Genomic DNA, 102,310 nt, shown 5'->3' with positions numbered 1-102,310 from the left:
TAAGATTTACACATTTCAATTTTATATATCAAAATTCCATCAAATTTAATTGTGTTATTTTCAACCATGTTAAATTAATACAACTTAAAATAGGGGTTTCATTATAATTTGTGAAAGATTCGGCTACTAAATTCAATTTGATGGGATTTTATGAAATTCAAATGCTTACATTTTAAAATTATTGTTTGAGTGTGTTTCATAGTATTTTAGCATATATGCTTTGACATATTCTTGGGTAAAATATCAAAATGTTGGGCACTTGCATTTTGACAGAACGCCATAAAACCTAAACCAGCCTGTTTTGATGATGACAATTTCCAAAAGCTTACTTATGTTAAGGCATGTAGAGAGATTTTGGTTAGATACATCTATGATTCAAATAAGTTTGGGATCAATAAACTAGCTAAATTGTAGTAGATTTACAACATGCACTACGTTTAGCCAAGAAGTTAAGCAAACATTTTGCTCAAACTGGCAAACATGTGTTTTTGAACAATAAAAATGGGAATGGTTTAATTGTTATTACGCTTTAATGTTTCTTAAAACCGTGCTGAATTTAGGACTGTGTGAATTTGACAAAAGTTGCCTTACAAATTTAACCCTAAAATTACCTAAAATTTAACACAACACATCCACATTAAACATTGATATAATTTTAGCAGAAATATGGTGATGAATTCAAACTTCCAATGACAAAAAAAACTAGTGTAAATTTTTTGTTTAACTGAAAAACACATTTGATTAAATAATGAAACATTAGACGAAGGACTTTTGGGAATCCCCCTGACCATGTGTTGTGTTAGATGACTCGATCGTTGAATCTGATTCCAACCGACTCATTAAACAAACAGCTCAAAGGAGTCGGTTCTCCTTAGCACGTTCTGGTTTATTTGTTCCTCCCACAATCTCAATTTGCGTCACGGACCGCCACATGACGATGTGGCCAGGTTGAAACTTGAAGCGGATTTCAAAACGTTGTCCCATGTATTTTTGGAAAACATTTACCCTTATTCAATTTGATGACAGAGGTTTTACCAGATGCCTTTTCTAAAAGTCTGAACATCCAGGGCGTCTCAAAATGGTTAAAGAAGATAGTGGTGCCCCCCAAGAAGAAGAAGAATAAGACAAAGAAGAAGAAAACAGGCTCTTGACTGTGGAATGAAAAATACACTACACATACCACACTAATAGGCTAATAAAATTGGTCAAACACTAAACAACTAAAGCATTTTATGGTGACAAACGTTTAATTACATGTTTGAAATTAACAGTGTCCTTCTCACTAGTTATGTATTTAATAACAGATACTTTAAAAACGTTTGTTTAATACAATTGTGCAAATATAATGTATAGGCTATACCAATAAGCACACAGTATCTGGGATGATTTATAGGCCTGCCTCTGAACTGCAACAACTTTTACATACACACAGTGGGGTTGAAAAGTTAAAAACATATTGAAAATCTGGAATTATTTTCACTTTAACCTGGAAATAAACTGAATGTTTTAGAAGTTTGAAGTATTTAAAGCACATATATTGTATGATATAAAAATAAAAAGAAACTTTCAAAACAAATTAATTGAATTGATTATTTCTAGGTTACAATTAAATTACCAAATGTGTGATCAAAGGTCAGATTGCCATGTATTCTATGAAAGCACATGCTCTGTGGAACATTTTAAAAATCCTGCTGGGATAACATGGATCAACAGGTTTTGCACAAACTTGTGGGGTCATGTCAGCTCGAGTGTGTGCTGTCATTAAAAGAAAAGGGGGACATACATGTTTCCAGAATTGACATGGATTTCAGTATGTATAGGCTATACATACTGAAATCCATGTCAATTTTCAATTCAACTCTCCATTCGAGTTGTGCTAATAATATAATTTTGTAACGCTTATATTACTATTATTAAATTAGTAAGACAATAAAGCACATGGAGAACCTACTCTATGTTAATTTTTAACACAGTTCATAAATAATCTTTTTATACATAAAATGTTTTATTTATAAAATTGAAATGCTACCATGCTCAGAGGACATATGGTCAAAGTAATTAAGCAAAAATTCACCTTTTAAACAAATAAATTGAACTAAGAGAACATACTGTATTACCTATGCAGCGTGTTATGACCTTAAAAACGTAGTTAAGTGTGGTAATCATTTAAAGACTTTGTGAACGAGCATGTTAATTGGACTCATTGCCATTTATAACGTATTTAATTTGCACATGATCTTTCTCTATATCCATTGGAATGTCGGGAATTCACAGTTTTGATCCAGATTGAATCAAACTGGCCTACTTCTTTGTTAGAGAAAATTATTCTTGTATGGCTCTGTGACTAAGACACTTGTAGTCTTCAAAATGTTATTTTTCCTTGTAAAAAAAATACATTGAGTTTTAGAAAAGAAATATAAAAAAAAACATTATTATTATTATTTACATTTGAGATGTATTACCAAAAACACAATCTAAATAGTTATCTCTGTTTACAGTTAGGCTAATTATGGAGCAGGATATGTATCTCAAACCTATTTTTTTATTGAAAAATGTACATGAATTTCACAATGTTTTAGGCCTGTTTGATATATATCCCCCTTCCATATACTGGAACAGCTGGCACGGGCTCCACGTGTTTGTGTGAAACCTCCCAGCATATTTTGAGAATGTTTCAAAGAGAAACTTGTGTGCTCTAACATTTTGTGAGTTAACATGGTCAATGCAACAAATCTGAGGCAGCTGTGGCTCAGGTGGTAGAGTGGGTCGACTGCTAACTGCAGGGTTGGTGGTTCGATTCCCTGCCCACATGACTCCACATGCTGAAGTGTCCTTTGGCAAGACACTGAACCCCCAAGTTGCTCCCAATGGCAGGTTAGCTAGCGCCTTGCATGGCAGCTCTGTTGCCATTGGTGTGGATGGGTGAATGGGACACAGTCAGTGTAAAGTGTTTTGGTAACCTCTAAGGTTAAAGAAAGTGCTATATAAGTGCAGACCATTTACCAAATCTGCTTACAAAATCGTTTTTCATTTGACCTCAGCTTTTCTAATAATAATAAAAATAATAATAATATGAAATTTGAAATGTTTCAACGTATTTCTAAATTTCAACAAAAATAATCCCAGATGTTTAATCTCAGATTTTTGTACTCCACTGCATCTACTGAAAACCTAAACAATATAATTGTAATACAACAGGCCATCCTTAAACAAACACACCGTATAGTCAGGGATGGATTACCGACCAGACTAATGGGGCCAGTGCCCAGGGGCTTGGGCTGGGCTTTAAGGTTGCGCGATCAAGTTTGGCACTTGAAAACCCATTAAATATTAATGGTTAGTAATTTTATAGCCAATAGCTTTCCCATTTGCAGGTGCCTATAAATCCAGAGTGCCCAAATGCACAGCACAATTTTTGGAAAATGTATGACAGTAAAATCACTCCAAAGATGCTGCGACGACACTCCAGCAGTATGCATGATATCTTCCCTTACTTTTATGAAAACCTGGGAATTCTCTCTGAAAAGAATGCTACATCACAAACTCCCAAATGCAATGTCACTGAGGCTGCAAAGAAATTCTCCAGCCCGTTTTCCATAGAATCACATCTGCAATGGGAAAGCAGCGCCCTCACGAGTCAAAGACCTGATCATGTCCCAAACTTGTTGCATAACGCATACTGTTTTGAGTGCTGTGTAGTAAGCAGTATTCTACTATGCAGTAATCAGTGTGCCTGTGTTCCATCTAAACAAAGCCATAGACAGGGATTTAACAGGAACCGTTTTGGTACAGTATAGCCCCCAAACATAGTGGCACCACTTCATGAGATATGACCCCATAATCTATAATAATGAGTAGGCAAAAAACAAACAAATGTTTACAAATATATATGTATTGCCTAATTGTTTACTATTTATATAAACTCATATATATTGTATATGGCTTACAGTAAGTATATTATGTAGTTACAAGTATTGCGCCACACTGAAGTGCTATTTTGAAAAAATAAAAACAGAATTCTCACTCAACACAAAGTTGCATCCAGACACAAAGAAATATGACTTAAATAAAATTTATTGACCTCCAGCTTCCAAATGTAAATTTGCATGCATACAGGCTTCAGTCAAAATGTTTTTTTTTTTATAGAGTTTCCCATCATTTTCTTACAAAACTGCGTGCACCTCAAATAATCAGTTCTGCAGCGTACAAACCACAAAAATACCAGTTTTACATTATCAAATACTGCACATAGAAAACATATACAAAGCACAAGTATAAAATTACAGCTTCCCCATACAGTTCCTTACCATTCTATCGTTACTAAACAGCAGCACACTGTCAACTCAAATACTTGAAATTATGAAAATGTTTGGGGCTGATAAGTTATAACCAACTACCAATGTCTCTGACATGACTTTTTGTTTTCCAGGGCTTTAGATAGTGCTTTCCCTTAATGCAAGAGATAAAATCATGAGAGATTTTTGGAATGGATTAAATATAATGAATGCTAACTAACCAGGTTAACAGGGCATTGTTTTCAGGGAAGCTACATTTCTCATGAAACCTCTCTCTGCAACGGTGAGCATGTCACAATAGTGTCTCGTGCTGCTGTTAATGATGTCATGAATAATATGAATGACTCATTAATGATGAAAACAGAAGAGATCATAGCTGCAAACAGCGTTGGTACATGGATGAGCAAACAGACTACAAATTACCCATTTTGCGTTTGTAAAAAACAAACAGCTAGTCTTGTAAATCCAACCCAAGAGGGATTTTTTTTAGCTTGAGTGCACAATAAATTAATACAGCTAATGTGTAACCATATAATTGAAATACTCAATTTAGTTCAATGTTGTCAAGAGATGATGACATATTATATTGCCCTTCGAGAAAATAAAATGCAAACACAAATACTTGTTTTCACAATTCTGACTTTCCCCATATTATTTTACAAACTTCAATAAAGTTAAATCCAGTAAATTACTAAAATAGGCATGCACTCAGAATTACAATTGAAATGCGGGCACATTTTTGTTTTCCAGCAATAAAATCAAAATTAAGTGCTGAAGTCAAATGTGATGGCAAATAAATTGCATTAGATACCAGAGTTGATTTTGTGCATTCATCCCTTAAAACATCAGACTATATTGTCCAAAAACACGATGTCACAATGGCACATACAGGGTAGAGTTGTTATCTGATACTTTAAGGGTTCAAAGATCATCTTTAAAGAATATCATTCAGATTAAGAATGACACAAAACAAATCTAAACTACAATAAAATAGATATTTAAGAAGTACATTCATGTTAGAGATACTTTAGTATCACTAATATACAATAACTTTAGATATCGATGCAAACAATCAAGACCTTCACTAATATGTTAAGGCAGTTAACAAGCCCTAATTCAAATAATTTGTGGTATAGCATTCACTTAAGCCATTGCCTTTTATCCAACAGACCTCTCTCTTCAATTTTTTATTTGACAAAAATAAGATAAAAGCTCAATGTAGCTTGAATAACCATTATGTTCACAAAAGTGACAAAACCTATTTTCATAGAAACACTTCACAAGGGCTTAAATGGTCCAGATAGGTGTAAAGGGAAAATACATTCCAACTGGAAAGAAAAGCATTTCTATGGTTTATATAAGTTGTACAATACCTGACAAAGCAAAATCCCATTAAATAAAGATTCACACATACAATTTGAGAAAACCATACACACAATTTTTGTTTTACAATATACTGACCGTTTCTGAATGCAAAACAAAAACAAAGAACGAAAAAAAAAAATCCATAATCTGTATCCAGTCTGATTATACTTTATATAATTGTATCAATACTCACTCAGTGTATTAAGATCACTCCCCAGTCATGCTAGTCTTGCCTACTTACACTCACACATAAACTGTGCATGACATTAAACTGCCCAGATGACAAAAATGGCTTGCATTGCCATGAATTAACTTAAAAGGTGTGCTCTGGAATACAAAAGCATTATGAAATAGTTTGGTTCAACACCAAAGCATTTAAACAAACCAGATGGCCAGTGACATTCTGAAGTCAAATCATCATTCTCAAAAAGAAACACATAGCCCGAACATAGATTTGCATTTAAAGATAATGAACATGTCACAAGTATTTGATAGCTGTTTTTGATACTGTCAGGGTCCAGCAAGTACCAAAGGAACATCTCTGATCTTTCTAATTCCAAATTAGGCAATTGTAGATTACATTTTTTTCCCCCATCACTGTTGCATTTGGTTTAGCCGTGAAGTCCAATAAACTACCCCCACTACACGTGAAAAAATAGAATAGTACAGTACAAATGTTCATGCATTCAAACTCTTTACATTTTGTAATGAAATATTTTGTATCTACTTCATTGTAGTAAAGGGACACATACAATCCCAAGTTTCCAAGTACATAAAATCACATAGAAAAAAACATCAATTTCTAATAGTAATTTTATAGCGTTTACCAAGGACAAACATTCAACTTCAAATACATTTTTGTTTTCAGTATACAGCAATACAAATTAATTTAAACTTTAGTTAGAATTGTTTTTTGTTCCTAATTTAATACACAGACACTTGTATGTTACCTCTCTGTGGTGCAATGGGACGGTGCAAACAAATAAGATTTCTAAGTAATAATCACCTTAGAGTTATGACTTTCAATTGTCAGTAAAAAAGCAAAACATGAACAAAAACACGGTTGATGACAGAAAACTACATCTATCAAGTCAGTGATGACCAATTTATGTACACTTGTTTCTTTCAATGTGAGCGGAACCTGTTTACCACTATGCATTGCAGCCCCCATGATGATCAAATTTTTTGGCCCAACATAGACATTTGGCCCTACAGAAACCATTCAAAATTATATGTCAGTCTGTGGGAGAGGGAGAGCGGTAAGGATCGTCACCTGGCCTATGATTACTTTAACACCTGTCTCTGACTCTCGTGGCATGCCTTTTCAGGTCTCCACCACCATCACTATAATCAGAGACAGGTGTTATAGTAATCATAACCCAGGTGACGATCCTTACCGCTCTCCCCCTCCCCCGCAGACCGACATATGACCCCCATGCCACAGTTACATATTCAGCAAATGTAACATTTTCTTTCACAGATAATTAGAATTAATCTCCAAGGAAAATACCCTTTTAAAACACTCTGTGCATTCACCTTGATCAGGGTAGTGATAACATTAGCTAACAGAAAGACAGATGTAAAAACAACTTTGCAGATTGTACAAAATGCCATACTGAATATACTTAAAAGGTTGGGGAAAGAATTACCTTAAAATGTTGTGATCCAAAATTATAAATCAGATGCATGTTTGGGTGTAATCTAATTACAAAGTAATTAGTTACAACAAATATGATTACTTTTTAGTTTAAAAAAAGTAGTGTAACACTTTAAAATTCTTGCAATCAGATTATAGTTACTGTCTTTTAATACATTTAATTACTTTTAAGTACATTATTTGGTTACACATACAGTATTTCTAACTTTAAAGTAATTATTATTATGATTACTTTTTCAATAAAGTAATCAGTAAAGCACTCTTATTACAATTTAAGAGCGGTAATAAGTAATTTGTAGTGGATTACACTTTCTTTGAGTAACCCAACACTGATCAGATGTAATGGTTTGCTCATGGTCTCACTAAGTCATTAAAAGCAGCTTTATAAGGTACACTATCCTGACACTGAATTTTTGCATGCAAATCATGACATCAATCAACTGTTAGAGTTTGTGCACTTGTGATAGGCAGCCCTCCATAAAAAGTCCCAATCAGAACTATATAGTTTTCAGAATGAATTACACAAACATCTTAAATGACTTGGCAAATGATTGCTTTTGTGAAGCTCACCTCTCACCTATCAGAATGTTTATTCCCATCTTCTCTGCAGAAGATAAATGGAAATTTGACATGGAACGTGAATAAGACAACAGTTGTACAGACTGAGTTGGAACAGAATGAGAAACTCTGATATGTAAGGTGTCTTTTTCTGCTCAATAGATAATTTCAGAGGAAATATGGAAATAAATATAAATGTGCCCTTTTTAGCATCAGAATAATTGCCAGGAGTGTGGTACATTCTTTAACATATGAGTGAGCCTCTGTAATACCAAAGATTGACAGAAGAAGCCATTTAAAGAGTCATTTGGCTTTAGAGCATGGGTATTTATATGCTTAAGAGGGGGCTAGGGGGGTATTGCACTCAAGTTCCCATTGGGTAGCGAAAGGATCAAGGGGGCCCCCCAACCCCGGTCTGATGAGGAGACAAGCACTTGCTCAACCTAAAGATCAAAATGCACCTCCAAAGATTGCATCCTACTACTGGCACTGCTTCAGAGTGGAAGGCTGGATGCTGAAGAAGACTATAGATTGGGTAGGAGTAATCACAATGGCAAAGTTCAGTAACATGACGAAAAAGAAAAATGTCAGATATTATAAGGAATATGATTTTCTCTGGGCTTTAAGATCCTGTTGAGAGAGCGACACCATCGACAATCCTTATATAGTTGTGTAGGTTGTATTTGTTCAGTGGTCACCCCCTGAGTTGGATCCATATGCTGGTAGAAAGAAGCACAAGGGTCTAGAGCAGCTCCATCAAACTCAACTAAATTCCACTTAAGGACAACTCATCCCAGATACCTTTGTTTCAGTACATGCTACAAGAAAAGTTTCTCGTTTGACAGCCGACACCTACCTTTTTCATTCTGTCAATAGCACAATGCAGCTGGAAAAGAGGGTTGCTGGTTTAACTGGACGGTTCTCCGTTACAAAGAGAGGGTTCGATTCCTTTGACCAAGTTTGTTATTCAGAACCAAAAGTGAAACATTAACAAAATAAATAACCTAATCTCTATAATTCTACACATTTTTTTAAAGGCAAGCTTAAAATAGCACAATATATTTTGTTCAACAAGGGTTGTGAGTTAACATGCAGAATGCAGTCGATAAATCCATAAACAAAAATATCAATCTATATCTTTATTTACTCAGCTCTCAGAAAAAAGAAATAGAGAATTAACGCTACTTTATGCAACATGAATTGTGTGCATTTCTAATAACCTGACAAGTGGAGTTGAGCTCTGTCCTACAAAAGTTTAGTTGTGTATGTAGTCTATTGTGTATGTAGACTTTTTTCTTATACGTCTTTGTTTTTTGCATCTCATCTAAGTCATTGACTCTGCTACATATCTATACTCTATAATATGACACTACAGATAATAAGAATTGCTTTGGTTTTTAAAAAATAAACTTTTACCAGGTTTGGCATAGAGAATTGTTCAACCCTCGAGGGTTCAGCATGTATAGAAGAACAACTAGTCAAGGAGAACCCATCTGCTCTTTGTGGCATTGGCCAAAGAAGCCAACACAAATGCTACATTGTGAGGAACAATTCTCAATATATGTATTGAATGCCTGTTTTAGTGTTTGTTGTGACTGGCTCACAATGGATCTGCATGTAACAAGCCAAGATTGATTCAGTTACACCCAAATCCATCTATGAGTGTGTATGTCAGCTGTGTGTCATGCCTGATTTGTATCAAACTCTGAATATTTCTGTTATATATCGGTTATATAGGAGTTGGTTACATCTATCAAAGAGTGTGTGTACATGCTTCAGGGTCTGTATGGTGGGGTATGTTGAACAAAGGTACACACGTAGAGATAGAGAGTATAGGCATATTTAGAGGGGACATGGATGGCTGGTTCTCTTTATGTGCACGAAGGGCTGGTGGCGCTCTCGAGTGAAGACTGGGAGAGGCGGCGTGTCAGGGGGCGGATGCTGGGGTCTGCCAGAGAGGAAGTAGGGAAGAGCTTGTACCAGCCACCCACCATTGACGATAAGTCGAGATCATCCAGGAGGATCTGAGCCATTCCCATGAAACACTTGCTGTCCATGCGGCCGTAGTCGCCCCATATGATCACCTAGTGGATCACAATGTAAAGGTTATATTTAGCATAAAGAAAATTACGCCTATTTTTGGACCATTAAGTTTACATGCTGTGTGAAATTTTCATGATAATTAAGCACCATTATTCTCAATGGTGATTCTCATTAAGGCTTCAAGAAAATCTTCGCTCAGAGCTAGACAGAAGGTCGAAACAGCTGAGCAACGACATACAGTTTGCAAACATTCAGACACGGCCACGCTGCTGGGGGAGGTGTTTAGAGGAGCATTCAAATATGAGACATATGCTGACTTTTAACATACTAAATGTGAAACATTAACCATTTTGGCATTAAAATGTGTTATCAATTAATATTTGGCTCAATCTATGATTAGAATCCACATGAGATCAGTAAAATAAACTGTTTTAACCACTCGATGATGGTTTACATATGCAGTTGTCATGTGTAATTTGTCATGTTTACATTCTTCATTCATGGTGCTAATACTAATGCCAACACACTCTACATGGTCATAATATGTACCGATTACCCTCTTTTATTGTTTTGTATGATTAATTTTGTGAAAAGAATTCACTTAAGTTCCTGAAGTTTTTCATACTTGTATCATACTTGATTGATGTATAAATGGGGCCACTGGTGGCTCAGCAGTTAAGGCTCTTGGTTACTGACCAAAAGGTTGGGGGTTTAAGCCCCAGCACCATCAAGATACCACTGCTGGGCCCTTGAGCAAGGCCCGGGTTAAAGGTCGGGGGTTCAAGCCCCAGCACCATCAAGATACCACTGTTGGGCCATGCGCTCTGACCCCAGCTTAGTTGGGATATGCGAAAACAACTGCATTTCATTGGCTCTGTACCTGTACTCTGCACAATGACAATAAAGTTGAATCTTAATCTTAATAAAAGTGTGACAACTAGGGTTGGGAACCAAGAACCGGTTCCATTCTATAAAAAATACAGGAATCGTCTGATCTTCGTGACTTTCGGTTCCGTTAATGGTTCTCCAGCATGCAATTTTCCATCAATGCGGTTCAAAGGAACACCTTCCTGAAATACTGATATTGTTTCCAGCAGCACATCTCTGCAGCAGTGCTGCCCTCTACAGAATCTACAGCGTAAAACACACAGCTCTACCAGTCATTCCCAATCAAACGAGTCTCGAGCCAGCTCATTTGAATCTACAGTGCGAAATATCTGGTGCAGGTATAGTCCTGTATACAAGTAATCTTATACTGATGCGCAAGTTATGAATGTCCAACTTGAAATTAAATATGAACAGTTGAAGTCTCACAAGCCTGAAGTACAACATTAGCTACAAAACAGTCTAAACAAGGGGATGGCATCCTATGACACGCGTGGCAGCATTGGCACAGGGAGGGGTGATTACTGGCACGGCAGCAATGGCGAAAGAGGAGTAGACTATTATTTCTATAAATTTCGGAATGGCATTCCAATCTACATCTTGATGTAATCCTTCCTCATTGTAGTGGCGTCTCGTTTCTTCGAATTCTTCTACCACCTTTTGAAGTCAGTCTTAATACAACCAGTATTTGAAACACGAACAAACCAAACGGTCTTCTTTTTAAATGTTTACTTATTTAACATAAAAAGTACACATACATGGTACGCACGGTCAAAAAACTGTGTTACTTCCAACATTTCTAACTTCAAACTAAAAACTACATCACATAATACGCTATGACGTAATATACTACCTGATTGGAAGCTCAAACACTGAAATGTTATCAAACCTAAACATTACTAAATTATGGATTTTATACCAATACATTTCTAATGAATTTTCAAGAAATAGTTTCCCTTTTTTAACACTTAACTGTTTTTAAATTAAACTATTACTTTAGATGAACTAATTCTTATTTGGCTCTTACATTACCCGGCCCCTAATTGGTTAGGCAAGAGGACTAAGCAATTGTAACTTAAACACTGAGAGCCAAACAGTTTCTAAATGTCCATATACTATCAACTTGTTTCTTCTCTTTTCACTCTTCTGACATCGCCTCTTCCAACAAGCACAGTTTGTTTACAGGTCTTTCCAGAGTGTTAGTCTTGGTCTTTATCTTCACTCTTCGTACTGTTCCATTGGAGTCCGACAACGTTTCAACTACTTTTCCCATGAGCCAGGAGTTCCGTGGGGAAGAACTGTCCACTAGTAGCACAACATCTCCCGTCATGAAGTTTCTTCTTGGCTTCAGCCATTTCTGGCACTCCTGAAGAATTGGAAGGTATTCACGTGTCCATCTAGTCCAAAATAAATCCACAAGATATTGGACTTGCTTCCATCTCTTTCTTGTGTACATGTCATCTTTGCTGAAAATCCCTGGAGGCATGTTGGGTTGAGATTTCAACAGCAATAAGTGATTGGGTGTTAGAGGTTCTATGTCATTCACATCATCTGAAACAGTTGTAAGAGGCCTGCCGTTGATGATGCTTTCAACCTCGCACATTATTGTCAGAAGACAATCATCGCTCACTGCCTGCTCTTTCAAAAGGGAGTTAAGGATTCTTCGCACAGTCCTAATTTGTCTTTCCCAAACCCCGCCTTGGTGCGAAGCGGCCAGGCTGTTGAATATCCACTTTATTCCATTTGGCTGCAAGGCTTTTTCAATCTTGTCATTATCCAGCTGTTGAATGGCTTCTCTCAACTCTCTTTCAGCGGCCACAAAATTTGTGCCGTTGTCAGAACGCATGATGGTGACTTGACCTCTTCTACACATAAAGCGACGAATTGCATTAATGCAGGAGTCTGTGTCGAGGCTATCCGCAACTTCAATGTGCACCGCTCTGAGTGTGAGGCAAGTGAACATCACGCCGTACCGTTTGACTGTTCCCCGGCCCCGCTTGGTGTCAAACGGCCCGAAGAAATCAACGCCGGTATTTGTGAAAGGAGGTTTATCTGGCAAGACCCTATCTTCAGGCAGGTTTGCCATCTTTTGCTCACCAACCTTTCCATTAATCCTGCGGCACACTGTACATTTGTTGATTATCTTTCGAATTGCAGAATTGGCTTGTGGGATCCAGTACCTGCATCTCAGTTGTGCCAAGACATAACTGCATCCACAGTGTCCTGTTCTTTGGTGTATGTCTCTCAAAATCAATGTAGCAACTCTGCTGTGCTTTGAAAGAATTGCTGGATGTTTAGCATTTTCTGGCATGGCAGACTTGTTGAGTCTTCTGGCAACCCTTAACGTGCCATCTTGAAGAATCGGATCCAGTTTGAACAGCTGACTGCTGCGTCTGAGCGGTTTACCTTTCTCCAGTACTTTGATTTCTTCTCCAAACTGTTGTCTTTGACTAAATTGGATAATTTCTGATTCTGCAGCAACTAGATCGTCCAAGGTAAGTGATTTATTTTCTGTTGCTTTGAATTTCTTCATTTGTTGTTTTAACTTTGATCTTTCCTTTTCAGAGTCCTTTTCAGTTTGCCTGATAGTTCTTGATATTTCCTTTCTTTCCTCTTTCAGTTTCCACAGATTTTCCTTCACCTTTAAAATCCAGGCCACTGATCTTTTTAGTTTATGCCAGTCCGAGTAATAGTTGATTAGTTCGTTAATTGGTTCAATGTTTTCTTCAACTTTGATCATATTGACTGTAGCTCCATTCTTGACTTCCGGATCATTTTGAAGGCTTTCTTTCTTTTGCACAGGCTGTTCTGACCAGTCACATTCATTGTTCAGCAAGAAGTCCGGCCCATTGATCCATATTCCTCCTTGGACCAAACTCTTAGCTTTCAGGCCCCTGCTGGCTTGATCTGCAGGATTTTCCGTTGTTCTGACATACTTCCATTGCGATGGCTTGGTTGCTTCTCGGATCAACGAGATTCTGTTTGCAACAAATGTTTTAAAACGAGCAGTTTCACTGTCAATATATCTGAGCACTGTAGTGCTGTCTGTCCAGAAAATAGATCGTTGCAGTGGAACTTGAAGCTCTTGATGTAACATCTTGTCTATTTTAACAGCGACAACTGCTGCAGTCAACTCCAGTCTGGGGATGGTGACCAGTTTGAGTGGGGCCACTCTTGACTTCCCCATGAGGAATGCACAACGCTTCTCACCTTGGCTATTCTCTAGCAGCAGATAAGACACTGTGCAGTTCTTTTCAGTGCATATGAGGCAACACTTGGTGAGGAAGTGGCTCCAAAGAGGTGCACGGTCATTCGGAATTCCTCCATAGGCTCGTTCAACTTGCCGTTGGGCCACCAAAGAAAACGGAGTAGGTCTGCGTCACATTCTGGTACCTTGACCTGATAAAACATCGACTCGATGTCCACCATTATAGCTACTGGCTCCTCACGAAATCTTAAAAGGACACCAACTAACGTGTTGGTCAAGTCAGGTCCTTGGAGCAGCTCACTATTCAGAGACCTATCCTGAAACGAAGCTGTGCAGTCGAAGACCACCCGCAGCTTTCCTTTCTTCGGGTGATACACCCCGTGATGTGGTATGTAAAACAGCCTGTTGCTGTCCTGGTTCAGCTGTTGGAATGGAACTTGGACAGCGTAACCTTTGCCAATTATGGTCTCCATAAAGCCCTTGTACTCTTCAAAGAATTCAGGATTCTTCTTGAACTTTCTGAGCAAACAGGCTATGCGCTGTTCTGCCACACAACGGTTGTTAGGCATTTGGAGCTTCTCATTCCTGATTGGCAGTCCAATGCTGTAATGCCCGTTCTCAAAAATTGCCGTTTTCTGCACAAAGTGCAAAAACTGTTTGTCTTCATGAGACATCTCCTCTCGGTCATCGTAGTTACGCTCTGGAAAATCAGTGTTATACTGTTGAACCAGCAGCTTCTCAATCTCCATCACAGAGATTCTGTTTACTGAAAACGTAGGCGTTTCATTCATTGCATCATCCAGTTCCTTACTTACAGGCCCATTGACAACCCAGCCAATGGCAGTCTTCACGGCATAAGGGCCTCCATCCTCAGCATTAATAACGTGCCATGGCTCCATTGCTCTTGAACAGTTAGCTCCAATAAGCAGACCTACATCCGCTGCTATCTCTGGCAAGCGTACTTCATTGAGATAAGGCCACTTCTGGATATCTGACTGTTTAGGTATGTTCTCGGTGTGAACAGGTATGTTGCTATGAGTGAACACCTTAGGTAGCTCAATGAACTTGGTGTCTTCCAGCCCACACACTTCCAGGTCTGATATGACGAAACTATTCATGAGCTTCTGTTCTCCTGGTTTGTCTTGACCCATGGTGCTAAGAAGTATTCGTGTCGGTTTTCCTTTAATGTTCAGTTTCTTTTGCAGGTCCTTTGTGCAGAACGTTGCTGTGCTTCCGGGTCCAGAAAGGCGTATGTTTCAACACATTTGTCACTCTTTTTCGACTTGATCTTCACCGGTACTATTGACAGCACACATTTCGCTTCTCCGGCCCCCGTGAGGCTACAGGACTCTTGCAGAATAGAAACTTGAGCACACAATACTTCACTTCCATGACGACCATCTTTCTTTTCAGGTGAGACAGAACCTTCTTCTTTTATTATGTGCAGAATGTCTGGATGCTTTAAAGCACATTCTTTACACTCAATTCTTCTTTTGCAGAATTTGCTAAGATGACCCGGAACTAAGCATCCAAAACATAAGCCCTTCAGTTTTAAGAAATCCACATGCTCTTTATGTGGTTGATCTTTGATTTTGCTACATGAGGCAAGGGTGTGAGGTTGCTGGCAGTACAAACACGGCTTCTCAAAGGCACTCATAGTTTTACTTGAGTTCGCTGGTTTAACATGTGTTTCTTGAGGCCCTTTGGTTTCGGTGGAAACATTGATCGCGAAACTGCTTCCACGGACCTCTTTCCTTCCATTATGCTTATCTTTATGGTCAATCTTTCCACTAGAGGTTGGGCGGCTGTCTGAAATATTACCAAAGAGAGGATCCATCGCTATTCTAGCTTGGCGGTCTATGTAGCTCACCAAATCAGCAAACTTTGCTCTCCTGCCTCTTCGCTCTTTCATGTCATAAGCTTCAGCACGCCAACGTTCCCTCATTTTGTACGGTAGCTTAGACACCACTGTCCGTAAGTTGGTTGGGTTGTCCATCTCCTCTAAGAATTCGATGTCTTCCATAGTATTGCGACATCCAATCAAAAACATTGCATAGGCGTTCAATGCTTTCCCATCATCAGACTTCACTTGAGGCCATTTGAGTGCTTTGTCAATGTACGCACTGGCAATCCGTAATTCATCCCCATAGTGCTTATGAAGTAATCGCTTTGCCTCGCAGTAACCTTTGTTAGGTGTCATATGAGCACAGCTGCGAACAAGCTCTTGAGGTTCACCGGCCGTAAATTGTTCCAAGAAGTACAATTTATCTTGATCATTGCTGGTTTTCTGCTCTATTGCGTGCTCAAATGCCCTCATGAAAGATTTGTATTGTAGCGCATCACCCTTGAACACAGGAATGTCTTTTGTTGGTAGATGAGATAGCTGCTGTTGTTTTACAAGTAACTCAGTGATTACATTCTGTTTTTGCATAACCGCTAGTATGTCATCACCTCTGTTAAGCGTGAGCATTAGGCAAATAATTGGAGACTGATTGTGACTGTTGTTGTATTCGGAGTGCGCGTTTGTGGTTGAACATGAATGTTCGTATTAGCTTGTTGTGGGAGCATAATGCTAGTTCTTTCCTTCACATGTCCACCTCGTGGCTTTTGTGCTGTTGCGTAGCTACTCAAATCATCTTCAGATCTCTCATATTCTTTAAGCACCCTTAATTTTGCTTTGCTCTCAGCTAACGCAGTTTCCAACTCTAACTCATCCTTTTCAGCTTTGATTCTAGCTGCTTCAAACTCAAGCTGTTGCATTTTCTTTAGTGCTGCAGCACGTTTGAGCAGGGCTGCATGTTCTGCTTCCTGTCTAGCTCTTGTTGACGATACTCGTGATGCAGCTGAAGTTCGACTTACTTGTGATCCACGTTGGCTTGCATGTGCAACATTGCTGACCCCTACCTGTGAAACGCTGTCATTTGATTTAACAGTTTCTTGCAAATAATCAACCACATTATTTTCTTCTTGCAGTACATTTTCCACTGTCAGTATGGGTTCATGCTTAGTTGCAATCCACTTTTTAGTCATTTTCATAAATCCTCTAATTGTTGCCATTTTAAGTTCGACCCAGTTCTCTTGATCAAATGTTTTTTCATCTTCAGTCAAAAGATTTGCAACTTCGTTGTTGAGACGGTTAAACTCATTTAGTGACGTTGCAAAATCATTTTCCATCATATTTTTCACCATTTGTAAATTTTGAGCATCACTCATCATTGTCTCTAACTCTTTTCTTTTGCTTGTCAGAGTTCCTAATGTTCGTCTCCTCAGTGCAATGCACCTCTGCAATCTCTCCTCTAATGCCTTCTCTGTCAGCTTATGTGACCTTCCCTGTTCCATTGTATCCTCGATACATCTATGCTCACCTTCCTCAGCCATCTTACAAATTGCAGAGTTAATTCTTTAGTTGTAAGCATGCAAACGGAGCACTTTCTTCAGATAATTTTTTTCTCAATAAACCGAGTGCAAAACAACTTCTTAAATATCGCCACACCTCCGCATTGACTGAATCAAGCTTGCCAGTTTCTAACACAGAGCCGTAGGTTTTACCTACTTTCGTTTTCTTCCGAACTCACTCATTATCTTCGTGCATCCGTATCACGTCCTTCCTTGACCATCCTCATAGATAAAAGGTAGTTTTCGAAACCGTATCTTGGAGAAAGCATTGACGGATCACCCGTTTTCCGTGACAGCTTCTTTTAGCGAGTTTGTTTGACTATTGTAGTGGCGTCTCGTTTCTTCTAATTCTTCTACCACCTTTTGAAGTCAGTCTTAATACAACCAGTATTTGAAACACGAACAAACCAAACGGTCTTCTTTTTAAATGTTTACTTATTTAACATAAAAAGTACACATACATGGTACGCACGGTCAAAAAACTGTGTTGCTTCCAACATTTCTAACTTCAAACTAAAAACTACATCACATAATATGCTATGACGTAATATACTTCCTGATTGGAAGCTCAAACACTGAAATGTTATCAAACCTAAACATTACTAAATTATGGATTTTATACCAATACATTTCTAATGAATTTTCAAGAAATAGTTTCCCTTTTTTAACACTTAACTGTTTTTAAATTAAACTATTACTTTAGATGAACTAATTCTTATTTGGCTCTTACACTCATGTTTTCATGAGCTGAATGGGAGGCTAAACAAAAAGTTTAAATGTGAGGAGACTGCAGTATATCTAAGGCCATGGGAATTAAGCAGGCTGCAGTACCCTCTGGTGTCGAGATGATGGTCTTTTTGTCAAGTCTTTTTATATATATTTATAAATCACGAGGGCCTTCATCTCAACCCCTAAATGCCAAGCCACACTGGGACTATTTTAACTGTTGGAGCACCTAGCCACGCATCTCATAGTAACGTTTTTGCATTATTAGAAGCTGACGCTGAGCATTTTAATATTAACAGTTGTCAGTACCTTTTAACATTACACTGATAGGCTATACTCTTACTGCAAAACTGTAATGAAAAATTGGCTATGATCTTGTGTGCTGTGTAGTTTGGGCTTTTGAACCTAAAATGTGGATATGTTCTTGTCTGCTGTGCGCAATGGGATCTGATAGTTACAAGACTGGCATAAGTTTGATTGATATTGTAGCATGTTTAAAGTTTATGTATGAGTAATGAATGCACTGATAATATAATGCACAGATAATATAATGCACAAAGTACGATTATGCTTTTGAGTTGGATGATAATGGGAAAGATGCCTTTCAGGGGTTCGGTGTTTGTGCATGTGCACGGCACATGGGGGTGAGAGAGAAGTGAGGGAAAGATTTTGAGAAATAATTGTTCGTTAGCTTCGGGTTGCCTCTTACCTGTTGTACGGCCAAGTCTCAGAAAAGTAGAAGGACTGCTCTCGTTCATTAACAGTGATTGTTACAGTAATATAGTAGCCTATGTTATATTACAAGGTGATGTTATGCATATCATTTTCAGAACACCTGCATTACGTAAAGAATATTTGTCTGTGCCAGTGCAATGTGTGGCCCTTAAAAACACATGTACATGCAAAAATGTACCTCCCACTACAGCACCCCCAACATAAATCACGTTCCCATTGCCCGAGTATACCCAACAAACTTGTGCAGGGCGTGCAAGCTATTCGCACATCACGAGCCGGCAGCGCTTCAATTTCAGGTAAACGCACGAGTAAACGTACCAGCTTTGTTTTGGTCAGGCTGCAGGATGATAGTCTATATACTGTGTTTCATATGTTTCATTTTGCTTTCAGAACAACACGTGATTTAATAAGGAAAACACCATTATTAATCCTTCAGATTACAAACCCAGAATACAGGTCCACCCTCCTTAAACCATAGTCACGCTCACAATTACATTAAACAATTAAAAGAGAAAACAGAAACACACATCGTGGGGTTCCAAAATCTGAGTCGATTAAAAATATAAATTAATAAATACAAATGTTAGGATTTTTCAGGTGTGATTCACCGAAAAGGGCTAAATAGTTGATCGGCTTGTGATTCGTGAATGGCTTGCACATGCAGCGTGAGTCTCGTCACACTTTAATAGTGTTTATCCTGCAATTTTCAAACATCTACCCCTCTACCATTGATTGAACAAACAAATATGTCTGGGCTGGATGTGTCGCTCAAAACAATGGAATTTGAATAGCACCACAGAAACAGTGTTTACAATTATCAAGGAAATTCACTTATGAATGGCTTACATATTGTTATCTCTACATATTAAGATGGATTAGGAAAAAGTATTTTAACATTAAAAATGCTACACACTTCAGTTTTAATAATATAATTAATAATATTATTAATATTATAATATTAAGGTTTGTAATACCTGTAACACTTTCCCCTGAGGGCTCTCATCAAACATCAGGGATTGCTGGAAGGTTGGATCCAGGGTTTTCTTCACCACTCTGGTTTTCTTCTTAGAGAGACACATTCCATTCTCCAGGACATACACCTTTACATACGTGGCTGAAGTAAAAGGAAATATCAGATTATGAAACATTCTGTGGCCTAATAGGGACAGATAATTCCTTAAACACAGGATACAAAAGATACCACAAAATAATGTTTGGATATGGGTTACCGGGAATGTTTTTTGACCCTGGTTTAGGGGTCAAACTTCGGGCCTGTGTGATCTCAACTTCTAATTGACCCCCTCTATCCACCACGCCAATGTAAACATCACCTGCACCGAGAAAATCACAAGACTGATGAAAGCCTGCTCCGTTTCTGCACAGAGAGCTTGCAATGGTATCAACAAACAGCAGGTGGAGGCACAATGCAGGATACACCCTCCACTGGTGATCTAGCACTTCATCTGCCTTGATATTGGATCACAAATTACATATAAACAATATCAAAGAATTCCTTAACTTGGGTCTACTCATTATTCAGCTACAAAGGAGATTGAAAGGGGCCAGATGTGTGTAACTTTCAATTTCCAGTGTGGCTAAAGACCCGAAAGTCATTTCAACCAATGATTATTAACATAATTCTCTTTATATTATTTTATCAGACCAAGACATAAGAGATTTGAACATACAATTGGATAAAAATGCACAATAACCATTTTATTGCCAATATGATAATTGAATAACACTCTGCCTGCAATGATGTCATACTTTAACAACAATGTAGCACTCTACAGTTTGAAATGCATAATGTGTACTGTTTCAGATACTCAGATACTATTAAAAAAATTTAATTAATTCAAAGGAATATTCAATGTATACAATGCAGTATGCATTAAGTTAGTATTCATTTCTGAACACAGTCAACATCTTACCCATTGGAGGAGTGGCTAATGTCTGACGCCCCACAATCTGGGCGGGGCCAAGGCCATCAAGGAAGTCGCTGAATTGGCTCTCAGGGCCCACACGAGTGGTGGGGAAAATGAACCTACAATACACCAGAGAGGAATATTGAATTTCAACAGATAATGATAGATTCACTAGATAATATGATCAATAGATTCACCAGCTAATGTACCTGGTTTCTGTAATGTGAGATCAAAGATCTTTTTCCCAGATGCAATTTACAGGTCCTTCTCAAAAAATTAGCATATTGTGATAAAGTTCATTATTTTACATAATGTTATGATAAAAATTTAACTTTCATATATTTTAGATTCATTGCACACCAACTGAAATATTTCAGGTCTTTTATTGTTTTAATACTGATGATTTTGGCATACAGCTCATGAAAACCCAAAATTCCTATCTCAAAAAATTAGCATATCATGAAAAGGGTCTCTAAACAAGCTATTAACCTAATCATCTGAATCAACTAATTAACTCTAAACACCTGCAAAAGATTCCTGAGGCTTTTAAAAACTCCCAGCCTGTTTCATTACTCAAAACCGCAATCATGGGTAAGACTGCCGACCTGACTGCTGTCCAGAAGGCCATCATTGACACCCTCAAGCAAGAGGGTAAGACACAGAAAGAAATTTCTGAACAAATAGGCTGTTCCCAGAGTGCTGTATCAAGGCACCTCAGTGGGAAGTCTGTGGGAAGGAAAAAGTGTGGCAAAAACGCTGCACAACGAGAAGAGGTGACCGGACCCTGAGGAAGATTGTGGAGAAGGACCGATTCCAGACCTTGGGGGACCTGCGGAAGCAGTGGACTGAGTCTGGAGTAGAAACATCCAGAGCCACCGTGCACAGGCGTGTGCAGGAAATGGGCTACAGGTGCCGCATTCACCAGGTCAAGCCACTTTTGAACCAGAAACAGGGGCAGAAGCGCCTGACCTGGGCTACAGAGAAGCAGCACTGGACTGTTGCTCAGTGGTCCAAAGTACTTTTTTCAGATGAAAGCAAATTTTGCATGTCATTCGGAAATCAAGGTGCCAGAGTCTGGTGGAAGACTGGGGAGAAGGAAATGCCAAAATGCCTGAAGTCCAGTGTCAAGTACCCACAGTCAGTGATGGTCTGGGGTGCCATGTCAGCTGCTGGTGTTGGTCCACTGTGTTTTATCAAGGGCAGGGTCAATGCAGCTAGCTATCAGGAGATTTTGGAGCACTTCATGCTTCCATCTGCTGAAAAGCTTTATGGAGATGAAGATTTCATTTTTCAGCACGACCTGGCACCTGCTCGCAGTGCCAAAACCACTGGTAAATGGTTTACTGACCATGGTATTACTGTGCTCAATTGGCCTGCCAACTCTCCTGACCTGAACCCCATAGAGAATCTGTGGGATATTGTGAAGAGAAAGTTGAGAGACGCAAGACCCAACACTCTGGATGAGCTTAAGGCCGCTATCGAAGCATCCTGGGCCTCCATAACACCTCAGCAGTGCCACAGGCTGATTGCCTCCATGCCACACCGCATTGAAGCAGTCATTTCTGCAAAAGGATTCCCGACCAAGTATTGAGTGCATAACTGAACATAATTATTTGAAGGTTGACTTTTTTGTATTAAAAACACTTCTTTTATTGGTCGGATGAAATATGCTAATTTTTTGAGATAGGAATTTTGGGTTTTCATGAGCTGTATGCCAAAATCATCAGTATTAAAACAATAAAAGACTTGAAATATTTTAGTTGGTGTGCAATGAATCTAAAATATATGAAAGTTTAATTTTTATCATTACATTATGGAAAATAATGAACTTTATCACAATATGCTAATTTTTTGAGAAGGACCTGTATAGTGCTGTGGGACTTAATTACCTCATCCTTTAAAATGAAATCAACTTATAATACAGACTGATTTTAGCATGTATAATTTTAATGAATATACACAGGTAAAATGTCTGGCATGGGTGAATCTCAAAAACTGTCAGGAACATGTCCGGGTAATTTTTCACCCCAAAAGAAAGAAATAAAGAAATAAATTATATTTTACATACAGAAAAAATGTGCAATGTAGATTTTTACATTGCAAAATTATTTCTCTGGCAATTAAGCACATTTAAAGCCCCCAACCCCAAATATTATTGGCCTACTGTAATGCATTAATCATTACCAGTACTGTAATGTAAATTATTTTATTAGACATATTATTTAAATTGTAAAGTAATAATAAATCATGAAGGATTTTGTAATAATGCCTTTTATATAAAACTGTATATACTGATTCAAGTATTTCTTTTATTGTAATACAGTCCATTAACTAGAAAATATTAAAATGTAAATTGTAAAATGTACATTTGAAAGTGTTAAGTATTTGTACATCATGGCAGCTTTAGATGTACTGGCTTTAAGTTTTGCTGATTTAAAAAAAAAACAACTCATCACAATACATTGATTATTTTACTGTAACACGTACTAGTAATACACAAAATAAAAAACTATATCTACAAACAAACAATCATAAATATTAAAAATCAAACATCCAGGCACATTACAGTAATGGGAATTTTAGGGGAAAACGTGCTTAATTATTATGAAAATGTCACAATGCAAAATATTTAATGGTCATATTAATGTAAAGTATAATTTCTTATTTTTTTTTCTTTGGATTTTGTTTCTAAATGTGAACTGGACATGTTTTCATGAGGATGTGTTTTTTTTATGATGAATTTTACAGGATGGCAGGTGATGGTGTTGAATATGATGTGGGCTACTCATCACACTCACGTTCCATCTGAGCTGTTGCTGTTGGTGCTGCCATCTGTTGAATCCTTACTGCCCTGTCGTGTGACACGGTTCCTCATCTCCACAGCGATACCTGTCTCTGTGCTCCGCCTGATGGTGCTGCGTAACTTTTTTGTCCCCCCATCTACACAAACACACACACAAGCACATGCACGCACACACACACACACACACACACACACACACACACACACACACACACACACACACACACACACAAGTATACAGCATTGAAATAAACACTTAAATGTTATGCAGCATAAAAGCATATTGCATAAAAATCATAAAAGCAAATAAAGTGTTTATGAATAAGACAGCAGAGCCTATATACAGTAGTCATTCACCTGAGTACTAATGTAAACTCTTCTGAACACATGCTGCATTTAGCTGACTTCTAAACTAAACAATCTCTCTAGACACAGTTCAACATAATGATTACTCAAATGCTTTTGTCCTTCAAGACCAAATATGGAAACCATAACTGGAAAACCATATCAAATTGATGGCTAAATTTTGAACAGAGCTCATCAAAAATACAGTAGGTGATGATAAACAATGCTAAATGTAACTTTCAAATATAAGCCCCTCATTTCTTCATATACCCAGAGGCTATTGTGTGCAAGCCACCTGAGTTATAAAGTGCTACACCCATTAGCAAGTATACGGCGGGGTAGACAGGGCAAATGCTGCTGTGCTATAGAAATGAAAATAAATAAATAAACAAATAAATAATAATAATAATGCAAAAACCAACAAAAACAACCAAACAAAAAACATGCCCATGGATTGATGTTAACTAACAGTCTGATGGACACTGCATGTATTGCACTTGAACAACACAAGCTCCAATCTCACTTTCCAACTGCAATGCAATTTCCAGGATTCGGGGGTACACAGGGTTTTAGTCAGCCAGGAATCAAAATCATGTTCAATAGGTTCCGGTTTGGTATTATGAGCACTTCCTATGTGTAAATTTGCATAATTTCACCATGTTTGTGGCTTCAAATCTTTAAAAGATAGTTTAAGGCACTTTGTAGCAACTATACTAGATTTTAATGAACAAAACCGTACAGTATATTCCTCTTTGTTTTTTGCTTTTGTCATTTTGGGTAATTTCTTTAGTGTTTTCTGTACAAACATTCATGGAGACTGCTGCACTGTACAGTATATTTGAAGTTAAATTACTGGTTCTGGAAGTAAAAATTACTTTCATTTTCTCCATATGGGAACTGATTAACAATAACTTATAAACCTTAAAAGACAAGTCTACTATGGGCCCGAGGATGTTAATCATTGTTATTACATGGCTCTCTGGAATACTCAATTCTGATTGGTCAATGGCACATCTAGCGGTCTGATATTGCTCAGTAAAAACCGCACATCCATGAATTAGACCTCTCATCCGGGTTTTGCGAGCCATCGTTCCTGCTTCTCGGATCACTGTGCGATCTCTACAAGTAAGCTAATCAAATAACTTCAACTCAAATCAATGTTTCATGTAAATGTATTTATTTATTTGGCAGGTAGTCTTGTAAAAAGATGCATAATGAACAGTCAGATGTTTTTATTTATTTGGTTAGTGCCTGTGTAACAAGATGGATAATATAGAGTCAGCCCGTTGTTATCGCAAATAAAACAACAGTTCCTGTCCTCGAATCTGATTGGTCGAGAGACATTCCATTAGTACTGATGTCTCACACCATCAGCACTCAAATTCTTTACTGATTGTATCACTCCACTTGAGTTCATGGTGTTCTAAACTAAAGTGTAAGAGCAGCATAGATGTGTAAAAGAGCTAGGTGTGTCATTAAAATTTTCCCTGTGACATTAAAGATTTTAGCCATGGGTCAGTAACGCTTGACGTGCATTGAGTCAGCCCATGTCAGTCAGCGAGCGGTTTCTTTGAAGTCATCGGCTTCACGGCCAACCTGAAGAAGTGCGCAATTGGGCAATTGGGCGGGTGGAAGTTAGGTATCTGGGGTTCCACTTGGGCTACTGGCAGGTGTGTCCACAGGTTAACAAAACTGCAGCGATCGCAGCCTGCCCAGCGCCCAAGACCAAAAAGGAGGTAAAGCAGTTATTGTTATTGCCCCAGCATGAGTCGGCTGTAGGGGTATGTGGCATGGGGCGGCATGGTCATGTGTCTGTCTGCAGGAGAGGGAAAGTGGTAAGGTTCATCACCTGGGCTGTAATTACTCTTACACCTGTCTCTCATTATAGTGATGGTGGAGGGAGACCTGATCTGGATCGCCAGAGCAGCAGATGAGAGAGAGAGAGAGAGAGAGAGAGAGTGGCAGAGGAGAGTAGTGACTGAGTGTGTGCCACACAATAAAGCCTGTGTTTACCTCGTGTTGTAAAAGGAAAACGGAAACGACCCTTCTGTTTATGTTGGCTACTGAGAGCCCTTTTATGTTCAAGTCGTAAAAACACTAAATAAACACTCAACTGTTCACTGTCTCCTGATTCCTCCATTACCTATGAACCAATCCTTATCATTCGGGGTATGTTTCAGAAGACAAAAGACAAACAAAGAAGATACGCTTGGCAGCATTTCCACACACACACACACACACACACACACACACACACACACACACACACACACACACACACACACACACACACACACACACACACACACACACACACACTGCTAAATTTACAGGTTGCATGTCTGCCTCAAACTCGTTTTTCTTCCAATCATTGTTATTGACACAGCAAATATGTCAATAAGAATGTTAACTTGGGGTTTATGAATGTACAGTGTAAAACCTCAGAACATGAATACCCAGGGTGAATTATTAACACAGAGTAAAGTATGATCAGTGTGAACATGAAATTTTTTTTTTTACCAAGGGTTAAGGAAGATCCTGGGTTAACAGTTCCAAATATGCAAGGCCCTCAAGAAATCCCCATGATCAGTGTGAACATGACATTTTTTTTTTTTTTACCAAGGGTTAAGGAAGATCCTGGGTTAACAGTTCCAAATATGAAAGGCCCTCAAGAAATCACTGTTGTCCTCTATACAAACTGTGGTTGGTCGCTTTACATGTTGGTCAGAAGGCCTCTTCCTTTCTAAGGGGTGGCTGTGGCTCAGTTGGTAGAGCGGGTCGGCCACTAATCGCAGGGTTGGTGGTTCAAATCCTGACCCACACGACTCCGCATGCTGAAGTGTGCTTGAGCGAGACACTGAACCCCAAGTTGCTCCCAAAAGCAGGCTAGCACCTTACATAGCAGCTCTGCCGCCATTGGTGTATGAATATGTGTGTGAATGAGATGCAGTGTAAAGTGCTTTGAATACTGTTAAGGCTTAAAAAGGAGCTATATAAGTGGAGATTTAGAATAATCAGAATAATCTACACTTTTGGCCAGACTCACTATGTGAGACTAGGTCTAGGGTACTTTTGTGTTCACAGTGCATTTTATTCTTCGTACAGTAAATTGATGGCAGGCAGCTCACAAACCTGGAAGATACACAAGACTAGTGCACCCAGGCAATCCGTTTGAGCCTGGCAATCAGGGCCAGACTGCTGACCTAACCATATAAAATAAGAGGAGGGTGAAGGGAGAGAGAGAGAGAGAGAGAGAGAGAGAGAGAGTATATGCTGTGATATCCAAAAGATGACAGCTGATGTAAGGTGCAAACTGACAGAGAGTGATGACTTCACAATCAGCTACATCAGCATCAGATCAGAGCACAAGGCTCTGAGCTGTAGGACTAGCGTTCTGATATGTGCACACTTCAGTGGTGTTATAACTCTTTAAATGGAGAACAGCACTGCTCTTTGTCCAGGCCACAGACACAATGCAGTGCTACTGGAGGAGTTTTGAATCAGGATGTGGCAGCTTATGATGTCGCTTTTAGTTATTATACATGTACATAACACGAACAGTGCAATAGTAATTCTTGCCTTAGCAGGCACCACTATTCATTTTATAATTGCAAATAAAGGGAGGTCAAACTAAAATAAAACTGCACTGCAAATGAGATAATGTGCAAATGTCTTGAATGCTACTGCATGAGTGACATTTCTGCAGAGAATTATGTACAGACTGACTGCAGAACTGCAAGAAATGTGTTTCCAGCAGACACATGCTTACTGTCATGGAGCTCACAGTCCATAAAACAAAATAACTCAGTGACCGAGTAAGACTCCAGCGGTTAAATCTATATATTCAGAAGAGATATAATAGGTGTGGGTGAGAAACAGATCAAAATGTAAGTCCCTTTTTATACTAAATCTCCACTTTTACATGTGAAGCCTGATTAATTTCACTTTCACATATGAAAGTGAATGTGAAAGTGGAGATTTAGAGTATAAAAGGACATAAATGTTGTTCTGTATATCACCTACACCTCTTACAGTATTTTTTTTGTGTTCTGCAGAAGAAAGAAAGTCATACACATCTTGGATGGCATGAGGGTGAATAAATAAGACAATTACAATTTTTGGGTGAACTATCCCTTTAATCTATTTTAGCTCAGCTGGTAGAGCATGTGTAGCAACAATGTCAAGGTTGTAGATTCGATTCCCAGGGAATAAAACAATAAACATACTAATAGAATTAATGCAGGTATGTGGGCTATGTTTTCTTGTAGAAAGCCATTACTAAAATACCACAGACTCTATGGCAAAGAAAAAAGTAAGTGACATTTCAGATAATTTACGTAAATGTAATAGCTCAAACCACTGAAAGTCATTTAGAATCATTCAAATGTAATGTAAATATTACCATACACATATGAAGAATTGGCCGGTTAAGGTAGAGAGTGGGAACTATACATCCAGTTGGCAGAGTAGTTTCTGTGTCTATAATGCAACTGTGGCATGTTGAGCCTTCGGGGCAGAACTGTAAATGTTACAGTGTTGCATCTAAGTTTGCAGTGGAATTAAGTGGTTATCGAGCTCACAGCCATTGATTCTGTAGGGAATGGGAAGTGTGTGTGTGTGTGTGTGTGTGTGTCACACTGACACATGTTACTTTCTGGCCCACCACTTTCTCTCCACCGATCTAACATGCTCCTCAAACCAAATACTCAGTGTAGTCTCTTTTTATCTCAGAAGTATCTCATGTCTCATTAGTATCTATTTGTGTCTAAGTATCCTGAGCTCTGAAACATCAACATTTGATTAATGCAATTTTCCTCCAGGATTCTGTGCAAGTTGTGTTTTTTCAGACGTTGGCTAAAGTTTCTTTAAAGCGTAAAGGATAGGGTCACAAACTCCCACTCACACATACTGCTCACTGAACCAACCATTAATGTCCCCTTATACTGTATATGTAGACTATTCCTGGCCCATGTTCCCTTGAATCAAAGGGAACATACGTTCAGATGTGACAGCTTCGTCCAAGAGCTTATAAAACAAATTTTTCACCTTCTATATATGGCTCTATCTGTTTCTGGGTTTTTCTTCCCTTCTCTGTCGTTGTCATTATACAGCTATTCCCTTGTACCCAAAACGCCTACTCTGCCTGTTTCACACAGAAGCCTCTCGCTACTGATCCACAGTAAATACCAGAACAGCGGGGGAGTCTGTCCTTTGGGACACTTTGATGTAATATTAAAGGGTGCAGCTCAGTGAGCGTACATGTGAGAGATGGGTTTGGTTAGAATGGTGGCTAAAGGCAAGAGGTGTTAAAAAGATTCACCCATAAGGCTGTACACCCACGTGACTTATTCCTGAAAGTGGCATGTTGAAAAAATATTGTTCTTAATCAGTACCCTTGTTTTCCAGTACAATCTATAGTAAGCATTTAGAGAATATATCTTGAATAAAGTTCAATATATACTATATCTGCTTACACTGCTACTGCTGCTGCATAACATGTATGAAGAAGTGTTACTGCTAGAACATATACACAGACATGCTGTGTTGAGCATGCAAGGCTTGCTGTTGCACAATGAGACATGCATACTGCTGAAGACTTTTGGTGCTGGTGTGGGTTTCAGAGAGGAAACTCTCATAGCGTGCTGTAGGGAAACCGGCTTACCTGCAAACAACTAAGGCATTTAATTTAAGTATTAATCAGAGAGAGTACGCAAGTTGACTGGTTAACCAATTATATGTTAAATGACCTATAATCTTAGACTATGCAAGCTGATTGGCTAACAGACTTTATGTTCAAAGTACCTATCAGCATCAGAGTATGTGAGTGAAGTGGAGGGGTGATAATTTCCCCTCCGCGCTCAAAGCATTCTTTAATCACTCCATTCCAGCTCCACTCCGGGTTATCAATTTCCCGCTCCTCGCTCTCTCCACGCTCCTGGATTAGAGACACCCCGCTCCATGTTTGCTCCATGGCAAAAATAAATATCTCTCCACTGTAAAGTTATTTCAGTATGCTTTTGAACATCAAACCCTTCATGCAGAATATGTATTAAATGAAAATAAATACACAATACTAGCAGAAAAGTTACAATGTGCTTTATTGGAACACTAGCATTCAATTATTTGTATAGCTTACTTTTGAAACATGTCTGCAACATTCTCTGGATTTAATAAATTAAATAATAACAAGACAAATAAAACATTAAATTAAAAATAAAAATTACCAAATGAAAATAAAAAATGACCAGGAAAAAAACACAACATTAAATTAAATCTAATAATAACTAATAATTAAAAAAAAAAAATGTTAGGCCTTTGTATTATTGCCTATTAGTTTTTATTATTGATATTATTTTAATTAGCCTTTCCCTATAATTCTGTGACAGACAAAATTACACGTTCAGAATGTTCTACACTTTTTTTTTTTTATCAAAACTAGATACAACTATCAAAACTATATGTCTATTACAGAGTTCACTTTCAGAAATACTAACTTTTTATTTTCTTTAAGATTTTAAATCTTCCTCTCTCTGTTTGCATGCTAAGCTTCTTCATCTGAAAATATATAATGTAAAAATTATCCTACGGCACTAAAATACATTTAAATCAAAGTCAAACTACGCAATATTAACATGTTGATTAGTTCAGTTGGTTCAATTCTATTTAATGCTGGACATAATAGTTTATAGTTAAGATTGCGATGCATTCGATTAAACTGATTATTCCAAATATTTAATAGGGGAGAGAGAGATATAGGCCTATATATGTATTTAGATTTTCTCTCCACATGTGAACGGGTTATCATCATGTTTTTTGGACACGTCTTTTAGGATTTCACAACAAACCTTTGATCGTGGCAATCACCTCCTCACTCGTGTTCTCCGTTAATTTTCAATATAAGCCAGCTAATGTAGACACAAGCATGTAGTTAACTCATGCTTAACCACAAGCTTACCTCAATAATAGTGAGCAACAGAGAGAGAAAGTGAAAGAGCTGGAGGTCAAATATTACCAAGTGCAGCTAAATTTTACATTTTGTATTTTTTATCACATTCTTTCTGGTTATATCAGAAATGCCATCTTTCCTTCATGCCAATAGTGTTTGCACTGCTTAACATGTGGTGAATTATTGCATTAAGGGCCATTAACAGGTGTTGTGCTTGTGATGGAGCATTAGTGGAGCACTTTTGAAGCGAGAGAAAACAATGATGCTCCGATTTTTTTAAAACCCGCTCCTCGCTCTAGGCAAAATTATGCTGCTCCACTCCTCGCTCTACTTCCCCTCCGCTCACATACTCTGATCAGCATGCACCATGTAGAGTTTTCTGACTGAACTTGGAATCATTTGGCAATGGGGTAAAAAAATACCCTACATTTAAGATATATAATTTGAAAACTTATTACAGTAACTTAACTTAATATGTTTAGATATTTTTACTGAAAAACAAGACAAAAATTCTGGTTAAAGCTCACAGGTGTCTTTCCTACAACATTAGCGTCACCAAACAAAATTAAGGTTTCCTGAACAATCCCCCTGTCTTCTGTCGGTCAGCCAACCAGATAGTCCTATCCCAAACTCACTCCATTGGTTGAGCCAATGCTGTTGTTTCAGGATGGACATGCCACTCAAACAAACAGTGTAATGTTTTGATAGCGCTATCGATGCAAAGCGTTAAACTTTCCTGGAAAATCAACCAATGCATGGCTTACTGTATAGTTGTCTCTGCATATTGGGCCTGGATTGAAGAAAGCATCTTACCATAACATTTTACACCTTCAAATTTAAAAATAGGATTATTTGCAGTATAGCGAATCCTCACATGCAAACTGAAGACCTATTCACACACAAACATGCCGTTTTCACATTTTGCACAAAATCTCTTTCCACCTGTGGCTATGGTGAACAGTGCATCAGTGTTGTCATGCATGTCTGAGACTGAGTCTCTAAAAAGGGAAATGCCCTACATGCTGGAGAGACATCCTTCTGTCTGGTATCTGTGGCAACAGCCCGCTCTCCCCAGACAGATATCATGGGGTACAGACATTTTAGATTACTTTGGGCTAAAAATACTGCCTTATCGCCCAACAGGACACAACTAATCAATGGCTGATATTTAAGAAAGATTTGTGCGTGGGTGGTCTGTGAAGGGTTGGTTGACACGAAGGAGAATCACATTAGGGGCTTGCACAAAATAAACTGTTTATTCAGAGACTAAATATGTATCAGAAACAAAGCAGGCAATATAGATTACTGCTTGAATGCTTTAGTTGACAGGAACTATTTCAAACAAATTAACTGCTAATAGACGTTTTAGGTCTATACTTTAAAGATATTGAGAGTGCTATATTCAATGAAGCATATTACTATTTGAAACGTTTATCATTGCATATTGTGCAATATTTCTCACACTATGCAGTGTATATTTTCAGTGTATACAGCAAAATATGGAGTACGCATTTAGCTAGTATTCCATTCGGAACATAGCTATGGTCATTTGGCACTCTATGTTGGCTCTTCAATAGGGATTACATGTATACATCTCGGCTGGCTCTATGCCTCATTGGCTGTCTTCACGCCTGCCAAATAGTCTCATTAGACCTCTCATCTCAGCGTGAGACACCCGTAACACATTATATACTGTTCCCCACATCTCCATGACGATGAGTATCACTCATGAGAGAGAGACTGATATGAAGTGGATGACAGCGAAGGACGGGGAACAACTGAATAGAGAGAAAGAGAGAGAGAGAAAGAAAGAGAGATGTGGTGCAGAGGGTGCAAAGGATGAGTGGTGGGGTGGGGGTTTCTATTTATAAGTCTGTAGTCAGGAATATCTCTGCCGAGGGAAGGGAAAGTGTAAGGGAGCACTGTGGAACACAGACAGTTCACTCAGACAATAACCGTCCCCTGCATCAAAATTCTTAATAGCACTTTAATTTTTTTAATTAAAAAAAAAAAAAAAATCCACATCATCCTCACCACCACCATCATCACCATCACTATTACCTTCGCCACCATGATAATCATCACAATATAACCACCATCATCATCACTACCATCATTATCATAATCATCATCCTCACCACTGCCATTATTCCATCACTATCACTACTATCACCACCACAACCATCATCATCACCATCTGCATTACCACCACCACCATCAGCATCACACTTATCACCACTACAACATCATCAGCATCATTACCACCACCAATAATATCACCATCACTATTATCACCACCATCATCATCATCACCTGCACCATCATCATCACCATAACTTGTATATCACCTGAACCATCATCATCCTTAACACCACCATCAGTTTCACACTTATCACCATCACAAATATCATTAGCATCATCATTACATCACTATTCCCACCACTATCATTTTAATCACCAGCACCACAACCAATGTCACCATCACCACCATCACTAGTACATTATTATAATCATTATCATCACCAACACCATCATCATCCGAACCAGAAAGAATAATCATATCAGTTTTATTACCACAAAACTATCAGTATTATAATGACCACCACTACCATAATCACTATCACCACCAAATCACCATCTCTATTACCACCACAATATTACCATCAGTATTATCACCACCATCATCATCACCTGCACCATTATCATCACCATCACTTTTATCACCAAGACCATCACCAGCACTATCATCATCATCATCATTCTCACCACCATCATCAGTATCACACTTATCACCACCACAACCATCATAAGCATCATCATCACTATCAACGCTACTATAAGTATCATCATCAGCACCACAACCATCATAAGCATCATCATCATCATCATCATCATCATCATCATCATCAACATCATCAACATCATCACCAACAGTACAATCATCATCATCATCCCCAACAGCAAAATTATCATAATCACAGCAGTTTTATCACCACTACACTATCATTCTTATAAACACAACCACCATCATCACTGTCACCCCATATCACCATCAATATTACCACCACCACAACATTATCATCCCCATCAGTTTAATCAACACCAAAACATTATCATCATTACCATCAGTATTATCACAAATATCATCATCTTCACCTGCACCATCATCACCATCCCTTTATTACCTCCATCATCATCACCAGCACTATCATCAGCATCCTCACCACCACCATCAGCATAACACTTATCACCACCACAACCATTATTGGCACTGGGGCTGCAACTAACATTTATTTTGATAATTGATTAATCTACCGATTATTAGAATGATTATTTGACTGTTCAGCGATTATTGCAACGATTAATCATTAGCTTGTGTCCTGACTTAAAAGGTTGTATTAAACATGCTTAATAAAAATAAAGAGGACAAAATCATCTTTTAAAAATACCTTTAAATGACATTCACTGAATTAAAGGGGAAAAATATTTTTTATTAAGTTTAATTCAGTAAAGAAATTCACTGCAAAAAACCTATTTCTATCGAGTGTTTTTGTCTTGTTTTCTGTTTAAAATGGTCTAAAAATCCTTAAAATAAAATACATTTAATTGAGAATCAACATATAAGATATTTAGACTTGCTTTGAGAGGATGTATCTTAAATATAAGTGTATTTTTCACTTGGTTAAACTTCTGAGAGTGTCGTGAAGACAAAATATACTTATTTTCAAGATCTGTTCTCTAAAGGCAAATCTAAATATCTCATATGCTGCTTCTCAGGTGAATGCATCTTTTTTAAAGACCTTTTAGATATTTAAAATATTTGTATTTTTAATATTATATTCAACATTCTAAGATAAAAACATTTTCTTCTGCAGTATAGCTGCTATAGAAAATGTACATTGTTTTAAAGGAGTTTTAGATATTTATATTGAAAAAATAAATAAATAAAAAATGTATTTTGTTGCCGTGTATAATGGGGCGAAGACTTCCTCTCTTACATTTCTGTTCATTTCAATCCATCTTTTACTCACAAAAAAACAAACTCTCTCGCATTAATAAAGCTGCGCATTGCCAATTTTCTTCAAGATAAGAAATGCACAGACGGATATATTATATCGAGGGATGAGCAGAGTGTGCATCAGCCGGGTGCATTTTCACTCTCTCCCACTTAGATCGGGACTTTCGAGCAACTCAGAAGAAGCACTAAATGCACAGTGAAATGCCAGTTTTAAAGTTTGTAGTTATTTAAATGATCTGCTTCCATATTATTTGAACTTTAATAAAGCTATAACGCATTAAATATAACCACATTTAAGATGTATCACTGGGGTGTTTCCTTTAAAGAACTTCGGATCTACTTATTCCACAACGAGAGTGCTTCTGTATTTTCTGCTAACTGTTAACCAGTCAAACATTGACTCGTTGAATGCAACAAGCATGAGCATGGGCAGTTTTTTAAAACAACTGATAAAATTCTGCCCTCTCATTGTCACAATCTATTAACTGCAACTTTAAACTCAATGCTCAGATTGTTTAGTCTGTAAGTTGGTGCAATGGCTAAACAGGATTTTGTGTTTATTTTCTGTCACTGATGATAAGGTGCAGTCACACAAAACTCCACCAGGAAGCTCCTCCAGTCTCCAAAATGATACTCATTAACCCGCAGTGGCCCAGTATGTACTAGCTTTACCCACAGTGTTTCTCAACGAGCAACCACCTTCTGTCCATACACACCCACGGCTGAGTACACAGGACACCACAAAGCTCTGCAGATCTCAGCCCTTCTTTTTAACCTCTTAACATCTAGCCTCTTTTTGTGTATGAGCATGAAAATAACATATACCCAACGTATAACTCTTACAGTTCTTGAACCCTTTGGTCTACAAACACAAAATGGGCTCGTTTGAAAGTAGACACTTAGACATTTGTTATTCAAGAGTAAAAATGTATCATTGTATTATCAAAAAATTAGTTAGAGCAATTAAAATATTTTGAATAGTGACCGCAAATATTATTTATAAAATACTTTATATATATATATATATATATGCAAGATAATGCGCAGTGCTCCAACAACACATCTGATACAAAGCTACATGTCTGATGAAGGTCTGACACAATTTTGAAGTCGATATGACAAAAACTATTTTTTTGATGATTTACGTAAGCATACTTCCAAAAAAAGGTCACTTGAAGTCGTCAATAGACCACTTGTAGTAACTCCATAAACCAATGATCAAAGTGGTTCAGAACACACAATTTGTTTATATTTCAATGCAATGCTTCTTTAATTTTTTTCCCCATATAAATGCAATTGATTTAGTCATTTTTTCAGAGCTTTTGTTCTGCCTTTCACCCAGGGTCTTTAGCCACTGCCTCAACCCGGGGAGCCTCACCCTCCCTGGCTTCGATCACCTTCAGTGAAGCCTGGAGCACATCTGCTCCCAATGCCAACTGAACGATAAGTAGTGGAAAAAATGGTTTAATGGCATACCTGAGCCCCCTGGATGTACAGTTGAATAGGAGGTTTGAGTGAAAATGCAGTTGGGAGAAGCGGGAGCACCTGTGCTCCAGGGTCTAACTCAAGGTGAGCGAACACAGGGAGGGTGGCTCATCTCGGCTTGAATGACATGTCCGAGCCCCCAGGATGTGCAGTTAAAAAGGGGGTTCGATAAAAAAATGCATTCAGGAGGAGCAGTTCCACCAGACCCTCGGTGATGGTGACTGAAGCTGAGGAGGGTGGCACCTCTTTGCTTGAGGCAGAGTCTAAAGGCCCTGGGTGAACAGCAAAGCAAAAGCAGTGAAAGAAAAGTGAACAGGGGGTTTGATGAAAAAATGCAGTCGGGAGTGTGTGTTATCCAAACCCTCAGTGATGATAACTAAAGCCAAGGAGGGTGGATCAGATCCCAGGCCCAAAAGCTGAGTACTTTGTCGACAGTATGGCAACGACATGCTATACCATGCATAGAAGCGCAAACCCAAACAAACAAAGTCCATGGTTTTTGCATCATACCGAAGTTTGGAGGATTGGGCTCATCTGTGTTTGGCTGGAAAACAATAAAGGTCAGAACTTCTGGTTTCATTTTCCATGTTTTAATTGTCACTCTTGACATGTTTAATAAAATCTTATTGTTCTATCTTTGCGATTGTCAAAATCTCTGAATCTCTTAAAATGTTGATACCCAGATCTTTCAAATGATATATTGGATGTCAATATTAGTTTACAATTGCAGAGTTTAAACATGTATTAAACATATTAAATGTAAATAAATATGAAAGTTGGTCATTTTTGACCAACCCGTCGTTAAGAGGTTAACCCCCCACACTCTCTCTCTCTCTCACAACCCCCCTTTCTCTCACTCTCTCTCGCCCCCTCTCTTTTTCTATCACCCCCCCTCTCTTTCGCTCTCTCTCTCGCTCCCCCCAAACCCCGTTTCCATGGCAATTCTGTCTGCAATGCACCAAGATCCCATACTGTTGGCCTCTCGCTCAGTACCTTTGCTTTGTTTGCTTCCTTTTCTCTCACCCTTTAATCTTTATTTCGCTAACTTTCCCATTTCCTGCTTGTACGACACCTGATGTTTAACCTTATGTTTGCTTATGTTATGAAAGTCAGCCAGACATTCACTCTTGTACAACTTTGTACTTTGACAGTAAATTATAGATTTACATCAAAAAAGTAAATACAAATACTAATATATCTAAATGCTAGCATTTTTTAGGTTTTTTACCTAAAACATACCAAACACCTTCTGGCACGTTTATTGGAAGAGAAAAAATTAAATCCTAAACATGCCACAGGATTCTTGTAGCAGTTGAGATCACACTTGGAGCAACACTGTTCTTCTGACACCTGTTGCAAAATGACTCCCCCCTTTAATCACATTATAATAGACCTTTTTCACACTCCGGGTCTTGGAAAGCGGAAGTAAACGTTTGCATGTTAAATTTGACAGCGATGAATGGGAGTGAATGGGAGATCACAGCAAATATGATTTTCACTTACCCATTTGCTCCAAGATGAAAAGAAAAAATCCACGATTACGTTTGAATGACTTTCCAGAAGAGGAAAAAAATAGAGAGCGGAGGATTAAGACAGTCGGATGGGAGAAGATGCCAAAATTACTGTCACTCTCTCAGCAGCTGTAATAGAAACCCCCTCGCAGCTGTGGACTGTGGTAATGCATTTTTTAAAAATGTATTCCAGGGTAATATAACAATAAGCACAATATTATACATGTACACACTATATTTAAAAAATTTATAATCTAAAAATAATGCCAAGATTTATGCTGCTAAATAAGGCGGAAATGCTTCATCACAGTCTGTGAAAAAGGTCTATAGTCTTAATGTTGTTATAATGTTATATTATATAATGTTGCTATAATGTTGTTGCTACATCATGAATAATGGAATGTCATGCTTTTTATGAAAATAAGTATGAATAACTTTATTAAACATCTATAACATTTAGTAAACAAAGTAAAAACTGTCTCTATATGGCAAATATCGTTTACTAGTCAACATGATTAGTCGTCTTGTTATAACTGCAAATCAATGATTTATAATGCATTTTAAAATGAATTATTACTCATCAATAAACCTATTTATAACCTCTTAACAAAGGGAAATGTCATGTAAAGTGTTACTTTTATTAGATTTAGGACCAAAAGTTATTCCATATAAACCAAAATTAACCCTTAGTTAAATTTAGGACCAAGCGTGTTTAGAGTCTTTATTGCATTTAAAGCCACTGTATTTCAGTAAGGGTGTTTATAACATTTTAAATCAAAAGTAATTACATTTAGACTCCTTAAATTATATTTAGGACCTATAGTATTTGCATTTAGGTGCTTTATTAGATTTAGGACCAAATAGGGTCTTCATTGCATTTACAGTACTACCAATTATTACATTTGGCCAAAAGAAGGTGTCTTTGAAGGCAGCATCATTTCGAACATTATTCACACCAGGAGCGCAACTGTTAAAATGCTATCTAGGTGTGCAGCTTACTACATTTTGGAACAGAGCAACTCAAATAAAAAAATGGCACAACAGTGTTACATATTAAAAACATTTCTGCCAAAAAATGCATGTCTGTAAATGTATGTTCAGCCCGTAAACTTTGTCTTTGGTTGATGATTATGGTATTTCAGTGCATCATCTACAAATCTCACTTGACACCCTCTCTGCTGATGAAAGCACACACAACAGGTAACTGATTCCATGTTGCTACATTCATGCAGTTGTGTGGGCAAAATATCAGTATTATGTAATAGGGATGTGAGTAAGGTGCCATAGCATGCAGTATGAGACACAGATTTCTTCTCCATAGCATTAAAAGAGTGTTAATTAAAACTATCTCTCCCTAAAGCACTGATGAGTAATATCAGCCCTGGAGGACATGAAATATAGGAAGTGTGTACATTCAAGCTATTGGCTCAATGCTGACACCAGCTCCACTGGGTTTTCAACATGATCACATGGTAAGTTGGCACGTTGTTTCTGAAAGTTCCAGTACCCTAGGACTGGCAACATTATGCAGACTCAAGTAGCATCAAATGGGTCTACCTTCCCTAGTGGTGTGACCAGAGGCATGTGTGAGACCCAGGTTCCAGCATTGAAACCAAGAAGTAATCGTGTTTGCATAATCAGTAACGAGCGTGATTGGTATTTGGGTTGAGGGGTATAGTTTATAAAATATGCATTTCCTCTTAAGTGTAAAACAACTCACTTTTGGCGCCCCTCTGTGGACATTGCTGTCGGAAATGGAGCTAACCATTAACATGGTTAATTTTTGTAAGGAAATTTCACACTAATTAAATATATCAGGTGATACTAGTGAATTCTGAAATCATTACATAATTAAATAATATCAACTGACTGTTATATGTCTAAAACTAATTTATTCTTTAAAAAGCTTTAGTGTAGTTAGCTACATTTATGTAAGTAGTTTGTAATGTAGCTATGTAAGCTAAAGTTTAAAAGTAGCTTTCCCAACACTGGTTAAGACAGAGATATTTGAACTGCGTTTTTGAATTTCACTAATAAAAAAACAATGCAACCATTGAGAAATGTGATTTACACTACTTCTGATAATCACTTCAAACTATCATGATTCAAGGATTCATTTGTATAATCACTCTAAAATATCATCTAAAATAGATGTAGGTAAATACTACTGTTTAGTGCTATGTATTGTTATATTGGTGCATACAAATACAAATGATTAAACATAATTATTCTGTGTTCATTTAGTAAAGAACAGTGTGGAAAACATGCATTGATTCATATAAACTAGAATGGTCTGTATTGTACTTGAAAATGTTCAATCTATTACACTAGGCTGTTTAGTTGAAATGGTGGTCCTCTGACAAAATTACACATTAAAACCATTTTAGAGTATAAATACATAAATATTGAATAAATAACCAGATATAATTTATATCGCTATATTGTTCAGCCCTAGAAAGCATATATGTAGTATTTATAAATGGGAACATGTGGCGGTATTGACGTATGAACATCGATGTCTATCACGCATGGTTTGTGTTCATTTCGTGGAATTGTGCATGTACATGCATCCGAGGGATCTATACGTCATGGTATGTTGGAGTTATTTCAGGCATCCACATTATTGGCTGGTTACATAAGACTCCGGGAGGTCTGATTCTTTCCACTTAAAATAAATAATTTGAAAAGGAGGGGAGAACAGAGGACAGAATCCAACAGATACTCAGAAGCTGACACCAAACGAATGAGCTGGAAATAAAGACAGAATGCATTGAAATAAAGTGTGTATTCTTCACCAGTATCATCTGAAATTAACAGGAAAATATTTAATGCAATTAAATCATGTTTGAGACATGAAACAGCAAGCTACAACAGCTTTTATAAATCAATATGTACACTAGCGGCCAAAAGTTTGGAATAATGTACAGATTTAGCTGTTTCGAAGGATATTGGTACTTTTATTCACCAAAGTGGCATTCAACTGAAAATTATAAAGTGTAGTCAGGACATTACTGATGTAAAAAACAGCACCATCACTATTTGAAAAAAGTCATTTTTGATCAAATCTAGACAGGCCCCATTTCCAGCAGCCATCACTCCAACACCTTATCCTTGAGTAATCATGCTAAATTGATCATTTGGTGCTAGAAAATCACTTGTACTTGAAAATTATAGCCTAACACTTGTCAATTATGCTTTAAATGTAAGACAGACATCAGCACTGTGATGCACGTATTCTGGGATTGTGATAAGATCAAATCCTTTTGGAAAAGATAAATAAAGTTATACAAAAAAATCATTGGAAAGTCTTTTACTATGTCTCCAAACATATATCTCTTGAATTGCATCTGAGACCGTCAGTCCACACATCTTTTCACGTGTCTTGTTGAGCGCGATAACGCGGAGACATATCGCGTGTGGAAACTTCACGCTATTCTCAGCGGCATCCACGCACAACTCACCGCGCACCCCACTGAGAGCGAACCACATTATAGAGACCACGAGGAAACGGGCCAATATGGTTGCATAGGAGACCTGGCTGGAGTCACTCAGCACGCCCTGGGATATGAACTTCAAACTCCAGGGGTGGTAGTCGGCGTCAAAAACATAATAATTTTTTTTTTATTCATTCAAGAGCACCTTCATATATTTTTTGAAGAACTTTGGAGCATACCAGATTTTGTTTTTTAAATATTTGCTGATTAAACATTTTTGTGAATGAACAGTGTGTGCAAAAACTACAACTTATTTTTTGGAACCCAGCTGAATATTAAACAATACTGAATTATTATTGTGATATTTATCATACATATATATATATTTTTTTTGGTGGCACACTAAAAGTAAAGTTTGTGATGTTTGTAGTCGACTTCAATATACTTAAACTGATAAACACTCAATATGGAGTGCAGCTACAGACAACTACAGATGAGACGCATTGTAACAGGGAATCACACTTATGATGCGACACAAGTCAGCAACTTCATTAAAGAAGGAAAGCTTGACATTTGCCAAAGCGCGTTTCTACAGCTGCTTGTTTGCAGCAATATAGATTGCTGTTTTCAGAGCCCAGTGTCTTTGTGACATGCTTATTGGCTGTAGCTGCAACAGCAACATTGTAATATGCATAACAACAGTAACCAAGAACGTGTGTGTGTGTGTGTGTGTGTGTGTGTGTGTGTGTGTGTGTGCGTGTTTTTGTGATTTACGAGGACAATTTTGTAAGTTACAAACTGGTAATTGCAAGGGTATTATGCTAATAAATGTGATTTATGAGGACATTTGTAGTGTCCCCATAATTCAAATCGCTTAAAAATCATACTAAACAATGTTTTACTGAAAATGTAAAAATGCAGAAGGTTTTCTGTGAGGGTTAGGTTTAGGGGTTGTGTTAGGTTTAGAGGATAGAATCTATAGTTTATACAGTATAAAAGTCATTATGTCTATGGAAAGTCCTCATAATGATAGGTAGACCAACATATCTGTGTGTGTGTGTGTGTGTGTGTGTGTGTGTGTGTGTGTGTGTGTGTGTGTGTGTGTGTGTGTGTGTGTGTGTGTGTGTGTGTGTGTGTGTGTGTGTGTGTGTGTGTGTGTGTGTGTGTGTGTGTGTGTGTGTGTGTGTGTGTGTGTGTGTGTGTGTGTGTGTGTGTGTGTGGCGGTTAGCGCGCTGCGCTACGAACCTGGCAACCCGAGTTCGATTCCCGCTCGTGGCCAACACCAGTGACGATTATCTGAACCTGTCCCGGGCCTCCCCTAGGTCGACTCAGCCTAAAAATGAGTACCTGGTTCGGTGTGTAAACATTGCCACTGGGGAGACAAAGGCGGTCGGGCATGGTGATGGCTACCCACCCCTTTGTGTACCGTTCCTGCCTTCATAGGTGCTCGCTAACAGCACTTGCCCCTACAGTCTGTTAAGGCTAAATGGGGGATCTTTTTTTTGTTTTTGTGTGTGTGAGCATGTATTTATCACTTTCTGGGGAACAAATGTCCCCACAAGGATAGTAAAACCCGAAATGTTTATGTTGTTGGGGCAATTTGTCGGTCCCCATGAGGTAAAGAGCTTACAAATCATACTAAATGATGTTTTTTGAAAATTTTAAAAAGCACAAAGTTTTTTGTGAGGGTTAGGTTTAGGGGTAGGTTTAGGGTTAGCGGATAGAATATAAAGTTCGTACAGTATAAAAACATTATGTCTATGGAACGTCCCCATAAAACATGGAAACCCAACATATGTGTGTGTGTGTGTGTGTGTGTGTGTGTTTATATGCATGTGTTTAAATGTTCAATGGGTTAGACAGGATATTGACTTATCCCGCTGACCTTTTCATCATCAAAGACAGAGATGCAGAGAAGGTTTGGCACTCTCGTTAACTCTTTTGTAAATACTCTGGATGGGCTTAAATAATCATTTAGATATAGTCATGAGTACTCAAGCCCATATACTGTATATATACACTGGCGGCCAAAAGTTTGGAATAATGTACAGATTTTGCTATTTCAGAAGGAAATTGGTTCTTTTATTGACCAAAGTGCTATTAAACTGATCACAAAATATAGTCAGGACATTACTGATTTAAAAAACAGCATCATCACTATTTGAATCCTTAGCCTCAAGCAGGGGGACCGCCCTTTGGAAGACCACATCCAGGACTTCCTTCCCTGGCAAGCGTCTCTGACTTCCCGGAACCAATCCTGGTGAGCTTCTTCAGGGGCAATCTGAACGCCTCACTGAGGGAGCGGTTACCACCGCAACGCACGCAGTGGTCCCTCTGCAGCTTCATAGAGGTGACTTTGCGGGTCGGCGGATCGCCGTTAACCGTGGGCGTTGCTGAGGAGGACTTTACCTCACCACCCACAGGGAGACCCTTCAGCCATCCCTGGCACTCCCAGTCACACCAGCTCCACATGTCAGCGAGCAAACCCCCATGCCAGCCACTTCCCCAGAACCCACACGGTCAACCTCGTCTGCCCGAGGAGGAGGAGAAGACGGGCTTCCGCCTCCGGCCCACGCCTGCTCCGGTCTGTGAGCCAGACCCTCGCCTGTCACCGTGAGCGAGCCAGAGCCTACGCATGTCACGGTGAGCGAGCCTGCGCTCACGCATGCCGCGGCCAACCAGCCAGAGCCTGATGCCTCAGACGCCAGTGAGCCAGCGCCGGTAGCCTCAAGCATCAATGAGCCAGTGCCTATAGCCTCGACCGGTCCCTGAGCCAGCGCCTGTAGCCTCGACCGTCCCTGAGCCAGCGCCTGAAGCCTCGACCGTCCCTGAGCCAGCGCCTGAAGCCTCGACCGTCCCTGAGCCAGCCTGAAGCCTCGACCGTCCCTGAGCCAGCGCCTGAAGCCTCGACCGTCCCTGAGCCAGCGCCTGAAGCCTCGACCGTCCCTGAGCCAGCGCCTGAAGCCTCGACCGTCCCTGAGCCAGCGCCTGTAGCCTCGACCGTCCCTGAGCCAGCGCCTGTAGCCTCGACCGTCCCTGAGCCAGCCTGTAGCCTCGACCGTCCCTGAGCCAGCGCCTGTAGCCTCGACCGTCCCTGAGCCAGCACCTGTAGCCTCGACCGTCCCTGAGCCAGCGCCTGTAGCCTCGACCGTCCCTGAGCCAGCGCCTGTAGCCTCGACCGCCCCTGAGCCAGCGCCTGTAGCCTCGACCGTCCCTGAGCCAGCGCCTGTAGCCTCGACCGATCCCTGAGCCAGCGCCTGTAGCCTCGACCGTCCCTGAGCCAGGCCTGTAGCCTCGACCGTCCCTGAGCCAGCGCCTGTAGCCTCGGACCGTCCCTGAGCCAGCGCCTGTAGCCTCGACCGTCCCTGAGCCAGCGCCTGTAGCCTCGACCGTCCCTGAGCCAGCGCCTGTAGCCTCGACCGATCCCTGAGCCAGCGCCTGTAGCCTCGACCGTCCCTGAGCCAGCGCCTGTAGCCTCGACCGTCCCTGAGCCAGCGCCTGTAGCCTCGACCGTCCCTGAGCCAGCGCCTGTAGCCTCGACCGTCCCTGAGCCAGCGCCTGTAGCCTCGACCGTCCCTGAGCCAGCGCCTGTAGCCTCGACCGTCCAAGAGCCAGCACCCCCCCGAGCTTTCCAGAGCTCCGCCCTCCGAGCTTCCAGAGCCTCCCTCAGCTCCGCCTCCTGAGCTTCCAGAGCCTCCCTCAGCTCCACCTCCTGAGCTTCCAGAGCCCTTCTCAGTTTCGCCCCCGGGACCTGTCCCTATCCTGAGGCTGCCTCCCAGGCCTCTTGGACCTGTCCCTGTCCGATGGCCACCTCCCAGGCCCCCTGAACCGGTCCCTCTGTGCCCCCCGGGACTGCCTAATTGGCCCCGTGTACTGTCTCCTTTCCCTTTGTGCCCCCGTGGACTGTTTAATTTCCCCTTGTTGCCCCCCTTGGACTTCCTGCCTGCCCTCTGTGCCCCTTGGACTTCCTTCTGCCCCTCATTGCCCCCTGGACTGCCTGTCTGCCCCCGGTGCCTTCATTGTGTTTTTCTATGGTTTTTGTCTTGGGTTTTGTTTTTGGTTTGGATCGTCTGGGATCCGATCCTTAGATGGGGGCTATGTAACGTATGACCTTGTCCTGTTTTTCTGTTTCCCCTTTGTCTTCCATTTTGATACTTTCGTCACTCCATAGTTTTCACTTTTGAACCTTCTGTACCTCCATAGTCTTGTTAGCCATCGTGTTCATTGTTCATTGTTCTCACCTGTCCTCGTTAGTTTCTCATTGGTTTCTGTTCATCACCTTATGTTATTTTGAGTTCTGTTTGTTCAGTGGTCCCTTCTTGTATTTATACCCTGCCTTTTCGTTCAGTCACGGTCGATCGTTGTTTGTAATGAATGTTAGTTTATGTTGTAAGCCTGCTCTGTGTTTCCTGCCCTTGTGCTCTGTTCATGTTTATTTCCCCATCGCGGGTGTTCCTTTGTGTTTGTTTAATTAATAAATATACTGCGTTTGGATCCTCAACCTTGTCTCCCTCGTTGTCCCTGCTAATTCGTAACAATTTGAAAAGTCATTTTTTTTATCAAATCTAGACAGGCTGACACCTTATCCTTGAGTAATCATGCTAAATTGCTAATTTTGTACTAGAAATTCACTTGCCATTATATCAAACACAGTTGAAAGCTAATTAGATCATTAAATGAAGCTTAACGTTGTCTTTGTGTTTGTTTTTGAGTTGTCAGTATGTAATAGACTGGCGTGTCTTAAGTTCAATAATAGGTGAAAATGGCAAAAAAGAAACAGCTTTCTCTAGAAACTCATCAGTCAATCATTGCTTTGAGGAATGAAGATTATACAATGCTTGAAATTGCCAAAAAACTGAAGATTTCATACAAAGATGTACACTACAGTCTTCAAAGACAAAGGACATCTGGCTCTAAAAAGGACAGAAAGAGAGGTGGAAGGCCAGATGTACAACTAAACAAGTACATCAGAGTCTCTAGTTTGAGAAATAGACACCTCACATGTCCTCAGCTGATAGCTTCATTGAATTCTACCCGCTCAACACCAGTTTCATGTACAACAGTAAAGAGAAGACTCAGGGGTGCAGGACTTATGGGAAGAATTGCAAAGAAAAAGTGACTTTTGAAACAGAAAAACAAAAAGAAAAGTTTGCAAAGAAACAGACATTGGACAACAGATAATTGGAAAAGAGTGTTATGGATCTTAAACACATTGAGCTTTTGTGTGATCAGCTAGACTGTAAGGTGCGTGAGAAGTGCTCAACAAGACAGTCACATCTATGGCAAGTGCTACAGGAAGTGTGGGGTGAAATGTCACCTGAGTATTTGGACAAACTGACAGCTAGAATTGCTGCACGTGGAGGATTTTTTGACGAGAACTCTTTGAAGTAGTTTAAGAAGTTCTGAACATTTGTTTCAAAGTGTAATAGTAATTTTTCACATTATTAATGTCCTGACAATCAGGCATGTGCACACATCAAAGGGGGCTTGAGCACCTGACCTTTTTCTTCCTCGAGAGAAACTGCCTTTTTTCTGGTGTGCTATATTGTTTTAAATAAATTAATATATATATATATATATATATATTCCTATTTGCGCACAGCTTCCATGTCAAACAAATACATTTATTTATAATAAATATACACAGACAGGCAGGCAGTAGCCCCTCCCAGCTCCTATTCCAGTTGTGTTTTTCTTGGCTTGTGTGGAGGTGAGCGGTGATGAATGTGTATTTTGGAAATGTTCAAAATAGACCAAAATCTCAAAATTTTTTAGAAATCTGTTGAGTATGAAAAAATTGTGTGAGTATGAGGGCATTCAAATAAATTGTTAAGATATCAAGAGTTGTGTTAATATATTTAAAAAATAATTATTTGGTGAATAAAAGTAACAATTTCTTTCCATAAGAACAAAATCTGTACATTATTCCAAACATTTGGCCACCAGTATGTGTATATATATATATATATGTATATACACAAGTTCTTCTTTGCATTGAATGAAAACAGTGTGTTGTACTGGGGAATAATTGGGTGTCAAATAATCATGTATACAAACACCAGAAAAACAACTAAAGGTAAACACAGAGGATAATCTCTCTCTTTTGTCATACACACACTCAAATGATATGCACATCCTAAATCTCTTTTCGACTCCAATAAATACAAACCTGAGTACTCACACAGTCTTGTTTTTAACCTGTGAATGCATGCACTGGACCGTATGCTGCTTTTGATATCCCTCCAGCCCAGCAGCCTGGCGCTGACCAGTCCACCCACTCAACACCTCCTGTCCATCTGGGTTACTGAGGCAAATATGCTTATCCTTAAATACCCAGAGTAATGACATTTTAAAGAAATAAGACAAACTCAATCACGATATAGTAAGCAGTGGTCAATCAATATTGCTATTTTTATGGCTGATGCCTAAAGTAGGAAATCAAGTAAATACTGGAAATACTAGAACAGAATGATATTCATGAGGTTTGGTTCCGTTAATGTTCCGTTAAACGTTTTCCAAATAGATGGGGTTTTTAAATTCAATGCTCTATCAAGTTTTAAATCAACAAAACCAACCAACCTCCCTAACCTAAACCTTAAACCTAAAGTAACCGATAGTGTCATGGAAGCAAATGTAAGGTGAATAACGCAATTGTTGAAGCAACCACGTAATTTTGGGTTGCTTCTATGACAGTTTCAGGGCATGTGCCAACTTAAGATATGATATTACTTTATTCATCCCCAGAGGGAAATTCAGGCGTAACAGCAGCAGAGACATAGATACAACAAAACAGAACAATAGCACTACAGTAAATGCAACATAATACAGTAAAAAATATGAAAAAAAAAAATTATGAAAACATGGCGGGCAATGTTAGTGTATCTGTAAAAATCACAGAGCTTGTAAATCACATCACATACACATTTTTTTATGGAAAGTAAAGCATTACGTTACTTTTGTGTTACTTTTTCCTCACAGCCACTTTCTCTTCTGCTATGCTATGCATTCCATACAAATAAGCCATGCATTGCATACAAGAGACATTACAGGTCATGCTAGCTACTGCAAAACACTCATGTCAAAACAACATAGTAAACAAACCGATATTTAGAAAGTAGGTCTTCACGACATTGTGATATGATCGGTTCATAGGCAATGGAGGAGTCAGGAGACAGCGAACAGTTGAGTGTTTATTCACATACACTTAAGATAAACGGCTCTTAGTGGCCAACTCAAAACAGCGCTTTTAATGACAGTCTCTGGCTTTAGTTGTGGGTCTTTCTTCTACTACTGCTCTGGCCACTCTCTCTCTCTCCTCTGCCACTCTGGCGAGCCATATCAGGTCTCCCTCCACCATCACTATATTAAGAGACAGGTGTAAGAGTAATTACAGCTCAGGTGACAAGCCTTACCGCTTTCCCTCTCCTGCAGACAGACACATGACCATGCCCCCCATGCCACAGATATATTTCTAATAAAGAATAATAACATGAATCTTCTTGATTGCTTTTTCCATCAACATGGCAGCAAGTATAAATAATGAAGAATAACCACTGTCTTACCTAAAGCAGCAAAGTCTAACACTTGAACCTGCATCATATATTTCATCATGTGTTGTGCCCATCGACAATGTCAGAGTCAACTTAAGATGTTTTTCAAAAGTCAGTGAGGAATGCCAGCCTAACATGTTGTTACAACACAAGGAATGTGTCTGATAATAAAATTATATTTTTCACTTAAGTCATCTCAGTGCACACTTGTTTTGAGCTGATCCACGGTGTGTACAGATGCCACAACTTCAAAGGCGCATTTTGATACATCTTGAATGGAATCGTTTTTAATGCTACCAAAATGTCATGGTTTCTTTCATGAATCAAACTACTTGTTTATTATAAAACAATATTGAATATTTTTAGAAACTAAGATATTTTCTCTGTGTACGCAATCGATGTAGAACATTGCTCAGAGCCACTGATCCAGAGTCAGCTTTTCTCATCACATTCTCCCAGTAACAGGGAGCTGAAACATGGAGCATTTCAGCTGCATTAGTTAGTGAACTGAGTGAGTATTTCACACTGTGTATCATTTTGTGGGCAATGGAAGACTAATCTTATGCATTACTTTATTTAAAATGTAACTCTAATATTATGGTCTTAAATAAAAAAAAATATTGTGTTACTTTGCTTGTTTAAAAAAAGTCATACATGTCTGGTATGGCATGAGGGAGAGTAAATGAAGAATTGTAATTTTTTTATTTCATTTTTTTGTCCTTTAATGAAGGCAGAATATATATATAAATACAGTATATGCAAAATGACTAGAAAATGACTATGCAAAAAAATCGCAAAATGGATAAATATCGTCCGATTAATTCGACTTAGAGCTCAAGCCCTGTTCTTTACTCAGATATCCTCTCCTTTGGACAGCACATCAAAAAAAAAAAAAAATTCTGTAATAAAATGTGATTTGTTTTATTTTATTATTATTATTATTATCAGTTTTTAAATATGCTCCTAGACTAGTAAACCAGTAAACTCATAAAACAAAATGTGGCACGTGTATGTGGAATAATGTAACAGATCAATTACAGGTATAATTACAGGTTACATCGTTAATGGAACAATTAAGGAACCAGAATTGTTAAGTGGAATCAGAATCAGTATCAGATATCTAAGTACTTAGTAAAATGTACTAAGAATTTAAAGGAATATTCCAGTTTCAATACACGTTAAACTCAATTGACAGCATTTGTTGCATAATATTGATTACCACAAAAATGCATTTAGACTTATCCCTCCTTTTCTTAAAAAAGCAAACATTGAGGTTACAATAAGGCACTTAAAATAAAGCAAATGGGGACAATTTTTGGAGGGAATAAAGGCAGAAATCTGAAGCTTATAATTGTACAAAAGCACTTACAATTAATTCTTCTGTTAAAACTCATGTATTATTTGAGCTGTAAAGTTGTAAATCATTGTTTTTATGGTGGATTTGGGGTTTACGGCATTGCATCATCATAGCAACAAAGTTGTAAATTTGGATATAACATTACATTATAAAGGTTATTAAGTAATTTTATCTCACTAAAATCATGTTTACACACATATTGTTTATGCCTTGTGAAACAGTGAGTATTTTAAAATTTATAAATTGGCCCCCATTCACTTCCATTATAAGTGCCTTAATAAGTTTAAATGTATTTTTGTGGTAATCAACATTATGTCACAAATGCTGTTGAATTAGTTATTTAATATGAATAATTAAAGGTATAGTTCACATAAGAATGAATATACTGTCTTATTTTACTAATGCTCATGTTTTATGAAACCCTATGAACACAAAAGGACTTTTAAACGTTTTAAGTGAATGGTGACTACAGCTGTAAAGCAAGATTTTCTGTGAATAGCTTCAATTTCAGTCTGTTCCTAAGCTATTACAAAAATATATTATATGCCTTCAAGAGACATGGAATATAGTGCACAAGTCATATGAACATAATGGACTTTTAATTATGCTTTTATGGTGCTTGTTTGTACTTTTTGAAGCTTGATAGGTCCAGTATTCATCAACCTTCCCTGCATGATAGAGAGCAGTATAAAGATTCTTCAAAATGTCTTGTTTTGAGTTACACGGAAGAAAGAGACTCATACAGGTTTGGAATGGCATGAGAGAGAGTAAAGAATGACATAATATAAAGTGTAATGGGTGAAGAGCTGAGCTGAAAAACGGGTGTAAGATTACAGTGAGCAAGCTGAAATCAAATCAAATGAAGTTGGGGATGAGAGAGAGTGTGTGAGGTGGAATGGATCTTCATTTTGGCAGCTCCGTCTTTCCGAACATATTACAACTGGCTGTGGATGTGTTTGCCAAGATTTAGCACATGAACAAGTGTGTTTGTGCTGAAGGATATCTCGCCATGGGAGTGAGCTGCTGTTGTTTTTGTACATGGTCCAGAAGGATGCTTCATTTAGCCAGTGTGCATGTGCATTTAGCCTCTGCAGTGTGGAGTGTCTGCCCCCTTCTCTTGCACATGCAGGACTACAGATCTGTGGCTTAACATCGGCCCAGCTTTGCAGAGACCACGGAATTAGGTATGGGAATCAGACAGAATTCTGCTTTCGATTCCAATTATACTTAACAATTCCCTTAACGATTCCCTTAACGATTCCATTAACGATTCCATTAACGATTCTTAACGATTCGTCATTTTAGAAAGGAAGAATGGACAGTCTTTGGAAAACAAATCTTATTGCATTCACTGCCCTTAGTACCCTGTTGTCAGATGATGAGCTCAGATTTCAACAAAACAGTATTAATAAATCAGAAATAAACAATAATAAACAACCAGATTTTATGAAGAAAATGTGAGCAATGCTTGCCTGTACAAAACTCATAACCACTAGGGGATTTTAGGTCTTTTTCAGCATGTTGCTATGCAGTTGCTAGTGCATTGTGGGTGGTTGCCAGGACATTGCTATGCAATGCAAAGGTGTTCTTAGTGGTGTTTAGCAAGTTGCTATGTGCATTTTGCCAGAGTGTTTTCCATAGTTGCTAGGGCATTGCTAGGTGGTTGCTTGCTGGCCCAAGTCAAAAGAGCCCTAGATAGGGCTCAAGAGCCCCCCCCCACGCCCCCCTCAATGTAAGTTTATAGGAACTTTTTTGCCTATTTTATCAATTCAAATCACTTAAAAAAGTTATAGCACACCTCTCCTTGACAAGCCACACAATTTCAGTTATCACTCATGTCAGTTTCACAAATGTTGAAGCACAAGCACAAATGTCTAATACTTAGACTTAGAGCTAGTCACATTACTGTCTTTATTATCTCTCCTTAAAGGAACAATTCACCCAAATATTAATATTCTCTCATCATTTACTCACCCTTTTGCCATCTCAGACTCATATGACTTACTTTCTTCAGCAGAATACAAATGAAGATATTTTGATTGAGATGTGAGGAGTTTTTGCCCATACAATACAAGTCAATTGGGGCCAGCACTTTTGCTCTGTGCATGTACATGCGCTGTACGTGCTCTATATATGTGTCAAATTCGAGGACATGTAATCGAGCCAATATCACCAAGGAGACTGCAGATGGCAAGTTTTATAGTGAATAAGGAGTTCCGTTTTGGTCTGTTTCTTGTCAAAAATCAATCGTATTTCTTCAGAAGACATGGATTAAACCACTCGAGTTATACCTTTATACAAGGGACTACAAACGGTTCAAGGAACGTAAACCAAAAAATGAACAAAAACATTTTCCAGATTATAACCAGATTATAAATTCTCTTTCAATTGTTCCATAGTGAAAACATTATTTTTAAATGTTGGTTAAACCGGTTAATTTTGTTCCAATCATTTTTTCATGAAATCAAAGATCAAAGGGTTTTCACTGTATATTTTCTGAATTACACCACTTCTTATTGCCCCCAAAAATGAGGCTTCTCTCTTTTTAGAAGAACTTAAGCATGCGCTTTGATTCTGAAGGAAACCGCTAGTTTAAAAACCAATGTAATTTTGTTTAAATAATTCGGCCCCCATAAAATGACGTTTAGTCCAAATGTGCCCATGCAGTGTGTGTGTGTGTGTGTATGCAGGAGAGGGAGATTTGGGCTTTTAAATTGATTTTAGGTGGCCAAAGGAACATTTTAAATATTCTTGGGGACATATTTAATATCAATAATACATTTAATGTAAAGATTATACCAGTATTTTATAAAGGCAATTGTATACTTTGCTTATGATTTCTGTCCTAAAAATTCCTCTTCATGGGAAAAAATTTTATCGCCTATTTTTGCTTAGTTTGGTTGAGACAAGTTCCTTAATTTGAGCTTGTTTTTCCAGACCAGATTGTCTCTCTTGTTAGATCTGGCAATACTGCAACTTGTATATTACCTATCCTTAGCACAGAGTACTGTCATTTAAAAAAATATATATTTTCTTTTATTTCGTTCTAGCCAGTTACCATTTGGAAAGGAGGCAGTGGAATGCTGAAACCAGAACAAAAAAAAAAAAAAAAACACTGTTTCTGCTCAGAACGAACCGAAATAAAAAACATTTGGTTTTCAGTCTCTGCTTTATACTGTGTTTGTGTCCAGTTCTAAGCTTGAAAGTGTTGCACCCTATTGACTTGCATTGTATGGACAAAAACACATTGTATCTCCATCAAAATATCTTTGTTTGTGTTCCACAGAAGAAAGAAAGCCATACAAGTTTGAGAAGACATGAGGGTCAGTAAACAACAAATTACATTTTTGGGTGAATTATCACTTTAAATGCATCCATTATGCACATTTATCTTTGTAGTTTCTACATGTAGCAGCCCTATGAGAACAATACAGCATCAAATTCACAGCAGTGCAGTGCAGGTGTTCTGCTCTACAGAGAGCCATCCAGCCAAGTAAAGAAAAAGTATTGGAGTTATTCACATCAAAACAAGTTTTTTTTTTGTCTCTTGGAGAGCTTATTAAATGTATTTGGGAGCAACAGTGTGCCCACTTTGGTATGTGTTATCATGAATATATTTTCTAGTTTTGGAGGTGCATGTTTTCTATGATTTTTAGTTTGTTAAAAGAATAGTTCCCCCAAAAATGAAAATTCTCTCATAATTTACTCAACCTCATTCCATCCTTTATGTGTACATCTGTCTTTCTTCTGCTGAACAAAAAAGATTTTTAGAAGAATATTCCAGCTCTGTTAGTCCATATAATGCAAGTGAATGGGTGCCAAAATTTGTACGCTCCAAAAAGCACATAAAGGCATCATAAAAGTAATCCATATGACTCCAGTGTTTTAATCCATGTCTTCAGAAGTGATATGACAGGTGTGTGTGAGAAACAGATCAATAATTAAGTCATTTTTTGCTAGAAATTCTTCTCCCTGACCAGTAGGTGGTGTATGCATGAAGAATGTGAATCACAAAAAACACAAGAAGAAGAATGTGAAAATGAAAGTTAATGTGGAGATTGACTGAACAGGGAGGAGAATTTGTAGTAAAAGAGGACTTAAATATTGATCTGTTTGAAAGTCGTGAAAGAAAGTCACACACATCTGGGATGGCATAAGGGTGAAAAAATGATGAGAGAATTTTCATTTTTCGTTGAACAATTCCTTTAAAGAGCCCATATTAAGCTCATTTACAGGTTCATAATTTTATTTTGGGGGTCTACTAGAATAGGTCTACATGCTTTAATGTTCAAAAACACATTATTATTCTCATACTGTACATTGCTGCAGCACCTCTTTTCACCCTCTGTCAGAAACGCTCTGTTGTAGCTCATGTCACTTTGAAGCCCCCCTTTCCGAAAAGCCCAATTTGTTCTGATTGGTCAGCTGGCCCAGTCTCTTGTGATTGGTCAACCTCTTAGAGCATGTGTCGGAAATGTAACGGCCCTTATCATAACCGAGTTTCAATGCTTCCTGAGCAGTGCGTTCCTGAGGTGGGCATTATGCCAATGTGTTATATAGTGGTGTAGCTGTTTAGGGAGTATTCACTGAAGTAATGGCTAGACTTCAAACCAGGTGTTTCATGTAGTTCAGGAGCAGTGCTTTCTGTGGGAGAGAGTAACTCCCCTTTACGTGAACTTTGTGCTTTGTAACTTTGCAGACCTTTCACACGCACAAACAGCTATATTAAAGGGCACCTATTATGGCATTTAAAATGTTCCTAATATTGTTTTGGGAGTCCCCAACAACAGTTTTACATGCATGCAATGACAAAAAACACTTTTGTTGTCTTATAATATGCATTTATGTTTACCTGATTTGCCCCACCGACTCCCAAATGATTCGTTCAACGACTCATTTTTCCAAACCCCTCCTTTGCGTGACGCTAATCTGCGGTGATTGGTCAGACGACCCAGTCAGTTGTGATTGGTATACTTTGTGCAGAGATTGTCGGAAATGGAACGCCCATCACCGCTTTGTAGTAAAAAAATCAAAATCAGAGAAGGAATTTGAGTTGATTTATGTTAGCGATCATAGCCCAAAGGTAAACACCCAATCAGTTATTGTTTGCGTTAGCCCAACGCATAAACATATTGGTAAAGCACTGCATTACTACAAGTTATTGCTCTATTTTTTTATGACAACTCCAATAACATCGACAAACATTTCACATATTTCAAAAAAATTGACATTGGAGACCTAGAAGCTGCGCTGAGCGTAACTTACACAACACACACACTTATTAAGCATGCTAAAAAACACATAAAAGCAACAATTATTAATAATACTTACAGGTTGTGATTCGGAGGAGGAAGCTGATCCAAATAAATTTGGTACTGAACCTTCCTTCAGTATCAACCTGCTCGCGAATCCACACTTGAAAGCATTCATGTTCAGTAAAGCAATCGTCATTAAAATGACGTGAACACAGCACAAGGTGCGGGCTATACTTGTGTGGTATAGTTGTAAATATAAACTCTAGCCACTGATTCTTCACATGCTCGTCCCTGGGCAGTGAAAAAAAGGTCGCTTTTGATGTGCACTTCATAACACAGCGTCTTGTTGTCGACATGATGTTTTCAAGTTTTCCCTGGTGTCTGCGCACGCAATGAGTGGGCGCGGCCAATTTGATAATTTTTCGTCTTGACGTCACAACGAAAAGGAAAATGACTCATTGGAAAATAGATTCATAACATTGACTCAGAGTCGACTCCTACTTTTGAGAGACAATAACTTTTTTTACGGTGAACTTTCATATATAAAACTTTGCAGGATGTTTTTGTTCACTTAAATCTATGTTACACACTACATGAAAGGTCATTTTCAAAATTCCATAATAGGTGCCCTTTAAGCACTAAAGGAAAGTTAAAATCCCTTTAGGGCCTCTTAAAGTATACCTTTAACGAAATAAGAAACTTAGCAAAGCTCTGGACTGAAGAAATATCTCCATATTATTCTATATATAATATCTGCATAATAGAGTTCATAAGAAATAATTTTCAGAAACCCAGAAACACTGCTGAGAGGAATGCAAGCTGATCCCACGGGCAATTTTTCTAAATGTGGTTAAGAAAAGTAGGCGTTTTCAGAAACCATCACAAATGATTCAGCATTGTCTGAGTCACTGGCCTCCTGTGTGAAAACAGAGCACAGGATGTTATTTTTGAAATGTCAGTTTCAGGAATATTTACATGAAGTTCCAGCCATTGAGATGAGAAGTCATATTCTCCATCTCTATGCCTGTTTATATCTTGAAATCAATAGCCTATTATTACTCCCATTTCTTCAAGCAGTGGTTATGACAAGCCCTCATTGTGAGTACTGAAATTATGAGAGTCTTGGCACAATTTCACCAGATTACAGAGCCACCTAACAAGACATCTGTAGTGTGCAGAGCTGGGCAATATAGCTCAAACCATTATATTGTGATTTCTTTTAAAGCCTTTTGCCGATATTTGATGTATCATAGATTGATAGTTAGACTGATTTAGTATTTGACTCACCCACTGCTGTGGCATCAATGTACATGACCATAGATCGATGACATATGGAAATTGATATGGAATCTTTACCAATTACATGTCAGGATAAATGATTCATTCCCATCAGCGAATAATGAAGCTCTCGAGCCAGCAATATGTTCTCTTTCTAGACAAAGTGCTGCATTACACAAATGATTCCAGCAATACAGCCAAACACTACGTACAACTGTTGAAAACTATCAGCATAAATTTACAACACAGATGGAAGGCGTATTCCCAACAAACTTCAGATTGGAAAACCAAGTCATCAATCATTTTGCATGATCCCTTGTAGTGGAAAAGGAAAAGAGGAAGAAGGTGCTATGACCAGAGAAATGATTAGGGAAGTAAAACAACGATCTTCCAAGGGAATGACAACATCAGCATCGAAGGATCTCTGGCAAGGCAACAGCTGTGACGAGTCAGACACATTTGTAGGCCCTAAAACCAACTTTCTCCAAAAACTTTCTACAACCAGTTACTTCACAATAGCAGCAGAGACCCTGGCTTTCAGAAATGCCAGTTCAAGGACCATCTCAAAGAAACATTGAAAGCATGTGGCAGTGCCCCTGTGTCTGTGTCATTGGAAAAAGTATAATCGTCTATAACGGACAGCTTGGATCGGATGCGCCTTGTAAGCAAATCATATAATGGCTCTGATGTCATAGATATGTTTTCAGATTTGTATAACAGTCAGTAGAAAGAAAACGACAAACAAATCAACAAAATGGTAAATGTGTTAGCATGTTGGTGACTCGGTGTTGAGCTGAACTAGAGGAGTTCATTGGCTCAGATGATAGACTGAGTATGAAACACTCACACCAGCACCTGCCATGTTTACATGCCCCTGATGTGCAAGAAAAGGGGTGGTGTAGCCACAACAATAGCACTAGACAGTCCCTAACGCCCATTTCACACATACTCCGTGTGCAGTGCGTATGCGGTGCGTATTGCGGTGCGTATACGGTACAGGAGCAGCACGTGCTATAGTGCTTTCACATATGCTGCGTTTGCAGTGCGCTACTGATCCGCAGTTTCTGTGTGCCACAAAATCAAAAATGTGTAAGGAATTTTGATTTTAAATACATACGTCAACTTTGAGATTGTTTAAGGCATTGAAACCGTATGAAAATATGTGATTCTTTGTTTTACATGTAGTTCGAGTTGTTGACAGAAGAAAAGCTATCGCGCTATATCTGTTGCTAAGGAGAAGAATAATGAGACGCATTTGGGTTCACTCTGTCTTTTTTTTTTTAGGGTAAAAAAATCATATATGATGGCATTTTGCAACTTTTGGGACTATAATCATACTTTTTTGTTTTTCTTGGTCCTGTAATTTAGTAACTGTAGAACACATTAACTGTAATTATGCGTATATGATGAAATTATTACAGTTTCTTGACAGTCTATGTCTATTTTAATGTGAACAATGCGCTGCCACTTTAATTCAGTGCGGTGCAGCACAGCAAAAATAGACTCTGTGCGTAAACGATCGCTGCACTGCTGTATACGCACCGCAACTGGAACGGATCGACGGACTGCATCCGCGTGCAGTGTAAAAGCTCTAACCTGTTAACATGGGTACGGAAAAAAATACGCACCGCATACGCACTGCAAACGGAGTATGTGTGAAACGGGCGTGAGACTGTAATTTTCCCCCATTACAGTGCTCTTGCCTCATATGCTACATATGGTCAGGCAGTTCAGCACAGCGCCAGTCATAGGCTGCACTTGTACTAAGATAACCAAGCAAAACTGGCAAGTATTGTTATTACAGAATACACAGTGAGAATAAACAATGTTTTTTTAAACTGGGTGCCATAACAAAACATAAACCGAAATGCCAGTGCAAACACATTACATGGTCGTCAGGCAAAACTGTTGTGATTTGTTGGTATTGTGTCATTCATCAGCTTTCAACAAAAACAACATTTTGCTGTTTGTTCAATTATGGCCATTTATTTGTCCCAGGGTCTTATTTTTATAAAAACAAACTTCTTTTTTTTAAATAAAAATGATAGATACAAATATTTGAAGTTTTAAACAGTCATATTAAAACTGACCTGGAACTTTTACCATGCCTTCAGTAATTTATTTTTGATACATTTTAAATGCTTTTATGTATAGATTTTACTGTTGGTCTTGTTGGTGTTGGTCAACACTTGACCCAGACCTAGACTTTCAAAAGTAAAACATGAAAATCCATCATAAACAAAAAAAAGAAAATAAATAAATAAAATGAATATATATTTATATATACAGTATCTATTAAGGAGAAATACCCCTGCTTGGACGCTATTTTTCCACTGAGAAAGCTGACCTTCAGAACGCTGACAGCATCTCTGCTTGGGTGTGGCAACAGGTGTTCACACACGCTCCGTCTCTCTCTCTCTCTCTCTCTCTCTCTCTCTCTAACACACACACACACACACACACACACACACACACACCAGGAGATCAGCAGTTACAGAAATACTCAAACCAGCCCATCTGGCACCAACAATCATCCATGTGATTATCCAATCAGCCAATCGTGTGGCATCAGTGCAGTGTATAAAATCTTGCGGATACAGGTCAGGAGCTTCACATCAACCATCAGAATGGGGAAACATTTTTATCTCAGCTCTCAATAGCTGGTGTTTGGTGGGCGTTCTGGTGCACTATGGCTGCCATCTCATCACCCAGGTGGATGCTGCACACTGGAGGTGATTGAGGACATTAATGTAAAATGCAATGAGGGCATAGAAAAGCACTATATAAATGTAATTAATTATTAAAGAGCCCATATTAAGCTCATTTACAGGTTCATAATTTTATTTTGGGGGTCTACTAGAATAGGTCTACATGCTTTAATTTTCAAAAACACATTATTATTCTCATACTGTACATTGCTGCAGCACCTCTTTTCACCCTCTGACTGAAACACTCTGTAGTAGTTCCTTTCTCTTTAAAGCCCCCTTTCCGAAAAGCCCAGTCTGCTCTGATTGGTCAGCTGGCCCAGTCTGTTGTGATTGGTCAACCACTTAGAGCTTGTGTTGGAAATGTAACGGCCCTTACATAACCGAGTTTCAGGCTACCTGACCAGCTGTAAACACTAATAACTATGGTAACACTACGGTAAAAGTGACATCGGTTTTTGCCATATCAGTTCAGGGCCGAGTCCAATAATTAATGTTTGGAAGAACAAGCCGATTGATCTGAACCACCTTCGCAAGTACAACTTTAGCAGGATGTTTCACAGAGGTAAGCTTTAATTTTGTAGCTTTCTTACAAGTTGTTGATTATTGTAAACCTAACAAAGCTTCTAGCAAAAAAAAAATCTAAGTTAGTAATCTTTTGCTGGAATGGGTGTAGCCGAACTTTTGTCGCCAGAGCTATGAATGGAAAGCAGAGGCTTACTCCCAGTTAGACATTACCAAGGGTATTAGAGAGTTAGTGAGCAAGTTAGCCGTGGACTACTGTGGAAAGTGGCCGTAATATTACAGCTTGTAATTATATAATTATATAATACTCTTGAGATCAACCATTTTGTTATACAGTTTTAGGTAAAGCCAACCCACAGCTGAATAGTAAACCCTTACCAAAACAATAACGTTACATAGCAAGTTAGCCGTGGACTAACATGGATTACATATGTCAAATTATCGTTTGTAAAAATTAATCCATCTCCACACTTGATCACTTTTCATGATAGTAAGAAAGACAAACAATCATCATTGGATGTGGTTGTACTGAGGAATAGGGTTAAAATAATTTTGAACCAATTATTCTTTAATTTGTCTGCCTTTGGAAGTCCTTACAAAGGGGTTTTTGCTTTCGCAGTGAAGAAAACAGCATCTTCTTGACATGGCGACAACACTAACCCAACCTGGCCTTGGCTATAATTACATTTGTTTGAGGGTGGGCCAAAGTAGCCCTTGGGCGGGCATTTTGCAAATGTATTACAAAGTGATGTACACAGGCCTACTTTACAGAAGAAATGACTGAACAACAAACCAGGCAAAATAAATAAACTAGTTCGTTTAAAAAGTGTGTTTTAAGGCAATTATAAAAAGGTCCACAGGGCCCATAGTTGAAGAAACACCAATTTCTTAGCACCCTTTAAATATTCTAGCTTCTTTTCAAGCTCATGGCTTTGCACAATTTTCTAGCCATAGTTTCAATTCCACATCATTAAAGAGAAAAATTAAGCTTATCATGTTGTGTTAGTCAGCGTGAGGCTGTGGCCTGTTAATGTGATCACACTCTTATGGAGCCAGTGCTGCCTGCCAGACAGACTGCTACTTTGCAGTGATTCATTCTGTTTGGTGGATCTCTTGATCTTTGTCACTTGGAAAGCTAAATTTAGCAACTGTGATCATTTTTTTGTACAGTTGTAGCATTGTTCTTGAGTCAATTCACAGGACTCCGCTTAACTGTGTTAGACTTCACTAAGCACATTTTTAAATTCATTGCCTGCACAAAACTATTCCTTATTCCTAACAGTAACATGGTCAATGTGGCCAAAATATACCCTTCCTAATACACATTCCTGGTCTTATTGTGCATGATTCTTCAGTGCGTGTTATTCCAAAGAAAGTGAAGATTCACACCAAGGACAAATGTTTTTTTTCAGGCTATATGAAAAGCAAATTCACTCCCGAGCAATAGGTGGCGCTCAATTAAAAGCTATTTTATGCCAGCACACTAGGTGGCATGACACACCTTTCTGCTGGTGCAACATCATTCTATCACAAAAAAATTGCAAATTAGTCTTTAGAAAATAATGATGAATCATTCCAACAGGTCTACTTACTCCATATAATTATTCGATTTTTTTGTCATTGAAACTACACTGAGCTTAAAAACATTATAACTAAAAAGAAATTGATGTAATGGCTGTTAATGGTCATTTCATACATTTAACTTAATTGTGCTTTAGTTCTTGCACACCCAGTTTTCTCTTGGTACACCCAGAGTGTTGTTTCTGGCTATGCCACTGAGAGACACTTTTAAAACATAGTAATAAACAGCAATTACCTAAATATATTTTACTGAATCATTTTAATACATGAAAAATACTGTGTGGGGACTTGCATGAACATTCTGATCAATGACGCATTGAATTGTTGACTCAGTTGTGAATTGATTACTTAAAATGGACGGAAATGAATCAAATTCTAACACTGTTTTTGCTGCTGAAGTTAAAGAGATGCAATTAAAACACCTTTGTCTTAACCCTCTTTTAGTCTGGAAACTCGTGAAGGAAGGATACTTGTCCAATGACGTGGTCTTTTGGGAACTTACTGGCCAAATCAAAAAGTGCATTAAAATCATCAAGATATTCACAATGTTGCTCAATTTTATATCATCAGTAAAATCATTACAAATATATTGTGAACATTCAAAATATCACCTAGAACTTACAAGCATGTCTCATGAGAACAACAGATTTTAAAGCAATAGTCAGTAGAGTATGAGAGTATAGAGTGTATGTGTGTTTGTTGGAACTGTGTCAACATATCAAGGTTTAAAAGAGGGTAAGGGAGAATAAAAACTCCAGAACAGCTTCCAAGATCATCACAACGATTCTGACACAGACAGTGACACCAGTGAAAACAGCTTTCTGATCACAGGGCTCTCACGAAGAGAATTCAACTCATCAAGGTGACATCTAAGAAAATGTCACTGTCAAGGATGTACAATGACACATAATAAGAGCAAATTTCAGCACTTTAGACTATAAACATTTCCAACAATGTGCTGAGCCCTGAGTCAACTCAACAGGGAACAGAGCAGAATGACTCACATCAAAAACAAGCAATTATATGAACAATTGAACACAAACAATGGGAATTGACTTCATACGTTATTGCAGATTCCTTAAGAAATCGAATCACAATCTTACTGAGTTTCAGTTTTGCTATGCTGTTGCTAGGTGGTTGCTAGGGTGTTCCAGGTGGTTGCTTAATGGTCAAAAGTCAAAGTCTCTATGATAGCCCTCATTCAATTTAAATCTAGGGGATTGTTTTCACCTTTTTTATCATCTACCAGACATCAATGGCTTAGAAAAGTAATAACATGCCACTCCTCTATTCATAAGCCTCATGATTTGAGGTTTCATTCAAGTCCAAGTCAAGTGTCAAGTGTATAAATCCATATCTTCAGAAGCGATATAATAGGTGTGGGTGAGAAACTTATCAAAATGTGAGTCCTTTTTTCCTCTAAATCTCCACTTTCACATTCTCATCTGAAAGTTAAAGTGATCATTTAGAGTGAACAAGGACTTAAATATTGTTCTGTTTTTCACCCACACTTATTACAGTATATTGCTTAAGAAGATATGGATTTAAACACTGGAGTCATATGGATAACATTTAGTGTGCTTTGTGTGATTTTTGGAGCTACAATGGTCTGGTCCCCATTCACTTGCATTTTATGGAAATACAGAACTGAAATATTCTTCTAAAAATCTTTGGTTGTGTCCTGCTGAAGAAAGAAAGTTATACACATCTGGGACAGCATGAGGGTGAGTAAATGATGAGAGAATTTTCATTTTTGGGTGAACTATCCCTTTAAGTATCTACAAATAGTCTCAAGTCAATATCCTACAAATCAAAGGCATCATTTTAATTTTTATTTGTCTTTAGTGTGACTTCAGTCCAAGTTGTTGTTTACACATACATAAACAATCTAGATATTAGATGGCTACATTCTGAGCCAAGAGAACAAGATTTCTCCTCTCAAACCCAAGAAAGGAAGATCTCATCAACTTGAATATAACATCAGAGATCCAACAACATCAGAGTTCTCACTTTCTCATCCAATCAAACTCCTGCTTTTCTGTCTAACGTATTTGATTTCACAGTGAAAATGGAAACAGAAGGCTGGCTGCTTTTTCAGCTGAAATTAGCCTGTGCTTATTTAATTGAGAACACTGCGCTTAGTGGCAAAAGCAGTAAGTGTTGTTTGGCGTATAGGCATGTGTGAGCTCCATTATCTGGGTGTTATGTATACAGAGGGGTGCAAAAAGTGAGTTGTTAAACGAGTTGTATGTGTATGTATTTGCGCATGATTTCTGAGTGTGTCATTGTTGTGTTGGCTGTTGTATACGCGAAGGGAGCTTTAATGCACATTCATAGCAGGTTCAAAGGTGTTGTCCTCTGAGTCTGTGCTTGAGCTGTTTTTGGGAGTGCAGGGCTCACCAGAGGAGCAGGGTTGGAGCTGTGGATGGTTGAGTCAGAGCTTACAGGGTCGGAGATGCTCTTCTTTTCTACTAGCAGTGAATAAAGGCAAGTTCCAAAAAGGAACTGCTGCCACGAATGTATGTTACTCAACTGGAACTAATGAAACTGTGCTGACATTAAAGTGATAGTTCACCCCAAAATGAAAAAGACTGTCATCATTTACTCACCCTCATGTCATTTCAAATCCTAATTACTTTCTTCAGTGGAACACAAAAAGCATTTCTTTAGCGGAGTGTCTATTTGTCTATTTGCACACGGGTGCAAATAGCATCTGCCACTCAGTGCAGCTATTTGCCCTGAATAGTCTGGAGAAACCTTTATCCTTTTTCCCTCACGCTCCCCATCAGGCTGATTGGGGACTGGGCGTGTGTCGTTGCAGCCTGGCCTTGACCTCCTCCGCTCTACACCATTATTTGCACCAGGGTGCAAATAGCATTTGCCTTTTTTAATGCAGCTCTTTCCCACAAAATGAAAGTGAACAGGGACGAATGCTGTTGAGGTAAACAAAATGACCAAAATCATAATGAAAATATCATTAAAATAGTCTAATTATGAATTGTGATTTGTACGAATTGTGTTCTGTCTTCCAATTTTAATTTCCAACTTTAAATAAGATTTTGAGGCAACCACTTTTCTCTGAGGACATCAAACGATTACATGTAGTGACTTATCCAGATGTGTTCCTTTATCATGCTGACACTAAGTGCATCTACTCAAAAGAGATGAAAGTGACTCACAGTTTAGATATTTGCAATTATTTCCTAAGCAGATAGGTTGAGAATATTTGATCACTCCCATTATAATTAATGAAGCTGTTAACACTGCTAGTGCGTGACTTGTGCAAGATCATTCATTATAATGGGAGCCATCTATTAGGTCACAAAAAAGATTCTGACTTAACTAAGTGACCAGAGACTCTACCCATACATATATCTTCATCAACCATCAAGCTTGTTCACTGGGGTTCTAAATACAATTATTATTTAATTACTTATTTTTAAACACAATTCACAATTGTATTTTATCAAACTACACAATAACTTTATATGAGACATTATAGATATTACAGTTTTATCTTCTGTTAATGCCTGATCTTCTGTAAAGCTGCTATGAAATGATGTGTGTTGTGAAAGGCGCTATACAAATAAATATGACTTGACTTGACTTGAGTCACTATGAATGAAGCACCTCCTGTGGATGTTTTAAATGTGTGACAACAGGAAATGTTCAAGGAACATAGATGTCAATTCCCAAACCTACGATAATTCAGACTGATCTCACAGTGAAATTGTAAACAGTAGGCCGACTACTTTTTTAGCTTTAATCGGTCTGTGCTCACCGAAATTCGAAACACTGACCCCAGTGTTTCGATAAGTTACGGTAAGTGTTGTTGGGCATATGGGCATGTTTGAGCTCCATTTTCCAGGTGAAATTCCATTTTCCACAAGTGAGTTGAGAAGTGAGTTGTTTTCAGCAATACAGGCTGTAATACAGAGGAATGCATATTTTATAAACTGAACCCTCCAACCCAAATTCCAAACCTAAACCTAACCAACAGAGTAGTAAAATGTAATGTTAGAGGTAAAATGCAACCTCTGAATGGCGGTCATCACTGATTATGCAAACACGATTACTTTCTGGTTTGAAGCCAGGATCTGAACCCAGGTCTCCCACACTGCTGATGCAAAAAACATTTGGTCGCACCACTAGGGAAGGTAAAAATGTCTGATAGGAGATTGGGCTTGTCAGTGAGTCGGCATAATGTGGCCGTCGATCCTAGGGTAACTGGAACTCACGGAAACAAGACAACTTCCGGAACCAATATACCAAATAGTGTGATCATGTTGGAATGTTCTTTAAAATGGTCTATGTGCTTCTGAAAAACAGAGATTTTCTGTGAAAAACAACTTAAATGTTGATCTGTTACTCAGACAATTCTATTGTATGGTCTCAGGAGACTTGGAATATCACACAAATCGCAAGATGTATGGAATACTCTGAGGGTATTTTTTAGTGTGCTAAAAAAAAAATCCATGATCCACCAGCTAGACCAGCAATAAACCAGCTTAGACCAGCATGGGAATTCAGCAGGGAAGGTTTAAGTTTACATTTATATTGAATTATTTAGCTGACACTTTTTGTCCAAAGCGACTATCAAAATGAAGAATATAAGAAATTCGTTATACAAAAGCCAACAATAATTTTCACAGTTTCGCACTGCCAATTGTTGCTGGAGTAGTATTGAAGTTAGAAAAGAAGAATGACACTTTTTCAAAAACTTTTTTTAGAAAGCAAAAAGGTTATGAGACCACTTAGCATTAAGTTTATGGAAGCAGCCCAAACTAAATTATAAAGCCAATAAATGAGAGTCCAAGAACTGTTTAAAGCCATTTTGTTAATGTCATCTCTGTTGGTGGGAACAGAGGCTGTTCACCCCTGTGACGTTCCACCCTGCTGGGCTTATTGTGAAAGAGATGTCTATTAGCAGAGAAATGTAAGATACTACATGGAAAACAGCACCTGCTTTGAGTCCTGTGATCAGTACATTGATTGGTGCGTCATCTGGACTGGAGCAAGTAGCAGCAGTCCAAATTCATTTCAATGACACATCTTGACCGAAGGCGGTAAAACCAAGAAAAACAGAGTGGGAGATTTATTGCACAAACGCCTTTCTCCATTTATATGGAAAAACATGTGAAATTTGCTCATTTCAGTTTGTTAATGTACTAAAAACTATGAGACCACTAACCTGAGAGCAAGCTAATTTTCTGCAGTTTCCGTTCTTGCAGTAAACATTAGAGAACACATACGTTGCTTCAGGTATAAATAGAACAAGACAAAAGATTGGAATTGTTCACCCAAAATGTTTTATTCTGGCATCATTTACTCACCTAATTTTTTTCTCTGTTTCTCAGTGTCACATTCAGTGATGCCTAAATATAGCAGCACTCACATCTTTATGACCTTCCCTACAGAGGACCCGCAGAGAAAAGATTGACAGTTCATTTTTAAAGAAGTGTTGTCAGCTGTGTTTTAATAAAAACCGAGGTTCAGAGAAGTCCCGTGAAGCCGCCTTACTGTCGCCATGGAGATGGAGAGGGTGCCAGCGATACTCATCTGCCAGTAATGTGAAAGTGCCATGGTGTACCATGGCAGCAACTAAACCATATGGTGAAAGTGCATCATTTGCAAATACATGTCAGATAGAAATTATTTAACCTTCTTGGTTGCATTTCAAATCTTCCCATAAGCTCATATAGCCAGACTTGTTTTTTATTATTAGTTTATTTTTCTCCCAATTTGGAATACCCAATTCCCAATGTGCTCTAAGTCCTTGTGGTGGCGTAGTGACTCGCCTCAATCCGGGTGGCAGAGGACGAAACTCAGTTGCCACCACGTCTGAGACCGTCAACCCATGCATCTTATCACATGGCTTGTTGAGCGCGTTACCATGGAGGTATAGCGAATGTGGAGACTTCTGCGGCATCCACAGTGAACTCAACATGCACCCCACCGAGCGCAAACCACATTATAGTGACCACGAGGAGGTTACCCCATGTGACTCTACCCTCCCTAGCAACCGGGCAAATTTGGTTGCTTTGGAGACCCGGCTGGACTCACTCAGCACTACTGCTTCGAACTAGCGAACTCCAGGGGTTGTAGCCAGCGTCTTTACCAATGAGCTACCCAGGCCCCCCCAATATAGCCAGATTTTGACATAAACTACAACAGTGCCTGCCCACTTTTTCAGACATCTTGATTCTGAAAGTATTTTTCCCATACATTTTTCCATAAGATTTTCATAAAATCCTTCATAAAGAGTTCTAAGCCATGAACCAACCAGCTCCGAGATTAATCATAACATACACATTTTTTATTTGAAACAGAAAACACATTCAGACAAAAAGACAAAGGTACAAGAATTTGTACCGAAGTACAAGCATTGCAAATGAGGTAATCAAATGAAAAACTATGGAAAAATATAAAACTGTTGATTTAAAGTTGATTGTAAGTATAGAAAAATCTATTTTAAATTTATTGCAAAATATTCAGATATATACAAATATTTAAGATGTTTGAGAGTGTAGGGAGACTGACTAAACTGTGTTATTCACATTGTGTCGTGGGTGTGGGCAGTCACTCCAGAGCTCTTGTGGTGTGATTTGTTGGCTGCAATTCTCTGATTGGTGGATTGTTTCTCTTTAGGATTCACAGGCAGTGTAGTTCATCACCAGGATTTGTGCTATTAAACACTTTTTTTTAACTGAAGTCGAAATAACACAGACTGATGGCTTCAGCAGAATCATATAAATTAACAGGCATGTCTTTTAAGGTATAAGTTATCTTAAAAATCTATTCACCCATAGACAATGAATGGGATTTTTACTTTCAGATCCAGACTTTTATGCTCTATTGGTATATAAATTGGTCCATTTTGAAGCTTAATCTTTCCAAGAATTGCCCATAGAGAAAGAGATTTTAATGACCAACGTGTAACATTTTTGATGCTCCTTTGTGGACATTTCACATGGAAACTGTAGCTCACGCATGCCCATATGTTCAACAACACTTCCAGCATCGGCCACCAGGGAGCAGCGATTAAAATGTCAGTAAGCTCAGACCAATTTCAGCAGCAGAACTTTCAACCTACAGTTGCATAATTCACAGTGTGAGCAGTTTGCATGCAGACAACCTGGTCTTTTTAAATACAATTTTGTTTCCCAGTGGACTGGTAAAAACCTGTGCACCCTGACTCCCAGAAGTTGTGTAGCAGTCATGGAATATGACTGGATCTTTTGATTGCCAATAGTGTATTCAATAGCCTATGCATTAGACTGTTACAGAACGATATGTTGGCAGCCCATGAACATGCAGTCTGAGACATGGACTAGTCCTACCCTATCAGAAGGATTAATTTTGATGATTTAAAAGCTTTTAGAGACTTCTAAAAGGTGATCAGCCATCTACACTTGTTTTGAAAGTTATCCTGAAACATATCCAGCTAACAAAGTAAGCCACATTCAAAGCTCAGGGCAATGGCCTGTACTTACATATAAATAAAAAAAGTAAAGAATTTACACATGAATCAAGGACTAAGGTGTTTATCAGTCTTGTCAGTCAGTGACACTATACAACTGTCTGTCATCACTTAATTTCTCACCCTGAACTCATAACATAATAAAAACAACTGCACTCGTATTTGCCACACCACTGATTCAGAGCAGAATAAGACTTGGACCTCAGTATTGGATTCAATTTCTTGGCTGGGATCCAGGGTGAGTGGAAGTGGAAAAGTGGCAAAGTAAAGCAGTTATCCAGGACAAGGGCAGACAGCTGAACCATGGACCTAAACAGCTCCCCCCAAAACAAACCCAGCCAGCTCCTCAGTCTCATCAGCCCAGCTGGGAGAGCCAGAGACACAACAGCACACTGAAAAGGGCATGCTTTATAGAGAGCACACTTGGCATCGACATACTGTAGGCTACTGAGACAGAGAAAGAGAGGGAGAAAGATCAGAGATCAAGAGTTCAGGGTTTTGCAGCATTCGCAATTGAATTAACAATGCATTTTCAATTCAATTTTTATGCTGGTGTAAAGTTGAATTTGAAATGAGTTAGCAAACAGGATGCATAATTTTATTTCAAATTTCAATAAAAGGAAGTAGAATACAAAATAAAGATATTCATATAAATGCTGCTACTTTATTTTTAAACAATACCAGCATTTTTCAGTATGAATGACTTGTATGTAATTGACATGTAACCACACAACATATGGAATAAAACATGATATTTATAATATTTCTGAAATGCCACCTAAATTTGAATACATCTACAGGGGTTTCTTTAACTTCTGGCACTTTTAACAGTGATCTTCTAGAAAGTAAAGTCTCGTTAAAACATGTTTCACACTATCACACGATTGTCCAACAGTGTATGTACATGCATCAGAGATTTATGTCCTTTTTGTCTTTTTGACTTTTTTCCAAAAGTTATGAAAATTCCCAGCACAATGTTATTACCAGCACATCAGAAATTCTGTATTGTGTTTAATAGAATCCTGTGCTGGAAATGACGCTGATGGAAATGACATCATTAATGTTTTTGAAATGAAATGGCCCACTCCTTTGTCTTGCTAAGGCTAATTTCATAGCTAACATTTTATGTATCCTAAATACATACAGTTAAATAACTAATTAACATTTAATTAATTAAACAACATTTTTGCCTGATTTGGCCAAATTGCAACTTGATTGAAAATTGTGTGCTCTTCAAACTTGTCTCATATTTCATCTCATATGTCATGCTCTACGCTGACTCTTATGTTGACTTAACAAGTACACTAAGTTTTGAAAAACTGTATAATGGGCAAAATGGTTTGGTGTAGTTGAAATGATGCTACAACTGTGGGACTGCTGTCATTTTTTTTTTAATTTTAAGAAAGAATTTCCCCACGATTATCTGTAATTATTATAATTTGTAATTTTTAAATATATTTTTTTAGTTTAATGTTTAAAATCTAGGTCTAGGTCCAGGCTATAACAGTAAAATCTATACATATAAGGCATTTGATTTAAACCAAAAAGAAATGGTGATGGCCTTGTAAAAAGCTTCCAAGTTCCAAGTTTTAACGTGAACTTCATATAACACAAAGAAAAATTTGAAATCTGTTCATTTTAAGAAATATTTTATAAATTAACTTTAATTTTATGGACCACGGTGGAATAAAACTTCAGTTCCCATAATGCAGAAGCTCTAATTTACCCCCAAAGACTTAATTAATGGGCTATGCATTTTCTGATAGTTGTATTATTAGCACACTATTAATAGTGTGGCTATAGGTCAAAAGTCTGTATTATACAGTATATTAATTATATATTCAAATTGAAATCTGTTTTTATGGCTGTGTTATTTAATAATTTATTTATTTGTTAGACTTAGTTTAGAAAAATATTTCTAATCAATTGAGAATATACCGATCAGCCAAAACATTAAAACCACCTGTCTAATATTGTGTAGGTCTCCCTCGTGCCCCAAAACAGCACCAACCCCCATCTCAGAATATCATTCAGAGATGATATTCTTCTCACCACAATTGTACAGAGCGGTTCACAGTAAAAACATGAGCCGAATTGAACACTGAAAAACAGCAATATACAGTTAGATATACATAAATTAGACAATTAGCACTATTTGCAGTACATGGACTACCAACCTAAGAATAATTACAAACCACAGGCTTGATTTGTCTGACAGGTTTGTTGGCTTTTGCAAAGACCCCTCACATGGCCACACTGCAGTGTTTGACTGTGTTAGCACATGCAGGCTCCTGTTGACCCTTACGATAAAGAAAGAGAAAGAGGGAAAGAGATCCATGATTCTTCCCCCTGAACACAGAGTCTGTAATTACCCCACAGGAGCACAATTACACAGGAGGAGAGTAAAAATAAAACAGAATACAACAGAGGAAGAGAAAAACGGTGGACTGCACGCAACAGAAACTTCCATAGATTGTAACAGTGTTAATCTCATCTACAAAATGACTGATGAAAAATTAATTTGTTGGCTAATGGTTTTATTTTGCCAACGTCAACGACAATGAAGGCAAAAGTAGAAGAGATGCAACATGACAATAATTAAAGGATTAGCTCACTCAAACACATCCTATATAAAATGAATCAGCATTATCCAGAATATAAACATTATATTACAATTGAAATTTGCACAGACAATGAAGCGAATGCGCAGGTGAACTTTAAGTTACACACTAGACAGAATGTGTAACTTTCATTGTGAATACACCATGAGATTGAACTATACATAATGCAATATCCTAAACTGCCTCTAAAGCATGAATTATTCACAACACAGTAAGTTCTATGAAGTAGGTCATACTTCAGTATACTCACTGCATGCTATTATTTGAGGAGCTCAGGTTTTCAGAACAAAGACGGTTTTCACATGTTGTATTTTGTATATCATTTGTGATAAATCTTTTATATGTTTGATACATGTTAAAACTAAAAACTAAAACCTTTTTGTTCAAAAGTTCGATACACATTTGTGTGACTTGGCACTTTATAGTCAACTATGATGTATTTATATCGACTTCAAATACAGTGTATGCCATTTCTGTCAATAATGGACTAAAATGAATGAATGTGACATATAAAAAATATGGACTAAATTTAAAGAACATTTTCGACAATAAAGGTATAAAAATTAACTGCATAAAAAATAATAAATTCACAGCAAGACTCTCTCTCTCACACCACCTAAATGTGAACTAATGGAATTTAAATGTAGGTTTATTCCTGGGAGAAGCCGAGTTTATGTTCTATTACTAAGCCACACTTCCACTGATCCGTGAGTCATACAGGGTGAAGGGAAGGTTAGCTTGTTCCATCGCTTGACTAAGAGCAGGGCACTCTCGCCACATGCTTGCTTGAGTAACACGCAGCCTTTTTATCTTGCGGCCACAAATAAACACAAAGATCAGTCAAGATGAAGCAAATGAAAGGCTTTCCCAGTATACCAGCACCTATTAAGACATGAATTGATGACTAGATTTCTACATTTCCTGAAGAAAATGTGGATGTTGCTTGGTTCAGATCACATGTTCAGCCGGAAAGTTATCGCAATCGAATAATCAATAACGAGCACAATTCGGAGGTTGCATTTATACCTCTTACATTAAACTTTTTACTCCACTGATGGTTAGGTTTAGGTTTGTGGTTTGGGTTCGGGAGTACAGTTTATAAAATATGCATTCCTCTTCACTTTATTACAGCCAATACAGCTGAAAACAACTCGCTTTGGTGCCCCTCTCTGGATATTTCACCCAGAAAATGGCACCCACACATGCCCATATACCCAACAACAATTATCTCTTTGGCCACTGGGGCCAGTGTTTTGCATTTTGGTTCACACAGGCTATTTTAGCTGAAGAAAAGTCAACCGTCTAGGTTACGTACGTAACCTCCGTTCCCTGATGGAGGGAACGAGACGTTGTGTCAGAGAAGCGACACTAGGGGTCTCTCTTGAGCGCTGATATTCACCTCTGAACTATGAAAAAAGGCCAATGAGAGTTGGCAACCAGTATTTGCATGTCCCGCCCCCAGACATACGGGTATTTAATCGGCGCAAATACGGGAGTTCATTCAGGATTTTTCTGAGGAGCCGGAAATGGTCCGGCTTAGCGACGTGGCAGGGGAGACACAACGTCTCGTTCCCTCCATCAGGGAACGGAGGTTACATACGTAACCTAGATGTTCCCCTTCTGTCGCTCTCTCCACATTGTGTCAGAGAAGCGACACTAGGGGTCCACTTATAAAAGCGCCACGCGCTGAGCCGTGTACGTGAACTGCTGATACAGGAGCGAGCAGGTATTCTTACGTGCAGGACGACCAACTGTATCAGGCTGCACGTACCCTTCCCCAATGCCCCATTTAAGCCATCAGGATTCCTTATCGTTACCCTGGAGGGGGGAACAAGGTGCCAGACAGTGACAGACGCCACTTTAGGGCGTAAAGATGCCTGGTAGAGGGGGCTCTGGCTTGATTGATTATATCTACGACGGCAGATGGTAGACCGGTTAGATCTTACGCATCCCGTCCAGGGGCCAGACGTGGAGGTTCCAGAGGTCTGGGTGCGGGTGCCAGAGCGTGCCCCGTCCCTGAGAAAGAAGGTCCTTCCTCAGGGGAATTCACCAGGGAGGGGCTGTCGTGAGGAGTGTGAGGTCTGAAAACCAAGTCCGGGTAGGCCAGTAGGGGGCTACCAGAGTGACTTGCTCCTCGTCCTCCCTGACCTTGCATAGCACCTGTGCAAGAAGGCTCACTGGGGGAAATGCGTACTTGCGCAGCCCCGTGGGCCAGCTGTGTGCCAGCGCATCTGCCCCGAGGGGAGCCTCTGTCCAGGCATACCAGAGCGGGCATTGGGAGGTTTCTTAGGAGGCAAACAGGTCTACCTGGGCCTTGCCGAACCAGTCCCAAATCAGCTGGACCGACTGGGGGTGGAGTCTCCACTCTCCGCCAGGCAAGCTTTGTCTTGACAGCGCGTCTGCCATCACATTGAGGTTGCCGGGGATGTGAGTGGCGCGTAGTGACTCCAGTCGCTGCTGACTCCATAGGAGGAGATGACGGGCGAGCTGTGACATGTTGAGGGAGCGTACTCCGCCTTGGCGGTTTATGTAGGCTATGACCGTGGTGCTGTCTGTCTGACTAAGACGTGTTTGTGCCGAATTAACGGAAGAAACTTCTGCAGAGCCAGAAAAACAGCCAGCAGCTCTAGGCAGTTGATGTGCCAGCGCAGCGGGCCTCGGTTCCACCGGCCTGCGGCTGCGCGCCCATTGCACACGGCGCCCCAACCCAATTTTGGCCGCCGCGGAGGATGCCATATGCCCCAGGAGCTGTTGGAAACGTTTTAGCGGGACCACGGCGCCTGGCTTGAAGGAAGCGAGGCATTTCAGCACTGACTGAGCACGCTCGTTGGAGAGACGTGCTGTCATTGAGACTGAGTCTAACTCCAGACCGAGAAAAGAGATGCTCTGGACCGGGGAGAGCTTGCTCTTTTCCCAGTTGACCTGAAGCCCCAAACGGCTGAGGTGCCTGAGCACCTGGTCTCTGTGTGCGCATAGTAACTCTCGAGAGTGAGCCAGTATGAGCCAGTCGTCGAGGTAATTGAGTATGCATATGCCGGCTACTCGGAGCGGGGCAAGAGCTGCCTCTGCGACTTTCGTGAAGACGCGAGGGGACAGAGACAGGCCGAAGGGGAGGACTTTGTACTGATACGCCTGACAGTCGAACGCAAACTGTAGGAAGGGTCGATGTCGAGGGCAAATTGAGATGTGGAAGTACGCATCCTTCAGGTCTACCACTGCGAACCAATCTAGATGCCGGACGCCAGATAGAATTTGTTTCTGGGTGAGCATTTTGAACGGGAGTTTGGACAAGGTCCGATTGAAAACTCAAAGGTCCAAGATCGGTCGTAAGCCGCCGCCTTTCTTGGGTACAACAAAGTAAGGGCTGTAGAAACCCTTCCTCATTTCGGTTGGAGGGACAGGCTCTATCGCGTCCTTTAATAGAAGGGAGGCAATTTGTTCACGCAGGGAATGGGCATGTTGGCCGTGTACTGCGGAAAAATGTACGCCCACGAAGGGGGGCGGAGACCTGGCAAACTGAATTGCGTAGCCGAGTCGAATGGTCCGGTGCAGCCAGCGTGACGGGTTGGGCAGTGAAAGCCAGGCCTCTAAACTCCGTGCTAAGGGCACCAAAGGGACGGGTTTTTTTGACGTACCCGGCGGGGCTTCGCAGCGGTGCGGAACAGGTAACGTGGCGTCGGGAGGCAACGTGGCGTCCCGAGGCTCTGGTGCTGAGAATAAACTCAAAGCACTTACCTTGCTCCGCGCACCCGGCAGGGGGCGGGTTCGTGACTGAGGAGGAGGTCTGATGCTGGCGTCATCTGGACTCGTCTGAACCGGCCGGCCGGGGAACAGTCGTGGGGCTGAAGGCGGGGACACCGCGTCCATGGAGCCGGGACTGTTGAGGCCTGAAAGCAGAGTGCCGTGAGAACAGCATTTGCGGGCCATATGCCCCAGAGACAAAGGAAATAGCTCTTTTATTGAGAATTTGGGTACCGCAGCCCCCGTTAAGGGGTGCGGCAAATGAAAAAACAAAGGATTCTCCTCACGGCCCTCCACCGGGGGAAGGAGCGGTCTTACCACCTCCGGAGCTAACTTCTTGGACTCTGGGTGCGTTGTCTCAGGAGCGCCTGGGAGCCTTCCGGGTCTCGAGGGGGTCCGTGAGACAGGGGGCGTGCGCTTCCCGCGGTTTGCTCGACGCTGGGGCTGAGAGCTGGGCCCGGGTTGAGGCGGAGCAGGAGCTTGTCTTCTGGCCGCGGGAGGACGCCCTCGGTGAGCAGACGGGGCATGGGCCGTGGCGGCAGGCTTGCGGCGAGGCATGATGTGAGAGATGGCCTCCGTCTGCTTCTTTACCGTGGAGAACTGCTGGGCAAAGTCCTCGACGGTGTCGCCGAAGAGGCCGAACTGGGAGACAGGGGCGTTGAGGAAGCGAGTCTTGTCGGCTTCACGCATCTCGACCATGTTCAGCCACAGTTGACGTTCCTGGACCACTAGCGTGGCCATCGCCTGCCCGAGCGCTTGCGCTGTGACCTTCGTCGCTGTCAGGGCGTGGTCGGTCGCTGAGCGCAGTTCCTGCAGCGTGTCGGGATCAGGGCCACCCCCGTGCATGTTGCGAAGTGCCTTGGCTTGGTGGACCTGCAGGAGAGCCATGGCATGCAGGGCGGAAGCGGCGCGTCCGGTGGCGCTGTAGGCCTTCGCTGTCAGCGAGGAGGTTGCTCTACATGTCCGGGAAGGGAGTACGGGGCGACCTCGCCAGGTGGTAGGGGTACCGGGGCATAGATGGATCGCAACCGCCCTATCCACCTGGGGAATCGCCGCGTACCCGTGGCGCGCTCCGCCGTCAAGGGTGGCGAGGGCGGACGAGCCTGTGGCGGTGTGACGAGTGGAGAGGGGTGCTCTCCACGAAGACGTCAGCTCGTCATGCACTTCCGGGAAAAACGGAACCGGGGGGGCGAGGCTGTGAACGGCGCGCAGACCCCAGGACCCAGTCATCCAGCCGTGGTGGCTGTGGGGAGGATGGAGGGTTCCAATCCAAGCCCACGCTGTTGGCTACCTGGGAAAGCATGTCGGACATCTGTGCGTCAGCCTCAGCCTGGGCGTGCAAGCCCGAAGGCGGCAGCCCAGGGGAGTCCTCTGCATCAGATGCCGCACCCTCCGATGTCGCGGCGAGCTCATCGGCTTCCATCGCAAGAGGGTCGGCTGACTGGCTGTGAGGCGAGTCGCTGCCGCCTCGAGCACGGACGGGAATCAACGAGTGTGCTGGGGCGCGGGTGGTCCGAGGGGGCGTACCCGGCGGAGCTGCACCCGCAGCCATCCCCAAATCGCCTCCATCACCAGCCGCATCGTCCTCAATCCCGTGGGAAGAAGGAGCAATACGGGGGGCGGCTGGAGTGGCTTGCTCACGGTTGTAAGCAAGCCGCGACCGCAACGTTGTCATGGTCATGTTCTCGCAGTGAGAACATGAACCATCCACAAACGCAGCCTCGGTGTGATCGCTACCCAGACACACGAGACAGCGCCTGTGGCCGTCGGAAGCGGAGAGCACTCTACCGCATCCAGAAACAACACAGGGGCGGAAGGGCATCTTTATAAAGACGCGTCCTTAAAAGGACGTTCAACGCCGCTGTGTTTTGCTCTTTTAGAGGAAATTACTCTTTTAAATAAAATCACTCTTTTAGGGAAAAAACTTGTGAGAGTTTTTAAATCTGCACTGTCGATGCGCCCAGGGGCAGGAATGCACAGCCGTGCAAACAGGAGAAAGCCGCTGTTGTGCGCCGTGGAATCCAACAGTTATGCAGCAGAGGGATGACAGGAACTCGGTGTGTAGTATGCAGCAGTTGCAGACACGACCATCGGCTCCGAAGAAATTTTCTGAATGAACTCCCGTATTTGCGCCGCTTAAATACCCGTATGTCCGGGGGGCGGGACATGCAAATACTGGTTGCCAACTCTCATTGGCCTTTTTTCATAGTTCAGAGGTGAATATCGGCGCTCAAGAGAGACCCCTAGTGTCGCTTCTCTGAGACAACGTGGAGAGAGCGACAGAAGGGGAACTACTGTTTCTGATTTTACTGTGAGATCAGTTGCTTGCTGGCCCAAGTAAAAAGAGCCCATACAAATCGATTGAATGTTGCGCTTGTTCTTATTTTAGCAATCCATGACAGGGAATCAGAGAGAAAAGTTGGCAGCAGCAGTTAAGTCTGTCACCCCTCTACCATTTTTAGTGGCTGTTCACACTGAAAGTGTTTTTGCAACTGTCCACACTGTTTTTTAATTGTCATTCTATCTAAACATGCGCTTGATGGGCATCTTTGGCAATTGCTGCACCACATCTCGCTTTTTTCAGCAACTTATGTAGGAGCACTACATCTTTCAGACAACGTGTCAGGATAAAAATAACTTAAACTGTTAAAAAAGCATCTCAAGACATCTGCGTTCTGTTGTATTTGTTGTACTGCATCTTGCTTTTTTAAAGCATGACTGTGTTGGGTCTGAACCAGGGTAATTATCATGTGAAAACTAAAAGAAACATTTTTCGTTAACTGAATTAAAAATAAAAACTGACATGATTTGAAACAAAAACTGAAACTAAACAAAAATACTTTTTCATGACTCCAAAACTAACTAAAATATAAAAATCACCTCAAATTAATTTTCATTTCAGCTTATGATACTATTACAATATATTATAAACTTTGAAACATTTACAATCAACCTTATTTAAACATGAGAATGCCTCTAGATCGAGGTAACACAAGACTGCCATGAAAACATTCAATGACCTTTAATACATTTAAATGATACTAGTAAACACTAGCTTCACTAGCCATTAATAACTAAAACTTAACTGAAACTAGAAAACACTGAGAAAATGAAAACTATTTAAACTAGATTCTTAAAACCAATGAAAACTAAACTAAACTGGAATCACAAATTGCATATAAAATAAAATAAAAAAATACATAAAAAATCTAAAACTATAATAACCCTGGCCTGAACAGCATCTAAATCGGTGATTGTGATCTCCTTCGGAGATCCATCTCCATCATCACTTAATGTAGGATTTTGAACCAAAAAGAACTGACAGTGGGCGGGACTACCCAGCACAACAAATTGAAATAGAGAGCAAACAACCAGCATACTGTCTTGTCACAGCTGGTTAAGACAAAAATTCAGATTAAGGTGAATGAGACAGGATTTATCACTTGTCGCTTTATCGCTTTATGTATCTGATCTTCCATAAAAAATTTTTAAAAATTATATATATATATATATATATATATATATATATATATATATATATAATTAGGGCTGCCAATCGGTTAAAATTGTAATCGAATTAATTACATGGTCGCGATTAATCGCGATTAATCACATTTAATGGCATATGCAAATATTTGCTGAGAAAGCCCCTCATATAACAATAATTCGATATATAATGATGAAATAATTATACATAGTTATCTTTAAATATAAAAAATATAAAATATATATATATATATATATATATATATATATATATATATATATATATATATATATATATACCACAGTTAGTTCTGGTCCTCGAATCTGATTGGACGAGCCCTGATGGTGTGACAGCATTGGCACTCAGACGCTTCACTGTGTGTATCGCTCTGCTTGTGTTCGTGCTGTTCTAAACTAAGGTGTAAGAGCAGTCTTTATTTATGAAATGACATATGTTAGCCAGCAGGTGGTGGCAAAAGATAATTTTTGTGTGTAATATGAGCCAGTTGGTGAGGTAAAGTGAACCACTGCCATTGTTTACTGTGGCAGTGCAGAGGGCGGGGCCAGGTCGTGATTATACACACCCGGTCCCTTATCAGGTTAATCAAGCCTCCGAGAGGGAAAAAGGCCGACTGCGGAGGATGGTGCTACGAGAGAGAGATCGTTTACGGACATGTCCGTCGTGTGTGTGTTTGTCTTTTGTTTAAGTTTATCATTAAAATATTATTTATATTGCCAAGCTGGTTATCGCCTCCTCCTTTCCATTGAACTCCTTTACATTTACATAGAACAGCGCTCTGTGAGTTTCCACATTGGATACATACTGTTTAAAATGGCGGAGGACATCGCTGTTTCTATAGTGAATGACATTTGCGCACCGGCTACCCTGAAATAGAGAGGAATACCCTGCTTAGACGTCTATATTCCACTGAGAAAGCTGACCTTCAGAAAGCTGTAAGCATCTCTGATTGGGTGTGGCAACAGGTGATCGCACACGCTCTGTTTCTCTCTCTCTCTCTCTCTATCTTGGCTCTTACAGAGAACAAAAAAAAACACTTGTGCTTTGCGAGATCAAATTGATCAGGAGCACGTGAAGTCATGGCGACCAGAACCAGCATTGAGAAGAGGAGAAAAGGGAGGGCTTGACAGGAGGATGGATACTGCAATAAGGGCTGTGAGATTGACAGGACTTGTAACCTTGCGAAAGTGGGTTAATGTGAAATAGGAAAGTCAATAAGGGATATTACAAAACTAGCAAAATAGAAAGTTGAGAGGAGGTGAAAGAAAGCAAAATGAAAAGAAAGGAAGTGAAGTAGAAAAACTACATAGCATGCAGAAATGACAAACTAAGCTGTGAAATTGTTCATGCTGCGACAGTGAAGGTGAACAGAGGCAAAGGAAACAATAAGAATATACAGTGGCCTCTTATGGATGCTTAAAGAGGCCCTATTATGCTTTTTGTCCATGTAAATGTCTGCAAAGTTACAAAGCACAAAATCCACGCCAAAGGGAGGTACTCGGTCCTACAGAAAGCACTGCTCCTGAACTACACGAAACACCTGGTTTGCAGTCCTGCCATTACTTCTGTGAAATAGCTACGCCACTATATAACACATTGGCATAATGCCCACCTCAGGAACGCACTGCCCAGGAAGATTCTGGAGCTGAAACTCGGTTATGATAAGGGCCGTTACATTTCCGACACACACTCCAAGTGGTTGACCAATCACAATAGACTGGGCCAGCTGACCAATGAGAGCAGACTGGGCTTTTCGGAAAGGGGGGTTTCAAAGTGACATGAGCTACAACAGAGCGTTTCTGACAGAGGGTGAAAAGAGGTGCTGCAGCAATGTACAGTATGAGAAAAAATTGTTTATTGAACATTAAAGCATGTAAACCTATTCTAGTAGACCCCCAAAATATGTATAATATATGCATAATATGGGCTCTTCAAAGTTAGTGTCCATATACTTTCTGGGGCCACTGTGTGTGAGGTAGAGAGAGTAACCAGACAGGAATATTCAAACCTTGCTGGTTGAGCTGCAGAGTGCTCTTGCTCCACTGTGACAGCCCCACAATAGCCACCATCTTGGCTCCCAGACTGGAGCGACGCTTCTTGTTTCCTACCAGGCCTGTGGCATCGGGTCCTGTGCTGCTGGGGCTCTTCTGCAAACTGTACATGGCCCCACTGATGCTGGAACTGCGCACCACATTCCTGGCTGCCACTGCGCTCATACCCCCTGGGCTGGGTACATCCACTGAGCTGCTGAGCATCATGATTCTAAACGAGCCTCTGGGCACAGGGCTGAGGCTGGAGGAAGATAGCAGGAGAAAAATCACAGGTTGATACATGAGGAATAATTCAAATAAGAAACAATGTTTTCTTAAAACGTGTTCTGCATTGGGGCGGTTAAGGCCTAGCGCTGGGCTGATAACTAAAAAGATACAAGTTCAAGTCCTGCAAGATCTTTGACTTGCAACCATGCAGGGGGATTGTCTCTGTAACATAACATGGCAGCATTTAGGTCTGGGTGATATATTAACTATTTACAATGTATTCATTATTTTTGTTTGTTGCATATAGAAATTGAATGAAAATGAAATCATGATGATTTTAATTTGGTGCTTATAAATAAAAATGATTCTAAATAATTCTTCCTCGTCTTTATTTAGTGGAAAAACTGTGCAAACAGTGTTTTGTTATTTAAGCTGTTTGGTTAAAATGAAAACTTATGGAAGTTTAATACATGTATGTTCTTAAACATAAAATATAATATAAGCCAAATTAAATCACACACTGAGAAATGCATTTTCAAGAGCAGAAATCGTGATTTGTCACACATATTTCCTCAGCAGGCTTGGCTCAGCTTTTATCAGTATGAAATGTTCTAGCACACAGGCACAGAGTGACGCTGGCCTGCTCAATTATTTACAAGACGGACTGGGATGACATCTGAAAGTGTGTGAGTGAGCTGACAAACAAAATCAGGCTTCTTCTGATAAACATCTCAGATGTATTTTTCCCACAATGCAACAAGGGTTTGATGCTCAAATTTAGTTACTTGCTGAATTAAAGCAGTGAAAGAAAAAAGTGAAGTCCATCTGTTATCTTCATCTCTCTTTGTGAGCAGTTTCTGCATGTTTGTTTCCTACATTAGCGCTCTCCTTCCCCCTCCTCTTCACTCTTAATGCACTCTGATGTGTGTTTTCTCATATCAACTCAAGTGTTTCTCAGTCCGCGACAATCATCCCTCTTGGAAATGAACCAGCCTGCCTCCCTGAGTGATAATAATCATAATTTAGAGCTGGATTTGCAGTAACACTGCTTTGAAATGAAAATGAAATGAACAGAAAGCACAGTAAGTCTTTATCACAGTAATCAGTTTGATTTAGGTCGAGTACGTGAGTTCTGGATAGGTGGGAGAGACGAGTGGATGACAATGGGCTGAAATGCACCAGTGTAGTAAAACCAGACATGGTCTTCTGCTGTTGTAGCCTATCCGCCTCAAGGTTCGACATGTTGTGCATTCTGAGATACTATTCTGCACACTACAATTGTACAGAGGAGTTATCAGAGTTACCGTGGACTTTCTGTCAATTCTCTGTTGTGTGTGAAAATCCCATGTGTGAAATATTCAGCAGTTACAGAAATACTCAAATCAATGTTCAAATAATTGTAGTTTATAAATATAAAGTAGTTAATACATTTTTCAAAATATTTGAAGATTTGGTTACAATTTGATAAAAAAAAAAAAAAAAAATAGTAATTTTGGGGATTATTATCAACAAAAATGCTGTTTTTGTCAACTAAAATTAAATGCAATTGACAAAATGTAATGGACATTTTAATCAAAACACAAAATGTATGTCTAAAAAAACTGTGTTTACAATTAACACTGGATGCTGTCTTAGAATTTGATCAATAGAAAATATTTTAGATGGCAGCATAATTTTGTTGTCTACCTTTTGGATCAACTTTCACATACCAAGCGAGACTATGATGACTCCCCAACATGGGATACTATTGTGCTGGTGACCCCATCAGACTGCCGTGGGTTAACCACCATAACCTCCTTGGTTAAACAGCTTTAACTTGATCTGGAAAGACCATGCTGGTTCAACATCTTCACCAGCTAAGTGTTGCTGGTTAACAGAATGGCTGTTTGGTCCACTAGCTAGAGCATAACCAATCCAGCACAATTAACCATTAATGGACCATTATGGAAATTTGAGCTGGTATAAGCTTGTCCTTTCGGAAGTGTTTCCACAATTTTGTTGACTTGAGCAGAACCAGGGTTTTGTAGAAGATTCAGAAATGGTTCACCAGTAAAGCAAACTCCAACATGACCTACCCAGGAATGCTCAATCATTTTCTCCACCATAGAGTAGCTTAAATCTCAGAGAATTGAGGTGGTCGTCATTAGTCATTGGAGAAAATGGGGTAGCCCATCCATCACTGCCTGTTAACCCACTTCTCCATACAAGGATGTCTTCATTTAGGTCTGTGCTCAAAACATTATCTCTTTGTGGTTCTTTTTATGGGTTGGAGAGATACGATTTATTATTTAACATCTTTGGGGTGGCGTTGACAAAATCTCAGCCATCTGGGCTCCTCTTGGTTTAAAACCCAGACACTTTTCTGTACTCACTGGAGATGCCAACATCATGTTTTTAAAATTTTGAATGGTAATTGAGGCAAGTCATGACCAATTACATTTGACCCTACACTCAGGGTGAGCGTGAGTCTCATGAGTAACCAAGTTATTAATGAAATTATAGTTAATAGAGTTGAAATCATAATTGTTATTGGCCTCGTCAATTTCTTGGCAACAGATACATATAATTACAGTTATTAATCAGTCAACTGGTTGAGGAAAAAAATTAAACTGATTGTATTGAAAGCAAAGAGATGTAAGATTTGACAATGTAAGTAAGCGTCTTTGGCACTATCGTCAGAAACAATTAGCCATTAAAACAAACCATTGCACACTAGGGCTGAGTGGTATGACGATATGTCAAAATGTGTCATGAGATTCTGCTTTACCATTTTTACCATAGTAGATATGTCCACATAGCTCCGCCAAAGAAGGGGAGGAGCGAGCTGGTATATGCCAGAGGGCAGAGGAGCAGTTGAGGACTGGGCTACAGCACATCTGGGAGCCGTTGAGCAAGTTCTTCTCTCTCTCTCTCTCTCTCTCTCTCTCTCTCTCTCTCTCTCTCTCTCTCTCTCTCTCTCGGTGTGTCTCCTCTCGCCCTTTCCCTCTCCCCACACCTCCCCTCGTCTCTCCCCCAAGTTCACAGGAGGCGTGGTGGACTAACGGCTGACAGAACGGCTGGAGGGGAACCATCTGCCCTTCAGAGCTGATCAGCAGAATATAGTGCCATTAGACCATTCCTTTAAAACCATGTCTACTGCATATATTCCTAGGTATTTATATTTTGAGATCTGTACTGTGAATTAGGACAGGATTTTGTGAAACATATATGAACGCCTTGTTCCTATACATAATGAGTATATTTATTTAGTCAAGTAATTTTTATTCGTATAGCACTTTTCACAACACACATCATTTCAATGAAGCTTTACAGAAAAGCATACATTAACAGAAAATGAAAACTGTAATATCTATAAAGTCTAAGAGTCATCATTGTGTAGTTTGATTAAATACGATTGTAAATTGTGTATAAAAATTAATTATTAAATCATAATTGTATTTATAACCTCATTGAGCAAGCCAAAGGAGATTGTGTCAAGAAACACAAATAACCTTGGGAGAAACCAGACTCACTGGGAGGCATGAATATAATGCCAATATTCATTATTTATGTGCATTGCAGGTCATGATTTAAAATTATTAAGTGTTAAGGGACAGTGTTAAACAAAGATTTTGTATGAACTGTAAGATTAATGAATAATGACTTTGAAGTTCAGCCTGAATTAACTGCATAAGTTAGAATTGATGCATTGTCCTTTGTTAGTTGGCTGATGAAGGCTTTTGTTGGCAAATAATTGATAGTCTATGTATTCCATTTTAAGAGTGTAGTCCATCATAAGACCAAGGTGATGCAGGAAAAGATCAGTGAGGTGGATCACAGTTCAACCAGCAGGTCATTTAGGTGAGGTCTATCCTAAGTCCAAAGTTCAGACAATGGCATATGAAGTATCCCATGTCTTATGGTTGGAGTTGGCATCAGTTCATCCCCTGAAGTCCATCATAATAGACTGCAGTGATGTCTGGCTGGCACCGGCTGCTCTTAGTCGTCATCACTCCGAGTGGAGTCTGACACCAAGCAGGAACGGTGGATCTGGCCAGTCAATATGAATCCCGAGGTTGAGACAGGGAAACAAATAGAATAATATTAGCGTAAATGCCATCCAAATTTTTGCAGAGTTATAGAGCATGATAATTGTTTTTGATTCTGGCAGACCTAATTGTGAGTTGATGGATAAATTAGGTGTATGCCTTACTAAATAGATGAGTCTTTAGTCTAGACTTAAACTGAGTGAGTGTGTCTGCATCCCAAACAATGTCAGTACGACTATTCCATAGATTAGGAGCTAAATAGGAAAATTATCTACCACCTTTTGTGGATTTTGATATTCTAGGAACTATTAACAGGCAAGAATTTTGCGATTGTAATGAACGTGATGGAATACTAAGTCACTTAAGTGCTGTGGAGATAGACCATTCAAAGCTTTGTATGTAGTTAACAAAATGTTTAAATGAGTACAAAATTTATCACGTACCCAATGTAACGATGATAAAATGGGGCTAATATTATCATGTTCCTTGGTTCTAGTCAGCATGCATGCATTTTGCATTTTGATCCAATTGAAGTTTATTTATTGAACTTGCAGGACATCCTCCCAGTAATGCATTACAATAATCTAGTCTTGGACATGAACACATGAATTTGTTTTTCGGCATCAGCAACAGAGAGCATGTATGGTAACTTAGCAATATTTCAGAGGTGTAAGAATGCTGTTCTACAAACTTTTGAAATTTGATTTTCAATAATAAGCGATTTGATAACTGCCATTTTAGTTTCTTGGGACATATCCTAAAGATACCGAGGAGTAAATATTATTAAGAAGAGGGTCTGAGATTACAGGGAATAGCTCTTTTAAGTGCTTAGTTGGTTTTGGATCAAACATACATGTTGTGGCTTTTGATGTTTTGATATGTTTTGTTAGCTCTTCACATATGGCGACGAAGGACTCAAGTTGCTCATGAGGAAAATTATGAGATACTGTTTTCTGTGGTACTGACAGACGATTGCATAATTCCAATTTTATTTCTGATTATTTCATAATAAGTCATTATTATTGTGCCGCAACAGTCACAGTACTGAATGAACAACTGAAGATTGTTGTGGTTATTTTCTATGAGTTTACTAAAATATGCTGACCTGGCAGCTTTTAGTGCCTGTCTGTAGCTACAAAAACTATCCTTCCATGCACAGCAAAATACCTCTAATTTTGTATTCTTTCACTTGTGCTCCATTTTCCAAGCTGCTCTCTTGAGAGCATGAGTGTGATCATTGTACCATGGTGTGGGGCTTTTCTCTTTAATTTTCTATAATCAAAGGGGGCAGACACTATTAAGAGTGCTAAAGATGACTATATTTATATTTCACGATAGTGTGGTGTAGATTGAGTAGCTGATCACATCATACAAGATATGAGGTAGTGATTTGAGATGTCATCGCTCTGCTTCAGAATTTCTACAGAATCAATATCAAATCCATATAACAGATTTAAATATAGTATATGATAATGGCAATGAGTTGGTCCTGTAACATTTTGTCAGATTCCAAGAGAGTTTAGAATATCGATCCCAATGTGTTATTTTCATTATCTATGTGAATGTTCAAGTCACCAACAATTAAATCTCTATCCAGAGTAACTACTAGATCTGATAGAACATTTTCAAATTCACCAAGGAAATCAGAATATGGCCCAGGTGATCTATATAATGTAGCAAGTGCAAAAGATGACAGAGATTTTTTAAATGTTTAAATAAAAAAATCTGATGGTCTCACATTAAGAATTATTAGTTCAAAAGACTTAAGCTTGTATCCTGTTCTCTGAGTAACACAAAAAACTTCACTGTAAGTTGTAGCAACACCTCCTCCTTGACCCTTTAGTTGAGGCTCATGTTCATAACAATAACATGGGGGAGTAGATTAATTTAAACTAATATATTCATCCGGTTTAAACCAGGTTTCAGTGTTTTCATCCAAACTATGATCTGTAATAATTTAATATACAATTAGTGCTTTGGTTGAAAGATATATAGTTTATTAGCCCAACCTTTATATGATGTTTATCTTCAATTTCTGTTATTTTCAAGTTTTACCTGCCCGTAAACGCTCTCTCTCTGTCGCATCACCGTCCGCAGTTGGCCTATATCCCTCTCTGAGACTTGATTAGCCTGATAAGGGGCCGGGTGTGTAGAATCACGACCCGGCCCCGCCCTGTCACACAATTTTTTTCTAAATGATTTAGGGAGGGGTTTGTGTTTGGTAGTTCAGGGAACAGACACAGCCTCTTTGTGATAGCTAGGTGATACCGTCTCTATGTGTTGCTGTTAATGTGACTTGAGTGATGTCTCAAGGCAGTTAGCAGATGTTAGAGTTAGTCAGTTTGTCTGCTTCCTGACCTGGGCCCCAGTTAGTCAAATACTATCACTATTAAGACTATAAGCCAAATTACTAGAGGACCTTCCCTGGAGGGATGGTGTCCATCTCTCTTTAGCAGGTCAGATCTACCCCAAAACGATTCCAATTGTCTATAAATTCAAATTTGATTCTTCAGACACCACTCAGACATTACCATGATGAGCAGGGAGGGGGGCAGAGCATATTACATTTTCTGACATCGTTTTTGCAAGTTCACACACCTCTTTTACATTATATTTAGTGATCTCCGATTGGCAAAGCCGGACATCGTTAGTGCCAACATGAATAACAATTTTTGAAAATCTACGTTTAGCATTAGCCAGCACTTTTAAATTTGATCTGATGTCAGAAGCCCTGGCACCAGAAATGCATTTAACAATATTGGCTGGAGTCTCTATTTCCATGTTCCTTACAATTTAATCTCCTAAAATCAAGGCTCTTTCAATATGTTTCTCAGTGGGTGCATCACTGAGTGGGGAAAATGGAGAATATGAGTGTGGTGTCGCTTTGCTGAGCGAGTATGCTGCCGAAACGTCACACAAACACCCTGCTGTGGGGGCTCTACAACCAGAACCAAATTATGTGTGTTGCTCATTGTACTGCCCATATCCGAAAGAGTATCTACTGGCTTCTCTTTCTCACTGACCTCTACTAGCATTTCGGATCTGTGTCTCTAACTCGTTAATCTTCTTCATCAGCCTGACTAATTCCCTTTATTTATCACATGTAATTCCCTCACTGCTGACAGAAGAAGCTATAGTAAACATGTGACATGCAATGCAGGAAGCAACACTTTGAGAGGAAGCCATGAATTTGATTTGTTTTTTCAAACTTTTTGAATTGTTTGTTGTTGTTATTGTTGTTCTTGAGCAGCGAGGGTTTGAGAACGATGTGAATTCCTCATGCAATTGTTTGCTGTTGTTGTGTTCCAGATCAGCAGATGTTTGAGATTGATGCAACAGCCTGTATAAAACACAGAGGAGAAAACAAATGCACATGCAAGATGCAGACAAGCGGAAAAATGAAAAGAAAGAAAACATGTGTGCATAAATATACACGAAGTTGAAAGAGTAGAAAAGAAGGGGAAAAAATTAAGCATGCTGTAAAATTGCAAAGGATAAAACGATGAGCATAGAGGAATAAGCAAATTTATTGTCAAAGAGTTAGAATGGTGTGCTATATGTATTATGTCTTTATATTTGGGATTGGATATTATATTTGTATGATATATAATATGTTGTTGTAATGTTATCAGGTGACTTAGAATATCATGTGATTTAAAGGCCTGCTATTTAAGATGGCAGATTAATGAATGTATTTTAAGTTTGAGGAAGAGTGGGATGCTCGAAACATCACCCTTCAGTTGAAATACTGTTTCCAAGAGTTTCCAAGTATGCATTTTCTTTTTGTACTCTATTTATTTATTTGTATAAATTTTTTTAGATATTGCACCTTAATCTAGCTTTATTTCAATGTGGCCGCATCAATGCCTCAAAAGTTACTTTAAAGCTGGAACAATCTGTTTTAATATTATTCCTGTTTTGAGTCTTTTCTTCAGATTTTTTGTGCATTTGTTATGCTTTACATATAACGAGTTCCAAATGAAAACAGAAATGAATAAAATGAGATATTGTAAGTACTGTTAATTTAGTAAACATTTTATTTTTATAATATTTTTATTTTCATCAAAAATATTCATTATATGGTTATGTAATATAAAGGTCTAAACTATTTTTTCATGATATATACAGTACATAAAAATAAAATTATTGATATTGTGACAAACTTTTGGTCATAACACTGACCCTAATGTGAGAACGATATTTCTGTTGCTTCTTTTTTCATTATTGTATATTTTGGTGTCACAAACAGGATAAGCAATTCAGTTTCTTTTCAAATCTGCATACAGCCAATTATTTCATTCCGGTTGTCTTGTACATCACACTTGAAGGTGAGAGAAAAGAAATTGAGAAGATGTGTGAACTCTATAATCAAACACAGCTCTCTACATGCAGCCTGTGGGGTATCTCTCACTGCACGAGCTGTGAGTAATGCTACTGTCAGCGCTCACTTACACATAAAAACATACACACAACTAAAGGCAGCTTGGACTACAGAAACCCACAACACTCCATTAACACACCATTAGTTTGTGTGTGTGCGACAATCAAAGGAGCTGTTGGATTGTGAAGCTGGATGACACTTGGTGCTTGCAAATTCAGTGAACCTGCATTTGAACATTTTGAATATGTTGTTGGCATCACAAATTTGAAACTTGATCAAGGCTTTAATTATAATGATGAATAGCATTACTGATTGCTATAAAAACCACATCACAATCACAATGTTGAAGATGGATTTGTTTGCACTCCTCCTGGATGGGGCTTGACAAAATTGCCAGGACCTCATGACACTGATTTGATGAGCTCGAATGCTGCGCAAAACAATGAAGTCACAGTCAATCAGAACATATTTGAAACACACTTTTTTTTTTTTGAGGCACTTAACAGCAAGTAAACGAGATATCATAACTGTATATAATTTGCTATGTTTTCTGTGTAAGAAAAAATCAATACTTATTACTTTTGTGTGGTAAGAAATTCTGATCACAGAGTCTGTGGAGTGCAATAATCTGGTTCCGGAAGTAAATATCCCACTTATTTTTTACATGGGGAAATTGATTTTTAACAATAACTTATAAACATTGAAAGACAGACCTACTGCGGGTTCTGAGTTTGTTTGGTATATAACACACAGTCATACCTCAAACATAAACTCTGAAGCCACTGTTTTTTTTTTGCTAATTAAGAACTACAACTACCATGAGCATGTGAGCTACGTGCTTTACCAATTGGACAACTGTTGTAGTCCTTATTTAGCAGCGGGTTAGCAACATGCATTTTTAAAGGCACAACGGCTTAAAAATCAACAATTGAGGTATGACTGTGTGGAATTTATGTTCTAAAACAAAACGTGAAAGACTCTTTAAGTCATTTTCACCATTGATCTTATCTTACTCACAATTGAAAATCCCTATTCTAAAAAACCCATTCTAAATTACTAAGGGAACCTATTGCGAATTACCTTCCGGATTTGTCTATAAATTTACATCATGGCTAAACAGCTCTGTGTTTTCAGAACTACTGTACAATTTATTTGTTTTTTTTACATATTCTATGATTGTTGTATCTTGGATTTCAAATTTTGCTGCTAATAAACAGTACATAAAAACAGTGCAAACTTTAATTCATTGCTTTACAGGCCAGTCAGGTGGTTTCTTCCTGTCTGCATGGGTGCTTCTTGGCCAGAATAATATGAAAAGTTGACCAGACTAGTGGACCAATAGTTAAAAAGTCTCTTTGAGATCATTGTCAAAATCTCTCATCACAACCATGGCAGGACAGAAACTCAGATTAGAATGGAAGAGATTTATAGCTTATTGTTTTATTATGTCATACTTAATTAGGAAAATGTGTAAGAAGGAGAGGTAGATGGAAGGAAAGGGGGCAGAGAGAGATTGTGGAGGCTGATCCTGCATACGTTAATTCAGGGTGCCAAAAAAGACACAGGAACAAGAGGAGGATAGAGGCTGAGGACACTTTGTGAAAATAAATACCGAATGTCCTCTGAAGCAGCACATTTGCAAATGAGCACACAAACGAGTCCTTCTATGTTCTTTTCTTGTCCCTGTCATCCTCCGTTCCTGCTCTGCTCCCTCACTGCTTCCTTTGTTTTCAGTCCAAATCTCTTGCTTCTTATTGAACTGTGCTGCTGACACAATTATTCTTCTCACTTCCCTCCTTCTTTTGTTTCTTCATCTCATTTGATCCTAAAATGTGTGGGATGAGTGGCTATAAAATATATATAAATTAATGTATTTAAACAAATATTATTGTTTCAAGTTTCAAGTTTTTTTGGTCACATATATATATATAAGGAGTAGAAATAGATAGAAGTAAAAAAAAACACAATAAAATACACAATAATGATAATATAATAATATGATATGCAGAGTGTATATTGCTTCAAGTGTGTGGTGTTGAATACTGAACCTAGTCCTTGTGTTGTCCTTGGTTTAGGACACAGATGGTCAGGGAAAAGAAGCTCCTTCTCATTCTCTCTGATTTGGCAGGGAGTGGAAGCGTTTCCCTGACCGCAACAAAGAGAAGAGTCCATAGGTCTTTAATGGTCTTCCAGGCTTTGGTCCAGCATTGGTCAGGGAGTTTGATGTGGGTGATGTGCTCAGCTGATCGTACCACTCTTTGTAGAGCCTATCTATCTTGTCTTGTGCAGTTTACAAACCAGGCTGTGATGTTTCCTGTCAGGATTCTCTCAATGGTGCAGGTGAAAACGTTTTTTAGCACCACAGAGGGCATTTTAAAGTCCTTTAAGCACCTGAGGTGGTAAAGACACTGACGGGCCTTCTTCACCATGGTGTTAATGTGGCAGGTCCATGACAGATCATGTGAGATCTGTATGCCAAGATAACGGAAACTGCCACTCTCTCCACTGTGGTCCTGTTGATCATAATGCGGTGGAAGTTCCTTGCCTGCTTTGTGCTGAAGTTCACTATCAGCTCCTTAGTCTTGCTTGTTCTCCTGGCACCAGTCCTCCAGGCCTTTAATCTCCTGTAGATAGGCCCTCTCGTTCTTATCAGAGATCAGGCCCACCACAACAGTGTCGTCAGCAAACTTGACTATGGTGGTGGAGTTGGAAGTGGCCACACAGTCATAAGTGTACAATGAGTACAGCAGGGGGCTTAGAACACAACCCTGGGGGCTCCAGTGCTGAGGGTGAGTGGGGGTGAGGCATGTCTGCCCACCCTTACTGCTTGTGGCCTGTCAGTCAGGAAGTTGGAGATCCACTGATGCAGAGATTCAACTTGGTGGTGAGTTCAGAGGGAATTATAGTATTAAAAGCTGACCTGTAATCAACAAACAGCATTTTAAAATAATTTCCCTTCCTCTTGTCCAGATGATCTAGGACTGTGTGGAGGAGATGTGTGATGGCATCGTCCGTTGAGTGATTGGAATGGTAAGCAAACTGTTAAGGATCCAGGTTGTCAGGTAGTGAGGAGGTGAGGAGGTGATGAAGTCTCTGACCAGTTTTTCAAAGCACTTCATCACAATAGAGGTCAGTGCTACAGGACAATAGTCATTAAGGCAGGAAGGTTGGGGTTTCTTCGAGACAGGATCAATAATGGACTGTTTAAAGGTTGGAATTACTGACTGTTCCAGGGAGAGGTTGAATATCTCTGTTAACACCGGTGCTAGCTGCTCAGTGCAGAATCTGAGGACCCAACCTGAGATTCCATCTGGTCCTGCTGCCTTCCTGATGTTCACTCTCCGGAAAGCCTTTCTCACGTCGCACTCTGTGATGGTGAACGCGTTTTCAGCGTTAATGCTCTCCACATACAAGCAGCCGTTATCACTATTGGCACTATCAGCACCATTAGTGCAGTAAACTGCAGCCTCGAAGCTAGTGTAAAAAGTGTTCATCTCGTCTGCGAAAGAAGCATCAGCGTTCACGATTTTGGGTGATGGTGTTTTATTGTCCATTATCGTTCTCAGTATCCGCCACAGGCTTCTAGAGCCACGCTGTTGAAACTGTGATTCTTCCCGTAGCGCCGTTTTGCCTCCCTCACCGATCTGCGTGTGTTGTAAGATGCGATTTGTTAATTTTCCATGTTCCCAGTGGTAAGCCCCGCTTTATAGGCAGTGGTGCTGGATGACAGAGCGTTGCGGATGAATTTATCCACCCACAGCTTCTGGTTGGGAAACATATTGCTACTGTACATTAATCTACTTGTGACATGTTTTTATACTGTTGAAATGTGGTTATGTTAAGATGTTGGGGTAGAGTTAAGGGATCTAAAATATCTATAAAACAGTAAAAATTTACAAATATATTTATAATCGATTCATGTATTCAAATATATTTGTAATGGATTCGTCAATATTTTACATTTCTAAAGCTCTAAATATGTAAAAAAAAATTACGTTTTGGATGCTTTCAGTGTCTATCCAAATGTACAAACATGTACGTTTAAATTTTACAAATATTAATGTACAAATATATATGTATCATTGAGATCAGGCTGTCAAATCAGACAAACACATTGAGGAAGAGCCGTGAAGTTCTTGTCCTTTTTCAAGTTATCCGATCGGACGGTTATTTCCTATTAAATCTGCATGTTTAAACATTTGTTCAGCCGGTGATTGACAGTTGAGAGGTGGTGCTTTGCTGCCATCTTGGGCACATCAGGACGGCGTATTAAACCTCAAATGTAATGTGGTTTTTGACCACCTCTGTATGTGTGTTTTATGATCCAATCATCAACAAATATAGGCTTTGTATTCAAATACCTATATTTCAATGTGCATGAAAAAGTTTACAGAGTCCTTGAGGTATGTATACATACAAACGTGCATTACTGCCATGTGTTAAAGGAGCTTAATTTTGCAGAAACTATATCACGGTGGTCACACTATACTGAACAATACTCTATGCAAGTATGCAAATGCAGATGTGAATGTTTGGCCAACACATTGCAAATGCACATCTCATAATCAGTGTTGGGTTTCAATCTGATTACAATAATTTAATAAATCAATTAATGCTTGATGCTACTTTTCAACTTAAAAAGTACTTACATTACAGTAATTTATTACTTTGTGATCAGATTCCAACCAACACTGTTCATTGTACACACTAAAGATCAACATGCAATCAAAATTGACACTGTTTACTTTCTTAATATGCTGCTGGTCTTTTTGTGTACAATTCGTTGTTGCATGTTATTCTAGATAAATAAAGTTTTTTTCTTAGCAATCTTTCATCAGGATTTAACAACTTGCAACACTTAAATGTTTTCCCATTGATTATACTGTTTCACTCAAATATACGTCAGATTATGGAAGTAAATTGGGCTGCAAAGACGTTTTTAATACGATTTCAACATGTGCAATTGTGTTATTAGGTAAACCTCAGTTCTCAAGGGGGGCATAGAGTTAAATTCAAATGTATGTGTCTTTAAATCCCATGTGTTATTGTGGAGGTATCTAGCTAAAAACATGACAACAGTTTAACTTTAACTTACTTGCTCAGCAAGACACTGCCTTGACAGTGGGTGTTTCTCAATTCTAAGAACATAGAGAACGGACTTGCATTCTTATGCAGACAAGTCTTGCCAAGATACCTTGGAAGGACAGGACACAGAACCCATCTATTGCGAGCTTTGAGATATGCTGCGATCTTCCTGTTGCTCAATTCAGTGGGAGAACTACTGGCATTATCACACCAATGACAGCATTAATATAATCACACCAGTGAGGTTTTGCAGGACTAGTGAAACGTTAAAAGAATAAAGTCTGTAAACACTCGTTTTCTCCATGTGTTTATTACTATATTAAAATGATGCCCAAAAAAAAAAATTATGATGGAGTATAAAGACTCTCACAAGCTGTCAGACTTTCACGAGCTTACAGCAGAAAACAATTAAGAAAAAAAATAAAATGATAAATGTCCTTTGTCTGCCACCGTAGTACCAAGTTTTTGCTTACAAGTCACCTTAAGATGAATCCTCGAAATCAAGGACACATCCGGGTAATTTCCTGCGTCCTCTGTACTTGTGTTCTTGAGGTTTGGAATCGAACATAGGCAGTGGATGATGACGTAGAACGTGAGAACGCAAGAACACAAAAGAACGCACAGAAATCGAGACCCTTTTGCTCAAAGACGTGATAGAGCCTGTCCCTCCAACCAAGAAGGGTCTCTACAGCCCTTACTTCATCGTACCCAACAAAGGCGGTGGCTTACGACCAATCTTGGACTTGCGAGTTTTCAACCGGGCCTTACACAAACTCCTGTTCAAAATGCTCACGCAGAAACATATTTTAACTTGCATCCGGCATCTAGATTGGTTCGCAGAGGTAGACCTGAAGGACGCGTACTTCCACGTCTCAATACTGCCTCGACATCGACCCTTTCTACAGTTCACGTTCAACGGCCAGGCATATCAGTACAAGGTCCTCCCCTTCGGCATGTCCCTGTCCCCTCGCGCCTTTACGAAGGTCGCGGAGGCAGCACTTGCCCCGCTACAGCATTCGCATACTCAACTACCTCGACGAATGGCTCATCCTGGCCCAGGGCTTCAGGTCAACTGGGAAAAGAGCAAGCTCACCACGGTTCAGAGCATATCTTTTCTCGGCATGGAGTTAGACTCAGCCTCAATGTCAGCCCGCCTCACCAACGAGCATGCGCAGTCAGAGCTGAGTTGGGGTTGATGCATATCAGACCACTTCATCACTGGCTACAGATTTGAGTCCTGAGACGAGCATGGCGCCGTGGCATGCCCCGTGTGATGGTCACCCCTGCCTGCCGCCAAACATTCAAACCCTGGACAGACCTCTGCTTTCTGCGGGCAGGAGTCCCCTTGCAGCAGGTGTCCCGACGCATCCTGGTCACAACCGACGCCTCCAGATTGGGTTGGGGTGTCATGTGCAACGGGCACGCAGCTGCGGGAAGTTGGAAAGGGGCCCCGCTGCGCTGGCACATCAACTGCCTGAGTTGCTGACTGTTTTCTTTGCCCTGCGGAGGTTTCTCCCGCTAGTTCAGGGCAAACATGTCTTGGTCAAATCAGACAGCACCACCGTGGTGGCGTACATAAATCGCCAAGGCGGCGTGCGCTCCCGCCACATGTCACAACTCGCCCGTCGCCTCCTCCTTTGGAGCCAGCAGTGACTCAAGTCGAGGCGTGCTACTCACATCCCCAGCAACCTCAATGTGGTAGCGGACGCGCTATCACAACAATGCTTGCCCAGTGGAGAGTGGAGGCTTCACCCCCAGTCGGTCCAGCTGATTTGGGAACAGTTCGGCAAGGCTCAGGTAGACCTGTTCGCCTCCCGAGAAACCGCCCACTGCCCACTCTGGAATGCCCAAACAGAGGCTCCCCTCGGGGCAGATGCACTGGCACACAGCTGGCCCGCGGGGCTGCGCAAGTACGCATTTCCCCCAGTGAGCCTTCTTGCACAGGTGCTATGCTAAGGTCAGGGAGGATGAGGAACAAGTCACTCTAGTGGTGCCCTAGTGGCCCACTCGGGTTTGTTCTCGGACCTCGTACTCCTCGCGACAGCCCCACCCTGGCAAATTACCCTGAGGAAAGACCTTCTTTCTCAGGGACGGGGCACGCTCTGGCATCTGCATCCAGACCTCTGGAACCTCCACGTCTGGCCCCTGGACGGGACGTGGAAGTTCAAGCTGATCTACCACCTGCTGTCGTAGACACGATCAACCAACCAGAGCCCCTTCTACCAGGCAACTTTACGCCCTGAAGTGGCATTTGTTTGCAAATTGGTGTTCTTCCCAGGGTCTGTAGACCCACAGAGGTGTGCAGTCAGGTCGGTGCTCTCCTTCCTGCAGGAGAGGTTGGAGAGGAGGCTGTCCCCATCCACCATGAAGGTGTATGTAGCTGCTATCGTGGCCCACCACAACGCAGTAGACGGCAAGTCTTTGGGTAAGCAGGAATTGATTATCAGGTTCCTAAGAGGCGCCCGGGGGTTAAATCCCTCCCGGCCATGCCTGTTCCCCTCCTGGGATCTCTCAGTGGTCCTCCTGGGCCTTCAGAGATCCCCCTTTGAGCTGCTAGAATCAGTTGGACTCAGGATCCTCTCTCTGAAGACGGCCCTGCTGATCGCGCTCGCCTCCATCAAGAGAGTCGGGGACCTGCAGGTGTTCTCTATCAGCAACACCTGCCTGGAGTTCGGTCCAGCAGACACACATGTAATCCTAAAACCGTGACCGGGCTACATGCCCAAGGTTTCTACCACGCCCTTCAGAGATCAGGTAGTGAACCTGCAAGCACTGCCCCGGGTAGGAGGCAGACCCAGCCCCTTCGTTGCTGTGTCCGGAATGTGCTTTGCATATCAATTTGGACCTCATGCAGAGCTTTAGAAGCTCTGAGCAGCACTTTGTCTGCTTCGGTGGACAGCGGAAAGGGAACACTGTCTCCAAATCAGGTTGACTGGGTGAATCGCTTGCACCTAGCACCCTTTCCCTTGGCAATACCGTGCACTTTTTCTCCCAGGAGAGCCCACTCACTCGGCTCCCTGGATGACTCCTTCCTAGCCCTGTGGGTCCGCAATTCGGCATCGGAATTCGCCAACCCAATCCACTGCGGGTACTCAAATCTACCCTGTACTGGGATAGGTGCTCCACAGATTAGGGCTCCTACGTGGGCTTTCCTCCTATGTGTATTTTCCATGGTACGGTCTCCTTACGAGTGGACCAGCGTCTCCCTTGGGCAGTGCCCCCCAGTCACCGTGTCTGTAGCAACTCCTCCCTTCGAAGAGGCGGGCTCTACCACCCATGTGGTGTATTTCGCCACTTTTACCTCCCCCTCTCTGGGCGGGTGTGGTCTCCGCAGGGTCTTTTCCCCCTGAAAGAATAGGAAACTGGGTAAGACCCCCTTCCCACGATGCGTGAAAGGGCCCCAGACGTTTTGCTCTATGCAAGAAACATAGAGAGAAAAGAGGCCTGGCTAGGCTCGGCCCGTTCCCAGGTTGGCAAGCGTCGCCTTGTTCCCCTGTCTAGGGTAACTATAAGGGTTCCGACGACTTTATGGGGCATTGGGGAAGGGTACGTGCAGTCTGATACAGCTGGTCGTTTTGGCACGTCAAGTACCTGCCCGCTCCTGTGTCAGTAGTACACGTACATGGCTCAGCGCATGGCGTGATTTAAATTGGACCCCTAGTGTTGTTTCTTCGACACAACATTGAAGTGAGTGACAGACGTGGCTCGGCTCACGTCGCTGAGCCGAGCCACTGTTGTGGCCAGACCAGTTCCGGCTCCTCAGAAAAATCCTGAATGAAACAGATGCATTTCCCTGCCTTTGTACCCATATGTCCAGGGGTGGGAATTGCAAAATCTGTCTGCCAACTTCTCATTGGCCTTTTTTCATAGATTAGACGTATATTCGCTGCTCAAGCGAGACCCCTAGTGTTGCTTCTTCGACACAACGTCTTGTTCCCTCCATCCGGGAACGGAGGTTACATATGTAACCTAGACGTTTTTTACACTACTAAAACTAGAAAATTGCTTTAAACAGCTTTAAACGAACAACTTCAGCATTGCGCTCATCACAGCTGAGAGAGACAACAGACTGATTAATTACACAAACTCAAGGCGCTTACCCCTTACCAGAGTTTCCACATTGGGGAGAGCACCCTGTTTGCGGCTTCTATAGTGAAAGACACTTGTGCACCGGCTAGCTCGGTATAGAGAGGAATACCCCCTGCTTGAACAGCTATTTTTCCAGAAAATAGGATGCATTTCACCAAAATGACATTATCTTCAGAAAGCTGACTACAGCATCATCAACAAGTGATCGCACAAGCTCCGTCTCTCTGTCTCTCTCGCTCTCTCTCTCTCTCTCTCTCACACACACACACACACACACACACACACACACACACATCCTTGTTTCTTCATTAACATGTTAGAAACAACCCAAGCTGCTAGAAGTTCTGAAGTGGTTTTTGAGAGACTTGGACACATCATTTGGTTTGAACCACCTATGGCAGACTCTGATCTGAAATAGTAGTTCCATGCACAAATGCTTTTTTTTTTTAATATGATTTATGGATACTTACATTTATATTATGACACTATTACATACTCTATCTTGGGTCACTTACTGTATGACCCTTATTACACGGGTCTCTGGAAAAGTTGATTCTGACCGGTCAATGGCGCAATCTAGCAGTCTGATATTTCTCAGTAACAACCACATAGCCACATACCAGACATCCGGGTTTTGCGAGTCATCTTTCCTGCTTCTTTGATCTCTGTGCGATCTCTACAAGTAAGCTAATTAAATCATTTAAACTCAAATCAATGTTAATAAAGTTTTAATTAGCATTTAGTTTTCCACACAAATGTATCGATTAAATTCAGAAGACATTACTTAATCAACTGGAGTCATGTGAATTACTTTAATGCTGCCTATATATGCTTTTTGGACCATCAAAATTGGTGTCCATTCACTTCCATTGGATGAAGCTGAAAACCTGGGATACTTTCCTAAAAATCTTAAACCTTAAAGTCATATACATCTTGGATGGCCTGCGGGTGAGAAAATTATCAGGACATTTTCATTTTGGGTGAACTACTCCTTTAAGGCTGCTCTGTGCCTGCTCAAAATTCTTTGTAAAGATGCACTGCCACATAAAAGCCAGATTAAATTATTCCTGCTCTGACCCACATCAGCTGCTAGTATTAAAGGCAGTTCTGCTGCTTTGGTTCTGTGTAAAGGAAATGCAGCATCAGCGCAAACTTAAACTTTGTTGTTGTCACGATTGAGCATATATTTCATAATGTATAGTTTCACATTTAAAAATAGAATTTCATTTTATTTGTTTCATATTCCTATACTGGATATTTTATATTTAAAACATTAATCTCGTGGTATTATTTATGCATTTGTAATTGTTGTGTAAATGCATTGATGCCACCTCTGGGCTGCATTAAACAGTCTGTGTAAATGCACATTTCTTTGGAATATGCCACTTCAGATCCAGCTTCAGTGCCACCTTTGCTGTGTAAAGATGGCTTTGGACTTGTATCTGCCTCTATACCTCTAAATGTACGGATATATTATCTGAACATCAGAGTGCCATGAAACCATTATTTAGCCAACTTACTGGAAAATGCCTAGCATTTCTTGATAGAGTCATCCCACTAAACCTAATATTGCCTTTGACTTAACAGTGTAGGCACCAAATAGTCTGGAAACTGTGAACAGACCTATAAATCCAATGCGTTTACAGCCCTCCCAAAGCTCTCTGAAAATGGATGGTGTACTTAAATCAGTGAAAGGTGTAACCGCCCCTCAACCGCCCCTCAACCGCCCTTATGGCCTTCAAACACTTTATGGATTTAACACTATCGACTCAGAGCCTGAACAAACGTAAATCACAGGGATCACTGATCCAATGATATACCTATAGATACAAACATCTTAAACAACAGGTTGAGCTGATTAGCTGTCATTTGAGTTTTACAATTGCTAAACAGACCCATAGTAGATCAATCACATTTGTCACTTACACAGCTATGATCCAGCCAGTGAGAAATAGCAGTGACTTCTGTTTTGAAAAATGAACACTGGAATTTTGTTGAAATGTATTTCACAGAAGGAAAAAAAATATATTTATACTGAATCAATATAAATATTTAGTTAGAGCATGCCAAAACTCCAGTATATCCACAAAAAGCAGGGTAAACTTATATGGAAGCTGCCTTAGATGTTCATATGAAAATATCTATATAGAAACATGATTTGTCTAATAATGCAAGTAATGACTCTTGCAAGCTGTGCAACCAGTAGAATTATGGCCCTATAAATGAAAGGTTAGTGACATAGTGCAGGGTTTGCATTGCACCATATAACACAAATGGTTATTTATTGACCGATATTGGACAGTCCTGAATATTTTCATAATTTGATGTATCAAATTTATTGCAATTTCTTCCAAAAAGTCCCATTTGAGACAATGCACCCAAAGATAAAACTCTTTTTTTTTCAGAATAACTTGGTATCATTTTTTTTCCCAAATGCATTAAAAGATCACAGAGACTATGATCTTTAGTCAGAGTAAATAGATGACATAGGCAGCACCGAAAATAAATCCAGCATGAGAGGTTTTCGATAGCCATGCAAGGTAAAGAATATTCATTTTGCATTAGAATTGTTCATACAAATGCATTCAAACAAAACATAAACGATGCATGTATAGTAGCTGAGATTGGTGCATTAATTGCCTTTTAAACTGCAGCTTTACCCTAATAATAATTAAATGCATCATCTATGATCACGCAAATATAGCAAAAACACTTACCGGCAAACAGCGAGCAGAAGAGGCACGTAATTGTTTCAAGTTGTCAGATAATGGTGTGATACTGTCGTGTTGTTGCAAATAATGTCATTGTTTGGGTTTGTTTTCTGTTCGTGTGCCAGAGCTTGGACGGTGCTTGCATCCACAGAAGAGCGCGACAGAGCGACTGACTAAAGAGCGAGCGGCGCGCGCCTGCTGATCCAGCCTCCCAACAGCGAGCGCGTCTCCATGGTTACACACCTGCCCATTTGGCCCTACTGGGGCTGGTGTGTAACTATGGAGACGCACAGGTGGAAAGCGCGAAACATTTGACGCACTAAATATTTAGTCCCCTGACGCCAGGTACACATAGAATAATCAGCCGCGGTTATTAGGGTATGGAAGCCCAGGAGTGCTATTTACAAAAGAATACCTTTTCAATCAATTATTTTGAAAATAGAAATGTGAATAAATAAACCAATTTATAAATGGATAAATAAATAGAAACATTTAAATTTGAATAAATAAACCAATTTAAAATGAACAAATAAATAGACACATAAATTTGCCATTTGCTAGTTAAATGTAAAGTTTCCTTTTCTTTTACCATTTGTCAATCCATACCAGCAGAAGCCCAGGAGTGCCAATTAAAAAAAGAATGAAGGGACAAATAAAAATACACATTTAAATGTTTTTATTTAATTAATGTTTAAAATGTCATTATAATTAACAATAACGTTGTGCATGAATAAATCATATTTATTTAATCTTTAAAATGTAATTAAATGTAGCAATAAATGAGTACATTAATTAGTCTTTTAAAAGCACCTTTTAAATTGCATT

General features: G+C 39.7%; 1 protein-coding gene across 1 annotated transcript; it reads right to left on the bottom strand.

The window, feature by feature from the left end:
- Positions 1-6,301: 6,301 nt before the first annotated feature.
- Positions 6,302-101,639, bottom strand: rims3 (regulating synaptic membrane exocytosis 3). Its single transcript, XM_052136294.1, has 7 exons — positions 101,492-101,639; positions 80,942-81,225; positions 23,592-23,733; positions 20,800-20,912; positions 20,098-20,199; positions 19,843-19,982; positions 6,302-9,959 (listed from the first exon to the last, which is right to left on the bottom strand). Exons 2-7 carry the CDS (start codon positions 81,189-81,191, stop codon positions 9,747-9,749), a joined length of 960 nt encoding a protein of 319 aa, XP_051992254.1. The 5' UTR covers positions 81,192-81,225; positions 101,492-101,639; the 3' UTR covers positions 6,302-9,746.
- Between the last annotated feature and the right edge of the window lie 671 nt (positions 101,640-102,310).

The sequence above is a fragment of the Xyrauchen texanus genome, chromosome 10, assembly GCF_025860055.1.
Source record: "Xyrauchen texanus isolate HMW12.3.18 chromosome 10, RBS_HiC_50CHRs, whole genome shotgun sequence".
Lineage (NCBI taxonomy): Eukaryota > Metazoa > Chordata > Actinopteri > Cypriniformes > Catostomidae > Xyrauchen > Xyrauchen texanus.
Note: the sequence above shows the minus strand (reverse complement) of the source record. Positions and strands in the feature narration are given on the sequence as shown.

Bases quoted from the DNA above. Each gene is read 5' to 3' on its own strand.
- rims3 (XM_052136294.1), bottom strand. From the start codon at position 81,191: ATGATGCTCAGCAGCTCAGTGGATGTACCCAGCCCAGGGGGTATGAGC. The intron at 20,200-20,799 runs GTAAGATGTTGA...TTCTCGGTGCAG, and splicing joins ATTAGCCACTCCTCCAATGG to GTGATGTTTACATTGGCGTG. The intron at 9,960-19,842 runs GTATTACAAACC...GTGATCCACTAG, and splicing joins CTCAGGGGAAAGTGTTACAG to GTGATCATATGGGGCGACTA.